Source organism: Peromyscus maniculatus, chromosome 1 (assembly GCF_049852395.1).
Source record: "Peromyscus maniculatus bairdii isolate BWxNUB_F1_BW_parent chromosome 1, HU_Pman_BW_mat_3.1, whole genome shotgun sequence".
Taxonomy (NCBI): Eukaryota; Metazoa; Chordata; class Mammalia; order Rodentia; family Cricetidae; genus Peromyscus; species Peromyscus maniculatus.
This window is the reverse complement of record NC_134852.1, coordinates 158,802,831-158,918,776: the sequence shown is the minus strand read 5'-3', so window position 1 is coordinate 158,918,776 and position 115,946 is coordinate 158,802,831. Positions and strand designations below refer to the sequence as shown.

General features: G+C 50.3%; 12 protein-coding genes across 28 annotated transcripts; 6 read left to right on the top strand and 6 right to left on the bottom strand.

The window, feature by feature from the left end:
- The first annotated feature begins 7,397 nt into the window (after positions 1-7,397).
- On the top strand, positions 7,398-16,898 carry Snx15 (sorting nexin 15). 2 transcript variants are annotated; one of them, XM_006980683.4, is made up of 8 exons: positions 7,398-8,147; positions 11,461-11,496; positions 11,701-11,821; positions 13,501-13,616; positions 13,720-13,867; positions 14,145-14,288; positions 15,663-15,920; positions 16,398-16,898. In XM_006980683.4, exons 1-8 carry the CDS (start codon positions 8,049-8,051, stop codon positions 16,487-16,489), a joined length of 1,014 nt encoding a protein of 337 aa, XP_006980745.2. In that variant the 5' UTR covers positions 7,398-8,048; the 3' UTR covers positions 16,490-16,898. The 2 variants fall into 2 exon arrangements, with proteins under 2 accessions (XP_006980745.2, XP_042115589.2); XM_042259655.2 differs by having other exon boundaries at positions 8,052-8,147; positions 11,625-11,821.
- Positions 16,899-17,289: 391 nt separating this feature from the next.
- Positions 17,290-21,579, top strand: Sac3d1 (SAC3 domain containing 1). Its single transcript, XM_076557823.1, has 2 exons — positions 17,290-18,092; positions 20,996-21,579. The coding sequence occupies exons 1-2, from the start codon at positions 17,327-17,329 to the stop codon at positions 21,490-21,492; spliced, it is 1,263 nt and encodes a 420-aa protein (XP_076413938.1). The 5' UTR covers positions 17,290-17,326; the 3' UTR covers positions 21,493-21,579.
- Positions 21,577-34,497, bottom strand: Naaladl1 (N-acetylated alpha-linked acidic dipeptidase like 1). Its single transcript, XM_006980682.4, has 18 exons — positions 34,263-34,497; positions 34,010-34,182; positions 33,812-33,933; positions 33,327-33,449; positions 28,656-28,939; positions 28,467-28,571; positions 27,907-27,992; positions 27,668-27,787; positions 25,104-25,189; positions 24,958-25,021; positions 24,809-24,876; positions 24,573-24,664; positions 24,393-24,483; positions 22,899-22,980; positions 22,647-22,820; positions 22,483-22,570; positions 22,287-22,379; positions 21,577-22,058 (listed from the first exon to the last, which is right to left on the bottom strand). The coding sequence occupies exons 1-18, from the start codon at positions 34,460-34,462 to the stop codon at positions 21,872-21,874; spliced, it is 2,238 nt and encodes a 745-aa protein (XP_006980744.2). The 5' UTR covers positions 34,463-34,497; the 3' UTR covers positions 21,577-21,871.
- Positions 34,498-44,864: 10,367 nt separating this feature from the next.
- On the bottom strand, positions 44,865-59,465 carry Cdca5 (cell division cycle associated 5). 4 transcript variants are annotated; one of them, XM_076557751.1, is made up of 10 exons: positions 59,305-59,461; positions 59,011-59,102; positions 58,861-58,926; positions 58,742-58,777; positions 54,860-55,288; positions 48,959-49,069; positions 48,513-48,607; positions 47,592-47,690; positions 45,320-45,386; positions 44,865-45,186 (listed from the first exon to the last, which is right to left on the bottom strand). In XM_076557751.1, exons 1-10 carry the CDS (start codon positions 59,348-59,350, stop codon positions 44,878-44,880), a joined length of 1,350 nt encoding a protein of 449 aa, XP_076413866.1. In that variant the 5' UTR covers positions 59,351-59,461; the 3' UTR covers positions 44,865-44,877. The 4 variants fall into 4 exon arrangements, with proteins under 4 accessions (XP_076413866.1, XP_076413874.1, XP_076413883.1 ...); XM_076557759.1 differs by lacking the exon at positions 54,860-55,288; XM_076557768.1 differs by lacking the exons at positions 54,860-55,288; positions 58,742-58,777; positions 58,861-58,926; positions 59,011-59,102; positions 59,305-59,461 and adding an exon at positions 49,179-49,313.
- Zfpl1 (zinc finger protein like 1) lies at positions 47,298-63,398 on the top strand. 4 transcript variants are annotated; one of them, XM_076557780.1, is made up of 11 exons: positions 47,298-47,404; positions 51,222-51,320; positions 52,649-52,757; positions 59,510-59,690; positions 60,047-60,156; positions 60,436-60,547; positions 61,712-61,905; positions 62,020-62,092; positions 62,166-62,312; positions 62,399-62,516; positions 62,947-63,398. In XM_076557780.1, the coding sequence occupies exons 5-11, from the start codon at positions 60,055-60,057 to the stop codon at positions 63,131-63,133; spliced, it is 933 nt and encodes a 310-aa protein (XP_076413895.1). In that variant the 5' UTR covers positions 47,298-47,404; positions 51,222-51,320; positions 52,649-52,757; positions 59,510-59,690; positions 60,047-60,054; the 3' UTR covers positions 63,134-63,398. The 4 variants fall into 4 exon arrangements, with proteins under 4 accessions (XP_076413895.1, XP_015854602.1, XP_015854601.1 ...); XM_015999116.3 differs by lacking the exons at positions 47,298-47,404; positions 51,222-51,320; positions 52,649-52,757 and having other exon boundaries at positions 59,510-59,710; XM_015999115.3 differs by lacking the exons at positions 47,298-47,404; positions 51,222-51,320; positions 52,649-52,757 and having other exon boundaries at positions 59,582-59,721.
- Catsperh (catsper channel auxiliary subunit eta) lies at positions 63,371-64,114 on the bottom strand. Of its 2 annotated transcripts, none has more exons than XM_006980680.4 (3): positions 63,831-64,114; positions 63,630-63,729; positions 63,371-63,531 (listed from the first exon to the last, which is right to left on the bottom strand). In XM_006980680.4, exons 1-3 carry the CDS (start codon positions 64,002-64,004, stop codon positions 63,455-63,457), a joined length of 351 nt encoding a protein of 116 aa, XP_006980742.2. In that variant the 5' UTR covers positions 64,005-64,114; the 3' UTR covers positions 63,371-63,454. The 2 variants fall into 2 exon arrangements, with proteins under 2 accessions (XP_006980742.2, XP_076413925.1); XM_076557810.1 differs by having other exon boundaries at positions 63,662-63,729; positions 63,831-64,105.
- A 56-nt stretch (positions 64,115-64,170) lies between these two features.
- Vps51 (VPS51 subunit of GARP complex) lies at positions 64,171-81,002 on the top strand. 7 transcript variants are annotated; one of them, XM_076557730.1, is made up of 12 exons: positions 64,171-64,540; positions 64,658-64,933; positions 66,825-67,069; positions 67,553-67,682; positions 76,939-77,085; positions 77,161-77,380; positions 77,490-78,207; positions 78,558-78,773; positions 78,973-79,191; positions 79,513-79,634; positions 79,721-79,808; positions 80,626-81,002. In XM_076557730.1, the coding sequence occupies exons 3-12, from the start codon at positions 66,854-66,856 to the stop codon at positions 80,884-80,886; spliced, it is 2,337 nt and encodes a 778-aa protein (XP_076413845.1). In that variant the 5' UTR covers positions 64,171-64,540; positions 64,658-64,933; positions 66,825-66,853; the 3' UTR covers positions 80,887-81,002. The 7 variants fall into 7 exon arrangements, with proteins under 7 accessions (XP_076413845.1, XP_076413831.1, XP_006980738.2 ...); XM_076557719.1 differs by having other exon boundaries at positions 64,193-64,540; positions 66,592-67,069; XM_076557723.1 differs by having other exon boundaries at positions 64,232-64,540; positions 66,637-67,069.
- Positions 81,003-81,140: 138 nt separating this feature from the next.
- On the top strand, positions 81,141-85,471 carry Tm7sf2 (transmembrane 7 superfamily member 2). The gene is made up of 10 exons (XM_006980677.4): positions 81,141-81,327; positions 81,649-81,845; positions 81,945-81,999; positions 82,268-82,462; positions 82,542-82,645; positions 84,099-84,218; positions 84,308-84,476; positions 84,683-84,763; positions 84,846-84,968; positions 85,143-85,471. The coding sequence occupies exons 1-10, from the start codon at positions 81,234-81,236 to the stop codon at positions 85,301-85,303; spliced, it is 1,299 nt and encodes a 432-aa protein (XP_006980739.2). The 5' UTR covers positions 81,141-81,233; the 3' UTR covers positions 85,304-85,471.
- A 352-nt stretch (positions 85,472-85,823) lies between these two features.
- Znhit2 (zinc finger HIT-type containing 2) lies at positions 85,824-87,207 on the bottom strand. Its single transcript, XM_006980675.4, has one exon. It carries the CDS (start codon positions 87,067-87,069, stop codon positions 85,870-85,872), a length of 1,200 nt encoding a protein of 399 aa, XP_006980737.4. The 5' UTR covers positions 87,070-87,207; the 3' UTR covers positions 85,824-85,869.
- A 1,945-nt stretch (positions 87,208-89,152) lies between these two features.
- On the bottom strand, positions 89,153-91,042 carry Fau (FAU ubiquitin like and ribosomal protein S30 fusion). The gene is made up of 5 exons (XM_042259632.2): positions 90,903-91,042; positions 90,578-90,660; positions 90,325-90,469; positions 89,491-89,546; positions 89,153-89,322 (listed from the first exon to the last, which is right to left on the bottom strand). Exons 2-5 carry the CDS (start codon positions 90,650-90,652, stop codon positions 89,197-89,199), a joined length of 402 nt encoding a protein of 133 aa, XP_042115566.1. The 5' UTR covers positions 90,653-90,660; positions 90,903-91,042; the 3' UTR covers positions 89,153-89,196.
- A 49-nt stretch (positions 91,043-91,091) lies between these two features.
- On the top strand, positions 91,092-94,564 carry Mrpl49 (mitochondrial ribosomal protein L49). 2 transcript variants are annotated; one of them, XM_076557699.1, is made up of 5 exons: positions 91,123-91,250; positions 91,606-91,727; positions 91,829-91,979; positions 93,494-93,618; positions 93,711-93,978. In XM_076557699.1, the coding sequence occupies exons 1-4, from the start codon at positions 91,146-91,148 to the stop codon at positions 93,584-93,586; spliced, it is 471 nt and encodes a 156-aa protein (XP_076413814.1). In that variant the 5' UTR covers positions 91,123-91,145; the 3' UTR covers positions 93,587-93,618; positions 93,711-93,978. The 2 variants fall into 2 exon arrangements, with proteins under 2 accessions (XP_006980734.3, XP_076413814.1); XM_006980672.4 differs by lacking the exon at positions 91,606-91,727 and having other exon boundaries at positions 91,092-91,250; positions 93,711-94,564.
- Positions 94,472-101,683, bottom strand: Syvn1 (synoviolin 1). 2 transcript variants are annotated; one of them, XM_006980673.4, is made up of 16 exons: positions 101,158-101,683; positions 100,196-100,344; positions 99,899-99,991; positions 99,660-99,812; positions 99,520-99,568; positions 99,007-99,110; positions 98,250-98,376; positions 98,060-98,159; positions 97,913-97,978; positions 97,701-97,817; positions 97,457-97,620; positions 97,057-97,185; positions 96,811-96,969; positions 96,544-96,730; positions 95,662-95,813; positions 94,472-95,590 (listed from the first exon to the last, which is right to left on the bottom strand). In XM_006980673.4, exons 2-16 carry the CDS (start codon positions 100,325-100,327, stop codon positions 95,481-95,483), a joined length of 1,842 nt encoding a protein of 613 aa, XP_006980735.1. In that variant the 5' UTR covers positions 100,328-100,344; positions 101,158-101,683; the 3' UTR covers positions 94,472-95,480. The 2 variants fall into 2 exon arrangements, with proteins under 2 accessions (XP_006980735.1, XP_076413803.1); XM_076557688.1 differs by having other exon boundaries at positions 101,305-101,451.
- Positions 101,684-115,946: the final 14,263 nt, after the last annotated feature.

The following is a 115,946-nucleotide window of genomic DNA, read 5'->3' as shown; positions in this document are numbered from 1 at the left end:
ACCAAAACAGACTCGCCCCCGCCCCCAGCCTGGGGCTCATAGGTGATAGTGTAAATTCAGTTCCGAGCTTGCCAGTGCAACCAGGAAAACTTGTGCAGTGGGCAACGTGCACAGGTCCAGGAGGGTGGGTCAGGCAGAAACTCCTAGCAGAGTGGGATGCTGAGGGAGTGGGAAGATGGGCAGCTGCATCAGTTGGGGATGACTACAACTAGCAGGACCTCACCTGCCTAGCCAGACTGTCTCCAAGCCGCTGATGCTCTCTACCAAGAGCTACCCACAGCCCAGTGCAGGGCCAGCCCTGTTCAACAGACTTCCGTATCCCTCCCATGGGGCAAGCTGAGCCTCTGGCAAGGGAAGTGGCTGGGACCTGACCCCAGTCACCTGGCACCTCCATCCCTCCACCTCTTGTGTAAGTCCATATCCTGCCATCTTCTGTTGTTACTCATGCTTGAAAGTGAAATGCCCAGGGCAGAAACTGGCTTGTTTGTCCAGGGGTCCTGCCAGTCTCTCAAGGTCCTGATGCCACCAAGCCCAGTGGACTGTGTCCTAGGGTGTAGGGCAGTTACCTAAAGGGAAGTGATGACACACTGAACTTGAGCCTCACCCATGCCACCTCCAGAGAGGAAGAGGCCTGAGCAAAACCTGGGTCCTCAGGAAGGAGGGAACATGGGCAGAACTCGTCTGTCCTTTCCAGACAGACCTTGGGTGGAATTGCCAAGAAATTTAACCTCATGCAGGCTCAGCTCTCCCAAGACAGGTTCTCTCCCCACCCCCTCCTTTTCTCTCCTCTCCCATCTTCCTGAAATATGTATCTTCTTTAAATTTTCTCTTCTTTTTAGATGGAGTCCCTCTGTGTAACCCAGGCTGTCCTGGAACTCATGATCTGCCTCAGTCTCCCCAGCACTGGGATTACAGGTTTCCACCACCACTCCAAGCACAGCTGTCTTTGTGCTGATTAAATTGCACACCAAGACATCTAGGAACATACTCTCGTCACAGACTCTGGAGAAAGTCACCCCAATGCCAGCCTTTTTAGGCCTCGAGCAAGCAGGAAGAAATGAACTAGACATAGAGACCAGAAAACAGCAAGGCCGTGTCATCAAGGGACTGAGAAGAAAGCAAGGGCTGAGGTGGAACCTTCCCCTCACAGCCAACGGGCGGGAAACATGGGGCACAAAGCAGCTGCTACCTTTTCCTGCTGCTTCTGCTGGCATGTGGGGCATCTGGTGCCCCTCGAGATCTGTACAGGGCCAGGGACTGCACCGCTGTAGACAAAAGAGCTTAGCAAGGGCAGGGAGAAGGCAAGGGACCAGGAGCTAGGCCTAGTGGGGCCCCCCTGCAACCCCAGCCTTGGGGGAGAGGTGGGAGGCCAACTACACAGAGAGCTTGAGGCCGGCTGGGGCTCTAGGTAACCCCGGGCTGGCCTGGACCTTGCTGTGTAGATCAAGATGGCCTCCTTGAATGCAGAGATCAGCCCATCTCTGCCTCCCGAGTGCTGGGATTAAAGGCCACCACACCTCACCCCTTACTTCCTTAAGTTCCTCTCCAAACTTACTTTCTTTTAAGATTTCTTTTATATTCTTGTGTGCCATGCGTGTCTAAGGAGACCAGAAGGGGATGTTGGAGCCTCTGGAGCGGCAGTTCAGGCAGTTGTGAGCTGCCAGGCATGGTGCTGGGTTCTGAACTCTGGTCCCTAGAGGAGTAGCGAGCACTCTTTAATCACTGAATCTTATCTCCAGCCCCTTAGCAATCCCTTCTGCTCCCAAGATGAGTGGCTTAGTAGGCTCCATTCTGTTAATGGCAGCTAGTTGTCTCCTCTCAAGTGCTAAGCCAAGAGGGAGCATTCACACCCCCATCCCCTTCAAATTCATAAGCACTACCCATGTCAGTCACAAGTCAGCCTGAGGTGGGTGGGGTGATGGACCAGTGTGCTGCACTGCCTCCTCGTTCTGAGCACCAGTGATGGTCACCAGGGATTTGCTACTCTAATTTTCACAGAAGCATATCACTGGTGACAGTGGACTCACAATCAGCTTTCTGTTTAACCAAGTTTTGGGGCTTTTCCCACCTCAGCAGCCTTATGGTGGTTTAAATAAGAACGGCCCCCATAGGCTCATATAGTTGGATGCTTAGTCACCAGAGAGTAGCACTATTTGAAAAGGATTAGAAGGTGTGGCCTTGTTGGAGGAAGTGTGTCACTGGGGGTGGGCTTTGAGGTTTCAAAAGGCCATGCCAAGCCCAATGTCTCTCTCTTCCTGCTACCTGTGGATCCAGATATAGAACTCTCAGCTACTTCTCCAGCACCATGTCTACCTGTGTGCCACCATGCTCCCCACCATGGTAATAATGGACTAAACCTCTGAAACTGTAAGCAAGTCCCAGTTAAATACTTTTTTAAAATAAGAGTTGCCATAGTTATAGCGTCTCTTCACAACAATAGAACACTGACTAAGACAAGCCTCCTTAGATTTTTTTTTTTTTTTCAAGACAGTGTTTCTCTGAGTAGCTCTGGCTGTTGTGGAACTCCTGTAGCAGGATGGCCTGGAACTCACAGAGATCCACCTGCCTCTGCCCTCAACTGCTGGGATTAAAGGTGTGCGCCACTTTTGCCCGCATCTCCTCGGACTTTTCAATGGTTATTTTATCTACTCTTTCCCATTTGAAGATGGGATTTCTAGTAGTGGTGTAATATGCTAGAATCTACGTGTCTAGCGCGAACACTGTTGATAAACCTTCCTCACAAATTTGGGCTTCACCACACCAGTGTTCTGCCAGCATGCCCCTTGATCTGCTCCACTACAGTAGATACTGTTACAAGTACATGAAAAACTAGGCTCAAGCAGTTAAGGAAGGGAAATATGGTGATGCTTGTAATGAGACCTTTTCTGTACTGCCAGCCAGCTCCCAAATAATGACATATTATTAATTATGAAAGCTTAGCCTATAGCTCAAGCTTGTTCCTAATTAGCTCTTATAACTTAAATTAACCCATTTATATTAATCTATCGTCTATCATGTGCTGTTACCTCTCTTCCATCTTGTACCTTCTGTTTCCTCTCCATGTCTCCTGGCTTCTCCTGAATACCTAGATTCCTCTTCCTCCTCTTCCTCTCTCTCCCTAGAAATCCCACCTATACTTCCTACGTAGCTATTGGCCATTCAGTTTTTTATTACACCAATCACAGCAAATATATCTTCAAACAGTGTACAAATGTCCCACAACATCTCCCCCTTTTTGTCTAAATAAAAAGGAAAGGTTTTAGCTCTAAAACAGTAAAACTATATACAAGGGCTAGAGAGATGGCTCAGAGGTTAAGAGCACTGCTTGCTCTTCCAAAGGTCCTGAGTTCAATTCCCAGCAACCACATGGTGACTCACAACCATCTGTAATGAAATCTGGTGCCCTCTTCTGGCCTGCAGGGATATGTGCAGACAACACTGTATACATAATAAATAAATAAATCTTTAAAAAAAAACTATATACAGCCGGGCGGTGGTGGCGCATGCCTTTAATCCCAGCACTCGGGAGGCAGAGCCAGGCGGATCTTTGTGATTTTGAGGCCAGCCTAGTCTACAGAGCGAGTTCCAGGACAGGCACAAAAAATACAGAGAAACCCTGTCTTCGAAAAAAACAAAAACAAAAACAAAACCCAAAACAAACAAACAAAAAATATTTTACATATCTTATGTAAATTTTTTTTCTGAATTTGGTAACAAGAAAAACTGTTCAATCTTCAATCCCCATCAGAGATCCAAGGAGCATACAATATTACCTGAGTAAACAGGAAGTGCAGAGCAAGCAACTTCCAAAACTATAGAAATGACAGACATCTGGTTGCCTGGACAGTCACCCCAAGGTTCCTCTGCAATGCTGGGGCATCCATCTTTGGCCTACAGGCCTAGAACATCTAGCAGACTTTCCTGTGAAGCGGGGGTGTTGAAGGACTGTCCTACCTTGTCTTGGCAAAGTTCAGCAGTCGCTTTCTTTTGTGTCCTGCTTGTCCAATTTGGACAGCATACTGTCAGCAGTCAAAGCAAGGGCAGTTTCTTGCATAGTAGCTAACTATGCCACAATAAAAAAAACTCCAGCCAGGTGGTGGTGGTGGCAGCTGCGGCAGCGGCGGCCGCTTTAATCCCAGCATCCAGGAGGCAGAGCCAGGCGGAGCTCTGTGAGTTTGAGGCCAGGAAAGGCGCCAAAGCTACACAGAGAAACCCTGTCTCAAAAAACAACAAAGCAAATGCCATAGGGAGATTCTTCGATGCCCATCATCCTTTTCAGGAGTAGATTAGTGTTGCCAGGAGCAGAAGCAGCTCACTGTCATGAAAAGCCTTATGTTATTAAAACATCTTAAATGCATTTCTGTAGGTCTCTGAAGTGTTTAATGACTGTCTATCTAAAATATATCTCTGTATGGCTTTGAAAATATACCTAATATGACTATAAGTTTGATTGTAATAGATGACTAACTACTAACCTGGGTTTCTTAATTATCCTAAAAGGTTTATAATGATAGCTTTTAAGGACTAGAACTTTGTATTTTTAAATGAGCTACATAGGTACAATACCTTAAACAAGAATAGAAACATATACAATATAACAAAAATAACCTTAAATTTGTATCATTATACAAAAATATCTTTTTTTTGTTTTTTTTTTAAAGATTTATTTATTTATTATGTATACAGTATTCTGTCTGCATGTATGCCTGCAGGCCAGAAGAGGGCACCAGATCTCATTACGGATGGTTGTGAGCCACCATGTGGTTGCTGGGAATTGAACTCAGGACCCCTGGAAGAGCCAGTGCTCTTAACCACTGTGCCATCTCTCCAGCCCCCCCAAAAAAAATATCTTAAATAAGAGTAGAAACAGAGTATTCTCTAACAAAATAACCTTAAATTTGTATCAATATACAAAAAATACATACCAATGTAAAATATTTGAGATTAATATTTTCTTTTTAGTTAAAAGTAGATTCAAGGGCTGGAGAGATGGCTCAGTAGTTAAGAGCACTGACTGCCTTACCAGAGGACCTGGGTTCACACAACTGTCTGTAACTAATTCCAGGGGATCCAACACCCTCACATAGACATACATGCAGGCAAAAATACTAACACTAAACTTAAAAAAAAAAAGTAGATTCAATAATCTACCCTTTTATCCTATCATTCCTATACATCCCCTTTTTCTTTTCAGAAAGAGATCCTTGAATCCAACCTCCTTAGTTTCCTCTCTTACCATGACCAGTAACAACTTGTAACCAACTCTCCTAAATGATGACAAATATTCATAACCCACTGAATGACCAAAAATGTGGGCATTGTGTTCTCTAGACTGCTTCCTGTTGTCTGGGACGGGGTGACAGCATCTTTAAGGGGCCCTGAGAAAATGGGGATAATGGTCAAGTCCTGGGAGAGCTAGCTGTATTATTTTTTGTTTAGTCTCTGTGAGATGGGAAAGTGTAGCGCCCATCTGAAGTCCTGGCTGGAGTGGTACATGAGGCTAGACCTTCTCAGCTAGCAGCTTTGAAGTTGTTCTGGATGCAGATTTTGAGGAAACTGCAACAGAGGCATTCTGAGAGGCTGGATCACCTGGGCTACTTGTTTTTATTGGTGTCTGGTTTTTTTTTTTTTTTTCTGAAAACACAAACTTTTAATGGTAACATATACATCTGCATTAACACAAGTATGGAATGTGCAATGTGCACAAGTCAGCAAAAGATGATTTTTTTTGTTCTATGTTTGAGCAAGTAAAAGGCACCTGTCAACTTTATAAGTCCATTAAGACTGTATAAACAAACCTCTATGCATGCCCTATGAAAAGACGGCATGTAATAATAACTCTTGAGGACTCTGTAGCCAACAAAATGTATGTCTCATCAATCTTGGACCTGTCCCCATGTAGAGGGATCAGCATATACATCACCTGTCCTGTAGGGGTTTTTGTTTTGTTTTGTTTTTTCATGTCTGTAGTCAAGATTTTCAGGAGGTCTCCCCCAGTCAAATCTGATCTTCGTTAAATTTGAAGAGAAGCATAACTTTTTGTTTTCTGTGGAAACAAAATCATAACCTCCCCCCTAACGCAACATATTTTCTGACTTTTATTTTAAAATTAAGACATTTAAAAATATATAGGTTGGTTTATTTAGCAGTTTCCATGATCCAGTATCTCTCAAAAGCTATTGTTTTTTTGTACATTAGCACTGAAGAAATTCAAAGTCAACAAAACACCATACAGGATCAGATATCCTGTGTATTTCTCATCTTTACATGTCTTATTCTTTTTATACTAATTTACTGTCTCTTTAAAGACATTATTTTTAAACTATTTTTTTCTATGACTGTCTATACCCATTTTTTTTTTTTTTTTTTTTTTTTTTTTTTTTTGGTTTTTCGAGACAGGGTTTCTCTGCGTAGCTTTGCACCTTTCCTGGAGCTCACTTGGTAGCCCAGGCTGGCCTTAAACTCACAGAGATCCGCCTGGCTCTGCCACCCGAGTGCTGGGATCAAAGGCGTGTGCCACCACCGCCCGGCTTCCCATTTTTTACTGTATCTGTTTAAAGGTTTTCTTGGTCTGGACTGCTTTACTGCGTGCCTGCAACATTCTCTAAGCACAAGACAAACCTTAAACAGCCATGCCAGCGGCCGTGTGGCCTGGTGTGTTCCCTGACAGCCGAGCCTTACAGCCCCAGCTCTGAGAAGCTGCTGTGTCCGTGGTTTGGGCTGCTCAAGTGTTCTGCCGCACAGCAGGGCCTCCTCTACCACTTTCTCGGGCCCTGTGTGGATGTTCGAGCCCCACATTGAGTGTGATATGTCGTCAGTTGGACTTTCCTTTAGACTGCTACCTCACAAATAACTACACAGAGACTTACTATAATTATGAAGGCTCCGCCTATAGCTTAGACTTGTTCCTAACTATCTCTTATAACTTAAATTAATCCATTTGTATTAATCTATATTCTATCAAGTGGCATTACCTCTCTTCAATCTTGCACCTCCTGTTTCCTCTCTGTCTCCTGGCTTCTCCCACACCCTAGATTCCTTCTCCTCTTCCTTTCCCTCCCAAGGAATCCCACCTATACCAACTGCCTAGCTATTGGCCGTTCAGATTTTTATTACACCAATCACAGCAACACATCTTCACACAGTGTACAAATATCCCACAACAGATGCTTATCTGTGATCTCAGCATTTGGGAGGGGGAAAAAGGAGGATCAGAAATGCAAGACTAGCCTCTATTACATAGTGAGTTTAGAGGCCAACCTGGGTACCACCCGCCTCACCCAAATCTAAAGCAGTTATGGGGAATCCAAACAGCTATAAGCATTGTGACCTCAGTGCCTCTGTCACCATCCAACCTTTTCAGCATCAGAAAATGTCAATCATCCAGCCAATCCCGCACAGGGATGCAGGCAACTTGACTTGCCTCTTGCACGTTTTGAACACAATGAAAGTTGGGTGAATTATACCTACTCTTTGGCTGGAACCGGTAGTTCCAGATACTCAGGAAGCTGAGGCAGGAGGATGTTTTCAGCCCAGAAGTTCAGTCTAGGCAACACACTGGAGACCCTGGCTCAAAATAATTCATATAACAGCCTGAGATGGCGCAAGCCTTTTATCCCAGCACTCGGGAGGCAGAGACAGGCAGATGTCTGTAAGTTCAAGGCCTTCCTGGTCAACAGAGTAAGATCCAGGACAGACACCAAAACTACACCGAGAAACAGGGCAGAAGTTTCAGTGGTCTGTAAGGAGGGTTTATGTCCGGGTGAGATGGGTTCAACCACTTACCAAGATGAGGCCAGTTAGTAAAAACCTCCCCAAACAACCAACCAATTATTCTTTACCTAGATCTCTCCGCTTTACCAATGACCTAGAACTTGTCAGACACTCCCTTAACCACGCCCCCAGGCCGAGAACGGCTGTGTCACTTGCGACTTGGTCCCTGGACCCGAAGGAGAAGGACGCAGGCCCGAGCCTGGCGGCGGCAGCACACCGAACACGCGGAGCGGGGCCGACGTGCAGGAGGAGGAGCTTGCGGCCAGCTCGCTGTCATGTCGCGCCAGGCGAAGGATGACTTCCTGCGGCACTACACAGTCTCCGACCCCAGGACCCACCCCAAGGGCTACACGGAGTACAAAGTGACGGCGCAGGTGAGGTGGGACCCAGCGGGAGACCTACCCTTTTAAACAGCCCGGGACCCATGATGTACCTTAAAGGCAAAGAGCCGCTGGGAGGTCGCAGTTTGGCCTACAAAAATGGACTTCCCCTTTAAGAGGAGCCCGAGGCGGAGGACTTGGGTGTCTCACCACCTGGGGGCGGGGCCGGGGGTCATTTTTAAAGCCTGGGGATCACTGTTCCGTCCCGGCCAGGCTTGCATCCCCGCCCTTCTGCTAATTGTATCTAGATGCTGTCTGCGAATTTCTCAAAGCAAGGAAACTCCGGATTATATTCCTTCTCTAATCGCTTGGAGTAACTTTTGGTTATTAGCTCTGCTTGATACATAAAAGCCCCCTCCACACCTTTTTTTTTTTTTTTTTTTTTTCCCTTTCTTTGAGACAGAGTCTCTCTACTTATCCCTGACTGTCCTGGAACTCATTATGTAGACCAGGCTGACAGAGTGCTGGGATTAGGCGTGCGCCGCTGTGTCCCACTATAAAAAAGTTTCAAGGAGGTTTTTTTCTTTTTCATTAAAATATATGTATTTGTGTGGTTTAAAAAAGCTCACGCAATCCAAAAGGACTGAAAAAGTCTCCATCTTCACAACTGTCTCAAGAAGTAAATAAATGCTGAAGTTTGTAACGCTAAAACTTGAACACATAGAGACATGGAGGAAACTATCAAAATAAATCATCATGAAAGAATGCTTTTAGAATTTTACCCAAGGGCCTGTAACCATGGAGGCTTCTAGCTGCCGGAAGACTGCAGTACGTTTTCTTGTACCCCTTTTCAGCCAGGCAACTGTTTGATCAGTGCACCTGCCGACTGGTAAAGGAAGCAAACACATAAAAGTTGCTCCCAAGGCGATCTAAGTCAGAATCCTAGATGTTGGGGGATTATGCTTCTGCCCAATAACTTGCTTTGTTCCGTGCCAAAAAAATACAAACAAAACACTGTCTCTAGGAAGATGGCTGGAGGGTAGGAAGCTTTGGAAAGTATTCAGAACCCTTTCATACATGGCTTCCTGTTAGCTTTTTAGACCTAGTCACAATGCAGTCATTACACACGCATATGTTTTTTCTTTTTTTAATACTAGGGATTGAACCCAGGGTCTCCCTTATGCTAGACAAGTGCAACACACACACACACACACACACACACACACACACGCACACACCTCTCCAGTGCTGGGATCATGTGTGCCACCACACCCTGTACCTCCTTGTGTTTTATTTACTTTAATGTTTCTTTCTTTTCTTCTTTCTTTTTTTCCTTTTTTTTTTTTTTTTTTTTTTTTGGTTTTTCAAGACAGGGTTTCTCTGTGTAGCTTTGCACCTTTCCTAGAACTCGCTTTGGAGACCAGGCTGGCCTTGAACTTGCAGAGATTCGCCTGCCTCTGCCTCCCGAGTGCTGGGATTAAAGGTGTGCCCCACCACCATCCGCCTCTTTTTTTTTTTTTTTTTTCCCAAGACAGGGTTTCTCTGTGTAACTGCCCTGTCTGCCCTGGAACCCACTTTGTAGACCAGGCCTGCCTGTTTCCCAAGTGCTGGGATTAAAAGGCAGACCACATCCAGCTTATTTACTTAAAATTTTTAAAATGTTTTGGTTTTTTTTTTTACATGTGTGGGTGTTTTATCTGCATGCATGTCTGTGCACTGTGCATGCAGTGCCAGAAGAGGACAGAAGAGGGCAGTGGATCCCTGTGGACCAGATCGACAGGCCATTCCTGCTTCCTCTGCATCCAGCTGGCATCTCCCCCTTTCTTCTTTCCAGAGCTTTCTCTGGAAGTCCTACCTATACCTCCGGCCTAGTATTGGCCATTTAGCTTCTTCTTAAACTAATCACAGTGACATATATTTACACAGTAATCAAATATCTCACAACAAAGAGCCAGGCCTGGTAGTACATGTCTTCACTCCAAGTACTCAAGAGGCAGAAGCAGGCAGATCTCTGTGAGTTTGAAGCAAACCTAATCTATAAAGCAAGTTCTAGGCCTGCCAGAGCTACACAGGGAGACCTTGCCCCTCCTCCAAAAATGACCAACTTAAAAAAACATAAAGTTGCTGGGTGGTGGTGGCATATGTCTTTAATCCCAGCACTTGAGAGGCAGAGGCAGGCGGATCTCTTAAGTTCAAAGCCAGCCTGGTCTGCAGAGTTATTTCTAAGACATCCAGGGTTACACAGGAAAATCCTGACTCAAAAAAGAAAAAAAAAACACATAAAGTTGAATATGGGGCTACCTAGACAGATGTTTTTTGTTTTGCTTTGTTTTGTTTTTTTTTAAGATTTATTTACATGTTTGTTTGTTTATTTATTATGTATACAGCATGTATGACTAGAGGCCAGAAGCGGGCACCAGATCCCATTACAGATGGTTGTGAGCTGTCATGTGGTTGCTGGGAATTGAACTCAGGACCTCTGGAAGAGCTGTCAGTGCTCTTAACCTCTGAGCCATCTCTCCAGCCCTGCTTTGGTTTTTTGTTTGTTTTGTTTTGTTTTCTCCGAGACAGGGTTTCTTTGTTTACCAGCCCTGGCTGTCCTAGAACTGACTTTGTAGACTAGGCTGGCCTCAAACTCACAGAGATCCATCTGCCTCTGCCTCCTGAGTGCTGGAATTAAAGCTGTGCACCACCACTACCCCTTAAAAAAATCCTGAAAAACCAGGCGTCGGTGGCGCACGTCTTTAATCCCAGCACTCGGGAGCCAGAGGCAGATGGATCTCTGTGAGTTCGAGGCCAGCCTGGTCTACAGAGCAAGATCCAAGACAGATACCAAAACTACATGGAGAAATCCTGTCTCAAAAAACAAAAAAAACAAAAACAAAAACAAAAAATAGGTGTGCGCCACCACAGCCTGACTCCTAGACAGATGTTTTGTATCCTCACATTCCCCAGATGAAGATACACATGTACAAAATTTTCTCAGGAAGCTGAGGATGTAACTCAGTGGGAGAGTGCTAACCCAGGTCTGAAGAAGTCAATCCTTAGTACCTAAAATAACTGAATCCAGTGGTGTATGCCCATAATCCCAGCACTTGGGAAGCAGTGGTAGAAGCATTAGGAATACAAGGCTATCCTCTGCTACATAGCCAGTTTGAAGCTAGCCTGGGCTATATGAATCCCTGTGTCAAGAAACCAAAAAGAAAATTTGCTCAAAATCTTCAATCCAGGACCCTTTTATTCCAACAGGCACTATGTCCTTTGAAGGACACTAGGAGGCCTTTGGGGCTCCCTCAGCTTTTGGGGGGTAATGCAGTGTTGCGTGTTAGTCTCTGGGCTCACCTGGCTCTTGCCTTTCCTTTCTCAGTTCATCTCAAAGAAGGACCCAGAGGATATCAAAGAGGTAAGGCTCCTGGGAAAGAGGGACTGTTCCATATACAGAGCCAGCATCAGTAAGGGATGGTTGGTAACTTCAAGAACCCTGCCTTCTTCCCTGGCCTGTGCTGGAGGGGTATGTGCTGTCCTTCTCAGCCCCTAGGACATACTGAGCATGGGAAAGCCACTTTCCACCCATGCTGGTCCAGGTCAAGTCTCACATACCTCACAGGTGGTAGTCTGGAAGCGATACAGTGACTTCCGTAAGCTACATGGGGACTTGGCCTATACTCACCGCAACCTCTTCCGCCGCCTAGAAGAGTTTCCAGCTTTCCCCCGTGCCCAGGTGTTTGGTGAGTATTGTATCTGAACCTCTAGCCCCAGTGTGCAGGCAGATTTAGGCAAAGGGGACCTGGACTGTTGGGGGCTGGTGAATGTGGTCCTGCACCCTGAACAGACACTTTTGGAAAACTGAATGGGCTTACTGCGATAGTCTCATTGAAATATGGGGAAACCGAGGCTCAGAGCAACCTACCACTTATTGTGTGTTTTTTGTGTGATTATTGTGCTATTATCATTCCCATCCAGATGAGGCTCAGCAAGGGAAAGGGCTTTTGTCTGAGCCTTAGTCTGTTTTCTGTTGCAGTAATACAATACCACAGGCTGGATGCCTTAGTTATACAGAACAGAGGCTTGTTCTGACATATGGCTCTGGTCCAAGGTTCAGAGGCCACCTCTGCTGATGGTTCTGTTGCTAGCAGCACACCCAAGGTGACAGGGAGCATCACATGAGTGACAGAAACAAGCAGAGAACCAGGAGTCCATTAACCCATTAATTACAAGAGTTCTCCGACTCATGTGAATATTCCTTTATAAGGAGGTGAAGAATTGTTGGCAGGTCATGAAAGGCCAATGAGACCGTCATGGGGAGCAGGGTGGGGTGCAGGCTGTGCCCCAGCACAATAACTGGTAGAGTTAGATTACTCGCATGTAACTTTGGAGCTTTTTGTTGTTTTCTTTTGGTTTTTGTTTGTTTGTTTTTGGTTTGTTTGTTTGGTTAGTTGGTTTTTTGAAACAGGGTTTCTCTGTGTAGCCTTGGCTGTCCTGGAGCTTGCTTTGTAGACCAGGCTGGCCTCAAACTCAGAGATCCGCCTCCCTCTGCCTCAGTGCTGGGATTAAAGATGTGCACTACCACGCCCAGGTTTTTTTTTGTTTTGTTTTGTTTTTTTTTTTTGTTTTTTTTGAGACAGGGTCTCAAATGTAGCTCGGGTTAGCCTCCTTGACTTTCTGATGATCCTCCCACCTCAGCCTCCCGAGTAGGGGGGTGACAGGTGTGTGGTTATTATGCCCAGCAGTGAAACAGCCTCTTGCTTTGTGACCTTGGGCAAGTCACCTCCCTTCTCTGAACTTTATTTTCCTCCTGATTATATCCAAGCCTCCTCAAATGGCCTTTCTTGCCAGACATGATAGCACATGCCTTTAATTCCAGCACATAGAAGGCAGAGGCAGGTAGATCTCTGTGAGTTTGAGGTCTACATAGCAAGTTCCAGGCCAGCCAGACCTATATAATAAGACATTGTCATTAAAAAAATTTTTAAAAAACCAGGCGGTGGTGGCACACACCTTTAATCCCAGCACACGGGAGGCAGAGCCAGGCGGATCTCTGTGAGTTCGAGGCCAGCCTGGTCTACAGAGCGAGATCCAGGATAGGCACCAAAACTACACTGAGAAACCCTGTCTCAAAAAAACAAAGCAAAAAACCATGATTTGCCTCCTCCTGTCTATGGTATGATACCCTGAGAACAGGGAGCTTGTTTCTCTCACTAACCTTCTGGAGGGAGCATGAAGCAGGTGCGCATTGCACATGGAGAAGAATAAACAGAGAGGGTGGTGCCTGCAGGAGGAGCCAGTGAAGACTAAGGGGAGAATGGGGAGTCCAGCATTAGCACTTCTCAGGCAGAGCCAGGAAATGTGGGCTTTGGGAGCAGAAGCCCCTGTGGTCATTGCTGCTCTCCTGTCCTGGGGTCTGCAGGTCGATTTGAAGCCTCTGTGATCGAAGAAAGACGCAAGGGTGCAGAGGACTTGCTGCGCTTCACAGTACCCATCCCTGCACTCAACAACAGCCCCCAGCTCAAGGAGTTTTTCCGGGTAAATCGGCCCGCTCTCCCCACCTCCCCAGCACCTGTACAGCTTCCCTCCCTAGCAGCTAAGTTCCTGACTCCTCTCCCTTGCTGGCCTTTGTCTTTATCAGGGTGGGGAGGTAACACGGCCCTCTGAGGTATCCAGGGACCTACGCATCCTGCCGCCCCCTCTCATCCCCACGCCACCTCCTGATGAGGCCCGGCTACTCCAGCCACTGCCTGCAGAAAGGAGGGGCCAGGAGGAGTTGGATGTGCCAGGTATATCTGGGTCAGGGAAGGGAGTGAGTCCTCCCCGGGAATCTCAGGGAGAAGTACACGGGTGGGAAGTTCTACCACTCACCTGCAGGGGAACTCTGAAGAAGTTATTTTTCTTTTCTGGGCATTGGTTCGCTAATCTGTCAAATAGGCCAAGACCTAAGAGTGGCCTTGTCTGTACCCGTGGCTGCTGCTTCAAGGATTAATCAAGACAGAGATTCTGTTTTGAGAGCTGAGAAGCAGTGGATGCAAGCATTAATGTCCCCTGGTCTCTCCTCAGCGGATCCCCTACCATCTAGCCCTGCCCAGGAGGCCTTGGATCTTCTCTTCAGCTGTGACAGCACTGAGGAAGCATCCAGCTCCCCAGCCCGAGGGCCCCTCTCTGAGGCTGAACTTGCCCTTTTCGACCCCTACTCCAAAGAGGGTAAGGAGCAGGTGTGGGGCAAGAGGAGCTAAGGGACAGGAAGGGAGTACATGCCGTCTGGGTAGGCCCCTTGGCTGCTGCCCCGAAGCCAGGGGGCAGCCTCCTAAGCCCTCCTCTCTGAGCAGAGTCTGGGTAGCACAGCATCATAGTGTCATTGCTCATGGACCTGCTACGGCTGGCCGTGGTGGCACATGCCCTGCATCCCAGCACTTGAGAGGCAGAAGCAGAGGCAGGAGGAGCTGTATGAATTTGAAGCTGGCATGGTCTACATAACAGTCCAGGGAAGGGAGGGCTACAAAATCTCAAAAACTAAACCAAACGAACAGAAAGTGGGACCTTGTCCTAGTCAATGGGGAACAGTCTAGTCTGGGCCTGAAGAGCAGTCAGCACTAGACCTCCTATGAGACCCGGGGGCTGTCAGTCAGGCAGCTTCCCCATACAGGTCAGGGTACTGACCTCCTACTTGCAAATGCCTAGCAGAGAGACACTGAAGCATTCTTTATTCTAAAATTCAACGGATTCACGCTGTGATGGCTGGGGACCTGGCTCAGCCGTTGCAGCGCTGTGACTGAGCTGGGGACAGGGCTCAGCCCATGCAGCGCTTGGCTGGCTGCACAGAACCCTGGGTCAAACAGCCTGCTGACTTGGACTCCCATGATAGATTCTGGCAGGGTGCCCTCCAACCTACACACACACACACACACACACACACACACACACACACACACACATATGTCATGCTATCTTTAAGAGGAAAGCTGGATACGGTGGCACACACCTTTGATGCTAGCACTCAAGGAGTCAGAGCATGTAGATCTGTGGATTCAAGATCAGCCTAGGCTATATAGCAAATTATAGAATAGCCAGGTGGTGAGAGCCTGTCGTTACTAAAACACACAAACGGAAAAGGTAAGTGGCACCTGACTAAGTCCCAGCACTAGAGAGGCAGAGGCAGAGAGGCCAGGCCAGTTCAAGTCATGGGCCAGGAAGAGGGCTGAGGGTGACAGCAGCCGCCTTGGGAGCCTGGCAACCTGAGTTCATCTCCAGAATCCACCTAGGGTGAAGAAGAAAAAAAAACCTCCCCGAACTTGTCCTCTTCCTCGACATGGGTGCCGCAGCACACTCAGGCCTGCTGTCGCTCATGGATGCAACAACAATAATAAGCTAAGCTGTCCTAACAGCTCCTGAGCCAAACCAAGCCAACAGGACACAACTGGTTTGCTCTGCTCAAGGGAATCCTGGACTTTCCAGGCTCTGTTCCCGTCCAGTGGGGACAGTTTTGTGTCCTGATGAACAAAATAAGCCGGGGGGCGGGGAGATAACAGACCCTGGGAAAGAAGGCCAGCCCGGCTTGAATCCTCCGTGTTATTACAGAAAGGACAGGCCCCAGCCCCACCCACACCGGCGAGCTGGCAGCCGTGGCGGTGCAGTCCAGAAGACTGGACCAGGAGCCCTGGGAGCCAGGGGGCCAGGAGAAGGAAGAGGCAGAGGATGGAGAGCCCGCCCCAGCCTATCTGAGGCAGGCCACAGAGCTCATCACTCAAGCCCTGCAGAGTGAAAACAGCGGCGCCTATGCAGAGGCGCTCCAAGGCTACCGAGACGGGGTGCACATCCTGCTTCAGGGAGTCTCGGGTGAGTGCCGCAGTGAGGAGCCCGGAAGTGAAAAGCAACGGGGTTGGGGAGATGGCTGGGTGGGTACAGCGCTTCTATGCGAGCATAAGGAACTGAATTAGAATGCCCAGAACCCACTCAAAGCGGCAAGACGGGAGGCAGAGACAGGAAAGTGCCCGGAAACTCCAGAGCTGGTGAGCCCGGTATTTGTAACAGAACAGCGGAGACCAGGTCTCAGACATGGTGGAGGAGGAGACCTGCATCAGAGGTTGACCACTGACCTGCACACGTTCACTCTGACAAATATACAAAATATTTCAAAGAAACAAAGAAGGACCAGGAGCCTTCATGTCTCACAGGTCAACCAGAGACCTTGGGCCGAATTTTCTTTCCTTTTTTAATAGCCTCATAAAATGGGAAAGACACTAGGACCCAGGGCAGGGTGGGGCGCATGCTGGCCAGGGGTTCTGAAGGCAGCCGGCCTTCTGCTCTCTGCAGGTGACCCCTCCCCTGCCCGCCGGGAAGGTGTGAAAAAGAAGGCAGCTGAGTACCTGAGGCGGGCAGAGACCCTCCATGCGCACTTGCCTTGAGGGGTGGACCCTTCCGGGATGTCAGCTCCTGCACTGCCAGCCTCCTCCACTCCTTTCCATGGGACCCGGCCCTGTTTCCTGCTCTTGTAACCCCAGGGGCCATATCTGTTAACTGGATCAAGTATGAGAAGAGCAAAGACTCATCAGCTCTGACCTCTCTGTCTTATGCGAATGGCGTGTGGCCACTAATCTCTCAGTTCACCCGTCTAGAGCCAGGGTCTGCAGCCTCTACACTCGGCCTCCAGACCTGGCCCACTGCCTTTTTTTGTAAGGCCCTCAAGCTACAAGGGGTTTTCCTTCTTTTGTTGTTGTTGTTGTTGTTGTTAATGGTTGGAAGGAAAAGGATTCTTTGACCAGTGAAAAATTTATAAAATTTAAATATGTGTGAATAAAAACGAGTCAGAACACATCCAGGTCCGTTTGCTTATTACTGTCTATGGTTGTACCAACTGAGTTGAATAAACTGTGTGTGTCTAGGAGTGTGTGGCTCACGCCTTTAATCCCTGTACTCCGAAGGCGGGGCAGGCGGATCTCATTGAGTTCAGGGTCAGCCAAAGCTATATAAGGAGACGCTGTCTCAAAACACAACGCTTAGGGAGGCTGTCTCCAGGGAAACGATACAGAACGGCAAGCCCACGGCACTAGTTTCGTGTGTTAAAGAGATAATGGAGAGATACACAAAACAGAGTTAACTATTTCGAGAGCCCCAAATCCAAAAACTGAACTTCACGAAATCCCAGAAGACTTGGAGAGGTGTGGCCTCGTCGCCGGACTACAAACCAGTGCATCATGGGACGGCTTGAAGTGGGAAAATAACGAGGCCAGGCGCGATGGACTATGGGAGGCGTTTCCGAAGGCCGCGGGAGCCGGAGCGTTCTTGTATTGGCCGGTCTGGGGAACCACGGGGAGCGGGGGCGGCCCCACCAAACGGGGCCCCGCGCCGGTTCCCTGAGCCCAAGGCAGGATGCCGCGCCGCGCGTCCGCTGGCCCGGAGATGCTGAGCCTTCGTCGGCTGCCCACATCCCTGCCATGTCCGGCTGCAAGCTGCCGAGGGGCCTGTGCCCAGACATGTGCCCGGCCGCCGAGCGCTCCCAGCGCGAGCGCGAGCGCCGCCTGCACCGACTGGAGGTAGAGCCGGGCGGACCTGCGAGCGCGCCCCGAGCCGACCCGCGGCGCGCCGTGAAGGAGTACAGCCGGCCGGCGGCAGGCAAGCCCCGGCCCCCGCCCAGCCTGCTGCGGCCGCCGCCGGTGCTCCTGGCCACCGTGCGCTACCTGGCCGGGGAGGTGGCCGGCCGCGCCGACGCGTCGTGCGCGGAGGTGGCGGGCTTCGTGGCCGACCGCCTGCGCGCGGTGCGGCTGGACCTGTCGCTGCAGGGCGTGGGCGACGCGGAGGCGGCGGCGGTGCTGGAGGCCGCGCTGGCCACGCTGCTGGCCGTGGTGGCGCGACTGCGACCCGAAGAGGCGCGCGGAGCCGCGGACGCGGTGCTGCTGCAGACGCAGGTGCAGGAAGGCTTCGGTTCGCTGAGGCGCTGCTACGCGCGGGGCGAGGCTCCGCACCCCCGGCAGGCCGCCTTCCAGGGCCTCTTTCTGCTCTACAATTTGGGTGAGTCGGGTCCCGCGGAGTTGAGCGTGGGGACCTGAGGATCTTGGGGGAGAAGCAGTTGTAGCATCGGCGGCGAAGTGTAGCTTAGGGGTACGGCAGCTTCCATCACTCCGTAGTAGCTCCTCCTCGGCAAAGTCGGTTCCTAACAGCCCTCGAGTCCCGGCGTGGGACCTCAGCCCTCTCAGTCCTAAATTGGGCTCTTTTCTCCGTAACAGAGATGGAGGGCGGTGGAATAGAAATGAGAGAGTTGGCCTAGAAAGCGCTTTCCAAACTTTTAAAAACTACTCAGTGGGCTGGCCCATGATTGAATCTGACAGAGTTGCTAAAAGGTCCTTTCTGTGGGTGAAATGCTTATCAAAAGAAAATCCGATGGGCGTGGTGACAGGTGCCTTTAATCCCAACTCAGGCAGGCAGATTCTTCGGTGATTTTATATTTGATAACACACACAGAGTGACATTTTTTTCTTTTCTTTTTTTTTTTTTTTTTTTTTGTTTGTTTGTTTGTTTTTTGAGACAGGGTTTCTCTGTGTAGTTTTGCGCCTTTCCTGGAACTCACTCTGTAGACCAGGCTGGCCTTGAACTCAGAGATCCGCCTGCCTCTGCCTCCTGAGTGCAGGGATTAAAGGTGTGCGCCACCACCGCCCAGCTAAAACCAAAACTTACTATAAGCCACAGTCATCCTAGGGTCCCCCCTGCTATGTAGCCTCCCTGGTTCTGTGGGTTGCAGTCTGATTGTTCTTTGCTTTATATCTAGTATCCACTTATGAGTGAGTACATCCCATGTTTGTTCTTCTGGGTTTGGGTTACCTCACTCAGGATGATATTTTCTAGTTCCATCCATTTGCCTGCAAATTTCATGCTTTCATTGTTTTTCTCTGCTGTGTAGTACTCCATTGTGTATATGTACCACATTTTCTTAATCCATTCTTCAGTTGACAGGCATCTAGGCTGTTTCCAGGTTCTGGCTATTACAAATAGTGCTGCTATGAACATAGTTGAACATGTTTCTTTGTGGTATGATGGAGCATTCTTTGGGTATATACCCAAGAGTGGTATGGCTGGGTCTTGAGGTAGATCGATTCCCAGTTTTCTGAGAAACCGCCATACTGATTTCCACAGTGGTTGTACAAACTTACATTCCCACCAACAGTGGAGGAGTGTTCCCCTTGCTCCACATCCTCTCCAACATTGACCGTCTTTAGTGTTTTTGATCGTAGCCATTCTGACAGGTGTAAGGTGGTATCTCAGAGTCATTTTGATTTGCATTTCTCTCATGATTAAGGATGTTGAGCATTTCTTTAAATGTCTTTCAGCCATTTGTCTTCTTTTGAGAATTCTCTGTTTAGCTCTTTAGCCCATTTTTTAATTGGATTGTTCGGTATTTTGATGTCTAGTTTCTTGAGTTCTTTATATACTTTGAAGATCAGTCCTCTGTCAGATGTGGGGATGGTGAAGGTCTTTTCCCATTCTGTAGGCTGTCTTTTTGTCTTATTTGTGTGTTTTGCCCTACAAAAGCTTCTCAGTTTCAAGAGGTCCCATTTATTAATTGTTGTGCTCAGTGTCTGTGCTGCTGGTGTTATATTTAGGAAGTGATCTCCTGTGCCAATGCGTTCAAGAGTACTTCCTACTTTCTCTTCTATTAAGTTCAGTGTAGCTGGATTTATGTTGAGATCTTTGATCCACTTGGACTTGAGTTTTGTGCATGGTGACAGATATGGATCTATTTTTAATCTTTTATATATTGACATCCAGTTATGACAGCACCATTTGTTGAAGATACTTTCTTTTTTCCATTGTATAGTTTTGGCTTCTTTGTCAAAAATCAGGTGTTCATATGTGCGTGGATTAATGTCAGGGTCTTCAATTCGATTCCACTGGTCTGTATGTCGGTTTTTATACCAGTACCAAGCTGTTTTTTATTACTATAGCTCTATAGTAGAGCTTGATGTTAGGGATGGTGATGCCTCCAGAGGTTGCTTTATACAGGATTCTTTCATAAAAAGTGGCCCAAGGTTCCAGTGGCCAAGATTTCCTGGAAAGGAAGAGTCTTCCTCAAAAAATGACCTTTCCAGATGGAGAAGTAGGAGTGTGGTGAAGAAGCCAGCACCCAAAATCCTTTTGATACTGCAACCCAGACAGTGGGAAAGTCAGAAATCTTGGGTCTAGCAGGAGTAGCCTGAGCTCTCTAGGACAGCCTCAGGCAAGCCTGTATTTGGCCTGTGCACTGGCTGGTTTTTTTGTGTGTCCACTTGACACAAACTAGTCATCAGAGAGGAAAGAGCTTAAGTTGAGGAAATGGCTCCATGAGATCCAGCTGTAATGCATTTTCTCAATTAGTGATCAATGGGGGAGGGAGGGCCCAGCCCACTGTGGTGGTCTTGAAAAAACGGGAAAAAAGAAAGCAGGCTGAGCAAGCCAGTGAGCAGCACCCCAATGGCCCTGTATCAGTCAGTTCCTGCTTCCAGGATCCTGTCCTGCTGTCTTTCTGTCCTGATTTCCCTTAGTGATGAACAGCAATTTGAAGGTGTGAGCCAAATGAACTTCCTCCTCTCCAAACTTGTGATTGGTCATGGTATTTTGTCTCAGTAATAGAAACTCAAGACAGCCTGTGTCCTCATCTGTAAATGTAACAATGCCCATTTCCCCCTTGTAAGGATTTAGACTGAAGGAGGTCTGGTATTGTGGCACCTCAAATAGACAGATCAGAGAAGGGTCTGGTGTGATGGCTGGATTTGTTGGAAGGAGAGAGGAAGTGGGCTAGCCTCTCTGAGGGAACATGACTGGAGTGGGCAGGTGGGCAGAACCAAGTTCTGGAAAAGAACTGCAGGGGTGGAATATAAGGTGGGTAGGCCTGATCTAAAAGTTACTAAGCATTCTTGTTTCTTTCTGATTCTTGCCCTCAGGATCTGTGGAAGCCCTGCAGGAGGTTCTGCAGCTGCCTGCCACCCTTCGTGCCTGTCCACCCCTTCAGACTGCCCTGGCCGTTGACGCTGCCTTCCGTGAAGGCAACCATGCCCGGTTGTTTCGCCTGCTTCGCACCTTGCCCTTCCTTCAGAGCTGCGCAGTGCAGGGACACATTGGCTCTGCCCGCCGCAAAGCCCTGGCCCGTCTGTCCCGTGCCCTGAGCACTCCCAAAGGACAGACCTTGCCTTTGGACTTCATAGTACAACTTCTGGCCCTGGATGGGCTCCACGAAGCACAGGACCTGTGTCGGGCCCATGGACTGACCTTAGATAAAGACAGAGTTGTATTCCTGAGGGGCCGATACTCTGAGGAAGGACTCCCACCCCCTGGTACCTGCCACCTATTAGTGGGAAGCAAGCTGCAGGGACACACCCTGGAGGAGGTGGTCATGGCAGAGGAAGACAGGGAAATACACAGACCTGGATCTCCAGCTTGAGAGGGCTCTGTCTCCCCCAAGGACTGGAGCAGAGCACCTGGGGTTCTTTTTCATGATTCCCAAACAATAAAAGGAGCTTGTTTTACAGGAACTTGTTAGACTTCATTTATTTGAGGGTTAAGAGGGGAGAGAGACATTGAAGAGCAGGGCAAGAAGAAAGACGCTTGGGCAAAGGCCTCGACACTCGACTTTGGGCCCGAGTTTCACCCACTACCATGAGCAGGTGTGTTTAACTGCAAGGATCCCCGGCTGTTGCCTCAAAAGCTTGGGAGTGTTTCCTGGTTTAATCTACTCCTAGCCTCGGCAAAGACTGGGACATGTCCCAGAGAAACAGGTGTGAGATGCAAGATAAGGGAAGAGCCCAAGAGCTAGGGCTGGGTCAGAGGTCATCCACAGGTTCCAGGGTGGCTGCTGCACCCTCCAGGGCCATTACTACAATGCTAAGCTGCCTCTGTACTTCAGCCCACGCTTCAGATCCTGAGTTGGCGTCCTGTGCTCTAGCACAAGCATTGGCCAGACCTGGGAATGTGGGAGCAGAGGCCGTGTTGGGTGCCCAGAGCACGTGACTGCGGAGAAATGACAAGCTGACGGTCAGTGAGAGGTTGGCCTGGAACTCTGCATTGTCCACAGGCAAGCATAAAAGGCCCCTGTCTGGTCTCTGAAAGAAAGGGCTTAGCAGTGCAGGGGGACCTCGTGCCCAGCCATCAGTGAGTAGCTTGTGCAGTGAAGCAGGAAACCTCTTTGGGTAGATCATTGCTCCACCCCACCTCCCAGGAGCTTTGGCATAGACTTACCTATAGTATCGGTTCTCTGGGAAAGCCCTCGGGTTCAGGAATGCCCGTTCCAAGAGCATTAGCTGGTCATTGACCATCCGTACCTGCAAGGGACTGGAGGGCGTGTGGGTCACCCCACAAGCCAGTAGTCTAGCTGCTAGCTTGACGTGTGCCCTTGGTGCCCCCTCCCAGACACCTGGCCACTGCCCATGCTCACTTAGGGCTGTTCTTCTGCAGTGTTGAGATGCGGCGGACCAAGGCTGCAGCTGCTGTCTTAAACTTCTCCACTGCGGTCACCAGGGGACCTGGGTGAGGAACATCTGGCTTAGCTCTGCCTGGGGATACAGGGTTCCCTGAACTTCTTCGTTGGGGTGTGCATACTCAGGCTGATATTATGCTTCTCTAATAGGGCGCCAAGATCCTTTTGGGCAGCCTCCAGGAAGCTGTGTAGTGTCTCACTGTAGTCACTGACGTTGAGGGGCAGGAAGCGGCTGTCACTGAGCCGCAGAAGCACACTCCCAGCAGTCCGGGCCACAGCTTGGTGGCTGCTGAAACCTGTGGAGGGGACATGAAGCCAGGACTGCATCTTCAGCCCATCCTTCTGTCCTCAGAATGTCCCTGTCCCCTCCTCACCAGGGTCCAGAAACTTCTCCATGTAATCAAACGTGTCAAAAGCCGTGTGGTAGGTAGGGTAGATCCTGGCTGAGGTCTTGCCCTAGAGGAGTAAGGAAGAGGAGGGGCTAGGCTTGGGGTGGGAAAGCCACAGTGGGAGCTGTGTCAGCACGGCCTCAGTCCTCATCACATCCCGGATGTGAGCTTCAGAGTTTCCACAAGAGAGAAGGACCTGAGGCTCAGGGACTAACCTGCCTGGTATCTCCCAGATAGGAAAGAGGAGGAGCTTGGGGCAGTAGAGTCAGATACGGGGATCCCAGCTGCACCACCCACGGCAGCAGAGCTAGTGGGAGAACGGGCCTTAGAGCGTCCACTCGAGGTGCAGGCCAGAGGAGCTGCAGCCCCCACCTCAGTCCCCACAGCAGTGTGTGACTCCTCTTAGTTCCCTAGCATTGCTTGATTAGTGCTGACACCCACAAAAGCATTTCCAAACGCAGTTCTGTTAATCACTGGCATCCTACAACTGATTGACAGTAGTCTTTTCTTCCTCCTGACTAAGAATAACATGACACAACAGGATTGTAGAATGAGTAAGATGGAGCATCTTCAAATCAATGCAATCAGCACAAACATCCAGTGAGTATAAACATGCTCAATCTAAGAAAGTTGGTGTGGTAGTTTGAATGTAATTGGCTCCCATAAGCTCATGAGGAGGTGTGGCTTTGTTGGAGTGGGTGTGGCCTTGTTGGAGGGAGTATGTCACTGTGGGGATGGGCTTTGAGGTCTTCTATGCCCAAGCTACAGTGACACAATCCTTTCCTGTTGCCTGAGGATCAAGATACAGAACTCTCAGCTCCTTCTCCAGCACCACGTCTGCCTGCATGCCACCATGTCCCACCAGGATGGTAACAGACTAAACCCCTGAAACTGTAAGCCACCCCAAGTAGACGTTTTCCTTTATAAGAGTTGTGGTCCTGGTGTCTCTTCACAGCAATAGAAACCTTAACTAAGACAGTTGGCCTGTGTTGCCGAGTTAATGGTTAGTTAAAATTGTCGGCTTGAGAATCTAGTATCACCTGGGAAGAGTCTCAAGAAGGGACTATCTAGATCGGGATGGCCTGTGGGCATGTCTGTGGGAGTCCATCTCTACATTCATTGAGGTGGGAGGACCGTACTGGGTAGCACCATTCCCTAGGTCAGGGAAGAGGAACTGAACTGCGCACTAGTAATCATGCATTCACTCATTGCTTTCCGCCCTTCACTGTGAATGGGATATGTTCTCTGGAGCTCCTGCTGCTGTGACTTCCTGCCATAATGGACTGTGACTTGGACGAACCAAAATAACCCCTTCCTCCTCAAAGTCGCTTTTGTCAGGGTGTCGGTCACAGCAGCAGGAAACAAAACTAAGACACACAGCTGCTTAGTGAATGAGCTAGAGCTAGTCTATACCAGACCTTCCCTTGAGATTCGATGCAGCAATACTGGGAGGGGAGGGGCATGGCAGACTCTGCTCACCTTGTCATAGGTGTAGGCAAGGTCCATGGAAGAGATGCCCAGGAAGTGGATGAATGAGGCATAATCACTGCCTGCACCCAGGGTACCCAGGCTAGAGGAGGGAAGAGAATAACATTTGGAGGGTGCTTGATGAACGTGCTGGGCCTGTGGTCCTCCTGCCTTCCTGGTTTGGGGGCTCACCTGGGGACCAGGCCATACACTGGACTGCTGCGGTTGGTATATCGGAGCCAGTTGTCATAGATACTGAGGCTGCTGGGACCTGGTGCACTGATCTGGTACAGAGAGAAACATCTGATGGCTCAGGAAACGCAGACTCCGCAACTGGATGGGGTCCCTGCCAGACTCCAATCTCCAGATCCACTGTGGTCCTGGGCCAGTCCTGCCTACCCCACTGGATCATCACCCCTCCCCCATACCTCTTTGGTGGCAGAAAAGATCACGCTTTGTACAGGGGGCGTCCCCTGTGCCCTGAGGGTAGCATTGGCTGTGGGAGGAATCAAGGAGACCTGTTCAGACCCAGCTCCTCCCTTTTCCAGCCCACCGTAGCTGGCAGAACCTCCCCTACCGAACACGGAGATGTCCACATTGATGTAGGCCACTGTGCGCTCCTGCAGCTTGCTGAGGAACTCCTACAGGGTGGGGGAACACCCCAGTCTGTTACAGCCCCATCCAAGAACCCCTTCCACCCGTTCCTTTGTGGGGTTCACTCACCTCTGTGAATTCCGTAGAGCCAATGAGCCCGAATTCCTCTGCCCCCCAGCTGGCGAAGATGATGGATCTGCGGGGTCGCCAGGTGCCTGGAGAGAAGAGGGCATGAGGAGTCGGAGGGCAGGGTCCCCTGACTTCAGGAGTAGGCTGGGGACATGGAAGGAATGGAGGAGCCAGAAGAGGTGTGCAGCCCGCCGGGCGGTGGTGGGGCACGCCTTTAATCCCAGCAATTGGGAGGCAGAGCCAGGCGGATCTCTGTGAGTTCGAGGCCAGCCTGGTCTACAAAGCAAGATCCTGGACAGGCACCAAAACTACACAGAGAAACCCTGTCTCAAACAAACAAAAGCAAAGGTGTGCATCCTGTGTCAGGGAGACCTAGCACCCTTCCAGGAGGAACCTTCTTTCTAGCCTCCCACTCTCAACACACCCTACCCCGGGAACCCCTGGGTCAGGGTCTCTTTTGGCCAGAATGCCCTACCTCCTCTCTGGTTCATGGTAGACCTGCCTTGAGGGAATTTGAACCTCAATCTCAAAGCATCCCAGGAAATATTTGTTGATAATACATTGGTATTTGTCCAATGGCTTTATCCCAAACCAACCCTTATAATAGTATCTTTCCATTTCACAGTTGGAGAAACTGAGGCAGAGAGAACTTAAATGATTTGCCCAGGGTCATAGCCAGTAGGCAGCAGAGCCACGTTCAAATCCAGACATCTGCCTCCAGAGGCCTACGATTTATCCAGGGGCCCACCCTGCCTCCCACAGCATCCTGCAGCCTGGCTTCCATCTCCAGGCTATCTACCCACAGTGTGCTAGCCACACCCAAGGACGCCCTCATCGAGGCCATATTCCCTCAGCTCCACATGCTCCCTGTTTTTTGTCACCTCTGGCTGCGGCTGGATTATTTGATCATTCTTGTTGAGTCTGACACTGCTCTTCTCTGTTTTTGTTTGTTTGTTTTTTAAATTTTCCGGAGCTGAGGACCGAACCCAGGGCCTTGTGCTTGCTAGGCAAGCGCTCTACCACTGAGCTAAATCCCCAACCCACTGTTGTTCTCTGAAACGGGGTCGTGCTATAGAGTTCAGTATGGCCTTGAACTACTCATGTAGCACAGGTTGGTCTTAAACTCACCATCCTCCTGCCTCAGCGTCCCCAGTGTTAAGATCACAGGCATGTGCTACCATGAGAGATCTCATCTTTTTTGTATCAGAGCCTGACTCCAAATTCACTATGTAACTGAGGTTGACTCTGAACTCCTAATTCTCCTGCCTCCACTGGGATCCAGGTGCTGGCATCCAAACCAGGGCCTCTCACAGGCTAGGCAAGCAGTTTGCCAACTGACCTGCAACCCCAACCCTTCACTTACTCATTTACTTGTTGAGATAGTCTCACTCTCTAGACTAGGCCTTGAACTCCTGGCACTCCTCCTGCCTCAGCCCCCTGAGGTCTGAGCTTACAGACATAAGCCACCACACCTAACACTCATCTTTTGGCTTAAGGAAGAAAAATAAACTTTATATATAGTTTGACTGCATCTTTGCAGCTACAAATCCCCACACTTTTTCTTGCCAGAAATGTAGAGCCTGATGGTAATGCAACAAATGCCAGCATCTTGAAAGACAAGAACAGCTAAGGAGCTGCCTAGAGACGAAAGGGCACATGTGAGACAGACTCTCCAAGGTTCTCCTGTGTGGGAGCCAGTGTGTATGTGCAGTCCAGGTTAGCTTTGTTTACGGTTCTGGTGTTTTTCACTGTTGTTTTCTCATTTCCAGAAAGCACATATCTCCACACCATTTCTTAGTATTTCCTGACAATCTGTAGGAGAATCCATTATTTAGATTCTGTCTACTTTGATGTATTAAACTATAATAAATGCATAGGAAAATATTAGCTATGTCCAAGTAACCCCTGAGTGTTTTGGATGAGGTCTCCGCGGCGGGGAACTCACCAGGTGGGCTAGACTGGCTGGTCTCGCTCAGAGCTCCAGGGGTCTGCTTGTCTGTCCCCAGCTCATCACTTGACTCCTCAGCTGATCTTGGCTGCATCTGCCTGACCTCCTGTCATTGCTAACAACTCTCCAGTTCATGTCTCAAGTGCCGTTTCCAACCTGGACACAGACACCCTCGACCTCCTTCCTGCCCGCTCCTCTGGGTGCCGCTGTCCCTGGCTGCTCAGCTTCCTTCCTAGCTATGACCCCTTGCCCTACCTGAGAATCGACTACCCATTCCCCTGAGAGACTCTGGTGCTGGAATATGTCACCAGAAGAGTTTGACATGCCTTGAAAGGCATGGCACCCTATGGACAGAGCCTGGGCAGACCATGTTTACAGCCTGTGGGCCTGACTCTACCAGGACACACAGGAGGCTCCTGAAGATGGCTGCGTATATCAGTAATCTGTTCCTTGAGCCCTGAGACTCCTTAGGGTAGGGGCTGGTGGCCAGGAACTTATGCCTCCAGGGCTCATGGCCTGGCTCAGGTGAGCCCTGAAGATGCAGGAAACAGAAGAAGCGGGCTAGAAATGACTCTGGGGCTTCTGGGGGAGTGACCAGGAGGGAGGATAGCCTCACCCTTCTTTAGCAAGGTCCCCAGGACTCGGGAAATCTCCAGGAGGACAGCAGTGCCACTGCTGGGATCCACCGCTCCATGTACCCAGCTGTCCCGATGGTTTCCATAGATCACATAACGATCTGAAGGGAGGACCAGAGTCAGGGCGACAGAGAAAGGACAGCAGAGGACAGGCAGACCAAGGCAGGCTGCAACCAGGGCAGGACCCGGGGGAGTGGCAGGGCTTGGGCCAGGGCCTCACCAGGTTCCACAGCCCCCTGGATGATGCCCAGGACGTTGGAGGAGGGTCTCAGCTCCAGAGTGTTGTGGACACTCACTTTCACCTCACTAGGGAGTGGGATGAAGGATATGATTAGAATTTAAGCCCTCTCCTGTCCCCTTATCAAAGTCAGGAGAAAGTGAGGCCAAGAGAGGTGATGGTAGTCACTTGCCCGGTAGGACCAAGAAAAGCAATAAGCAAAGTCGTCCCTCTTTTGGTTGGAAGCCTCCTTGGCTTGGGAAGAAGGGACACTTGGTAGCAGGAATGCTCAGATGGGGAAGCTGACATTGGCCAAGCGTGCACTGCCCAGGTCCTGGAGCATGTTCAAAGGAGGCAGTGGCTGGAGCAGGAAGTGGGCGGGAGGGGCAGGGAGACCCCGTGGGTTTGGAGGGTCACAGCCCTTTCAGGGAGCTTCCCCCAAAGACCAAGCTGTTCTGGAGAGGGCTGGAGCTAGTCTTGAAGAGGGAAGAAGTAAAGTCAGGCAAGAGGCATCAGGGAGGAAGGGAGCTGGGGGACTTGGAGGGAAGAGAGAAGCCCCTCACCTGTCTGCTGGGAAGCTCCCGTCCTGCTTGAAGCCGGGCCCCAGCTTATAGTCACAGCCCAGCTTTCCCTGCCAGGAATCTGGGGCGGAGTCTCCGGTGAGGTTACTGGGGAGGAAGAGAGTGTCTGTGAGGCTAAGTTTGGCATCTGCAGGCATCTGCAGACAGGCAAAGGGCTGGGCACAGGCTCACCAGAGCAGGTCTTTGGCATCCTCAAAGCCAATGGGCTGGGCAGGAATTGGGGGAAATCCTGAGATGTTGTTAAGATCCAGGCGGAAAGTAGAGGGGCGAGCTGGAAGGTATGGAGTCAGAGGGTCCCCAAAATACTCATAGTAGGAGCCTCTCTCCACACCAGAGGGAGGCAGCCCCCAGGAGTTGGGGAAGGTTTCCGTGGGCAAACTCTTCCCATCATTGATATCACCAGGGTCTGTGTACACCAGCACTCCGACCACTCCGTGTTTGGCAGCATTAATGGCCTGCAGAAGGCACAGAGGAGGCTGTGTGTAAGTGACAGATGGTGACAGGCATGCCCTATGCCTCCTCCTGTGCCAGGCTTTTTCTTCTGGGCCACCAACCAGCTCCCAAATCATGGATGACACAGAGACTTCTTATTAGTTGTGAATGCTCAGCCTAGCTTAGGCTCATTTCTGGCTAGGTCTTTTAACTTAACCTGTTTCTCTTCATCTTCATTTTTTCCCCCCCGAGACAGGGTTTCTCTGTGTAGTTTTAGTGCCTGTCCTGGATCTTGCTCTGTAGAATAGGCTGACCTCGAACTCAGAGAGATCCTCCTGCCTCTGCCTCCCCAGTGCTGCGATTAAAGGTGTGTGCCACCTTCACCACCCAGAAAATATATGATTACACTTGTAACTCCATCACAGAGGGATCAGATGCCCTCTTCTGGCCACTGAAGGCACCCACACAACACAAACATGCACATAGACACATAAACAAACAAATGCCTGAAGTCCTTTCTCACTGAAAAATAAATAAGTTGGCAGGGGTAGACAGAGTACTAGCTGCACCAGACTATGGTGTCGAACGCACTAGGGAGGCAGAGGCAGGTGGATCTCTAAACAAAGCAAGTTACAGGACAACCAAGGCCACAAAGAGAAACCCTGTCTGGAAAAACAAAAACAAAACAAAACAAAAGAGCACGGGCTGCTCTTCCAACACAAACATGGCGGCTCATAACGGTCCATAACTCCAGTTCCAGGGGATCTAATGCCCTCTCTGGCAGCTGTGGGTACTGCATTTATATTCGGGCAAAACACTCATACACATCAATTAAAATTACAAAAGAAAGTGGAGCTGAGGATATTAGAGGCCTATGGTGCAATGGGAGAAGAAGACATTGTTAAATGGAATTTCAATTTCTTTCTTTTTTTTTTTTTTAAGATTTATTTATTTACTATGTATACAGCATGTATGACCAGAAGAGGGAACCAGACCTTATTACAGATGGTTGTGAGCCACCATGTTGCTGGGAATTGAACTCAGGACCTCTGGAAGAGCAGTCGGTGCTCTTAACCTCTAAGCCATTTCCCCAGCCCTGGAATTTCAATTTCAATGAAACAAAACAAAGCAGGTGTGGTGGCCCATGCCTTTAATCCCAACGCTCAAATTTCTGTGAGTTCGAGGCCAGACTGGTCTACAAATCCAGTCCCAGGACAGCCAGGGCTGTTACACAGAAAAACCTTGCCCCCCAAAAAAAGAGTAAAGATATATTTTAGTATTTACTTAAATTGTGTCTGTGCGTATGTGTTCGTATGTCTCTAAGTGGGTATGTGCGCGGGTGCCAGCGCCTGAGGAGGCCAGAGGTGCCCGATCCCATTGGAGCTGGAGTTTTGGGTGGTTGGGAGCCACCTGACGGGGGTCTGGGAACTGAACTCAAGCCCTCTGCAAGAGCAGTCTGTGCTTTGAGTAGCTGAGTCATCTCCAGAGCCCCTGGAATGTTGATTTCAAACAACGCTAAGGTGCTGAACATGGACAGTAATGATGGTGCATTGTGGCGGCGTTCCTGCTGAGCTCCTGGCCTGGCTCCAGAGAGCAGCACCCAGCCCTAACCCTTCCTTTGTTCAACCACACCTTTTGTTTCTCTTATTGCCCTAGGTGAATCTTGTCGGAGAGTCAAGGATCAGAGATTCCCCCAAGGATCAAAGGCCTGTGCAAAACTTGGTCCAGGAAACCCGGAAAACCGAGGTACCTGTTAATTCAAGTAATTTGCACCTGGCATTTGGTCTCTGGGAGCTCCTTTCTGGTTGCTTTGAAGATAGGAAATTAACTATCTAAACTGTAAAAAAAAAAAAGAGAGAGAGAGAGTAAATAAATATGCCCTAGGTGAAGGGAAAAGGGCTGAACCCCCCTACAGCCATGATACGCTAAATCATTCTTTTTTTTTTTTTTTAATTCTTGTTTTCCGGAGCTGAGGACCGAACCCAGGGCCTTGCGCTTGGCACTCTACCACTGAGCTAAATCCCCAACCCCTAAATTCATTCTTAAGATGCCCGTGTTCTTCATTCCAAGGACCCGCGTGAACCCACACACTCTGTAGCGACCACACAGCTATAGTGCATATCACCAAGGTTCTCAACACACTGTAGACTGAAACTGTGACAGCCAAGCCAGGTATGGTAGCTCACAATTTAATCCTGGCACTCAGAAGGCTGAAGCGGGAGGATCACCTTGAGTTGGAGGTAAGCCTGGGTTACATAGTGAGTTCTAGGCTAGCCTGGGCTGTAGTGTATGGCCTTTTCTCAATCTTCCCCACACATCATTAAAGAAAAAAAAAAAAAAAAGGTGAGCATCGCACTGAGCATGGTGGTGCACAATTGCAGCCCCAGAACTTGGGAGGCTGAGGCAGGAGGATTGGGAGTTCAAGATTGACCTAAGATACACAGTGAGTTTCAAGCTAGGTTTGGCTACATAATAAGACTCCAAAACAATGAAAAAAATAAGCAACCAACAAAAAGGAGACTAACAATTGCATAACTTGGTAATTACGCAAACCTCTAATACCAGCATGTGGTGGGTGGGGGCAGCAGGGTCAGGAGCTCAGGGTCATCCTTAGCTACACAGTAAATTCAAGGCCAGCCTTGGCTACATGAGAAAAAGAAAATAAACTTTCCTCCCCAAGGTGCTTTTGTCATGGTATTTATCACAGCAACAGAAACCCTGACTAAGCCAGGCAGTGGTGGCGCAGGCCTTTAAACCCAGCACTCCGGGAGGCAGAGGCAGGAGGATCTCTGTGAGTTCGAGGCCAGCCTGGGCTACCAAGTGAGTTCCAGGAAAGGCGCAAAGCTACACAGAGAAACCCTGTCTCAAAAAACCAAAAAAAAAAAAGAAAGAAAGAAAGAAAGAAAGAAAGAAAGAAAGAAAGAAAGAAAGAAAGAAAGAAAGAAAGAAAAACCAAAAGGGAAAAGAGAAAAAAACAAAAACAAAAAAAAACTCTGACTAGGATGAGATACCTCCCTTGAAGAGCTGGGAAGAGAGCAAACAGCAGCTGTCCCAGCCTCCCTCTCTCTTGTTTCTCTCTCTTGTTTCTTTCTCTCTCTCTCTCTCTCTCTCTCTCTCTCTCTCTCTCTCTCTCTCTCTCTCTGTGAACATGATCACTTTCCACCTTATTTTTATTTGTTTAGGTTGTTGGTTTTATTTGTTCAGTCCTAGCTGTCTTGGAATTCTCTACAAAGACCAAGTTAAAGTCATACAGATCCTCCTGTCTTTGCTGGAATTAAAGCTGTGTGCCACCACACCTGGCTTTAAAAAAAAAAAAACCTGAAAAACACTATGTAGACCAGGCTGGCCTGGAACTCACAGAGATCTTTCTACTTCTGCCTCCCTCTCCAGGGATTAAAGGCATGCTCCATTTTCACCTTAGTTTTTGAGATAGCCTCTCTCCCTGAAACCTAGAGCTTTCCAATTTGACTAGACTGGCAGCTATCCATGGAGCTCTGTATTGCAGAAAAGAGCCTGTAGGACGTGCCCAGGCCCTGGAGTACACAGTTGGTATCAGCAGACACTAAGTAGACTCGGGGTCTGAGCTCAGCACCCCGAGAAGGAGCAGGCCGTGCCGTAGATGAAATGGAGAGACACAAATATTGCAAGTCTCAGAAGCGTGGCTGGCCCTGAGCAGAGGGGCCTGACTGAGCTCCAGATTGCCTGCCTGCCTTTGTCTCACTGGGGAATCCCCTGGCTGGGGAGGAAATGCCGGTTTTTAAGATGTTAACCTGCTGCTTTCACAGATCACCAGGTCTCTGAATAAAACCCAATTTAAAGAGTCAAATCCTGGGCAGGGGAGCTGGCCCAGCAGGTAAAGGGGGCTTGCCACCAGGCCTGACACCCCAAGATCAACACCCCGAACATACAGAGTGGAGAGAACTGACTCCTGCAAGTTGTCCTCTGTTCCCACACACAGAAACATTCTTCCCCTCAAATAAATTAAATAAATAAATGAATAAATAAGTGTAAAAAAAGGTTTAAAAAAGACTTTCTAAACATCTTTTTAAAATTTGCCAGTTAGCTGGGCAGTGGTGGTGCACATCTTCCATTAGTCCCAGCACTCTGGTGGCAGAGGCAAGCAGATCTCTGTGAGTTCGAGGATTGCCTAGGCTACACAGAGATACCCTGTCTTGAGGGGGAAAATTTTTTAAAAAAGAACTTAAAAGCTTGGGGTTTTGACTCTATTGGCCCTTGGGGGTACCAGGCGGCATGAGCCGGGCGGGGTATTCAGGGGACCCCAGCCCACATAAGCTCACAGCTCGGCCCCTCCCTCTCCTAGCAATGCTTCCTCTCTGTTCTCTTCCCCTTGTTTTTCTGTCCATCCCTGGCCCTTCTCCACCAGGTCCCTGCATGATGAATGCTACTCACCTTGGCTCCACGCCCCACGCCCCCATAGCGAGTCAGGGCAATGGTGCCTTCAAGTTTGATGCCCCGAGTCTCTAGCTCCTTGAAGTCCTCTTCGGAGCCTCGGTTGGCATAGACGAGGAGGCCCTAATCCCAAAAGGAGAGATCTGTAGGCCAGGCTTGGCCAAAGGCAGGTACAAAGGGGTACAAAGATTGAATAGCAGCAACAAGAATTTTGGTTCTCTTTCCTCCTCACCCAAAGATATGTGTACCCCCAAAATGGCTCCCCTCTTCTTTCTAGGTGTCTACACCAGGCTTTAAGCAGGGAGCACTAACTCGTGTTTGTTGAATGATTAACGGAGGATAGGAATAACAGCAGCATGTATAAGGTCAGTGGGGAGGGGGGCTTTGGACGCCACTTGAAGCACTTCGCAGATGCCTCTGCTTTAGAGCAGGAAGAGGGGGAACCAAGGAGAACTAGAATATGGTAGTGGGGGATCCAGGCTCACCTTTGGGGTCCCAGGGGGTGCGTAGGCAGCATAAGGTTGCAACACATTGGGCCCCACCTGCTCCCCAGTCAGATTTTTCTCTCCAGGTTGGAAGGAGTGGAAGACCGTTCCATTGGGGCCCACTGTGTGAGAAGGCTGGGTCAGCACTGGACCCAGCAGCAGCCCTCACCACCCGGGCATTCCTGGGCAGGACCTCACCAACTTCCACAATGTTGGGTTGCTCCTGTCTGGGGAAGGAGAGCAGGACCGTATACTCATAGGTCTTGGCTGAGTCCAAGCCAGTCTCAGTATCCTGCCAACGCTCCAGCAGCAGATGCACCAGGGCCTCATCCCGAGGGGTGGAGGCCACATGTGGCTCCTTGGAGAGTTCTCTGCAGGGTGAGCAGGGGAGGGTAGAGTCTGTCAGGGGAGGCCTCTGGCTAACAGGGGTTTGGGAGGACCCACCTCTTACCGAAGGTTCTCTCGGATCCTGCTGGCATCTAGTTGTCCCATTACCAAGTCAAGAATGGCCAGGTCCAGGTCCTGGGAGTCTGAAGTGTTGGGGGCCAGAGGGTCACTTGCTTTGGGGATGGCAAAGTGGCCCAGGATTACCCCCAGCCCCAAGAGGGCGGCAGCCCCAACGGCCACCCCCAGTATTTTCACCCAGTGCATCCTGCGGAAACAGCCCAGCAGCCCTGGCTGGGCTTCCTTATATATGGGTGTCCAGCTGGTTAACCATTACTCATGAGTGGTGCTGTTCTTTTGCCCCTGCGGTGAAGAGCCGGGGAAGATCCTGCAGTACCAGCCAGGAGCTGACACCTGAACCACATTTTGAGTTGTTCACCTGGAAGGGCTCTCTGAAGGAACCAGGACAATTTGGGGACACTACAGCTGGCAAAGGGAAGGGCCCTTCCGTGGTTCCCCTGCCAAACGGACACCACAGGGCTGGGACATCCAGGGCCCTGCTGACTGCCCCACTGGGGACCCTGACATCTTTGAGTCCTCGCTGAGGCCATTCAGTCTCCGACACTGGTGCCTTGATGGCTTGAGCAGACTTTTTTCAAATGATGTCATTTTGCTGGACAAGCTGTGTCATGTTAGACAATTCACTTAGCTTCTCTGAGTCCATTTTCCTCACTAGAAAACCGTGCTGTTGGCTTCATGAAGAAGACGCCATCTGTGGAGATGTTTACAGCCCAGTGACAGAGCATGAAAGGAGGAAAGGCTGGCAGGATTTTCTGTTTCTGCCTTGCAGAAGGTCCGGTTCGTGGGAGGAAGTGGGACTCTTGCAGGGGAGCCTAAACCTTGCAGAATCTAAACCAGGAAGCCCACATCACCCAGGCAAAGCAAGGGTCTCCATCCCCAGAAGTGGAATTTACCCATCATCCTTTTTTTTTTTTTTTTCCCCAAAGACAGAATCATATTGTGTAGCCCTGGGTGGCCTCCAACTCTGTAGATCAGGCTGGTCTCAAACTCACAGACATCTGCCAGCCTCTCCCACCTCTGCTGGGGTTAAAGGGTGTACCCCCATGCTCTGCTCTCATTCATCTATCCATCCCTCCCACATCCTGCGGCTCATCCAGCCTTCCTCCCATCCACTGGTCTTCCTCATCCATCCTCCCACTTACCCCCTTACTCCCAACCACCTCTGCACCCACCCATTTTCTTATCTGTTTCCTCCTGTGCTTTTGCCTTCATTTATCCAGCCCTAACCTAGCTTCATGGCAGGCCCTGGGGAAGCAAAGTCCAGCGGGAGAGATAGACAGGCTTGATGATTATCAGGGCCCAGACTGTGGCCTTGGGTCTTATCAGAAGATTGTCAATTTGGAGAGCACATATCTTCCTCTGAAGGAACTGGGGGACAGTTGCTAAGGTTAGCTGATAAACTGAACAACAGAGGCTCAGCTGACACCAGGGTACAGACACACCCTGTCCTGAAGTTCTTTGAACATTTGAAGCCACAGGTGGGACACCCAGTCAAGAGCGAGTGTGCAGCTGGGCTTGAGTCTGGTTTGGGTCTCAGAGCATGCATAGTGAACAACATTTGAGAAATCAACTCAGGCCAGGCTTGATGGTACCTGCAATCACAGCCCTCTGGAGGTGGAAGCAGGAGGACTGTGAGTTCCAGACCAGCCTAGGAAAGAGTGAGTTTGAGGCCAGCCCCGTGAAAACCTGCCTTTAAAAAAAAGTGTCAGGAAGAAGGCTCCGTCAGTGGAATGCCTCTGTGAAGCATGAAGACCTGAGTTCCATCCCCAGCATCTCAGGACAAGGTTGGGCATGGTGACTCCCATCTACACCCCAACACCAGGGTTGGGGGTGGGGCAGAAAGGGAATCCTCGGGGTCCTCTGGCCAACCAATACAGCCAAACCAGGGAGCTCCAGGTTCAATGAAAGAACTGATCTCAAGAAATAAGATGGAGGGCTGGAGAGATGGCTCAGAGGTTAAGAGCACTGACTGCTCTTCCTAGAGGTCCTGAGTTCAATTCCCAGCAACCACATGGTGGCTCACAACCATCTGTAATGAGATCTGGCGCCCTCTTCTGTATACATAATAAATAAATAAATCTTTATAAAAAAAAAAAAAAAAGAAATAAGATGGAGGGACTGGAGATGATTCAGCATGTACAGGACCCAGGTTCAGTTCCCAGAACCCACATGGAGGCTCACAACCAGTCCCCCCAACTCCAGAGGATCTGACACCCTCTTTCAGCCTCTTCAGGCACCAGCATGCACTTGGTACAAAAACATGCATGCAGGCAAAACAGACATACAAATCAAACAAGTCTTCTGTTTTGTTTTATTTTTTGAGACAGTCTCACTCTGGCTGCCCTGAAACTTGCTCTGTAGACCAGGCTGGCCTCAAACTCAGAGATCCACCTGCCCCTGCCTCTTGAGTGCTGGGACTAAAGGCATGTGCCACATCCACCCAGTTTAAAATAAATAGATCTTTAAAAATAAAGGTGGAACTGGGCAATAGTAGTACATGCCTTTAATCCCAGCACTTGGAGGTGGAGGCAGGTGGATCTCTGTGAGTTCCAGGACAACCTGGTCTACAGAGAGAGTTCCAGGCCAGCCAGGGCAGTTATACAGAGAAACCCTGTCTCAAAAGTAAATAAATAAATAAATAAATAAATAAATACAAAAAACAAATAAATAAACAAGTAAGTAAAGGTAATAAAGGATAAAGGAAGATACTGACATTGACCTCTGACCTCTGCACACATGCACAAATGTACACAAACATTCACTGATGCATATACAATACACTGTACTCAAAGGAAAGAAGTCGGCTCAGGCTGTTGGAATCCTTTAGTGTCTACACTTCCATAGCCATTCAGACACCTTGGCTGGATGGGCACTACAACCCTGGCTCTGAACATGCTAGGCTGTGGGCACTGGTGGGATTCAGTGCAGAGATAAAGCACGTGAGCTGCCTCCCTCCCTCCCTCCCTCCCTCCTTCCCTCCCTCCGTTCATGGGGGCGGAGCCACTGAGCTCCTTTCCACCCGTTATTCCTTCTCTCCTGGCCCAGCCTGGGACCCTCCAGCCTCTTTGCTTCAGCCACCAACAGTGAAAAACACCCTGTACCTCTGCTGTGATGTCACGTGACGGGGGGGGAGGGGTGTCGGACATAGCCTCACCTTTGGGAATGCCCGTTTGGACCACGAGCAGCAGCAGGACGGACCTAGCCCCCTTCCCAATGACTTCTCTGAGCACAACCAGAAAACCGTCTTAAGCTTCCGAGGGTCCTCCTTCCTCAAGTCCTAACGAGGTCCTCCCACTGCCCTGGCTGGGCCCACAGGTCTTATACTGTCTCCTCTCTGATTTTAAAATACTAGTTATGAAGCAGAGAGCTGGCTCGGCAGTTAAGAGCACTGACTGCTCTTCCAGGGGTCCTGGGTTCAAATCCTAGCACCCACATGGCAGCTCACAACTGTCTGTAACACCAGTTCCAAGGACCCAACACCCTCACACACACATAGATTCAGGCAAAACACCAATGCACATAAAATAAAAATAAATTAAAAAAAAATGGTTTGTTTGTTTGTTGTTGTTTTTTAAATACTAGTTATGTGGACCTGGTGTGGAGACGCACACCCTTAGTCCCAGCACTCGGGAGGCAGAGGCAGGCAGATCTCTGAGTTACAGGACAGCAAGGGATACACAGAGAAACTCTGTCTCAAAAAAAAAAAAAAAAGAAAGAAAGAAAGAAAAGAAAAGAAAAAAAAACAAGGACTGGAGAGATGGCTCAGAGGTTAAGAGCTGGCTGCTCTTCCAGAGGTTGGGAGTTCAATTCCCAGCAACCACATGGTGGCTCACAACCATCTATAACAAGATCTGGTGCCCTCTTCTGGCCTGCAGGAATACATTCAGGCAGAACACTGTCTACATAATAAATAATAAATCTTAATAAATAAGTCTTAAAACAACAACAACAACAACAACAACAAAACTAGGTATTTATATATATGTGTCCATATCACAGCAAGCATACAGAGGTCGGAGGATGGCTTGCTAACAAGTCCATCACGCACTGAGCCATGTGGCCAGCTCTCTTCTCAAGCCCACACACCTTCTCCCCGCCCAGCTTTCAGTCTCCTGGCTCTGGCCCATCCCTTGTCCTGCCCTCCTAGTACCTGGCAGAACAAGCAGTCCCATGTCCCCATCTGAGGTCAGCCTCCACCCTTGGACCTGGACCACTGCCCCTCATAACTCAAGGGTGTGGCTCAGCAAGTCTTACTCCCTCCGACCCCTGTGCCTGAACACTCACACACACACAGGTGCAAACATGCTTGTGTATATGTGTGTGGGGGGGCAAACAGCTTGACCACACAGCTGCCATGACAGGCTTAGAGGCCCAGACACAGCTTCTGGGACAGGCTTATTGGCAGGCAACATCCAGATCCAGGAAAAACCATGAGCTGACCCCACCAAGGAAGGGCCTGCATCTAAGGAGAAACACCTGACATTCCAAACATTCCCAGCACACACCTATACCCTAGACAAATGTCAGCCAATCAGGGTCCTGAACCCTGAAAATCCACTCATGCCAACCTCTGCTATGATAAAAACCCACCCTGCCGGGCACAGGGCTCTCTGCTCTCACTGCTTCGTCACAGAGACCAAGCTTTGAGCTTGAAATAAAAGCTTGATGGCTGGTGGTGGCGCACGCCTTTAAACCCAGCACTCGGGAGGCAGAGCCAGGTGGATCTCTGTGAGTTCGAGGCCAGCCTGGTCTACAGAGTGAGTCCCAGGAAAGGCACCAAAGCTACACAGAGAAACCCTGTCTTGAAAGAAAGAAAGAAAGAAAGAAAGAGAGAGAGAGAGAGAGAGAGAGAGAGAGAGAGAGAGAGAGAGAGAGAGAAAGAAAGAAAGAAAGAAAGAAAGAAAGAAAGAAAGACTCTTTGCTTTTACATTTGGCATTCAGTCTCCTTAGTGGTTTTTTGGGGTCCCTGTGATCTAAGCATAACAGTATACATATGCTAAGCAAACACACATACACACCTTATACATACACACACACACACACACACACAAAAACAAACCCTGCTTCTCCTAGGCCTCTCTAGAGAGGGCAAAGAATAATCAGAATTCACTAGGATAAGAAGTCACCTTGAATCCTGTGACCCAGACAGGAGCCTGTCATCAACTGTGCTACCAATGGAGTAGTCCGGTCACGGTCCCTCAGCGGCCGTGACTAGGGTGGAAAGCAGGATGAAGCTGGCTCCACACTCACTCAGCGGCTGTCCAGTTTGGTCTCCAGACGGTGCCCACTGGCTCCGCTCTTCATGAAGATGGCGCCAGAGGATCAGAGGAGGGTCTGTCAGCCAGCCCAGTGTCTGGAGGACCAAGAAGTCTGGAGGACGGGACATAGTGTTTGGTGGACACCAAAACTTCTTTTGACTACCAGATCCTGGGAAACCAACCGAGTGTGAACTGAGAGGTCCTCTAAAGCCTCCACGGCTCCTCGGTGGTGGGACTTGGATGTGAAAGAGATTGTTAGGTGGGTACTGCCCGGCGGTGGCCGCAGGGTCAACAGGATTGCCATCGGGGCTGAGTGTAGAACAACACAACTCTGAAGACCAGAGCCCTAGGGCCAGGGGAGCTAGGGCCATCTGTACCCCTGTGGCTGTGAGCTAGCTGGAGGCAGCCCAGCAGGCAGCCTTGGTAGTACCTAAGAGCCTGCTTTCTTGGGTTCCCAGCCCTGAGGCCTGTCAGAGGGAACAGGTAAGTCAGGTAACAATGATCTGCTCTTGATGGAAGTCCCTACGGTGGGGTACTCCTTCCCTGGAACCCCTCAAACTTTCCGATGTTTCTCTCTCTCTCTCTCTCTCTCTCTCTCTCTCTCTCTCTCTCTCTCTCTCTTTCTCTTTCTCTCTCTCTCTCTCTTTCTCTCTCTCTCTCTTAAGATTTTATTTATTTATTATGTATACAATGTTCTGTCTGCATGTATGCCTGCATGCCAGAAGAGGGCATCAGTTCTCATTACAGATGGCTGTGAGTCACCATGTGGTTGCTAGGAATTGAACTCAGGACCTCTGGAAGAACAGTCAGATGCTCTTAACTGCTGAGCCATCTCTCCAGCTCCCGCCCCCCGCCCCATGTTTCCTTAATTAGTTTATTCACTCTGCTTTGAAAGAGAAAGTCAAGCACAGCCCTCAGGCTGGTCTGTTCCTAAGTTCCACCTTGTCCCTTACTAGGCAAGGAAAGTAACTTTTATCTGCATAACCAGACAGTTTGGTTGTGAGTTCTGGAATTTAGTTCCTACCCAACCCAAAAGGAAATTGAGATATGCCAATAACAGCAAGTACAAAAATGATGTTTTGGTCAGAAAAAGAGGTTTGTTACCTAAAAGTGTGATGGGACAGTTAGTTATTGCTGACAGTGAAATCCTGAGGAAAATGATGTATTGTGGGCCCCTCCTGACTAACCTGGCAGGAGCTTGAAATCATCACCAGAGACAGTTTCTTTTTTATCAGAAACTGGTTCCGGGCCAGAGAGATAGCTCAGCTTGCCACACCAGCCTGGGGACCTGTTTGGTCCCTGGAGCCCACGTAAAGGTGAAGAGAGGGAACATCTCCACAGAGGTGTCCTCTGACACCCCCAAGCATTGCAGCACACGTGCCTCCCCCTTATTATTAACTATAATTTAAAATTGTGTTTCCTTATTAATGTCAACCAATCTAAGGGTTCAGAACGCTTAGGAGCATTTTATTATCTTGCCCAGTCCTATTGAACTATATATACTTCAAGATTAAGTAAATCTAAACTGAATAATGTTGTGGACACAGAGGGGGTGGGTGTAAGCACTATGGCTCAGATGGAAAAGGATTCTGCCAATCCGGAGCCAAGGAATTGGGAGCCAAGGAATACCACAGGTCACGGTCAGCAGAGGAGCTTGCAGCCCTGTTCTAGGGAAAGGCTTCCTTCCCCACCGTAACAGCTCTGCTCCAGAAGAGGAGGGATTCCCCGGGGAAGTCGTTACACTTCTGCTCCGGTTTCCCGGAGTTGTCCACTCTGCTAGGGGAAGTATTACAACTCAGCTCCGCTCTGCCCAGGTTGGTCTCTGCTCCGGAGAAAGAAGGTCTCACCTAAACTGCAAGAGATTTACTGGGAAGGAAGATCCAGGAAACAGGGTGCCTCAGCCAGGGTGAAAAGGGGGCAGCCACAAACTGAACCGACACAGGGCTTATATAGGGCCTCTTAGGGGCGGAGTTTTTCCAGGAAGATGATTTTCAGATGGGCATTGGTCAGATTTCAGGTCTTGAGCTCGGATTGGCTAGATCTCGTGCTCAGGGATTGGTTGGTTTTCTGCCCAATGATTAGTTTGTTTTTCCTGCTCAGGGACTGGTTACTTTTCTGCTTAGTCGGTCAGGCGCAGGTTTGACTGGTTTCAGAGCCGAAGTGTGTTTCTTTCGCTGGCCCATTTTGGCCTTTGGGCTCTAACTTCAGGGCCAGGGCATATTTCTTTCACTGGCTCTGATTCTAGGGCCAAAGTATGTTTCTTTGGCATTGGTTTCAGGGTTAGCATGTATTTCTTTGCTTCTGGGTTCAGGGCTAAAGTGTTTCTTTCACTGGCTCTGGGCTCAGGGCCAGGGTGGGTTTCTTTGGCTGGCCGTTTTACCCTACAGTGGGAATAGGTTTTATTACCATAATTGTTCAGCTGGAACCTCCAGCTCACCCGTGCATGGGCCAGAAAGCCCCATTCCTCCTCTCCCTCCCTCTCCAAACCCCACCTGCTCAGAGAGTCTCCAAACAAAGGAAAGGTGCCAAAAAGCCCAATTCCGCACTCTCGGCCACTACTGCCCCTTCTTCCCCATGCTGCCAGCAGCCCAGACATCCCGCCTAACTGCTCAGCTTTTGACGATATGGGGCACACACCCAGTTTCTGGCAGGCACCTCATTACCCCTTGCGTCCAACCTACAAAGAATCCCTGCTTCACTCTAGGGGTGTGGCTTCTCTGGCCTCCACCTCTGGGACTGGAGAACTTCACCTGTTGTTTTACTTTTCAATGGGCTTGATCTGGCTTACTGTGTCGGCAGAGAAACCTACTATGGGGGGCAGGGAGACAGAAAACCTATTAATAAGTAGGAAAATTTTTATCTATTGGGGAAATGTTTTAAGAGTTATTTATTCATTATGTATACAGTGATCTACCTGTATGTATGTCTGCAGGCCAGAAGAAGGCATCAGACTTCATTATAGATGGTTGTGAGTCACCGTGTGAGTGCTGGGAATTGAACTCAGGACCTCTGGAAGAACAGCCAGTGCTCTTAACCTCTGAGTCATCTCTCCAGCCCGGGGAAATGTTTTATACATGATAAATGAGAGTCTCTAATAAATGTGAGGAGAGGTCCTCAAACAGTTAAGTGGATTCATCATTTAACTGTTGGCCAAAGCATCCCTGGCTAACCTCAGTATTGGGTCGTTCCCTTTGGGAAAATGATGTTGTACAGCTCTGCCAGTGGTCAAAGTTGGCAGGAAATGGGTGAAGAGGATGCCTGGGACCCTCCAATCATCAGATAAGAATTGGGTCTCTGAAGAGATGGACTGTTGAATCAAAGGTGTGAGCTCTGCTCAGCCTAAGCTGAGACAGGATCAAAGCACATGTGCCCTCAGCTTGGAACCGCCCCCAGCACTACAAAACAAACAGAGAGAGAGAAGAGGGGGCTGGAGCTGTATGTCAGTGGTAAAGCACTGCCTAGCACAGTTGAGGCCCTGGCTTTGATTCCCAATTCTGGGGTTTCCTATCCTTTTACACTTTAGAGGATTTCCAGATGGTGGTGGCGCACTCCTTTAATCCCAGCACTCAGGAGGCAGAGCCAGGCGGATCTCTGTGAGTTGGAGGCCAGCCTGGGCTACAGAGTTCCAGGAAAGGTGCAAAGCTACACGGAGAAACCCTGTCTCAAAAAACAAAACAAAGCAACAACAACAAAAAAAAAAAAAAAAAAAAAAAACTTAAGAGGATTAGAGAGGAATTCTAGCTCGGGCTCCAAAAATGCATAGGTTATTTACCTGGAGTGGAGTGGGATGCAACCGACTTTTACCGAAGGCTTTCCTCCCCAGCTGCTACTCATTCCCTACTGTGGTGATATTTTGTGTATGCTTTAACAAATAAAACTTGTCTGGAGATCAGAGTGCAGAGCTAACCTCTAGTTAACCATAGAAGCCAGGCAATGGTGGCGCACACCTTTAATCCCAGCACGAGGGAGGTGGAGTCAGGAAACGATATGGCTGGGCAGAAAGGGATATAAGGCAGGAGGAGACAGGAGCTCACCCCTTTCAGGCTGAGGAGTTGGCGAGGTAACAGGTAGCTGTGGCTGGCTCCTTTGTCTCTCTGATCTTTCAGCGTTTACCCAGATATCTGGCTCTGGGTTTTTATTATTATGACCAATTAGAATTTACACTATACCCTACTATACGTTTTTCTTTTCTTTCTTTTTTTTTTTTTTTTGGTTTTTCGAGACAGGATTTCTCTATGTAACCATCTTAGTTGTCCTGGAACTCACTCTGTAGACCAGGCTTGCCTGGAACTCACAGAGATCCGCCTGCCTCTGCCTCCCGAGTGCTGGGATTAAAGGAGTGCGCTGCGTGGCCGCCGCCACCCACCCCCAGTTGCCTGGCTAGTCTTGATATTCTCTCTCTCCTGATCTCTCTGCTCTTCTCTGCTTCTCTCACTGTGTTTTCTCTATTCTCTAGACTCTGCTATTCTCCTCTCTCACAGAGAGCCCTGACCAGGTCCAGTCTGCTGGCCATGTTCAGTCTACTTTCTCTCTCTACTCTGGACTCTTTCAAGAAATGTCTCTATATTGTAAAATAAAAAAGAAAAAGAAAAAGAAATGTCTCTGGCTGTCATTTCCACAGTAAAAACTTCCCCCTTAACCATACCATGGAGCAGTCATATTGTCAGTTTATACAGGTTATCTTTGTTATTTTCCCACAACATAGGCCAGGTTAGCTGGCCTGAGAGCTTCTGGGTCTTTCTGTCTTCATCCCCCACTTCTCAGGAGTGCTGGGATTATACCCACTCATGTTATGCATCCCACTGTTATGTGGATTCTGGGGACTCGAACTCAGGTCCTCCAGCATGTGTGAAAAGAGCTTCACTCATTCCAGTCCGGCTTTGGAAATTGGGACTTCTCTTCACATACACACAGCTTGTCTCTCTCCCTTTAGGGATTGTGGGTGCCTAGTGAGGCTCCCTAGGCTGGACAAATACTGAGAGGCAAAGCCCTCAGGCAGTCCCAGCCCAGATCTAAATGCATCTCCAGGCCCTGGGGAGTCCCCATCATCTTTCTACTTCCCGCCCCATGGCCTACAAAAGGGGTAGTGACCTGGAGGAGGTCACAGGTGGAAGAAATCCTTACTGACCTTAGTGTGTTGTATCTGTACTCTCAAGATTACAGCCTTGATGCTCAAGGATGAAGAACAGCCATCCCCTGGCCCACCCTGGACTGACCACAGAACACTCCTTAAGTGAGTCTGGAAGCAGGGCTGGAGTATTAGGAAGGTCCAGAGACCCAGCTCTCCTTGGAGTGGCTGGATTCTACTTTACCCAAGTGACAGGTCCATCTTGGTTCTGCAACTCAGTGGGGATCTTTATTGCTGGGGCTTAAAGAGGGGTTGACTGATGGAGCGGCCTCCCGAGGAGGTATCCATTCTTTGGTCTCACGCCTGGCCATGGCTGATGACTGTGGGATGGGCCGCTCAAGGGAGTAGCGCTGGGCAGAAGACCTCTTCAGATACCTAAGAGCAAAGGCTTCCTCCTCGGTGTCTTCTGATTTCTCCTGGGTGCCCTCTGCTTCCCCTTGGAAGACATTAGCTATCTCCTGGGTGACTCGAGGGTCCTTTGAAGTGACCAGACTTTCCTCCAGGTTCTCGTACAATGAGGTAGCCTGGGACAAAAGATTGCAGGACCTGAGGTGGGTGGCTGACCAGCAGGACTACCTTCATCCCCAGGGCAAAGGGGTGAGGCTGGGGGCAGGGAGGAGCCAAGGCAAGGCATGGCTCTGGGGCTGAAGGTCTCACCAGGTTTTCTAGCTTCTCTTCAAGGGCCAGGTTGTCCCTGTGGTTACAGTCCAGGGCCTCCTGAAGCCTAGGGTAAAGGAGAGGCCCCCTGAGCCCCACGCTCTCTTCCCAGTCACCCCTTACACACACAAACACACACACACACACACACACACACACACACACACACACACACACACACACTCCTTGCGTCAGCTCTGGTGGCTAGTGCTCCCTTAGGAGGCCGGACTTACCCACATCACCATTGCAGAGGGAACTATTCCTTCTAGACAACTTGTATCAGCCGCTTTCTCCCTTTTTAACATTTTTGTTTTGCTTTGTTGTTGTTGTTGTTGTCAAGACAGGGTCTTATTATGTAGCCCTGGATGGCCTGGAATGCACTGTGTCAACAAGACTGGACTCAAACACAGAGAACTGCCTGCCTCAGCCTCCTGGTGCTGGGATTTAAAGGCATGGGCCACCATGCCCAGCATTCTTATCTATTTATTTATTTACTTTTTTAATTATTTATTTTATGTGCATTGGTGTGAGGGTATCAGACAATTACGGACAATTGAACCCGGATCCTCTAGAAGAGCAATCAATGTTCTTAACCACTGAGTAATCTCTTGAGCCTCCCGATGATCTCTGTGAGTTCAAGGTCAGCCTGGTCTACAGAGTGAGATCCAGGACAGGAACCAAAACTACACAGAGAAACCCTGTCTCAGAAAAAAAAAAAAAAAAAAAGATTTACTTATTTCTGCTGGGCGGTGGTGGTTTAGGCCTTTAATGCCAGCACTCAGGAGGCAGAGGCAGTTCCAGGACACAGCCAGGGCTACACAATGAAACCCTGTCTTGAAAAACAAAAAAATTTTTTTTACTTATTTCTCATTTACACTATGAATGCTTTGCCTGCTTCTGTGCCTGGAGCCCTCAGAGGCCAGAAGAGGGAGTCAGATCCTTTGGGACTAGAGCTATCGACAGCTGTGAGCCTCTGTATGGATGCTGGGATCTGAACCCAGGTCCTCTGCAAGAGCAGCCAGTGCTCTCAACGGCTGAGCCATAGCTCCAGCCTCTCCCCTTTATTTTTATTCATTGTAAGTAATTAATTACATAAATTTGAGGCAGACTCTCATGTTGCCCAGGCTAGCCTCAAGCTTACTCTAGAGATAAGCTCAGGACAAGATCTTGAACTCATGCTGGGCGGTGGTGGCGCATGCCTTTAATCCCAGCACTCGGGAGGCAGAGCCAGGCAGATCTCTGTGAGTTCGAGGCCAGCCTGGTCTACAAAGCAAGTTCCAGGAAAGGCACAAAGCTACACAGGGAAACCCTGTCTCGAAAAAACAAAAAAAATCTTGAACTCATGATCCTTCTGCTTTCACCCACCACTGCTGAGGTTATGGGCATGTACCACTATACCTAGTTTATACAATACTGGGATTGGAATCCCAGTTTCCTGAAAGGCAAAAACTCAACCACCTGAGCTGCATCCTCAACCCTTATTTGTTATTTATAACAAGGTCTCGGTAGCCCAGGCTGATGGAGAATTCTCATAGAGAAGATGATGTTGAACCCCCCGGTCTTCCTGCTTCCACCTTCAAATGCCGGGGTTGCTTGTGTGTACCCACACCCAACTCTTCTTTAGCAAGAGACAGGCTGCTTATCTCTTGGGCTGGGCCATGAGTCCTCTGAGGTCTCCATGGAGCAGGGCAGAAAGCAGGCGAACCCTTTGAGCTGTATCAGGGCTGGTTCAGGACTCTATGGTTCCAGGTTGGTGAGATTCTATGAAATCAGCCCTGCCTGAGAACTCCGTGCCAGCAGTGAGGGAGTGGAAACTTGCATTGCTCAGATCCATGGTTAAAGGCACGAAGCAGCGGAGGAAAGGCATGACGTCCATCCCAGGACCTCTGTTGCCAGGTAGAATTGAGCAGACCCCACGCTCCATTGGCTGACATCACAGAACAGAACCCTCCACAGCCAGCTACCTATCTAGTACTTTGACAGTTAAAGGTCAATACACCAGACTCCTGCCACTCAGCCATGGCTGTGGTCGCTAACCAGTGCGGCAGGTCCTGAGCCTGTAGGATAGACACTTCTGCTTGGGAGGTGAGGGCCCTGCTGGCAAGGAGCTTATCTAGGTTGGGACAGAATAAAGACAAAGAGAACACAGGCAGAGGATTCAGGGCAAGTGAAGACCCAAAGCCACAGCAGCAGCCAAAGCCCTCAGCTAAGAACCAGACCTGGCTTCACCATCCTGTCCTGCACACTGGCCCCACATGTCCCCGAAGCTCACCTCTTGCAGTCCCTCTGCAAATTCTGCATCTCCTTTGAAGTCCGCTTAGGGCCCCAGTCATCCCGACCCAGGAACTGTCTCTCCAGTGCCTCCGTGTCCCTGGGGAGGTGAGAGCAGACCTCAGGGGCTGGAGGCCAGTTGTTAGCTCCCAGCCTGGGACCCAGCTCCATCAGTCATGTGTGGGCCTTCCTGCTGTTCAGCACAGGTTTGAATGGTGGTGGAGGTGGTGGTGGTGGTGGAGGTGGTGGTGGTGGTGGTGGTGGTGGTGGTGGTGGTGGTGGTGGTGGAGGTGGTGGAGGTGGTGGTGGTGGTGGTGGTGGTGGTGGTGGAGGTGGTGATGGTATGGTGTGGTGGTGGTGGGTGGTGGAGGTGGTGGTGGTGGTGGAGGTGGTGGAGGTGGTGGAGGTGGTGGTGGTGGTGGTGGTGGTGGTGGAGGTGGTGGAGGTGGTGGTGGTGGTGGTGGTGGAGGTGGAGGTGGAGGTGGAGGTGGAGGTGGAGGTGGAGGTGGAGGTGGTGGTGGAGGTGGTGGTGGTGGTGGTGGTGGTGGTGGTGGTGGTGGTGGAGGTGGTGGTGGTGGTGGTGGTGGTGGAGGTGGTGGTGGTGGTGGAGGTGGTGGTGGTGGTGGTGGTGGTGGTGGTGGTGGAGGTGGTGGAGGTGGTGGTGGTGGTGGTGGTGGTGGTGGTGGAGGTGGAGGTGGAGGTGGAGGTGGAGGTGGTGGTGGTGGTGGTGGTGGTGGAGGTGGTGGTGGTGGTGGTGGTGGAGGTGGTGGTGGTGGTGGTGGTGGAGGTGGTGGTGGTGGTGGAGGTGGTGGTGGAGGTGGTGGTGGTGGTGGTGGTGGAGGTGGTGGTGGTGGGTTGTCCTCCACCTCCCTAAGATAATACCCACCCACTCACAGACACACACCCGTTCAGGTAACCTTACGATTCAGCATCTTTGGGCTCAGGGGTGTTCAGGAGTGTGAACAGGAATGCGACAGTGGGTTCTGACTGCTGGTCCAACTTTGGCTCTGAAGATGGCTTTGCAGAGAAGGGGCCTTGGTGACTGACGTGGCATGAGGCGCCAACCCAGCCTAGCCCTTCCTCCTCCCGTTGGCCCTTCCCGTTCCTCTGCTTTACAGGGAGTTGGTCTCTGCCGCCCCTCAGCTTATGGGGAGGTAGGCGTGGAAAGGACAGGGCAAATGAGTTTTCTCCTAGAGGAGGCCCTCCAGCTGGAGAAGGACCCAAGACGCTAAGCAGCAAGAGGAGTTTGAGGATCAGGAATACAGGTCTTGGCCCAGGCTAAGGACGAGTTTCTTAGCGCCCCTCTCTCCCCTGCCTTCTGTCTGAGGGTCGGCAGTAAATGAGGGAGCCCCCAGGGCCTGCTGTCACCTCCACGCTGTGCTCCCTGGAGTTCCCTGGTTCTTCTAGCCGTGGCTCAGCAGGCTTCATTGCTCTTGTCAAGGTCTGCATGGAGTGGGCACCCAGTTTGCCTGTGGGAGACTGAGGGAGACAGATCTGCTTGGTGACCCGCTCCCCAGCCTATGTGTCTGCCTTTTCTAACAAGCTTGGTTGTCTTGGCATAGTAACTGGTCTAGGGAGCAGCCATTACCAGCTCTGTCCAGCAAGTCAGAACCCCTGAGCTAGTGTAGACAGACCATGGTGCGGCCCAGATGGTAAAGCCCTCAGCAAATACGATACAGGATGCTGTGTTGATGGTTAATATTGTCACCATGACAATCAGAATCACCTAGGAGACAAATCTCCTGGCATGTCACTGAAGTTACTACACTGGGTTAACTGAGGGAGGAAGACCCACCCTAGATATGGATGTCACCATCCCAGGGGCTGGGGGCCTAGACAGAATGAAAAGCAGAAAGAGAACTGAGCACTGGCACTCATCTGGCCCTGGATCACAAACGCAGAAGCAACGTGACCAGACTCCTCAAGCTCCCATTGCCATGACGTTGCCGCCACGATGGAGCATGTCCTTCCACCGTGAGCCCAAATAACCTTCCTTACTTCAGCTGTTTCGTCAGGTATTTGCCACACGAGGAGAAAAGTGATCAGCACACACGGTTGTCAATTTTTTTAAAAAAAGTATATTGTCACTGTGCACCTGTGAGTGGCCCGTGTGTGAAGATCGGAAGATCTTCGACTTGTAGCAACACACCTGGGTTGTTAGCCTTTTTTTAGAGGCTTTCACCCATGGAGTCATGTCAGGAGTCCACGACCATCTCCAGGGTGTTAATCCAATTACAACCCCAAAGTAAATACTTTAAGCACAGCTGTAGTCTTAGTACTCAGGGGGTGGAAGGAGGATGAAGACTTTAAGAACAGCCAGGTGGTGGCGGCGCGCGCCTTTAATCCCAGCCCTGGGGGCAGAGGCAAGTGGATCTCTCTGAGTTCAAGGCCAGCCTGGTTTACAGAGTGAGTTCCAGGACAGCCAGGGCTACACAGAGAAATCCTGTCTCAAAAACAAAACAAGGTCCTGAGTTCAATTCCCAGCAACCACATGTGGTGGCTCACAACCATCTATAAACGGGATCTGATGTCCTTTTCTGGCCTGCAGGAAAACATTCAGGCAGAACACTGTATACAGAATAAATAAATAAATCTTAAAAAAAAAAAAAATAAAAGTTGAGGCCAACCTGGGCTACAGAGTAAGTTTCAGGAAAGGCACAAAGCTACACAGAGAAACCCTGTCTCGAAAAACCACAAAAATAGATAAATAAAATAAAAGTTAATTTAAGGCCAGCCTTCAGCTAAATAATGACTTAAAGGCTAGCCTGGGCTATGTGAGACCCTGTATGGAAAAACAATAAAGGGTTACAAATGTCATCTTTTTTTAAAATTTATTTTATTTTATTTTTTCTTAACATTTATTTTATGTATAAAGTGTTCTGTCTGCATGTATGCCTGCACACCAGAAGAGGGCACCAGATCTCATTACAGATGGTTGTGAGCCACCATGTGGTTGCTGGGACTTGAACTCAAGACCTCTGGAAGAGCAGCCAATGCTCCTAACCTCTGAGGCATCTCTCCAGGCTGCAAATGTCATCGTTCATTTACTTCTCAATGCCCATCTGACACTAAAAGTAGAAGTATTCTCCACTTGACAAAACTGCAGGATTCCTTTAAATACTGTCCTCCAACTGCCCCCCAAACCCAACCCTTGTGCTTTAGTCAGGGGTTGCTTTTTTTTTTTTTTTTTTTAATACGGCAGGGTTTCTCTGTAACAGCCCTAGCTAGCTGTCCTGGAACTCACTCTGTAGCCCAGGCTGGCCTCAGACTCACAGAGATCCGCCTGCCTCTGCCTCCGGAGTGCTGGACTAAAGGCTTGCGCTACTACACTCAACACTGTTTTTGCTTTTTTGAAGGGAGTCACCTGACAAAATTCTGCTCACCTGTAGCTTTGGTAAAATTGCCAGGTGAGATTCAGGACACATGAATTTCAGGTACCGGATCATTTCCATGTAAGTGGTACTGGAGATCAAACCCAAGGGCCCAAGGGTGTTAGGCAAGCACTCTATCACTAAGCTACAGAGCTACAGCCCCTGGGGGATTTCTTGGCACATAAACACATTCCAAACGTGGCAGCGCTGCAGGGAACGCACTTACATTCAAAAGGTTTGTATTTGTTCTTGTCTTTCAGAGTCTGGTGAAGCCTAGGCTGGTCTTGAACTCATCACACAGTGGAGCATAGCCTAGAGCTCCGTCCAACTCCTTCCACTTCCCAGTGCAGGGACTTCAGGTGTGCAGCTGGCTGATCCCTTGTTTTCTACCCCACCTCATTTTCTCATTCAGAAAAGTAGGGGTTCTTTCTTTTTAATATAATTGCAAATTTGTCCCCAGTGCTGCATGCTGGAGGAACTTAGCAGTCACTGTATCTGGGGGAGACATCAGAAAGAACAGCTACTTTTTTGTTGAAGTACTTTAACCTTGAAGAATCCTTGTGGAAAACAGTGATTGTTTTCTGTGATTTGCAGGAACCGTTTCGCTGAAGGGGCCATTGCAGCCATCCCATGACTTTGGTCACAAGATGCTTCAGGCACATCTGAGGCTCTTGTATTATTGTGTATTGTAAATGATACATAATAAAGGACTAGAGTCATGGGGCACGTGAGGCTCTCCTTTAGTAAGACATGTAAATTAGATTAGGGACCTTGGGATGAGGAAATACTTTGTGTAACAATCAATAAATACTCCTGCTGGGCGGTGGTGGCGCACCCTTAACCCCAGCACTTGGGAGGCAGAGCCAGGAGGATCTCTGTGAGTTCCAGGCCAGCCTGGGCTACCAAGTGAGTTCCAGGAAAGGCACAAAAGCTACACAGAGAAACCCTGTCTCAAAAAACTAAAAAAAAAAAAAAAAAAAAAAAAAAAACCAAAAAAAAACCCCAAAACCAAACCAACAACAAAAAAACTCCTTTGTACGGTTGTTCAGGGGTTCAGTCCATCAGAGAGGCTGGGCCTTCCTGCTGCCACATAGGTCTTAAAATTTCATCTTGGAGAGCCTTCTTCTTTTCAACCGACCGAAGCTCCTCACTGCACAATGGACCCCAACAGCCGTGCTCTTATCCAGGAATGTTCCCACAGGTTCCCTGTCCACTTTGCCCACTTTCCCTGCTAAGCAAACGTACCTCCCTCAGGACTCTGTTCATGGTGGTGCTGGTATGCTTACTCTGAGGGTGTTTCCTACTCTCAATGTACCATGAGATATCCCATCTATTGGGATGGAAACAGCAGCATTTCCTCAAGTCTGAAGTTACCAGCCACCTGTCTCCTCTCTTCTTTCTATACTGCCATAATGGTGCCCATGAATGTCCTGGCTGATCTCTCAAGACCATTAACACTACAGAGGCCAATGCCAGGTCCTGACAGTGCCATGCCCCAACTGTTTTGTTTTTAGTCATCTCCCTCACCCTCCCCCAAAGACAGGGTTTTTCTGTGTAGCTTTCAGGGTCCTGGAACTCCTCTGTAGAGCAGATTGACCTTGAACTCCGAGATCCACCTACCTCTACCTTCTGAGTGCTGGGATTAAAGGCATGAGCAACCAGATCTGGCTGTTTTTGTTCTTTTTAGACAGGATTTCCCTTGCTCTGGCTGTCCTGGAACTCACTATGTTAAGACCAGGCTGCACCAGGACCACATAGATCTGCCTACCCCTGCTTTCCTGGTGCTAAGATTAAAGGTGTGTGCTAGCACAGGTGGCCAGTGTCTTTTCAATTACAATGATAATGCACATAAGATACACTGCAAGTATGCAACATGATGGTGTGGGCTGAGGGGACTTAGTGGGTAAAGCGCTTGCTAAAGCATGAGGACCTGAGTTCAGATTTCTAGCACAAACATTAAAGCCAGATGTAGTGGCATACAGCTATAACCCTAGAACCAGAGAAGGGGTGTGAGATAGGCAGATCCGGGGTCCCGTTGGCCTGTCTGGCTGAGATGGTATTCCCAGTTCAGTAAGAGATCTGGAGAAAAGAAAAGAAAAAGGAAAGAGGAAAAAAAAAAAGAGATCTTGAGAAAATGTAATGGCCTAGATTTCACTAGAGGATGATCTGGGACACCCACATTTGCACAAGAGCCCTAGGAATCACATCTTTGGTCTTCTTCTCAGGGGTGCCCATAGCTCAGCTGCTGGGTAGCATCTAGGAGGGGCTATTATACCTGAGCCACAGGCTCCTATGCTGAATAGAGCTTTTGGAAAAGAGAAACAGAGCTGGAATGTGGCCAATTCCATATACCTCTCTTGGGAAAGAGTGCTGAGCAGCTTTACCCACATTTACATCTTCCCTCCTGGGATGGGGGACTTGGGCCTTCATTCCAGGAAGCCCTAGCTTGGAAGAACAGGGACCAGTCATTTGAGAGAGGCCAGGCTGGCATCTTGTACAGAGGAACAGGCCTGGGGACACAATCCAAAGACACAGGATTCAGGGCTTCACACCAGCGGCTCTGTCTTCGACCAAATAAAAAGCAGTCTACGAACAGGTAGAAAACTCTTTACAAGTTTATTTGACATTAAACCTTTCCCCTGGGCTGCACATTAGTTCCTCAAAGGCAAACGGGTCTGTAGTGATAGCAATCAGCAGGGTCCACAGGAACCAGTGTGGACAAATTCTTCAAGTGTGCTCCCCTCAAAACCATCCTGGTGTAACAATTCTCATCCTGGTGTAACAATTCTCATTCTGAAGCTTCTCCTCCCATGAACTTGCAAATGCTGGAAGTCCAATAGCCTTTGAAACCGTATCTTCTACCAAAATTGAGAGGAGGTGGTAGGCAGGAAACAATTCCGCATGAGACATCCATTTTTGTTCCCAGCAGCCCCCTGCCTAGGGATGGGCTCATGTGAGGGTGTAATAGCCAAGCTCACAGCAAAAGCTGCCATCATGCTACAGCTGTCAGGCTTATGAGAAATAACATCCAGAACGTTCTAAGTGTAGTTGCAGAAGGCCACATCCCAGAGCCGAGACCGCAGTTTACTTTGAAGAAACAGATGTGGGTGAGGAAAAGGTGATCTGAGACCACAAACCTCAAGGTGGTGGCATCTGGAGCCCACACCATAAATTATATCCACTTGCCCTAAGCATCAGTACCTCATTCACCAATGCAGTGTGTCAACAGCAGAACACAGACATGAACAGTTCCTACGTAACAGTCACTGGTGTTAAAAAAAACAAACAAACAAAAAACCAATCCTCCTCCTTTCATACCTCCGTGTCCAGACGGACTCTTGCTCAAGGGTTTACCTGTCTCCCCAGCCTGTGAGCTCCCTATCAGACTCTAGAGAACCTCTTGATTGGTTGGTGGCTAGACTCCAAGCCGGCAACAGGCAACAGCAGAGGAACAGCCAGAGCTGAGCCTGTTTCTGAGAGCGGCTCAGAGCCAAGGTGCCTTCTCCTCCCCACCACTGGGGAGTGCTGCAGAAAGCCCAGGGTAACTAGTCACAATATGACAAGGGGCCAGCAACACATTTTCTGGGTAACAAGCCAATGAAGAGGACCCTGAAAGTACTGCTCTACTCAAAGGGCATCATGTACAAGGAGAGGGGAGAGCCTGGCCAGGTATACCCCCACTTTATCTCATTCAATCAGAAGATCAAATTGTTCAGCAGCTTCAAACTCAGCATTCATGGCCATAGCCCACTCATCCAGCTCCGATTTCTGGTGGAAAGAAATGAGGGCACGTGAGTGGGGAAAGCAGCCATGCTGGCCAGAGCATGTTACTTCCCCACACCCTCAGGTGGAGTGGAGTCCTGCCCACGCCCCTGTACAGTGCCCACCCCTCACTCACCAGGATCTCTGGCACCTTCTTCTTTCGCTTCTCTTTCACGACTGGAGGGGAGATTCCAGGAAGCGTCGTGTCTGGAACCCAGGGCTTTGCAGGTACTTTTGGGATCTCAGTTAACTTTGAACAAACGACAGGTGAGACTCCAGGCAAGTCTTCAGGTCCCTCAAAGCCAAAGAAGGATCGGCGGCCAGGGGTGGAGGTTGAGGCAGAACTGAGGCTCTCCAGACGACTGTATGATCGCCTGACTTTCTGGGACATATCCAAGGCTCTGGTGTCCAGGTCCTCTCCTTCCACAGAGTTAGAATCAGCATTCTGAGTATACAGCACTGGGGTGCTGGTCGGGGTACCAGGAACACTACAAGTCTTGAAGAGGTCCTCCTTAGTGGGTACCTTGAGAGGAGGGCTGTTTTCTTTTTCCAAGATAAAAGAGACCTGTATCAGGACAGGAGAGGGAACCCGTGTCAGCCAGGGAATTCAGGATGGAGACTGCCCACAGATACAGGATTTCCACTGTTTCTTGTGTATTTACGGTGTTGGGACGAACATAGGGCCTTGTGATGCCAGGCAAACGCTGTGCTGAGTGAGGAGCTCCAACCTCAGCCCAGGACAGACTTTAAGTAAAGAACAGTCATAGAGCACATGCCCAGAATACACAAGCCCTGGGTTCTACCGCTACTGTTGGGGGCGGGGGGGGGGGGGGGGGGGACATTGTTATCCCTGAGAAGTTGCACTTATGACAAGATTCACTATAGTCACACATTCGGTGCCACTGCCACATGTACCTGGCATATAGCCCCCATCTGCTAGCTGACATAAAGTCCCAGCATACCTAAACTGGCTTGATGCCTCCTAACTGTCCTTTGGCTAATGAGTGACCTGTCCTACACCAGGGAGTGTCTTGGGCTCTGGGAATAGATTAAGGAAAACAAAAGCAGCACTGATACCTCAGCGCTTCCCCTGTAGCCCTGAAAACACAATGAGGAAACAGGGGTGGGGTGGAGTGTTAAAAAGCTTAGCGAAAGCCGGGCGTTGGTGGCGCACGCCTTTAATCCCAGCACTCGGGAGGCAGAGCCAGGCGGATCTCTGTGAGTTCGAGGCTAGCCTGGGCTACCAAGTGAGCTCCAGGAAAGGCGCAAAGCTACACAGAGAAACCCTGTCTCGAAAAACCAAAAAAAAAAAAAAAAAAAAAAAGCTTAGCGAGCCGGGCAGTGATTAGTGGTGCACACCTTTAATCACAGCACTTGGGAGGCAGAGACAGGCGGATCTCTGAGTAGAGTACACTGCAATACCATCTCTGTATACACAGACCACCATAAAGGCTTTGACCCGAGGCCAAGGGAGCCACAGCAAAGCTGTCAACAACAAAGCTTAACCTGACATGGAGGTGAGGTTCATGTGTTGGTTAGTGTACTCCCACTTTCAGTTTAAACGGCTCCTCCTCAGGGAGGCTGTCCTTTTCCTGGGATTCCGGTCATTTACAGCTTGTTCTATCACAGTACCTGACTACTTCTAGCACAGCAATACAGCTATCTCAAGTTGGCCGGTTACTGCTTAACTCAGTCATGCCAGCCAGATGGGGGAACTTCTTAAGAATCAGGGGTCACCAGCTGTCTAGCTAACTCTGCCAATGCCCAATATACAGCAGATTCTTGCACACCAGAGGCTCACTGTATTAATGGGCATGAAACTTGGCACCTAGTTTTCTAGAGGCCAAGACCCAGTGAAAGCACAAATCTAGCAAGAGTTATGCTCTAATATGTGGTGGTATTGTGTTCCCCAAAATATTCTCCAAATACACTAATACAGGGAAGGAAAGTCATCAAGAGACATTTTAGCTGCGTATGGTCGCACACGTCTTTAATCTAGGCAGAGGCAGGCGGATCTCAGTGAATTGAGGCCAGCCTGGTCTACAGAGTGAGTTCCAGGACAGCCAGGGCTACACAGAGAAACTATCTCAAAGAAGTAGGGCCACCCCTGACTACTCTATCCCCATTCTCTGGAGCCACACAGCCACTAAGATCGCTTTTTTTTTTAAATTTTTTTTTAAAGATTTATTTATTATTATGTATACAGTGTTCTGCCTGTATATGTCCCTGCAGGCAGAAAGAGGGCACCAGATCTCATTACAGACGGTTGTGAGCCACAATGTGGTTGCTGGGAATTGAACTCAGGACCTCTGAAAGAGCAACCAGTGCTCTTAACCTCTGAGCCATCTCTCCAGGCCCAGATTGTATTTTTTGAGAAAGGGTCTCTCTATGTAGACCAGGCTGGCATTGAATTCAGAAGTCCACTCTCAAGGTAGTTACATTTAGAAGGGAAAGATATCAAACATGTAAGCAAGTACCTTACCAGATGTTGATAAAGATAATTCCAGGAAATATGTCAGTGAATTAGAGTAGTTAGGAAGATCTCAGGGAGGAGGAGTGATAGGACATTTGTCCAGCCATTATTTTAGTTGGGCTCTCACCATCATAAGGTCCTCCCCCTTGGTCCTAGGACAGCAATGAAATCACTCACATACCCCTAGAGAAGTCTTTCTATAGCATTCCAGCTTTACTCTGTCAGTACCTCAGTGAAAAGGGGGCTGGGGTTATCTTGGCAACAGGGCACCTGCTTAGCATGTGCAGTATCCTGGAATTGATCTCCAGCACCACACAGCAGGATAATGAATCAAATTGGGGACTATGGCTCATGTCTGTAATCCCAGCACTTTGGGGTTTAGGAAGGAAGATAGCCTTGAGTTCAAGGCCAGTCTATCTTACGCAAAGAGTACTAAGCCAGCCAGACCAACAAAATAACAAATAATAATAATAATAATAATAACAAAACCTTGTTCAAAGAACATTGGGTATAGTAGCGTACACCTGTAATTCCAGCACTTTGGAGGTTGAGGCAAGAGGATCAGGCATTCAAAACTAGCTTTAACCACATACTAAGTTAAAGGCTAGGTTTGGCTATGAGACACTATCTGAAAAACAAGGTGCTCATGGCAATCATGACAAACAGCCAAAGTCCTTAAAAAAAGTTCTGCTAAAACTGTAAAGGCACATAAATATAACATATATATATATATGTAATATAACCATGGCCCGGCAACCAGAGCCATCTTTGTAGACCCCAAACATAACTCATCCTACAACTATGAATAAACACTGAAAGCAAAACAGACCTTTTGTAAGATAGGATTTTTCTGTGGAGCCCTAGCTGTCCTGGAACTTAATCAGGCTGGCCTAGAACAGAGATCTGCTTGCCTCTGCCTCCTGAATGCTGGGCTTAAAAGCATGTGCCTCCAACACAAAACAGTTTTATGGGCTCCTGAGTGCTAGGATTAAAGGTGTTCGTCACCACCACCCAGGTATAAATTAGTTTTTAAGGAAAACAGTAAAAATGATCAGAGCATAAAGAACTAAAAAAAAAATAAATAAATAAGCAGGGCACCTTTAGTCCTAGCCCTCAGGAGGCAGAGACAGGAGGAGCTCTGTGAGGCTGAGGCCAGCCTGGTCCACAGAAGGAGTTCCAGGTTAGCCAGGGCTACACAGAGAAACCCTGTCTCAAAAAATAAATAAATAAATAAATAAATAAAATAAAATAAAATAAAACTAAAAATGAACAACATCTGCAGGCAGGAACCAAGAATGGCAATTCACAGCCAGTCTTGGTAGCATGGACACATTTAATCCTTGATCCCATCACTGGAGAGACAGAGGCAGTTGGATTTCTGTGGGTTTGAGGCTGACTTGGTCTACAGCAATTTCCAGTTCAGGACAACAGGTTACACAGTGAGACCTAGAGTGACAATTCATGAAGGTGTCAATTGCTCTCTGCTGCCCTTATTTCAAAGGGGAACTGGATCCCACACAAATAAGACAATGGAAATCAACTCACCCTAGGGCTCCTTCGAAGTGTGTGGACAGCTGGGGCCTGTCGAGATAACATCAACCCATCAATCAACAGTTAAGCTCAGTTTTGACATCTCGCTCCCAATCCCTCTCTCAGCCCCTCACCTTTACGGTATGAGCCACGATTTTCTTCAAGACGATGGCCTTTCTGGCTGGAGCCGCATGAGGTGTCTGAAAAGGGGGGAGAGGGATTACCAGGAGCTTTACATTTGTTCAAAGCCCTCTAGGTCAGTATCTGAGGAACTCGGAACTCACCTTCGGCCAACTTTCAGGAAAGATGTTCGGGAGATCTGAGCCAGATTTCCGCTGGGACCTCTTCGAAGACTTAGTAAGTGGAGTCCTGGACCCTGGAAAGGGAACCATGGTTAAGGATAAGTAAAACTGTGTTCAAGGAAAAACAAGACAGCAACCAAACGAAACAAGATGCTTGGCGAGTTGGGGAGAGCAGAAGCCCTTTTCCAACTTGCCCTTTGGGGCGTCTTCCACCAGGATCTAAGTTTCGTTCTCCACACCACGCGGCCCTACCGCTCTCCCGCGTCCTCCACTCACCAGACCGCTGGGCGGCCCCTCCGGACCGCGTTCGCCGCTCCGACATGTCTGTGGTCCGGCTCAGTCTCCGCCGCGGTCGTCAAGTTCAGCGCGCGCCAAGCGGGAAGTTCGTGCCTGCAAACGTTCAAATCACCCGCCAGGCGAGGGCGGAAGCGGAAGTGATGCAGAGAAGGCCGACCCTTGGACTACCCCTTTTTCGTCGTAGGTATACGTCTTGCGTGAGCAGGGGCGTGGCCTGGTGGCGCCGTGGCGTCATCAACGTGCGCCGCACCCGGAAGAGACGTGGCAGCGGAGGGATAATCAGAGCGGCCGGAGCCGAAGGGAGCAGAGCGTCAGCTACTGGAGCGGGTCGACGCAGTCTCCGGCCTTCCGCGCTTCCCACCACAGTACGCACCCGCGGCGACCGGTATCGCGGAGGTTCTCTGAGACCCAGACTGGGGTCTGCCGGATGGGGGCGGGGTCACGAGGGGGTGGGGTTTGGGGGGCGGGGCTGGTGGTTTTGGAGTTCTTGATGGCGAGGTCTGGTTAGGCGCTGGGTCTCAATGGGATGGGGGGTCGCCTGGGGTGCGGTCTGTGCAGGGGGCGTGGCCTTACCCGTGCTGAAGCAGTAGGCTAGAATTTGGGGTTTGGACTGGTGTGAAACGGGTCTGGGGGATTTAAAAAAAGAAACGGACTGGGTCTGTGAGAACAAAGTGGCAGTCACCAGAACCTGGTTTCCTGATAACGTGGATCCTCTCCCTAGGATCGGTCATGGGACTTTGCAAGTGCCCCAAGAGGAAAGTGACAAACCTGTTTTGCTTCGAACACCGAGTTAACGTCTGCGAGCACTGCCTGGTAGCCAATCACGCCAAGGTGGGGCGTTCAGAACAGTGGTTGAGCAGGGCACTGGGTGGGCAGGCAAGATTGGCTCCTTCCAACTCTGTGAGGGGCCCCGCGCTAGATTGTAAGCTCCACAAGGGCAGGGACTTGGTTTATGATGCTCTCTGCTAGGCCTTCAGTAGGTGCTCAGTAAATATCCATTGACTAAACAGACGAAATGGTGAGTCTGATGAGAACGAGGCCGCTGGGCCTTGGCGTGTCGTGTTCCCTGTGGAGCCGGGCCCCAGCTGTGACCTCTCTCTCCCGCTCCAGTGCATCGTGCAGTCCTACTTGCAGTGGCTACAAGACAGTGACTACAACCCCAACTGCCGCCTGTGCAACACACCCCTGGCCAGTCGGGAGACGACCCGTCTTGTGTGCTACGGTGAGCCTGGGCACTAGAAGGGGTCAGGGCAGCCTGGAGACTGTTTGCTTTAGCACCTTCCTAGCAGCACGACCATGAGCCCCTCAGGCCTGGAGGCCAGAGCCTCAGATCCCGATTCCCTTAGGTACTTCCCTGCTTGGTAAGCCTGGGCGAGCCTTCTCCCCTCCTAAGCCTTAGTGTCTTTCCTTCCTGCTCTGCCAGTCTTGGAGAGGTGGAGATAACTATGACCTGTGGCTGTGAGCAGGATCTGTTTTTCTAGAACGTTACTGACTCCAAGACTGAACAGAGAGGAAGCCTCCCGTGTTACAGTTAGCTAGAGGGAGTCAGTACTCACAGCCTGGTGTAAAAGCCTCAGCTTGAGTTTTTCAAGGGACCAGTCCAAAAGGGGAAGCTTTACATGTGTGTCTCCGGGAAATTGTGTGTACTCATACACATGCACACTTTGATTAATACTCATGGGAGAGTGCATGGATAATGAATGTATATGAACACATGTCCCATGGAATGCATGATATGAGGGTGATGGTTTTTGAGGATTAGCTGACATGAATGTACAGACATGTCTTTCTTACATGTGTGACTAGTGTAGGTTGAGGGAATGGCTGTTGGCTTGCTTGTATATTTATAAGCACATGCATATTTCTGCTTTTGGATATATGCATGTATCTGTGTGTATGTCTGGGAAGCTTTCCTGAAAGTATTCTTGTATGTAGTGGTTTTTTGAGACTGGGATCTCATGGAGCTGACCTTGAACTCTTGATCCTCCTGCCTCCACCTCACAAGTGCTACGTTTAGAAGCAGCCGCCACCACACCCAGTCTGAAACTATTGTTGTTTAGCCATTAGCCCAAGGAGTGTGATGAGTTCAGGCCCAGAGAAGACTCTTGGAAGGGTAGATGACATTTTCTTCCCAGCCACACCTCCTTATGGGCTGGCCAAATAGAATCTACTGTGATTTAGTACAATGGTGTTAACAAGAAGGCCGAATGAAGCCTTGGGGACCTGGGGTGAGGAGGAAAGGGAATGGCCTGGGTATCCGCATATATGTCCATTCATTCCTGCAATGAGCTGGTGGGGTGCGGGGCTGGGGGAGGCATTGCTGGGCCTAGGCTAAGAGCCCAAAGAGTTGTCTTTCTCATGTCTTTCTTATTTCATGGGTCCGAAGATCTCTTCCACTGGGCTTGCATCAATGAACGTGCTGCCCAGCTACCACGAAACACGGCCCCTGCAGGCTACCAGTGCCCCAGCTGCAACGGCCCCATCTTCCCCTCAGCCAACCTAGCTGGCCCCGTGGCTTCAGCACTGAGAGAGAAGTTAGCCACGGTCAACTGGGCCCGGGCAGGACTGGGCCTCCCTCTGGTGAGAGTCCCCCTGTCTGTCTGGCCATCTGTTTGCCCTGACCCTCACTTGAGCCAGATTGGGTGGGTTGGCAGCAGGAGTGGACAGACTACTAACTTAGATTCCTTTCTCGAGATCGATGAGGTGATAAGCCCAGAGCCTGAGCCTCTCAATTCCTCAGACTTTTCTGACTGGTCCAGCTTCAATGGTAAGTGGTGGCCTCCATCTGCCGCCTGGGCCTTGCTTCCCTGCTCCACTGACAGCTCTCTCCCTGTTCACAGCCACCAGCCCCCCTGTGCAAGAGGGGACAGACAACACCTCTGTTGCTCCAGCGTTCTACAGCCAGGCTCCCCGCCCCTCCTCTTCCCCAAACCATCCTGAGCAGCACACAGTTATACACATGGGCAGTACTGAGGCCCTGACACACGGTGAGCTGGGGAATTTTTTTCCCAGTCAGAGAATAGAGAAAATAGTTTGTCTGAGCCTGTTCATGCTGGTGTTTCTATCCCTATAGCCCCAAGGAAGGTATACGACACACGGGATGATGACCGAACAGCCGGACTCCATGGAGATTGTGATGACGACAAATACCGTCGCCGGCCTGCTCTGGGCTGGCTGGCCCAGCTGCTCAGGTACATGGAGACACACAGGATGGGGTACTGGAGAGAACAGGCCCCATGGTGGACAGTTTGACGACAGTGGGGCTTGGTCTGGGCACTAACAGCGTCCAGTGCCAAGGCCGCAGTGAGGCCCTGGCTGGGAGGCAGGCTCAGCATGTGTGTCCTCTTCAGGGGCTGTGCCCTTTCCTCTTACAGGAATTTTGGACTTGGCTCTGAGGCCCGGTCCTGCTGTGACGCCACCTGATATGTATTGGTCCCCCCCACGTTTAACAAGTTCAAGCTTCCAGACAGTTTGTGTCCCACTGGTTCAAGCTTCGTAATAACCCCATGTGAGGGCCAGTGCACAGATGGAAATTAAGGCCCAAAGAGAGTGACTAAGGCTTCTGTCTGTGCCAGGGAAGGGCCCCAGGGCCTGACCTGACTTTTCCCTCATTCTTCTCAGGAGCAGGGCTGGGTCCCGGAAGCGGCCACTAACTCTGCTCCAGCGGGCAGGGCTCCTGCTCCTCCTAGGGCTGCTGGGCTTCCTGGCGCTCCTTGCCCTCATGTCTCGCCTCGGCCGGGCTGCAGCTGACAGTGACCCCAATCTGGACCCCCTCATGAACCCTCACATCCGTGTAGGTCCTTCCTGAGCCCATGCTGTGTCTGGGCCAGCTGAGGACCCAGAGTCCTAGGGAGAGAAGGTCGGGAGGCCTGAGGGCCTTTCTCCACTCCTCTTCCTCAGTCCTGAGACACTAAGATCCCCTGGACCAAGTCAGTTTGAGGCGGAGGCTACAGGCCAGGTCTGTAACCCTGTTAGTCAGATTGGTTTTCACTTGCTTGTCCCTGGGTCTCCAGCCTCCTGCTTAACCCTCAAAGGAGCAGACAGGTGCAAATAAACAACAGACTTTATTAAAACACCTGAAGCAGCTTTTTCCATCTTCCTTCTCAGCCCTGTCCCCTGTCCCCAGGCCTTAGTGTCTCTCCTCTCGGTAATTGATGGCCAGAAACTCCAGGGACATGCGGTTGAAGAACATGGCTCCATTGAGCGCTGGGTGGAGGAGAGAGCCCATCAGCTCAACGTTTTTGTCCCTCCTTGACACTTCTCAGGGTTTCAGAACTCCCCTCCGTGTAGCACGCCCCACTCACTCAGGATGGTCAAAGCAAAGCATCGAAGAAACTTGTCATCGGTCATCTCTGCGTAGAGTGACCCCATGGCAGCCCAGCAGATACTGATCACCTGGGAGAACTGGGAGACGGGTCCAGGAGAGTGACCCCTGACACAGAAGACACTTCCTCAGCCCCCAGCTTTCCCCGCCAGCCCTGAGCCCCCCCTCCCCCCAGACCTACTGTCAGGACGACTGTGTAATGGAAGCTCATTCGCTCATAGTTGTGGGTGACACAGAAGTTGTGAACGTCACTAGCAAAGACCCCCATGTGTAGGAAGAAGAGCATGAGTGCAGCTACAGTGAGCATCATGCCTGGAGGGAAGAATAACACAGCTATTCGGTCCCGCCACCTCATCCCGCTCACAGCCTCGACTCAAGTCAGGCCCAGGCACTGGAGCAAGTGGTCACTGTCCAGGGGCAGCAAAATCCTGCCATTCTAGGGTATTCCAAAGTGAGGAAGGCACTGGAGAGGGCAGGGTTCTAGAACATAGCCTGATTCCAGCACATAGAAGGATGTGTCTGAGTACCAGGCTGTTCCATTGTGGAGTGGTAGGCGAAATGAGCTGAATGGCAGGAGCCTGTGGAATAAGGAAGAGACACCATTCCATCCCCCATACTTCCTGGGCAGCTCTACATTCCCACAGGACACATTGTAGAGGGACTAGGCAAGGGCTCAGAAAGGTGGATGAGCATGTCCCAGCTCTACAGCAAGGTTTTTTGGGGTTTTGTTTATCTTTTCATCACAGGATTTCTTTGTATAGCCTTGGCTGTCCTGGATTTTGCTCTGTAGACCAAGCTGGCCTCAGAGATCCATTTGCCTGTACCTCCTAAGTACTGTGTTTAAAGGTGTGAGCCACTATGCCAAGTTAGTCCACAGCAGGTTTTAGGCAGGTGAGTGGTTAGAGCCTACATGAGTAGCTGAAGGCCTTCCCAATGGAGGGAAGGCTTTGGCCTCATCCCAGGCTCTCTAAACTGGAACACTGGAATTCTTGTCCCTTGTCACCACAGACTTCAATGAGCAGAGATGGGAAATCAATCTAAACTACCTTTTCTTCAGAGAATATTTTGGATGACAGATCCCCTACAAATCTGCCTTCCCCCTCCCAGTTCTGGCTACCAGATTTCATAGGGAACCAGAAACAGCAAAATGTAGTTGTCCCTCTGACTGGGCGGTCAGCCTTGTGTGTTCCTGTGTTGGCACTGCTCTTCGTGTCCCTCCCTGTCTCTAGACAGTGCTGGTTTGCCTACTCCCAAGGCTGTGTCCTTTTACAGCATGAAGTACAAGTAAGCTTCTAAAGATTTTATTACATTTAGTTAATACTAATTAACTTAAAGTTGGTTTTGTTTGTTTGAGACAAGGTCTCACTAGGCAGCCCTGGTTCACCCTGGAACCCACTGTACTGGATCCAGGCTGGCTGATTGGATCAAAGGTGTGTGCCACTATTGCCCAGCCTCGTTTATTTTAGTGTGTGTGGTAGGTAGAGTGAGAGTGTTCACATGCCACTGTGCATCTGTGAAGATCAGAGGACAACTTCCCGGAATCCAGTCCTGACTGATGAGCCATCTCTCCAGCCCTTTTTGTTGTTTATTCTGGTTTTTGACAGTTTTCCTGTAGCCTAGGTTGGCCTCAAACTTATTATAAGGATGATCTTGACCCCCTCCTAATCCTTTGCTCATGTATTCTGGGACTCCAGGTAGTTAACACACCACCATGCCTGTTTTTCTTCATTTAATTTTGTTTTTGTTTCTTGAGACAGGGTTTCTCTGTGTAGTTTTGTGCCTTTCCTGGAACTTTCTCTGTAGCCCAGGCTGGCTTCGAACTCACAGAGATCCGCCTGCCTCTGCCTCCTGATTAAAGGCATGCGCCACCACCGCCCGGCTAAATTTTTTTATTTTAATTTTTTTCTGTATTTATGAGCATTTTGCCTGCATATACATGTGTTCCTGGCTCCCTGTGGAGGCCAAAAGAGGGCATTGCATCCCCCAAGACTAGAGTTACAGACAGTTGTGAGCCTAGGAACATGAGTCATCAGGAAGAGCAGTGAGTGCTTTTAGTTGCTAAGTCATCTCTCCAGCTCAAATTCATTTTCTTAAATTCTAGCTTCATAGGCTGAAATCTTCATATGTACAGTTTCTAAATAGCCCAGTGAATAAGAAATCAAGAAACTTTGGTCCAAGACCAAATGAATAAATAAATGCTTTAGGTTTTATGGGTCATTTAGTCTGTGACAAAAGCAGCTATAAATGATAAATCAAAATATGGGTGCTGGACATGGCAGCACACGCCTTTAGTACCAGATTTCTGTGAGTTCCAGGCCAGCCTGGTCTACATAGTGAGTTCCAGGTCATCCAAGGTTACAAAGGGAGACCCTGTCTCAAAAAAGAAAAGAAAGAGAAAAAGAAGACGGTGAAGATTATGTATTGCACTTGTAGTTTGTCCCCCAGCATTCGTGTTGGGCAGCTCCACAAGCTGTGACTACAACTCCAAGGTATCCAAGCCCTCTTCTGACCTCCTCAAGCACCTGCATACACATATTTAAAGACTATAGATATTGAAGCTGGGACAGATGTCACGTAAATTTTAATACCATTTATAATTTTTGTTTGTTTTTTTTGAGGCAGGGTTTCTCTGTGTAGCTCTGGTTGCCTGGGACTCGATCTTAGGTAGACCTCAAACTGGCCTCAAACTCAGAAATCTACCTGTCCTTGCCTCCCTCCTGCTGGAATTAAGGGCGTGTGCCACCACCACTGGCTTTTTGTTTGTTTGTTTGGTTTTTTTTCGAGACTGGGTTTCTCTGCGTAGTTTTGGTGCCTGTCTGGGATCTCGCTCTGTCGATCAGGCTGGCCTCGAACTCACAGAGATCCGCCGATCCGCCTGTCTCTGCCTCGCATGCGCCACCGCCACCCGGTATGTTCCGTAATTTTAATGCCCATTCATTCAGTCAATCTAGGCACATAATACATGAGTCTTTCCTGTGGGGATGCAGGATTGCGACGCTACGACTCGCCCACCTTATAGCATTTTACCCAGTCACAGGAACCAGCTTGCCGAAACTTCGCAAGGCGGAACCTTAGTCTCACATGTCCTAGAGCTGCAGAGGAACGTTCCACCTAAAGGACCGTCTGGTTTCAACAACTTGATGGCTCCCGGAAGTGCTTCCTTTCCCCTCCCCAGCCTCACCCCCTTGTGCTGCGGTTGGAGCTATGGCGGCGGCGGCAGCTGTGGGGCCCGGGCCCGGGGACTCCCCAGAAGGACCCGAGGCGGACGCTCCGGAGCGTCGGCGGAAGGCTCACGGGATGCTGAAGCTTTACTACGGCCTGTCGGAAGGGGAGGCGGCGGGACACTCCGCGGGGCCTGACCCTCTAGACCCGACAGATCTCAATGGGGCGCACTTCGACCCGGAAGTTTATCTGGACAAGGTGTGTGTGCGAAGTGGGGCGGGTCCAGACCCCCAAAATGCTGGACCCTAGATCATGCCCTGGATTTTGTTGATGTAGGGAGCGAGACATCGTGAGTGGAGGCTAGCCCATTCCGAGCAATAGGGGCAGATCTGGAGGCTAAGCAAGCCTGGGCCATTTAGGACTGACCTGAGGGGATACGGGGTCCGTGATCTCGATGCTGACGTTCTGATAGGCCCTTGGGGAGCGGGCGTGGCCATGTCCTGACAGGCGCAAGGCTGAGCCTGGGTTGAGTTTAAGCTGAGCCTGAAGACTTTGAAAGCTGACAAATCCCAAATCCGGTCTAATCTAGTAACGTAGATTAGTATGTCACTTCTAGATTCCATATCTGGAATTCCTGATAAGGGTGGAATCACGGTTGTATTGCACGGAAAGCCAGCTAACCTAAGGCAAGGCAGGGGGACATGAGTGACCCTAACTGAATGCTACTACCTGCTTCTCTAGCTGCGTAGAGAGTGTCCTCTGGCCCAGCTGATGGACAGTGAGACGGACATGGTGCGGCAGATCCGGGCTCTAGACAGCGACATGCAGACCCTGGTCTATGAGAACTACAACAAGTTCATCTCAGCTACAGGTGATCCCACTGGGACACACTCCTCAGAGCCTTACATCTCCCCCTGTGCTGGGAAAAACAGGGATTAAAGGAAAGAGAGCCCGATTATAATTCTGTCCCACATTAATCCACTGTCACCTCTGTCCTGGTCTTTGTGGTCAGACTCTTCTGAAGTGACAGTTACTATGGGAGGGTTGTCCTAACGACCAAAGGGAGGGAGAAAGGATAAAATGATGTGAGTTTCCCTGAAGTATGTAGGAAGCACTAAGAAGTTTCAGTCAGCTTTAGTTTTTGTCTTATTTTTTTACAGTTATTTATTTTGGGTGTGTGTGTGTGTGTGTGTGTGTGTGTGTGTGTGTGTGTTCATGCATGTGTGTCTGCCACAACATTTGTGTAGAGGTCAGAAGACAAGTTGTGGGAGTCAGTTCTCTCCTTCCACCATGTGGGTCCCATGGAGTGAACTCAGGTGGTCAGGCTTGGTGACAGGCACATTACCTGCTGCTGAGCCGTCTCACGGGCAGTTCAGTTTGTTTAATTTTATGAGCTGTAACTTTTGTTTCTGGTCAGTCTGCCTTGAGGGTGGACTTGTCACTCCCTCCCTTTCTTTCTCCGTTCTCATTCCTAAGATTTAATAGTAGTAGTGTTTAATTATGTGTATGTGGGTGTGGGTGTGTACATATGAGGACAGGTGTCCTTGGAGACCAGAGACCAGAGGTGTTGGATTCCCTGGAGCTGGGGTTACCGTCACCTGTGAGCTGACTGACATGGGTGCTCAGTACTGAACTCAGGACTGGCATGGTCCTCTATAAGAGCAGCATCCACTCTCCACCACTGAACTGTCTCTCCAGCCCTAGGACTAGACAGTGTAGGTCTCATCACAGCACTTTCTGTCTTACTTTCAGGAGATACACTTGAGATTTGTGTAATAACTTTAAAGCACTTGTTCCGGAGGCAGACCGTAGAGAATGCTCACATCTGTGGGGTTGTGTCCCCATAAGTAGTCCTGCTCTCCTAGTGTCACAATGCCCTCAGTGAGGAGGTGCTTGTCTGTTAATGCTAACCTCAAGATGAAAAGAGAGAGTGATTTCTGTGCTGAGTAATTTCCCATAGGAATTTTGCTAGTATTTTCTCATTTGTTGGAATATGTATAATGTTTGACATTTATCTGTTGCTTAATAGAGATGGCTTGAGTTTTTTTTTTTTTTTTTTTTTTTTTTTTACTTTTTTCTAAGGAAGGAAAAAATCATAAAGTAAGTGTTAGGAGAGCTGAGATTGTTAATCTGCAAAGATTAGGCTTGGCAAGATTACAGAGTTTTATGCTGGCACTGGCTACAGATGCCTATAATCCCAGCACTCCAGATGCTGAGGGAGGAAGGTTGTCATGAATTTGAGGCCAGAGTAAGCTATATAGCAATAGATTTGGTGTTGGGTATTTAGCTCAGTGGTAGAGCACTTGCCTAGCAAGCACAGGGCCCTGGGTTCGGTCCTTAGCTCTGGGAAAAAAACACAACAAAACAAACAAACAAACAAAAAGCCTGAGCAATAGATTTGAAAAAACAGAATGTGAGGCCTTCCTGGTCTATCTCTGGCTATGAGGACAGGCAGAGCTGTTACACAGAGAAACCCTGTCTCTTAAAAAAAAAAAAAAAAAAAAGGAAAGAAAGAAAAACCAGAAGAGTGAGTCAGCAGACATGGAGATAGGTCAGTTGAGATCATCCCGTATGAAGGATAGAAAGTAAAAAACAAAAGAAAACAAAAAACAAAGAGGGCATAATGGAACACATGCATAATTCCAACAATGAAAAGGTAGAGACAGGAAGTTTAAGGCCAGCCTGGGCTTTAAGAGACCCTGTCTCAAAAACACAACAACATTCTCAATTAATAGATTGTGTGTAGATGTGTACCAGAATATGGTCTGGGGACATACCTCAACAACAAAATGCTTGCCCAACTTGCAGAACACCCTGGATTTGGCCCCTGCTCTTGCTGTTTCAGGTACCCAGTAGGGATGGCTCAGCAGGTTGAGATGCTTGTGGCCATGCCTGACAACCTGAGTTCAGTTCTTGGACCCATGTGGTAGAGCAAGAGATCCACCTCCTTTAGATTGTCCTCGACCTCCTCGTGAGTAACGTGGAGTTCATAGGTGCTCACATGTACACCATACCCCTCCCAACAAATAATCATGCAAATGAAAAATAAGCTCATGTAAAGATAGACCACCTCATTATTGATTAAGGAGGTGTGACTTCTCTGACACCCACTGGTATTGCCATAACTACATAAATAACATGTTGGTTGGGATGTGGAGGATACAGAAGACTGATAAACCAGCAGTGGAGATACACAGCTATACCCCCACTGCAGAAAAACTTGGCCAGTCCTCAAAAAGCCAAACAGAATTATTACGAGACCAGTAATTCCACTCCTAGGAAGGAATATGTATGTATGTATATAAAAACGAGCAGAGCCTATCATCCCTGCACTTTGGAGGCTGAGGCAGGGGGATTGCTGAAGATTCAAGGCTAGCTTAGCATACATATCAAACCCCTGCCTAAAGAAACAGTCAATGACAAAAGCCCAGGTGAGGGGCCTGGGAATGGCCCAGTGAGCAGAGTGCTCGTTGGGCAAGCTTGAGGACCTGAGTGCAGAGTCTCAGCGACTGTGTAAAAATCAAAAGCACGCCTTTAACCCCGCCACTTCTAGAGCAGAGGCAGAAGATCTCTGTGACTTTGAGACCAGCGTGGTCTATATAGTGAGTTCTGGACCAGCCAGGGCTACATAGTGAGACCTTGTCTCAAAGAACAAACAAAAAGTGTGGCAGTGTACATCTGTAACCCCAGACTGTGTGGAACAGGGTGTGTCCCTGGGGCTTGCTGGATGATCAGCCAGCTGAGCTAAAAGGGCGAGGCCCAGGTCAGTGGGAAACCCTGTCTCTAAGAACGATGCTAGGGATGGTGGGGAGGTGGCTCGGTAGTGAAGCATGCTGATTCAGAGTTCAGAGTGCTCACCATTACACCATGGAACCAATACTGAAACATGCTAGTTCTCTGTCAAAGGACTGCAGTTCAGATCCCAGTCAGCTCACAGATGCTTGTACCTCTAGCTTATAGGAGTCTTTCTACCCGTCTGGCCTCTGTGGCTACTGGCACACTTAGGTGCACACCAACACACACCAACACACACACACACACACACACACACACACACACACACACACACACACAAGATAGGAAATGTTTGAAGAAAACACTCATCATCAACCTCTGCCTTCACATGTATATGCAAGGGTGAGCACACCCACACAGATGTGCATGCATCCATATGCTACACATGCATATGAATGTGCTCATGTGTGTACACACACAAATTAAAAAAAAAAACTGAAAACATGTTTACATGAACTACATTCACAACTTTTGTAGCCAAAAAGTAGAACCAATACAAATAGCTATCACCAGTGTGAGTGGATAAATAAATGATATAGCCCAACAACAGTGTTCTTCAGCCATAAAAAGATGAGACATACTGATTTATGTTATATGATATAGATAAATCTCAAATATATGTTAAGCAAAAGAAGTCAGATAGGACTGGGTGTGGCGCACACCTTTATCCCAGCACTCAGGAGGCAGAGGCAGGCAGATCCTTGAGTTCTGAGCTAGCTAAAGCTACTTAGTGAGATGCTTTTTCAAAAGAGGAAAAAAAGAAGTCAGACGAGAAAGGCCATGTGTTGTATTGATTTTCTTATGTTAAATAAACAGAACAGGTAATTCTGTGAAAATAGAAAATAGATTGATGCCTACCAGAGGGTGTGGCAAGATGTGGGGAAAACTGCCAAGAGAAACAGTAGCTCTTGGGTGTTCATTAATTAGACAGTGGTAGTGTCTTAGTTAGGGTTTTATGCTATGAAGAGACACCGTGACCACGGCAACTGTTATAAAGGGAAACAGTTCCAGAGGTTTAGTACATTATTGTCATGGCAGGAAACATGGTGGCATGCAGGCAGACATGGTGCTGGAGAAGGGGCTGAGAGTTCTGTGTCTTGATCCGAAGGCAGCAGAAGAAGACTGTGTCACACTGGGTGTAGCTTGAACCTATTAGACCTCAAAGCCCATGCCTCAGTGATACTCCAAGGTCACACCTCCTAATAGTGCTATGGGCACTCCCTATGGGCCAAGCATTCAAACACAAGTCTGTGAGGGGCTATACCTATTCAAACCACAAGTATTGATTGTAAAATCTTGTGACTATGCTAAATGTATTCAAAGCACTGAATTTTATGGTTACCAGTTATTTCCTAGGTAAGAAATAAAAAGCATACAAACAAAAAAGCAACTGGTTTAGGTTTTCTTTTTTTTTTTTTTAAATATATTTTATTTTATTCTTTTTTTTTTTTTTTTTGTTTTGTTTTGTTTTGTTTTTCGAGACAGGGTTTCTCTGTGTAGCTTTGCGCCTTTCCTGGAGCTCACTTGGTAGCCCAGGCTGGCCTCGAACTCACAGAGATCCGCCTGCCTCTGCCTCCCAAGTGCTGGGATTAAAGGCGTGCGCCACCAACGCCCGGCTTTATTTTATTCTTTTATGTGCATTTGTGCTTTTGCCACGAGTGTCAGTGTCCCCTGAAACTGGAATTACAGACAGGTGTGAGCTGCCATGTGGGTGCTGGGAATTGAACTCAAGTCCTCTGGAAGAAGTCAGCGCTCTTAACCCCTGAGCCATCTCTCCAGCCCCCCCCCCCCTTTTTTTTTTTTGGTTTTTCTAGACAGGTTTTCTCTGTGTAGCTTTGGGCCTTTCCTAGAACTCACTTGGTAGCTCAGGCTGGCCTCACAGAGATCCAACTGACTCTGCCTCCCGAGTGCTGGGATTAAAGGTGTGCGCCACCACTGCCCGGTGGTTTAGGTTTTCTTAATCAGATTTTCATTCAAAAAATGATAGGTTTCATTATCTGTCTTCATGCATATGTGTTATTATACTGTGTTTTAATTGGATTTGCCAACTTATAGCCCAGGCATGGAGTTTGATTATGTGATAATGCATTTATCTTTTTTTTCTTCTTTTTTTAGATAGGGTCTTACTATGTAGTCCTGACTTGGAATTCACTCCTCGAACTCACAGAGATCCACCTGCCTCTGCCTCTTGAGTGCTGCATTAAAGGTGTGAGCCACCACCTCTAGCTAATTATGCATCTATGCATACCAAACCTGGAAAGGCTTCAGTATTATACCAAGAAAAACTTCCTGTCCCTACCACAGGCAGGCAAAGAAGTCTGCCTTTTTAAAAAATGAATAAGTTAACAAAGAGATGCATTCCATTATTGTATTTTCATTCATCTTTATTCTTTGGTTTTGTCCATTCCCCTCCCCCACTGGTTTCTCCATCTTCCCGGGACCCTCCTGCTTCCCCTTGGTGCCCTCAAATAGTCTTCCTTTCTGCTTTCAGGTCACATCTGTTCCATCATCCCCTCTCCTCCAGCCCACTCCACACCTTAGACCTCTTCATCTCCTCTCGTGGTCTCTGTACTTTCCTGACCATACACCAGCCCGCCTCCAAACTGAAGTGTGGACACAAAGCTTTGTTTGTTTGCTGTGCTGTGTTTTGGGGTCTTGGGGATTGAACTTGGGCCCTCATGCTTGCTAGGCAAGCACCTAACTACTGAGCTACAGCCCCAGCCCACAAAAAAAAATCTTTGACAGTAATTCCTATGAAAAATCAATGGGCTTCCAAGCCAGCCAGGGCTACACAGCGAGACCCTGTCTCACAAACAAAACAAAAAGCAAAAACTTAACAGGCCTGTGGAATACACTCATAATATGGATGCTACCAAGGGAACACATCCACAGAGTGAGGAGTCAGGCCGGCAAGGAGCATGGCAGTGCCTGGGATGTACCGAGGCGGAAGAGTTGTCCAGCATGGGTGAGGAGGCCCCCGTGGTCGAGATCCAGCCTTGCCAAAGGAGTCTTTCTTGGCAAACGCTGTGGACACTGTGTTTGTTTGGACATGGGGCAGCTTTATTTCCAGTCTGAAGGTTTCCAGGACTGTGAAGTCAGCAGCAATGATGGAATCTCAGTATCTCTTTTTCTTTCTTTCTTTCTTTTCTTTTCTTTTTTCTTCTTTTCTTTTTTTGTCTTTTCAGACAAGGTTTCTCTGACTTAACTGGAACTTGCTTTGTAGACCAAGCTGGCCTTGAATTCACAGAGTTCCACCTGCCTCTGCCTCCCCAGTGCTGGGACTAAAGGCGTGCGCCGCCGCCACCACCACCGACCGACTGGCTGTGTTTGGGTGGTGGTGGTGGTGGTTTTTTGTGAGACAGTGTCTTACTGTGTAGTCCTGACTAGCCTGGGCCTTTAACTGGCACCAATGTTTTGCAGGAACTTCTCAGGCTGACGCTGTAGGGCTGGGTTGTCTTAAGACAGCCCCTCCCCCAGCTCTGCCGCTCAGGTGTAACTTACATCTTGTGTCTTTATAATCACCTTCCTTGCTGTGGAACCATAAACTCAATCAGAATGGTAAGGGCTAAGGATGTGGCACAGTGGCAGAGCACTAGCCTGGCATGTGAGAGGCCCTGTGTGTCTGGGAAGGGGACAGTGTGAATGCTTTTGCTTCATGGATTGTGCAACTCATGTAACGAGTTCACTATTGGTGACCAACTTCTTTGTGAAAAAATATTTCAAATCCCTTAATTGCATTGTGAGTGTTAGCTTTGTAGGCTTTTGGTTTTGTTCTTTGTTTTGGTTATTAAAAAAAATAATTTGTGTGTGTGTTTGTGTGTGTATGTGCCTGAGTGTATGTATGTCCATATACTGCATGCATGTAGTACCTGCAGAGGCCAGAAGAGGCACCAGATCCTTGGAATTAGAGTTACAGCTGGTTGTGAGCTGCCATGTGGGTGCTGGGAATTAAACCAGGTCCTTTGTAGGAGTCATGGGTGCTCTTACCTGCTGAGCCATCTCCCAGGCCCCGTGGTCCTTCATGTTTAAAATCAAAAGTAGGTGTGAAGGCCAGCAATAGTGGCACATGCCTTTAACTCCCGGACTTTGGGAAGCAGATGCAGGAGGATCTCAGTGAGTTCAAGGCCTGGTCTACATAGTGAGTTCCAGGTCAGAACTACATAAGTGAGGCCCTGTCTCCAAAAAAACAAAAACAAAAACAAAAACAAAAAATAGGTGTTAAACTGGATGTGGTGCTTGAATGTAATTCTAGCACTTGGAGAGCAAACACAGGCAGTTCCTCTCTGTCCTTCTGGACCTATACATTTGAGCCATCTTGCACTCTGTTTCACTCGAGATAATGCCCCAATTCCTAACAGTTGAACATTTACCTCCTGAAGAGGCCAAGTTGGATGCCAAAATTCTGGTGCAATTATGGTAACGTCTGCACCTGTGTCTACCAGACCAGACAACAAAACACCACTTATTTTTATTGTTAATTTTGGTCTTTGTTCATTAATAGAAGTTTGCCAGAAAATTTTCTTTATGTTTTTTCCTGAATTTTCTATTCTTTCTGTTTCATCATCCCGACCAGCATGATTTATTCCAATAGACATTTGGTTATTTAGTTGCTCTGAGTAGGGGTTTCCTCTACAACTGCAGGAAAGGTTTGAACTGGATTTGCTATGGGGGCCTGCCTGAGGCCCCTCTGGGAGTTTCCCGAAGCCTGAGGCAAAGAATTACCTTGCCTGTCCCTTGTTGATCTACATTCATAGTGTTTTCCCTTACCACAGTACATTGGAGCCTTTCCTGGTCTACATAGCAAGTTGCAGGTCAGCCAGGGCTACATAGGGAGACCGTGTTTGAAAAAGCCAGAATAGAAATAGATGTTAAGCTTGGGTTAGGGGTGTGGATAGAGTGGGTGGTGGGGTACAGAGAGAGCAGGGGAGCAGGGCTTGCGGCTGAGGTTTTAGATAGGGCGGTGCCTGGTGACGGTCAAGAGACCTGGACCAGAGGAGACAGAGGTAAGAAAAGGTGGAATAGCTGGGCAGTGGTGGTGCATACCTTTAGTCCCAGCACTCGGAGGCAGAGCTAGGCAGATCTCTGGAGTTCGAGGCCAGCCTGGTCTACAGAGCGAGATCCAGGACAGGCTCCAAAACTACACAGAGAAACCCTGTCTCAAAAAATAAAAAATAAAATGGGATTTGAAGAGAGGAGACATAAAGCATTAAGGGGCCAGGGCCTGAGGCATTTGGAAGGAAAAACAGCCTCCTTATACAGATTTCAGTCTGGATGAAAGAGAGAAAGGGAAAAGGAGAGGAACTTTAGAGAAGATACACCGTGCTCGACAAGTTCAGTGAAAATCTGGGCCATTTGGGAAGGAGGTCTGAGTGGGCAAGTTTATTGCCTGCCCTCTGTGTGCAGAGGGCATTCCAGGGGTGAGCAGACAGGTGGTCCCTGCCTTTGCAGAGCTTTTTGTTGTTTTTGTTTTGTTTTTCAAGACAGGGTTTCTCTGTGTAGCCCTGGCTGTCCTAGAACTCACTCTGTAGACCAGGCTAGCCTGAAAATCACAGAGATCTGCCTGCCTCTGCTTCCCAAGTGCTGGGATTAAAAGTGTGCTCATAGCTTATGTTCTGTGGAATCAAAAGAAGTTCTGGCCAGTACCAAGTGTCTCTGGTTGTTGGGATCTGCATACCGTCCGATGGGAGAGATTGGTACCAGAATGCTGTTCCTGAGTTTACTTCTAAGGGTCTTCAAAGAGTAATTCTGTGCATCCTTCGTCCTGAGAGGATCAAGACAGAGAAGGTGAAATAGGAGTTTATTCTCCATTTGCCTGGCCAGGGTGGCCGCTGGTCTTCCACATTTGGAGTCCTAGTCAATATGAAAGGACAAAAATAGGGAGCCAAGAGGAACATGCAGCAGCCTCCACCAGGCTAAGCAGTGCTGGAGCCCTGAGGTGTTCATATGCGGCTTCAGGTCTGGTGGGTACAGATTGGGGCCAGGGACCAGTTCCCTTCCAGAACAAAATGAGACAAAAAGGGAAAATGGAGAGCAAGTTTGGACAAAGTAGAGTCAGTCAGGATAGTGACTGGGTGCTTGCTTATTTATTATTTATTTATTTATTTATTTATTTATTTATTTATTTATTTATTTTTAAAACACTTTCCCTCACCCTCTTCCCTTTGCACCAGGGATGGGGTGAGCAGAGCTTGTTGCACCATCCCATTAACCCCCTTGCCCACACATGCAGTGGCCAAGACCCAAGCCGTTTCAGGCAGACCACTGGTATCAGTGAGAGCTGCACCTCTCTGCCTTGGTCATTTCCGTTTCGCTGTCGGCGCTCGCCTTTCTAGACACGATTCGGAAAATGAAGAATGATTTCCGGAAGATGGAAGACGAGATGGACCGGCTGGCTACCAACATGGCAGTGATCACCAACTTCAGTGCGCGCATTAGCGCCACGCTGCAGGACCGACACGAGCGCATCACCAAGCTAGCAGGTGGGCTCTGTACTGGCCAGGCCCTGCAGCCAGCCACCTGAGCTCTGCAGCTCACGTGCCTTTCCTGTCCCCTAGGGGTGCATGCTCTGCTGCGGAAGCTGCAGTTCCTTTTTGAGCTGCCTTCGCGCCTCACCAAGTGTGTGGAGCTGGGTGCCTATGGGCAGGCAGTGCGCTACCAGGGTCGCGCCAGGGCCGTGCTGCAACAGTACCAGCACTTGCCCTCCTTCCGGGCCATCCAGGATGACTGCCAGGTCATCACAGCCCGCTTGGCCCAGCAGCTGCGGCAGCGCTTCAGGTGTGGTTTCCGGGCCTGGTTCTTGCCCTCCAGTCCCGTCAAGAGTGCCCCCACATTTTGTCTCCCCTGCACCCTGCCCTCTGTCTTTACTGCATCTCCGTCCCCACAGGGAAGGTTGCTCGGGTGCCCCAGAGCAGGCTGAGTGTGTGGAGCTGCTGCTGGCCCTGGGTGAGCCGGCCGAGGAGCTGTGTGAGGAGTTCCTGGCACATGCCCGGGGCCGGCTGGAGGAAGAACTGAGCAGCCTGGAGACTGAGCTGGGCCCCTCCCCACCAGCGCCCGACGTGTTAGAGTTCACCGACCGTGGTGGCAGTGGCTTCGTGGGTGGCCTCTGCCAGGTGGCAGCAGCCTACCAGGAGCTGTTTGCCGCTCAGGGCCCCACTGGTGCAGAGAAGCTGGCAGCCTTCGCGCGGGAGCTGGGCGGCCGCTATTTTGTCCTGGTGGAGCGGCGGCTGGCACAGGAGCAGGGCGGCAGTGATAACTCACTGCTGGTACGGGCCTTAGATCGCTTCCACCGGCGCCTGCTGGCACCCGGGGCCCTGTTAGCCGCTGCTGGGCTTTCAGAGTCAGCCACGGAGATTGTGGAGCGAGTGGCCCGAGAGCGTCTGAGCCACCATCTGCAGGGTTTGAGGGCTGCCTTCCTGAGCTGCCTGACGGATGTGCGCCAGGCCCTGGCGGCACCTCGCCTGGCTGGGAAGGAGGGCCCCAGCCTGGCTGAGTTGCTGGCCAGTGTGGCCAGCTCCATTCTGAGCCACATCAAGGCCTCTCTGGCCTCTGTGCATCTTTTTACCGCCAAGGAGGTGTCCTTCTCCAACAAGCCCTACTTCCGGGTACGTCTGTCTTTTGTCTTTTGGTTGTTCATTCTGCCGACTGGGTCTCTGTCACCCTTTTACTAGTGCTTGGGGAACTGAGGACAAGTCACCAGCCCCCACACAATCCTTTCCCAGGCGCTCTGGATATGGATTTACGTCCTCAGGAGGCAGTCTGGAGGAGAAAAGGCTATGCAGCTGGGCTAAAGATAGAAGGGCACCAGGGACCTTCCCCCGCCAGCCCCACCACCCTCAAGGCAGAGAGGCAGGATGAGGCTGTCCTTTGGAGGAGGAGCCCCATGCTCTGGCCTTGCTGACCCTCTCCTGCCTAGGAGAGGGGACTGGTTGTGGATCTGGACCTCCTTTCACAGGGCGAGTTCTGCAGCCAGGGAGTCCGTGAGGGCCTCATCGTGGGTTTCATCCGCTCAATGTGCCAGACAGCCCAGAGCTTCTGTGACAGCCCCGGAGAAAAGGGAGGCGCCTCACCACCTGCCCTGCTGCTGCTGCTGTCGCGCCTCTGCCTGGATTACGAGACGGCCACCATTTCCTACATCCTCACGCTCACGGATGAGCAGTTTCTGGTGCAGGTGAAGTGTCTCAGGAGGGAAAGGGAGCTAATGCTGGGAACACAGGAGGCTGGATGTCTTCTTGTTGCCAGAACCAGACTGGCCGTCTACACTCCTCCCAGCCTCCATCTTTCCCAAGATTTGCTCACTTCCAAACTGGCAGTGGCTTCTGATCTGAGCCTAGTACCTACAACCATTGTCCTCTACTTTCCTGGCTTAGGACCAGTCTCCAGTCACACCTGTGAGCACACTGTGTGCGGAGGCCAGAGAGACGGCCCGGCGACTGCTGACCCACTATGTGAAGGTGCAGGGCCTAGTCATATCCCAGATGCTACGCAAGAGTGTGGAGACGCGGGACTGGCTCAGTACCCTGGAGCCCCGGAACGTGCGTGCCGTCATGAAGCGTGTGGTAGAGGACACCACAGCTATCGATGTACAGGTGCTGCGTTAGGCCGGCTGGTGGAGCCCTGATGCATGCTGGGGCCCTGGATAACAGCTCTTCAGGACCAAGCAAAAGGGGTCTACCTGTGCCGATCTTGTGCCACTAGATCCCCATTCCATCCTCCGGGAATGTGGAGGCCCAGAGTCACCCAGAAAGTTGGAGCAGGGGTGGGCTGAAAATTCAGTTTCAAACTCATTCTTGCCTTGCCTTTGTTCCATTCCCTTGATTGTATGAGTGGTGACCGTACCTATGGTTCTCAGGGAATTGTCTGTTCCTAGTGTCCCACGCTCCCCTTGCAGCACCTCTTTTCACCACCAGGTGGGGCTCCTGTATGAAGAGGGTGTCCGCAAAGCCCAGAGCAGCGATTCCAGCAAAAGGACCTTCTCTGTGTACAGCAGCTCTCGGCAGCAGGGCCGCTACGCGCCTAGCTACACACCCAGGTCAGGCTGGGCGGGAACCTCCCTGAGACAGACAAAAGGGAGGGTGTGTGAAGTGGGCTCTGACTTCTCTCCCCTCCACCTTCCAGTGCTCCGATGGACACAAACCTCTTGAGCAATATTCAGAAGCTGTTCTCTGAACGCATCGATGTGTTCAGCCCTGTGGAATTCAACAAGGTCTGAAGCACCTTCTCGCCTAGATCCCATAACCATCTAGGGAGCCCGAGGACCCCATCTAAGCTTGACTGGCACTCTGACCATCCAGTCTCTGTCTCTAGGGCATCTAGGTAGTTCAGAGAAAAGCTACCTTGTCGCTCCAGCCCGGATGTGACTCTTGCTGTTTGTCATTAAGTTCAGTAGATTTCTGTCCCTCTGTAGAACTCAGGGTTCAAAGGTTGAGGTGAAATTCTGCTCACTCAGAGACGCTGAATAGCAAGTAGCTCACCTCCTCTCCTAGCTCGTGTCTCTCCATAAAACCAGCGTCGTCCTGCAGCACTGAGGAAGCCTAGCTACACATGGTTCCGTGCCCTACCACTTCCTGTCAGGTAGATGCTGACTCAGCCTCCTGACCCCAGGTTAATTTTATTTAATCAAACAAATGTAACACATCTTTGCATCATTAAATATTCCACAGCATAGGCAAATGTAACACATCTTAAATTAATATTCTGCAACAGACTTCAAGTATTCTTTGCTCTCACTCTTGTCTCCAAAACAGTCCTGAGTCTTCAGGGGTTCTCAGTCACTTACTGATGTCTGCCTCACTGTGGCCCAAGCTCAGGGACAGCGTTCATCCATTTCTGCTTCGTAGTCAGCCATGACTGCTGCCCCCATCTCTGATCTTTCCTGTGGCTTCTCTGCCCCTGCCCCTCCTGGTGGCCAAAGTAGATTATTCCCTCCTTTGTATTCCCTGGCCTCTGCTCAGAAGTTAGGTGTATGTCCCTCCCCCAAAGCCTACAGTCACTGAGCGGCATCCCTCTGTGCCCACTTGCAGGTGTCGGTGCTGACTGGCATCATCAAGATTAGCCTGAAGACGCTCCTGGAGTGTGTGCGGCTGCGGACCTTCGGGCGCTTCGGGCTGCAGCAGGTGCAGGTGGACTGCCACTTCCTGCAGCTCTACCTGTGGCGCTTTGTGGCCGACGAGGAGCTCGTGCACCTGCTGCTAGACGAAGTGGTAGCCTCGGCTGCCCTGCGCTGCCCAGACCCAGTGCCCATGGAACCCAGTGTCGTCGAGGTCATCTGTGAGCGCGGCTAGGCCCTGCCGAAGCCGCCACGGGGCAGCCCCATCGCCCTGTCCTGTCCTCACAGTGCCCTGTCCTCACCCCGCTGGCGGGTGTCTGGACCCGTTTAATAAACTTGTGTGGCCGCCTCCTCCCTCTTGCCTGAAGGGGCGGGACCTGCAAGGGGTGGGGTTCTGATGTCGGCGCTCGTGAGGCGACAGCGCGGCCCCGCCTCCCAGCGTTGATTGGCTGCTGTGCTGGGCCCAGGATGGGCAGGGGGCGCGTCCATTTAAAGATTGCTGGACAAGAGCAGCAGCTGTCTCACCTCAATGTACACACAGAAGCTTAACCAGGCCATCAGGATGGGGCCGGATATGTTCCCATGATATTTTGTGAACCATCGCTCCCCGGCAAAGCAGCGATCATGACTTCTCGTGAGGCCTCCCAGGCCCCACTGGAATTCGGGGGGCCATTGGGTAAATGGGAAGATTGGGTGTGGAAGCTGGGCCGATGCTACTTACGGAAAAGCTAGAAGGCTTTTGGGAAATCTGGAGGCAGAAAGATCGGGGTGCGCGGGTGCCAGAGTGTCTGCAGGAGAGGATGGACGGATGCTGGCAGCTGTACACAGGGGGTTTCTGGAATGGGAGACAGTTGGAAGAGCAGGAGGATGGTCTTTGGGAGGACTAAGATGAAAATTAAGGTAGGAGTATGGCGCTGGGAACCTGCTAAGCAGGCAGGTGACCCATGGTGCCTGTGGACTTGGGAGAGCGGTCACGCGACACTGGCTCTCTCCCCAGGCGTCACAGCGATGATGGTCCTGCTGCCTGCCACCATGTTCCATCTGCTCCTGGCGGCCCGATCGGGCCCGGCGCGGCTCCTGGGCCCACCCGCTTACCTGCCGGGGCTGGAGGAGCTGTGGAGTCCATGGGCTCTATTGCTATTGTTCATGTGGCTCGGCCTACAGGTGGCGCTCTACCTGCTGCCCGCGCGCAAGGTGTGCGCTCTGTTTTAACACTGGGGAGGAGGGGACAGAGAGGGCTCGACCAGGGGGAAGGCCTCCCCAACCCTTACAAGACCTTCCCTATACTCGTAGGTGGCCGAAGGGCTGGAACTAAAGGACAAGAGTCGCCTGCGCTACCCTATTAATGGTGCCTGGGGCTTCCCCTCCCCATCACTGAATCTGAGTTACATGGGTTGGGGTGGGTTCCAAGTCCAGCGGGAGTTGCGTGGACTAGTTCTGATGACACACTCCCCTATGGGAATCTGTGTGTGTGTGTGTGTGTGTGTGTGTGTGTGTGTGTGTGTGTGTGTGCGCGCGCGCGCGCGCGCGTGTGTAAGTATGCAACCCCCGGGCTTACCCTGTGCTGTGGTAGCTGTGGACAGATGCAATCCCAGAACTCACTCTGTGTGGTTCAGGCTTCCAGGCTCTGGTGCTAACAGCCCTGTTGGTGGGGCTGGGGTTGCCAGCTGGGCTGCCCCTGGGGGCACTCCCTGAGATGCTCCTGCCCTTGGCCTTCGCGACCACCCTCACCAGCTTCATCTCCAGCCTCCTTCTCTATGCGAAGGCTTTGGCAGCTCCCGACTCGGCCCTGGCACCTGGAGGAAACTCAGGTGAGAAGGGTCCCAGTGAGGTAGGGGTGAGGCAGACGGGATGCCTGCCTGTGCCTTCACTCTCTATTATCCCCCCCAGGAAATTCCGTTTACGATTTCTTTCTGGGACGGGAGCTGAACCCTCGCCTTGGTTCCTTTGACTTCAAATATTTCTGTGAGCTGAGACCTGGCCTCATCGGCTGGGTATGCTGGGCATGCTGGGCGTGTGTATTTAACTATGCTGGTCTTGGGCCAAGCGAAGGGTAGGGTGGGCTAGCATTGTTGGGTGGACAGCAGTCATCATTCATTCACTTGCCAATATGTTGCTCTGCCATGGAAGTCACCCAGTGGGGTCTTAATACCAAATCTTAAAAAAAAAAATTAGGTAGAGAGCATTTGGCTACCACACAAAAAGCCCTTGATTCCAACCCAGCACTACAAAACTAAATATATACAGCATGACAGTGACAGCAGATTCTTGTGTGTGTGTGTGGGGGGGGGGAAGCAGGCAGGGAGCTGGGAGAGCACATAAAGCTTTGGACGCAGTGGTCAGATACAAAACGGACTCCAAAGACAATGACCAAGCACTGAAGGGAGGGCCAGGCAGCTGGGTGCCTCCAGTGGACTGTCGGATTTAACAACTTGCCTGCCATTGGTGGCCTTGGCCACACACCAGCTGTTCTTGGGTAGGATCATACATACATGGACGATGGTGGGGATTCCAGAGAGACTCAGGCAAGGCCCTGTTTTCACCTTGCAGATCTTACACAGAGGCAGGAGCCAAGATCCCTCTATGAATCTGAGTTTGGGTTTGGTTTGGTTTTGAAACAGGTCTCACTAGGATAGCCCAGGCTAGTCTCAAAATCCAGGCCTTTTCTGCTTCTCTCAGCTACAGCTCAGTACAGTCACTGTAATCCACCAGGCCTGGTCCCACCACAGACCTGGAGACTGACCTGCCCACATACACACCAGACTCTGAGGTTACTTTCTCACTGGAGAAACAGGGTGGAATGAAGTGTTCTTCTAAAATTACTGTGAGGGCTGGGGGTGGTGGCGCACACCTTTAATGCCAGCACTGGGAGGCAGCGGCATGCAGATCTCTGTGAGTTCCAGGCCAATCAAGGCTACTTAGAGAGACTACCCCTCTAGCCCCCCCTCCCAGACAGGGTTTCTCTATGTCACAGTTCTGGGTGTCCTGGAACACACTCTGGCTTCAAACACAGAGATCTGCCTGCCCCTGCCTCCCAAGTGCCTTTTTTTTTTTTTTTATTAGAGGTACCCTTAATGAAAGTCCACGTCAGTGTTACTGAAGAAGCTGCACTACCCAGTCCACTGGAGCTATTAAAACGAGGGTGCAAGTGCAAGTTCACAAGCTAATCCTTAGCTCTGCGGGCATTGTATAATTCTTTAAAGAGCAGCCCAAGGCAGGGCCCTTATCCCCATTTTTCACATGGCAGTGGACAGTGAGCTTTATCAGGGATACACACTCGGCACCAGTGGCAAAGCTCAGATTCAAAAGCGGGAGTTCTAAGTATAGGCAGTTTCGACCTGCGTCCATTCAACATGTGAACTGACGGCTGAGAGAAGGGGAGAGGTTGATGCTGTCCCACTCTGAAGCCCCCACCGGAGCTGATGGCCCTGTCCCCAACCCCCTCAGGTCTTCATTAACCTGGCCCTGCTGGTGCGAGAGGCAGAGCTGCGGGGGAGTCCTTCCCTGGCCATGTGGCTGGTCAATGGCTTCCAGTTGCTGTATGTGGGTGATGCCCTCTGGTATGAGGTGAGGCTGGATTGGGCAGGGGAGGCAAGCAAGGGATCCTGAGGATGTCATCTGGACTAAGCCAGTGTTTCTGGGTCCTGTCCCTGCAGGAGTCTGTCCTCACCACCATGGACATAATACACGATGGATTTGGCTTCATGTTGGTCTTTGGAGACCTAGCCTGGGTACCCTTTACCTACAGCCTGCAGACCCAGTTCCTGCTGCACCATCCACAGCCTCTGGGGTTGCCCATGGCCTCGCTCATCTGCCTCATTAAGGGTCAGTAGGAGGGCCTTAATCCCCACCCCCTTTCATTCACCCTTTATTCACTACCCATCAGGTATGGTCCAGGCTTTGATGCTCCTCCAAAGCGGGAGCTGGCTCCTGAGTGTCCTAACAGAGCCTGGGATTTGGACAGGCTTGTGGTCAGGGCTAGGCTGAAGGCTTGAACTTCCACCTCACTACCTGATCATACTTTCCCTCAGCTATTGGTTACTACATCTTCCGTGGAGCTAACTCCCAGAAAAACACATTCAGGAAGAATCCTTCTGACCCAAGTGTGGCTGGTAAGCTGCTTCTGCGGGAGACTGGGGGAGATGAAGGGGCGGGGCTTTGTGGTTCCCTGTCTCATTGGCTGTCTTTCTCCAGGTCTCGAAACCATCCCTACAGCCACAGGGCGGCACCTGCTGGTATCCGGGTGGTGGGGTATGGTTCGTCACCCCAACTACCTGGGAGACCTCATCATGGCTCTGGCCTGGTCCTTGCCCTGTGGTGAGTAGGTCTGGGGATGACCAGGTGTGGTGACAGGAGGCTCAGTCTGGTGTGCCAGGTAGAATACTCAGTGGCTGGAGATGGACCTAGTGCCCCACCGTGCACCCTGGGCCTTTGACTGCTGAACCTGACACCTTGTGTGCCTTTAGATGAGAAAGCCCCCCTTCCCCACAGGGGTATCCCACCTGCTACCTTACTTCTACCTCCTCTACTTCACTGCGTTGCTGGTGCACCGGGAGGCCCGAGATGAGCAGCAGTGTCTCCGGAAGTATGGCCGCGCCTGGCAGGAGTACTGCAAGCGTGTGCCTTACCGAATCATACCCTATATCTACTGAAGCAGACCCGTCCAACCAGCTCAGGCCTGAACACACCTGGGGTGAAGGGTGCGCCCCAGTCTACTCGGCAGGGACGACCAGCCTCAGAGGAGAACTTTGAAGCAAGAAGCGGGAGCCACTGCTCCCATATGAAGTATTTTCCCTGTTGGATAAATGTTTTCAACCTTGTGCTTCTCTTCTGTCCTGGGGTCAGTGATTTGAGGGGTAGAGGTGGAGGCCTAGCTGACTAGGGAAAGCTGAAAAGTAGTTTGTGGGTCCAGAGTCTGACAGGGTGGAGCAACTGATTTCTCTCAGAAATGCGCACTTTGGGCCTGGGGGTGTGGCTAAGTTAGAGTGCTTGCGCTTAGCATGCACGAAGCCTTTGATCTTCAGCTCTGCATGAATTAGCAAGGGGACGAACACCTGCAATCCTAGTAGTCAAGGTGGAGGCAGGCTCAGAAGTTCAAGGTCACCCTCAGCAACTTCCAGGGAAGCCTAGAATAGGGCACTGTCTTTGAGGAAAAGAAAGGTACTGCCAACATCTGGGCAGACCAGTGACATCTTTATTAACGACACGGACACCCAGCTCAGCCCGGGAGTTCCTCAATGAGAGTCCTTGGAGCAGGTGGGACCGGGCCCCCCCAAAGCCGCTCCAGCTCCCCAGTAAGGGTTGCCATCTCCTCGGCTGTGACAGCATGGGCTCGGTGGGCGCTGGCACAGTCTAGAGCCAGTGGTGTGAGGGCAGCCTCGTTTTCGTTGGCCCAGGCCAGCAGGAACTGGCACTTCTTCCGAGCCCGGTAGAGGCGACTTCGCTCCTCGCTGATCACGGCCTGTTTCCGGGCTCTGCCCAAGGTCTGCGCCAGGTGCCCCAGTGCTGTCAGCGTGTAGCCTTTCTGGTTGACAGGGCCCTCGCCCAGCAGAATACGAGCAACCTCTTGCATAGCACCCCGCGTACCCAGGGGCCCGGGTGGATGTTCGCCCGCTTCCAGCACGTGGGCTGCGGCCTGCAGGGCTTCCTCCGTCGAGTCAAAGACTTGCTGGGCGCCCAGGGCTCCGGAAACACCGAGCAGCGTGGCACAGAAATCGGAGAGCAGGGCGTCGTCGTCCCCTCCGTGATACAGGCCTAGAGTGTGGGCGTAGGCGAACAGCACGTTGGGCAGCTGGAAGCGCACGAGTGGCGAAGCCGGGCTGCGGCTCAGGCTGGCCAGCGCCGGGATACGGGTGGGCACCGCGGGCGGCCCCGCGGCCGCGGAGTCTTCAGCAGGCGGCACCGCGGCGGCCGCATCATCCAGAGATTCGGGCGCCGTCCGCTCAGGGGTGGACTCCGGCTCTGAACGATCCCGGCCCGGGGCACCATCCAACTCCTCCAGAAAACGCGGGCCAACCCCGCGGCCCCACCACCAGGGCCGCCACGGGGGCAGAAGGCGCCCAGCTTCGCCACGGCTCAGCAGCCGCTCGAACGCCGCCTTCTCAGCCGGCGCCAAGCGTTCCCAGAGTCCAGAAAGGCCGCTCGGCCGCGGGCCCGGCCCGAGGCCTATTTCCTCAGGCTCATCCTCGGCCTCGCGTTGTTCGCGGAGCCGGCGTAGTGCGCCCGCCAGACGGCTGGGTGAGGCGCTCCGGCCGCGGAGCTCCCGCAGCACCTGGTCGCGGTAGAAGTCTTCCGCGCAGGAGCCATGTGCCCGGTAGCAGCGCAGCGAGCAGTAGGGCGCGTTGCAGCGCGGACAGGTGTAGCGCGCCGGCAGCGCTTCCCCGCCTGGGCAGAAGCCGCAGAGCCCTGCGGGCTCCATGGCAACTGGCGCCGCGTGTCGGGCACCACACAGCGGCTGCAGCTCCGCCACTTCCGGCGCTTCTTCGGTTACTTCCGCCTTTGTGCGTGGGGCGACGTAGGCTCCTTTCGGCCCATTCCCGAGGCTTCTCGGTAACTTTCGTCTTCTGAGTAGCCCTTTGAGCATGTGCAGAAGAACCGAGCTCCTCCCAGCACGGTGGCTCGCTGAGTTCCATAGCATTATGTAGCTGAGCCCAGCCTGGTCCCTGTGGTTTCACCAGATTATGTAAAAATAAACTACCTTTTAAACAAAACCAACAAACCAGCCAACAACAAAAAAATCCAGAGTCTTAGCCGGGCGTAGCGACGCGCCTTCAATCCTAGCACCAGATCAGCAGAGGCAGGCTGATTTCTGTGAGTTCCAAGTCTACATGGTGAGTTCCAGGATAGAGCTACGTAGTGAGACCCTGTCTTGAAAAACAAAAAACAAAATCCCCGAAACTAATAATAATAATAATAATAATAATAATAAAAAGCCCACAAAAATCAAATCATAAACCATGCATGGTAACGAATCTAAAGATACCACATCAACACATCAAATTGAAGCCAGCCTGGGGCTACATGAGACCCTATTTCAACAAAATAATAAACAAATGGGCAGACCGCCTCCACAGTTCAATTCCTATTGTTTTTTCCCCGAGACAGGGTTTGTGTAGCCTTGGCTCTCCTGCAACTAGCTCTGTAGACCAGGCTGGCCTGGAACTCAGAGAATCTGCCTGCCTCTGCCTCCCAGAGCTGGGATTAAAGGTATGGGCCACATAGCTGGGCAGTGGTGGCCCACGCCTTTAATCCCAGCATTCCTGAGTTTGAAGCCAGCCTTGTCTACAGATCCGAGTTCCAGGACAGGATCCAAAGCTACACAGAGAAACCCCGTCTTGAAAAACAAAACAAAAAAAGAGGTTATGTACAACTATGCCTGGCTCACAGCTAGTTTCCTACTTTTCCTCTAGAAAGAGCCTGAGTTGGGGATGAGTTCTGGATTTGATCCTTGAGCAGTACTCAAACCAGCTGTGGTAGTCTAATAGCATTTAGGGGGCTGTGGAAGAAAGGTTACTGAGTTCAAACCCAGCATAGGCTTCAGTTTGAGACTTTGTCTCAAAATAAAAACCAAGTATGCTGGGCGGTGGTGGCGCACACCTTTAATCCTAGCACTCGGGAGGCAGAGGCAGGCGGATCTCTGTGAGTTTGAGGCCAGCCTGGTCTACAGAGTGAGTTCCAGAAAAGGTGCAAAGCTACAGAGAAACCCTGTCTCGAAAAAAAAACAACAAACGAAAACCCCCCAAGTACTTGCTTTCAAATACTAACAGAGTGCCATCCCTAGAACACTCCTGAATGCCACCCTGTCTTTAACATGAACGTGGGACATACCCACACCCTCTAGAGTAAAAAAGCAAAGGGTCCGAGACAGCCGCTAATCGCACATCTACAATGGGCCAGACACTGGTCTCCGAGCACTTTAGTTTTGACCTGCACAACTCGCAGATAGCTCAAGTTCAAGGGAATGGAAGGAGTGTGCAACTCAGCCTCACTCCACGGTACATTCCAAGAAGCAGTGGGTTCCAAAACACAGATGAGCAGAGTGGGGTCTGGGTATCCTGGAAGCCTGTTGCTGGGGTGGAACCATTAATCAGCTGCTCAGTCACAGGTTAAGTTAGCCCAGACAAGATCAAGATGCCAATGTAATCAGGTAATACCTATTTCCAAAGCCGAGGGACCCCATGGTCCTTGAGCTTTTGATACTACAGCTGGTCCCAAATTCAGTCAAGACCTACCCAAACTCTTCCATAGCTGCCTCCACAAAACAGCTTAACACTGAATCTGGTTGGCTGAAACAGAGTTTGTGTGTAGATCAGGGTAGCTTCAAACTCAGATCCACCTACCTGCCTCCCAGGGCTGGGACTAAAAAGTGTATGCCACCACCCCACTAAGAGGTGGCCTTGGTGGAGACTGATTCTCATTTACCCTTCCTAATGACCAAAAGGTACTTCACTAGCCTAAAAGTTTCTTCCTAAGGCCTCACAAATGAAGAAAGCAGTAACAAGTCTGGGCAAAGTGGTTTTATTAGAGTGCCAGAATCACATAGGACTTAGGAATTAGCATTGGGGCCCTTCTTCTTGCCAAAGGTGGGCACGACATTGACAAAGCGACGGTTGTACTGCATTCGCCGCTTGGCACGGCCTGTCTTCTTCTTCTTTTTCTCCTGTTTGGCGACCTGGGAAAGGGAAGCGCTCATAAGACCCTGGTTGACCTCTTCTCCCATGCCTGGCCTCCTTCCCACCAGTACCCCTCCAGGAAAGAGAATGCAAACAGGAAGAAAAGGCCTTGACTTTGCTGCAATAGGAAAAACAAAGTCCAAATATCAATTTTGGCCCTCACTCACCTTAGGAGTTTGACCTCTCACTTTTCCAGCACGAGCCAGAGAACCATGAACTTTACCTGTTGGAGTGGGAGAAAGGAAGCAGGTAAGAAGCAACTCACTGCCCTGCCCAGAACAACCCTTACTCTTGAGGCCAACAAGGAATGAAACGATAGTTGCAGAGATTGGAGATGGGGTCACAGAATAGCTACCCCAGGTTGATTCCCACCTCAATGTCACTGTGGCCAGTTTATTCAGTACTGAGGCTTGAGGCATACTAACGCAAGGACTCTACATCCTTAGTTAAAATTGTACACATAAAACAAAGACAGGAGCACCCTGAGAACCCAGTAAACCGGATTCTGGTTATTATTGCTCTTTTTTTTTTTTTTTCCCTGACATGGTTTCTCTGTGTAGCCCTGGCTGTCCATGAACTTGCTCTGTACACCTGTCCTTAAACTCACAGAGACCTGCCTGCCTGTCTCTCAAGTGCTACCTTGCCACTCTGGATTTTGATTTTAGTGGGGACAACGATAATCAGTCTGGCTACAGACTGCAGTACCATTATGAAATAAAGACCGGCCGAGCGCACGCCTTTAATCCCAGCACTCAGGAGGCAGAGGCAGGCGGATCTCTATGAGTTTGAGGCCAGCCTGGGCTACCAAGTGAGTTCCAGGAAAGGCGCAAAGCTACACGGAGAAACCCTGTCTCGAAAAACCAAAAAAAAAAAAAAAAAAAAAAAAAAAAAAGAAAAGAAATAAAGACCCTAGAAGACACAAGTGTATTGCCACAGCAGTACGCTGACACATGCTGTAACTACACACATTCCATTAGTTCACAGTGAAAAAAAGCAGTCACCTCCCAGCATTCGGCCAGCTACTTCCAGAGTGGTCAGGGCCTCTACACCACATTGGCCTAGGGTGGCCTCATCCTCCAGTGGCGAGCCAGCCAGAAGCAGGACTTGATCTTCCGGGGCAATGCCTTCCAGTGAGGACACATGAGCCTACAATCAAAAACAGAGATACAATGTCTGGAAGCAAACAAGTTTTCCCTGCGTGTCTTGGGATAAAGGAGCACAATTAAGTGGAATAAAAGAGCACTACACACTTACTTTGATCTGGGCGACCGTTTCTTGGCCGGTCACCTCAAGGGTGTGTAGTTCCTGGGCGCGGACAAAGAGCTGCATGTTGGCGACTGAAAAAGAAGGGCTTCGTGAGAGACGGGAAGAAGCGTCCCGGAAGACAGAGCAGGGGATGGGAAGCGGGGCAGGAGACGGCGCCGTTGCACATGCGGAAGGTCGGGCTCGCCAGGGACCTGACTGAGGTCGGGAGACGAGGCCGCAGATCACGGGAGGCCCCGTGACCTCCCCGCACCTTCGGAGCCCGCAGATGGCCTGCTCCCGAGCGCTACAGGTCCCGCAGAACCCCGAGGCTTACCTAACCCGCGGACGCCGAAGCTGCCTCCGCGAAGATGGAGTCAAGAAAGAGGAAGAAGCGGGAGCGCGCACGTCCTCACCGCCTGTCGCGTGTTACGTCACTGTTGCGCGACCGCGCGGGTCGCTCGTATTTGTACCGCCTCCCGCCGTCCTAGCCTTTCCCCTAACGCACTACGCAGGCGTTCTTTCCCTGTGGGCGGGGCGCGCAGGGGGCGGGGCGCGTCCCAGCAGGTTGCGCGCGCAGATGGCGCTCGCTGTTGGTCAATCCAAGATGGCGGCCGCCGTGATCCGAACCGGTCTGCGGGACTGGGGCCGTCGCGTCCGGTGGAGCAACGGGCTGCGGCTGCTGGTGAGAGTTCGGAGCTGAGAGCAAGGGCTGTGTGTGAGCCTCACTGTTACTCATGACAACCCTGAACGCCGCATTCCCCCACGTGGCCTTGGTTTCCTGTATACGCGGCGTGACACTTGTCTCGCGGGTAGATGCAGGGTGGAGAGGGCAGGTGGCAGAGCCGGGGTAGTCTGGGTTTTGGAATGTGGCTGCCGCATAGCTGGAGTTAGTTAGCACCGAGAGCAGCTGCACGTCCTCGCTCGGTGCCTGGTCGGTTCAAGCACCGTAGTCGGAGCTAAAGAATTTCAACACCACGTTCAGGAAAAATGCTTAAGAATACCGTATTGATTCGTCTTATGGTTAATTGGCTTTTCAGGAATGTGGACATGTTTGTCATTTGAGTCTTGGAGAAATCTGGGAATTCAGACTGTTGGAACTGTTCTTCCAGTCCCCCGGGTACCTTACACTCTGGAAGCGTCTGGCGCTTTTCCAGCTTAGGTCTTTTACTTATGCCGTTCTTTCTGCCTGGTTCGTTGCCTGCTAAAGTCCTTCTGTGTTGTGTGAACTAATGGAAATATGGTTTGTTTGTTTTGCCTTAGAGCCAAATCCAGGGTCCTCCTGATAACCCCAGCTTTGTGGAGTCTGTGGATGAATACCATTTTGTGGAGCGCCTGTTCCCCCCTACCAAAATCCCAGAGCCACCAAAGCATAAACATTATCCCACTCCCAGTGGCTGGCAGCCTCCCAGAGGTGAGCTGAGTGATGGGATAGTTTGAAGTCTGCGAGGAGGAAGGTCCTTTGCCCCAGCTGAGGCTTTGAACTTCCCAGTGGGTTTAGGAGTGCTGTTGAGATGGAGGATTAGTATTGTCTCATCCTCCAGGGATGGGCCCAAGAATAGAACCCTATTTTACTGGGGTGAAGTCTTCTCTTGTGGTGAGAAAGCATAGAGAAAGAAGACCATGTGTTTGAATTTCTCTTCTTCCAGGCCAGCTGACTGCGTACAATAGAGAATGCAGCTTAGCACAAAGTCAGTCCTGGTTTGAATTTGGTTTTGCCCTTCATTATTGGTGTGATTTTATTAGTCAGTCATTTAACTTCTTCTAACCTCAAATTCAGCAAATTTGTATAATCTGTTCGGCATATAAAGTAAAACCTTTAGTACTGAGTCCATTGTGTGATCATGTTTATAAAATCTCTGGCACCCAACGTGGGGCTCGAACCCACAACCCTGCGATTAAGAGTCCCATGCTCTACCGACTGAGCTAGCGGGGCTGCCTACCAGATGTTTATAAAATCCCATTGGCATTACAAAGTTTAGGCCAGCTGGAGCTCCAGGCTCAAAAACAGCAAACCAAACAACCAAACCAAAAGAACCCCTTTAACTCCCACCTCTTGTTACGTAAGTTGTCACCCTCACTGGGTCAGTGAGAAAGGAGAGAGTAGTCCAGAGAGGATGTGGAAGACAGGGTTTCTCTGTGTAGCCTTAGCTGTCCTGGAACTTGCTCTGTAGACTAGGCTGGCCTTTAATTCAGAGATCCACCTGTCTCTGCCTCCCTAGTGCTGGGATTAAAGGTGTGGGCCCCAAACTCAGAGATTCACTAGTTTCCCTCTGCTGGGATTAAAGAAATGTGCCACCATATCTGACTTCTATTTTCTTTTTCTGGATAGGGTTTCTCTGTGTAACAGGCTTGGCTGTCCTGGGACTCAATTTGTTGACCACGCTGGCCTCAAAACTCAGTGATCCCCCTGCCTCTGCCTACCAAATGCTGGAATTAAAGGCGTGTACTACCACACCTGGCTTCTGACTTTTCTTTTTGAGACAGTGTCTAAGATAGCCCAGACTAGCCTTGAACTACCTATATATTCTAGGCATGAACAGTCATGCCTAGCTCTTCATTTCTTTTTGAGCACTTAAATGGTAGCAGGCCTGGGGTGGGGCCTTATAGCACTAAGGTGAAAATTCAGTCCTAACTATAAACTGAAGGACAGAAGAGATGCCTTGAAGTCTGGAGGTAGTTTTTGTCCAGTAGGATTTAATGTAGCCAGTGCAGCCAGCCTGAAATCCTTGTACTTGGGAGGTAGAAGCAGAAGGATTAGGAATTCAGGGTCATCCTTAGCTACATGAGTTTGAGGCTAGCCTAGGATTCAGGAGACCTTATCTGTCTCAAAGCAAAAATGAAAAACTTGCTGCAACCCCTTGTGAGGGGAAGGTCCTTGGCTGAGGCCTAGGATAAGCTGGCTTCCTATACCGTACCCCTTTACAGATCCCCCTCCCAACTTGCCCTACTTTGTTCGGCGATCCCGGATGCATAACATCCCGGTCTACAAAGACATCACACATGGCAACCGACAGATGACTGTGATCCGGAAGGTGGAAGGGGACATCTGGGTAAGTGGCTTGGGTCTATTTCTGATCCTTTCAGGGTTGAAGGGGAGGAGCCCTGGGATTAGAAACTGTTGACTGGAGTTATCTTTCCCCAGGCTCTACAGAAGGATGTGGAAGAATTTCTGAGTCCACAGCTGGGAAAGACACCTATCACCCAGGTTAATGAGGTGACAGGTACACTTCGAATCAAGGGCTACTTTGATGAGCAGCTTAAAGCCTGGCTTCTTGAGAAAGGCTTCTGAGGCCTGATGATCAGTCCATGGCAGTACCCTCCACAGACTGGCATCCAGAGAGGAAGTGGATTTGGAGTCTCTGGAATGGGATCCAGAGCACAGGGTTCTTAAGTCAGCCATTCTGGAAACAACCCATCAGGGACGTGCATCCCTGGCCTTTGCTATAAGCCAGACTGGGCTTAGTGGTGAATATGGAAAACAACATAGACAACACAGGACAATGACATGGACTGGAATGGACAAGACAGACAAAAATATCTTAGGTTCTGAGTGCTGTAATAGATAGGGTTGGGGACATCAGCCTGCTGTCCTGGAATCGGCTATGTTGAGGTTTGAAGACAAGAAAATGAAGGCTTTTCAATCCTGCTGTCCCATCCCTTATCAGCCACTTGTCCAACTCCACCATTAAACTGGTTAGCAGTGTTCAGATCCTGGCCACCCTGCTTGACTTCAGACCGAAGGTAGAAGAGATACCAACCTCCCAGTGCTCAGGTTTTCCACGTGTAAGATGAAAGTGTGTCTAGTTAAATATCTTGGCATCCGCATTCCAGGAGACCACGGACCATAAGTCTACGGGCTAGGCAAGGGGAAGGATCCCTGCCCTAAGTTACAAGCCCCACCACTCATTAATGCAAGTTTTTATTTGGCTGTATATACAATTTAAGCTATTAAAATTTGTACAATATTTACAAATTAAATAATCATCTGAAACGGTCTCCAGAAACTCCTGTAACACAAAACCAAAAGGAAGAAAGACAGAAGCAGCTAGGCCTTGGCTCCATGGTCCCTGCCTGGCCCAGAGCCTGTTCTAAACTGGAAAGTCCAGGTACCTAGCCTCACACCTGTTCCTTCTTCCTGGGGTCAAGCATTCAAATCAAAAAGACAAAATTTAAGCCCAAAGCCTCTAGGTACAGAAATAGTTCCAGTCCTGAACTCAAGTCCCACAGGTGGGAGGTGGCCTGCCTCGGGTTCTGGGAGCAGTGGTTCAGGAGCAGCACACACCCTCAGCCAGGCCCACCAGGCAGTGGCTGCTGGGTGAGATGGGAAAGAGCCTGGGGAGGGGCAGGACAGGGTCCCTCGATGCTGCCCGCCTGTCCCCCACCCCCAGGCACTCCTTTCCCTGAGTTGTGTGGTTGCCAGTAAGACATGGAAATGCCACAGGGCTTGGGGGCACAGCCACCATCACAAGGGGGTTCTGAGAAGATGGGGAAGAGGGGGGAGACTGGTCGCAGTCTTGGGGGGGGGGGAGGTCCTGGTCTGTCTTCAGCCCCTCTGGGTTTGCACACTTGGGAACAGAAGCTAATACTGTTCGGCACTGCAGCATGGCCCCACTCTCAAGCAGGGCTTGGGGGGGCTTCACCTTCTCCCAGGGGTGCAGCCTCTATGTTCAGGGACCCAGCAGAAGACAGCAGAAGTGGTAGAGGAAGGTGAGAACTGAACGACATCCCGTGGCTGCCGGGGCCGTTGGGAACGGATCAACTGGGAACCCAGCCACTTCTCGGCCTCAGAGATCCTGCCACTTCCTTCTCAGCCGGGGGTTACTACTCCCTGATGCAGACAGAGGGAGCTGGCACTTGGTGGCAGGACATATTCCAGAGAGCCACTCGAGAGCAGGGCCAGGTCTGGGCAGTGTCAGTGGGCAACAGGGGACTCCAGCTTCTGCAGGCGACGCCGGCGCAGTTCTGCAGCATCAGGCTCTCCATCCTCGGGAAGCTCCTCCGCAGCGCCCACTGACTCAGGAGCTGGACGGAGAAGTCAGAAGTGGAACCCAGAGAATCCTGCATCCTCACCCCTCAGGGTTAATCACACCTACCTGGAGGCTTTTCAGCTTCAGGGACTGGGGGGGAGGCTCCTGGGGATGGGGTAGGGACCTCAGAGCTGGGGACGCTGGTGGAGGGGGCAGCAGACACCACTGCAGAGGCAGTCTCTTCAGTGGGGTTGACGGAAGTAGCTGGCCTGGGGGGCCTGGCAAGAGAAGGGACAAAAGAGGCCTGACCTGGGCATCTCGGGCTGGACAGATTTTCCTTCCAAACCCCACCACCACCATCACAAGCCTTGCAGGGCAAGCTGTCTTGAATTCTTGTGAGAAGCTGATGTAAGTGAACACATGTGGATTCGAGTCTCAGGTGATTCAGCCCACGGACTGTAAATCACTTGCAGGTAGAGACAGAAACAGCTGACCCATCTCAGGTTCGCTTCAGTCTCCACTTAGAGTTAGAGGGCACCTTAGAGGGGGTTTACTGGGTAAGTTGGAGTGCTCAGCCTTGGACTACAGCTACCTGCCAGCCCTTTTCACGTGTCACCTATGACTGAGAATGTGGTTTCTATTCCAATGTAAAGCAAGCAAGCGATGAGACTAGCACTTGAACCTGGCTTGAAGCGACTTTCTATAATCTGCTCCCTCCGTGTCAGGAGTATGTGAGGTGACGAGCTGTAGCAGCAAGTGTCAGGAATCATTTGAGTTTAGAAAAACATGAATAACTTTCACGGTCCGCTCACTAGTAAACACTGACTCCACAGCTCTGGATGCACTTTTTAAATGGAGGATGAAAGCACTAAGCATGACCAAGAGCTCCTGGGCATGCCTGGAGATGGGTGGCCTGAGGCAGCAGAATGTATTACAGGGTACAAGGAAGACAAACGTCAAAGCTACAAGGGACCTTCTTTGAGCTCTACTGGAATCTGGCATACATACCCCAAGGAGGCCAGCACAGTGAGGTACTGGTTGATCTGCAGCATGGCAGCGTCCAGCAGCGTGTGTATGTTGCGCAGACTCTGCAGCCGGGCCTCCAGGTGCTGCCGCTCATGGCCCTCCAGCGCCCGTAGCTCCTCCGGGGTCAGACCGGCAAAGCCCGCGGGGGGCACAGGCATTGGCGGGAAGGCTGGCAGGAGGCAGAGGTCAAGCTGAGCTACCTGGGCCTGACCTCTTTACCCTGAACATCCCAGAGAGTAGCCAACTTACCAAAAGGTGGGGGCAGGGGCATACCCATCCAAGGAGGAGGGAAGGGGAAGCCAGGAGCAGGGCCAGCCTCTGGGCCAGGGGCAGAGCCAGATGCTGGGGCAGGAGCACTGGTACCAGCAGCCGTGGTGGTGGCAGCTGTTCCACTGGGCCGAGAAACAGCTGGCAAAGCACAGGACAAAAGTCAGTCTCTGGGTCTCTGGACGTGACTCTGCCACTCCCAGCTGCCTGAGCATGCAAAAGGCTCACCTGCACTGGTGGACGGAGGAGCTGCAGCCTCTCCTGAGCTTGGGGGAGGTGGGACAGGTGGAAAGGGGCCCATTGGGGGCCACAGTGGGAACATGCCTGGAGGAAAAGGAGGCAGGAGGCCCTGGGGGACTGCAGAGAAAATGGTAGTTAGAGGAGGGAGGACCTGACAGTTCCCATCCCAAGCCAGATGTTTGGCTACTGGGAGCTGACCTCCATTCCTGCGGGCCCCTGAGCTTAGCACTGGTCATCTATCTACTCATCTTCTCACCCCTTCCTGCCCAGAATGAGCTTCTGGAGGGCAGACATTCGGGATTCCCAAGCATTGTCGATACCCAGCCCAGGGCAAGTACCTGAGGGCAGGGAAGGTCCTCTGAGGTCAAAGGAAGGAAGGACCACTTACAGTTGGGAGGCTGTGGCAGCAGTGGTGGGGGATGAGGCGCAGGGGGTGGTCCTTGGTCAGCAGGCTCAGGGGGTGGTGGTGCCTGGGCTGGCAACGATGCCCGCAGGACATCCATACGGCAGGTCGGACAGGTCTGCTGCCGCTGGAACCAGGAGCGCAGGCAGCTGGGAGGAAGACCAGACGGGGGTGAGCAGGTCCTCGTGAGCCTGTGCCCGCGACGCAGGCCCCCCAGATCCTCTCCCACCTGGTATGGAAGATGTGGTTGCAGGGCAGTCTCTTAGCGCCTGTCACCATTTCTTCTCGGCAGATGATACAGACATTATCCATTGCCTGAAGCTCCTCGGGGGTGGCATCTGGATACCTGGATAAGATGGCAGAGAACATGTCAGGACCAGATCTTGGAGCAAAGGGGTCTAGGACAGCGTTTGGGAGGGTAGCCAGGATAAACCCACTTACAGTGTGTTCATGTTGCGGATGGCCCGTCGAGACATGATGGCATCTGTCACAGCTTTCTTGAACTGCCTAAGGAGACAAGTCAGTGAGTGTAGGAAGACAGATGGGAGAAGTCAGTCCGGGACAGTGAAGGGACAAGGCTGGACTCACCTCATAGCCAGGTACATGGGCCTAATGGCAAAGAGTGGGAAGGTGTGCACCTTGATCATGATGGTCATGAAGGCCATGTACAGCAGGACTTTGATGAAACCTGGGGAGGAAAGGCAGAGCACAGCTGGCCACAGAGCTGGCAGGCACACGGGATGCCGGTGTGGCTCAGGAGAGGCCCAGCTCCTGTCACCTGTGAACAGCTCCGTGTAGAGCATGTATACAGCCTTATTGTCCCAGGGGTTCTCGCTCTGGAGGTCCACGGAGTGCAGCACATACTTGATGAAGATGGTGAGCACCATGGTCATCAGAATGGCATACTGGAGGGAGGGACACGAGACAAATGTAAGCACCAGCTTCCCCTTCCTCTAGCCAGGCCCAGGCTTCAGTATGGCAGGTACAGTGGCACCAACCCAGGCTTTGGACACAGATGGGCCCTCCTAGCCTATCACTAAACAACTGGCTCAACCTCTGTTTGCTCATTGGTAAAACGAAGCAACTGGCATCTACAACAACGCAGTTTGGTTGATTATGAGATGTAACTCATGCATACAGTACAAGGCCTGGCATGTGGTAAGTACTCGGCAAATGTGAGCTGGAACACGTCTCCTGGGTGATCCACCCAGCAATTTCCTCCTGTCTATCCATAGCCAGCTGTGGCACCAGCCTCCAGGAAGCCTTCCTTGGTAAGGTGCCCAGGTCAGGGGTCCTCTATACCGGCCTCTTCTGTGCCCTTCTGAAGTCCCTTACGAGTGCATGAGGGCAGGCAGGACTATGAGGGCTGCTCTCTGGTGGCCAGTACGGGGTGTGTGTGTGTGTGTGTGTGTGTGTGTGTGTGTGTGTGTGTGTGTGTGTACGCAGCAGGTGCTCAGGAAGCACTTGTAGGATTGCTCACAGCACATGCAGTACCACCTCGGCTTTGTCCCCCCAAACCCTCAAACACGTTTTACCTCAAAGCCAAACACCAGCTGCACAGAAGCCCCCCGGGTCAGGATGCTATGATAAGCGTGGCTGACGAAGAGGAAGTCCAGGATACCCAGGAGGAACATAAGAGCTGTGGAGACCCCCAGATGGAGGGAAGTGAGGTTAGCACAGGCCTGACAGGCACTTCCTGCTCTAGGACAGCCCCACCCCCATGGCCATCATGGCCATCGATGCAGCCATCTACTCAGATGTGTACACCAAGTGGAATCAGCCCTCGGGGAACTGCTTTTGCCCAGGCAGGGTGTTGGGGCAACCCAGGCCCAAGGGAAAAGGCAGAGAGCTGAGGGCCCAGGCAGCTGAGAAGCCCTGGAGTGGAACAGGGCCGACTATGCAAATTAACTTCTTAAATTATCTTTCCTGTACAGCTGTCCCACAGGGCAGCAAGGCTCTGGGGTACTGCTCACAGGTTTTCACTTTCCCGTTTACTCCTCGGTGGCGTCCCCCCCCAGGCAGCCCCCCTCTTCACAAGGCCCACTTACAGACAATGCGGCAGTGAAAGAGCCAGGAGATGTTGGGGCTGCGTTCCATCTGAGGCAGAGCAGAGAGGGCCCCGTCAAGATGGTCGGGGTCACCCCATGCCCCAATCCACCAGCATGCCCATCAGCCGCTCCCAACTCACAAAGTCCACACGGTCTTCGGCCAACCAGTGGAAACATTTGAGGAAGAGGAGGAGAGTAAAGAGCGCCACAAAGCGAGGACTGAAGTCATCCCGAAACACAGTGAAGGCCAAACAAGTCTCAGTGACAGCATACCAGGACCGCTCCAAAAGGTGCTGTGGGTTGAGCAGGGGATGATATGGAACCCAGTCATTGTTTGCCCGGCTCTGGACCCTGTCCTTTGGGGCCAAGAACATATTACCTCCATCTCTGCTGCCCTCAGCTGCCCAAAGAACACCTTGCCCATCACTTTGCCCAAGAGGAAGACAAGGACAAAGGCCTGGATGTACAGGACCTAAGAGTGGGGAAAAGCCACAGTTTGAGGTCATTTTCTGCTTCCCACCGCTCATCATTCCGACATGTTCCCAAGTCTTATCGTAGATTATTCCAAGTTAAGCAGCCAATGGCTACGTCTCCCTGCTATGACATGCAGCCCTGCCTCTGCCCCACTCCTCCTCCCCTCCCTGGACAGTCCTCCCTCACTGAGCCCTGAACTCACTGCCATGCTGGGGCTGGACTTGGTCAGATACACCACAGTGGGGTAGAACTGGTGTTTGAGGTAGTAGGCATGAGCCACCACTGCCCCGGTCAACGCCAGGCTGGCCGCCATCATGACTGCGGTGCGGAACATCGCCCTGGCCCAGAGACCTGCACAAGGAAAAGGACATTTGCGATGTCCATATTGTGCAAACCTGGTCTAGTCCCTGGTAGCGTCACTGTAGGAGTGAACTCTCACTTCACCATGACAGCCATGAGATTCAGAACAGCATCTACTCCCCATTTCACAACCGAGAAACCGAGACTCATAAGGGTTAAAGGCTCACACTGATGCAAGGCCTGGAACTTGGGTTAGTCTCGTTTAAAAATCTAGGGCTCTTTCCACGCTGCCTGCCAAGCCGCCTCCTCTAGGGAGTCAACGAGGCAAGGCAGCGATGTTGGGAGGAGGGGGGCTCCTACAGCTGACCCTCTGGAGGAGCTGGGATGACAGGCTTTAGAGGCGGGAACGTGGGGCCCGGCTGGGAGAAGGCGAGGCACAGAGGGCACAGCCCGGGAGGCGGCACGGCCGGTGACAGCTGTGCCAGGGTGGTCAGCGTAGACGCGCGCCCAGCGGGGTACGTCAGTCTGGAACCCTGGCACCCCCTTCCCAGCCCCCCGAGCAGTGTCCACTCCGAGTACCGGAGAAACGGCCGACCAGCAGGGTGCAGAGGCGGGATCGAGAGCCTCCGGGGTCGCCTCGAAGCCGCACACCTGTGAGCGCTAGGAGTTGCAAACGTCGCAGGCGGGGCCCGGCCTCTAGAACGGTGGCCGCGCTGCCGCCTGAGGTCTACAGCCATCTGACAGGCCGAAAACTGGCGGCGGAACGCAGGGGGGCGGGCTGATCTCAGTGACCCCAAAGGGCATGGTCCTGGTCCCCGACCCCCTACCCCAACCGCAACCTGGACCAGACTTGGGCCCACTCACCAGGAGCCCAGTGCCGCGAGCCCGCTCAATCACCGCGACTGCGGCAGCCGCTCCGGTTAACAACACTCCCCACCCCCTGCGAACCGGAACTTCGGGGGTAAGACACCTCACTTCCGGCGGCGCGGGGCGCGGCGGAGCGGACCGTACCAAGTGCGCTTTGCGCGCTGCGACCTCGCCGGCGCTTCCAGGGCCCATGCGCACGCAGCCGGGACGAGCAAGAGATGTGGCGCGTGGTCGCGACCAAAGCGGTCTGCCCCCACCACACTTGTTGGTCACCGTAGTAGGGTCGCCACTCTAAACCCCGCCAGGACTCCAGCTGTCAAAATGCCTGGAAGATGGGGCATTCGGCGGGCCGTGCCATGTGGAGGGGGGAGAGGAACGAGCAAGAGCCTGGCTTTAGTTCAGACATAAAAGAAATAAAATGTGCCAGCGCCTCATTCCAGGGACAGGTACGACACGGTAAGAAGTAAAGTGCTTCCTGGGAAAACTGCGTGCAGAAAACAGAGGTGTCTCCCTGGGTCACCTCCCCCAACGCAGGTTGGGTAGGAGTGAGTTGGGTCCCGTGGCTACCGCTGATTGGTTGCGATAAAGTTACGCGGACCAATGAGGAAAAGGAAGAAAAAATTCTGGCCTATAGGAAGAGAAGAGCAGGTGAGTGGTTGCTAGGGTCAGTAGGCAGGGTTGCTCTGGGCTCTGTCCTACCCCAGCTAGCCGCCAACGGAGAAAGCGCGGGTCAGAGGCAGGGGATCCCTAGCCTGCCTCGGGGAACGCTCCCCGCGCCCACAAAGGGAACAGCTCTCAGGTGTGGCCGGGCTGACACGAAGCAGAGCTCCAGTTCTTCCGAGGTTTGGCTGGAGACTTCTGTGCCGAGAGGTTGACTTCAGTACCCCAGGCGCTCCGTCAGCGTGCCTGCTCGTTCCTGGGTGGTAGCCGTCGCTGTTTTCGTTTGTTAGGGCTCAGGCAAGCACCACAGTCGCCAACAGAAAGGAGACCTAAAGCGTCTACCTTGTGCCCTGAATTTTTCTCTTGCCGCCCATAAAATCATTCGTTACCTAAGTTTATCAGCTAGGGGGTGCTCCTCCCGCTTTTTAAGGCGGACTCACTGCAGATTCAGAGTCCTAACATCCTAGGAGTCTTTCGGATCCGTCTGCCCCTGAGCCCCAGAGCTCTTGGTCTCAGTCATCTTCCCTACCGTCCGCTTACCTTACCACGGTGGTTCTCAACCTTTCTAATGTTACGACCCTTTAATACAGTTCCTCATGTTGTGGTGACCCCAACCATAACATGATTTCAGTGCTACTTCATAACTATAATTTTGCTGTTATGAATTATAATATTTAATATGTGATGCATCATAAAGGTCTCGACCCACAAGTTGAGAACCTCTGACTGGTTCAATTTGTAACTAGTCCTAAATTAGCTCTCTATGCCCTCCCCAATAAGCTTTCTATGACCTTCTGCTGGCTACCTCCAATCCTAGAGACTCAGCCTTCCCATTCTTCTATTTTTTCTTTCTTTCTTTCTTTCTCTTTCTTTCTTTCTATTTCTACCTTCCTTCCTTCCTTCCTTCTTTCCCTTCTTCCCTTTCTTTCTTTCTTTCTTTCTTCCTTTCTTTCCTTTTTTTTTTTTTTTTTTTTTTTCCGAGACAGAGTTCTCTGTGTAGCCCTGGCTGGTTCGATTCAGTTTTGGAAATAGTTTAGTGGAGCGGAGAGCACAGTGGCCAACGCCTGTAATCCCAGATGTTGGGAGGCTGAGGCAGGAAGGTGACTAAATTGGAGGCCAGCCTGGGTCTATAGAGTGAGATCCTATCTCAAAAACAAATGAGGGCCATCTGATGGCTTGAGTGTTAAGACAATGGCTGCCTAATGTCTGGAGTCCAGTCCCCAGGGACCCGTATAGTGGAGGGAGAGAACTCTGACCTCTACAACCCTTTTAAACTATTTGCTGCTCGAGTTTATCAGCTAGGGGGTGCTCTTCCCATGTGTATGAACAAACGCAGTACAGCCTGTAATTCCAACTCCCCTTAGAAGCTGAAGCAAATCTTCAAGGCCTGCCTGGGCAACATGATATTAGTGAATTACCTAAACACTGGGAGGTAAGAAATGCTACTGGCTGGGCAGTGGCAGCACACACCGTTAATCCCAGCACTCAGGAGGTAGAGGCACCGTTAATCCCAGCACTCAGGAGGTAGAGGCAGGTGGATCTCTGAGTTGAAGACCAGTCTGGGCTACAGAGCGAGATCCAGGACAGCCTGGGCTACACAGAGAAACCCTGTTACAAAAAAACAAAAGGAGGAAAGAAAGGCTACCGGAGAGCTGGGAAGAAGATTGGGCAAGTAAATGTACATGCCATGCAAGCTTGAGGACCTGAGTTCAGATCCTTAGAACCGATGTAAAAAGCGGGCTGTAGTCACAAGCCTGGAGTCCTTGTACTGTGGGAAGACAGGCAGGATCTCTGGGGCTTACTGGGTGCCGGCCTTGCCCCGGGTTCAAGACAGATCTCAAGAGAATGAGTTGGAGATAGTGTAAGACACCTGATGTTCTCCCCTGGCCTCCGTGTGCTCACATGGACACGTGCACTTATACTGCACAAATAAAACTAAAGAAAAGTGAAAGGGGGTATCAGAGTGGGGGGTGTGGTAATGAGTGAGGAAGGTAGGCTAAGCTTCATTGAGGAGGTAAGACTTGAGGAAAGACCTGCAAACACAGAGGATATCCGGGTAGAGCTCCAGCTGCAGGTACAGAGATTCTGATTTGTGGAAGGCAGCAGGTGTGGCTAGAGAGGAGCTAGTGAAGAATGGGTAACAGATGAGGGGCTGGTCCAGGGTCAGGTCTCGGTGGACATCATGGGCCTTTATTCTGAGTAGCATGAGGACCCACTGGAGGGTGTCAGGGGTAAGACACTTTGACATGGTTTTTTTGAGGGGTGGGGTGGGAGAGGGAGAATCTGAGACAGGTTTTCTCTGTGTAACAGTCCTGGCTGTCCTGGAACTCACTCTGTAGACCAGGCTGGCCTTGAACTCATGAGATCCACCTGCCTCTGCCTCCCAAGTGCTGGGGTTAAAGGCATGCGCCACCACTGCCCAGCTTGACTTAGGTTTAAAGGGATCTCTCCAGAGCCTGTGATGGAATAGAGCATGGTGGGGTGGCAGGCAAGAGTGGGAGCCATTAGGAGGTTTTGCAGTCATTAGGCGAGAGAGGAAGTCTTTTACCTCAGCATGTGTAGGCTCACATTTTCTTTGCCATCTTCTCCACCACTGCCCTAATCCAGACCATCGTCGCCTCGTGCCGAGCCAGATGGAGCAGTCTCGTCCCTGTCCTTGGTTTGTTGTACTACCTCTCCTGGGGCGATGCACGGGGTGCCTGCCCATCCCAGATGGGGCAACAACAGAGCAAAGAAACGATTCCTACCCAGTCCGGTTTGAACCAGAGTTTATTGAGGTTAATTCCGGGAGCACGGGTTGGATATGACGGGAGCCCAGGCAGCTCCATCACTGAAAAGCCCACCCAGCGTGGGTGGTAGCCCTCAAAAGCTGCAGCCCAGGAGCTGAGATGCAGAAATTGTCTGTGAACTTCAAACTAGCTTACACAGACCCTGAGCTCAAAACGGGAACCATAAGTGATTTTTGTTTTTTAGTTTTTGTTTTGTTTTGTTTTGTTTTGTTTTGTTTTAAATAGCAACAAATAGATTTCTGAGTAAAGAATAATACCAGTGCTGAAGGGCATGTCAGGTGGCTCAGTGGTTAAGAGCTCTCACTACATCTGCAGGAGACCAGAGTTCAGATTGCAACACCCACAGCGTGGCTCACAACCACCCATAACTACAGTTCTAGGAGATCCAATGCCCTTTTTCTGGCCCCTAAGGGCATCGTGCATGTATGTAGTATACACCCACACACACACAGGCACACACGCACTCGCACAGGCAAAACATCTACACAGGTAAAATGAGTGTGTGTGTGTGTGTGTGTGTGTGTGTGTTTTCAAGACAAGGTCTCGCTATGTAGCTCTGGCTGTTGTGGAACAAGATCTGTAAACCAAGCTGGCCTCAGACTCAGATCGGCCTGCCTCTGCTTCCCAGGTATTGAGATTAAAAGCATGTGCCACCATGCCTGTCAAAAAATAAATACATTTTTTAAAGGTAAAAATGTGCTAGGTAGTGAAGGCAGAGGCAGGTAGATCTCCATGAGTTTGAGGCCAGTCTGGTCTACAGAGCAAGTTCCAGGACAGCCAGGGCTACATAGAGAAACCCTGTCTGGAAAAAACAAAACGATAAGAATGTCAGGTAATCACACAGACAACAATCCTAAATATTCACTGAAAAACAGAACTTGGGGTTGGGGATTTAGCTCAGTGGGAGCACTTGCCTAGCAAGCACAAGGCCCTGGGTTCGGTCCTCAGCTCTGAAAAAAAAAAAGAAGAAGAAGAAAGAAAGAAAAGAAAAACAGAACTTCAAACTCACAAAAGCAAAATGTGACTGAACTTCCAGGTAAAACATAACAATCTATAATAGTTAAATATTTCCATAGTCCTTTCCCAATGATGGATAAAACAAATAGAAAATCAGTAAAGCTTTATTAGGTCCTAGGAACGTGATCATCCTGGTAGGCACAATTGACATTTATACTCTGCCCCACCCAACATCGGACTTTATGATCTCTTTAAGTGCCTTCATCTTTTGGTTGGTTGGTTGGTTGGTTGGTTGGTTGGTTGGTTGGTTGGTTGGTTGGAACGAACAAGTTTTCACTCTGTGGCCCAGCCTGGAACTTTCTCTGTAGCTCAGTCTGCCCTTGACTTGCAGAATCCCCTTAACTCAGTTTCTTTCTTCAGCTACAACACAGGCCAGAGTACAAGGTGTACATTCTGTTTTCCTTAAGTGCATGTGGAACATTTACCGAGATAAACCATATTCTGCACAGAAAATGACTTAATGTATTACATTTATAACTCCCAGCACTTGGGTGGCTGAGGCAGGCAGATCTCTGTGAGGTCAAGGCCAGCCTGGCCTACATAGTGATTTCACAGACAGCCAGTGAGGCCTTGTCTCAAAAGAAAAGGAAGGAAGGAAAGAAAGAAGGAGAGAAAGAAAGAAAAATTAAGGAAATAAATGGATCCTTTGAGAATATTAATATAATCAACAAATCCTACCCACGATTGATCAGAAAAAAAGAGACAAAAGACAACTTACCAGTATCAGAAGAGATGGGGTTTTTTCCTTTTTTTTTTTTTTTTTTTTTTTTTTTTTGAGACAGGGTTTCTATGTGCAGCCTTGGCTATCCTGGTATTTACTCTGTAGAACAGACTGGCATTGACCTCGCAGAGAACTGCCTGCCTCTGCTTCTGAGCGCTAGCATTAAAGGTGTGTGCCACCACCACCTGGCCGAGGTGCTTATTTTATAGCCGAGGCTGACCTATAACTAATATGTAGCCTAGCATCAAATTGGCATCAGATTGGAACGCTCTGACTGTAATTCCTGCACTAGGAAGGCAAAGGCAGGATGATCTCTGAGTTCAAGTTCAGCCTGGGCCACCTAGTGAGCTCCTGGCCAGCCTGCAGTGCAGTGTGAAGCCCTGTTTCAACTGCCCTCTCCTCTTCCTCACACCAAAAAAAAAAAAAAAAAAAAAAAAAGACCCATAAAAATTGATCAACTTTTAAATTAAACCCTTTTGCTATTCAAAAAAAAAAAAAAAATAGGGGCCAGGGGGATGGCTCTGTAAGGCAAGTATTAGTCATACAAGCATTCAAATCTTGTTCAGATCTGCAGCTTGTCTGCCTGTAATCACAGCTCTGGGTAGGAAGAGACAGGAAGATTAGGAGTTGAGGGCAAGCCTGGGCTACCTGGGCTCCTAACAAAACAAAAGCTAGTGGTGGATGTGGCTCAGTAGAATGCTTGTCGAGTGTACATGCAGCCCTGAATTCAAGCCTGGCTTCATAAACCAGGTGTGATGGTGCATAATAATAGCCCCCTTCATTAGGGTGGTGGAGGCAGGAGAATCAGACCTTCAGGGTCAGGCTCAGCTAGCTACATGAGACTTTCTCTCTTAGTTGCTCTTTTCAAGACAGTTTCTCTGTGTAGCCCTGTATCCCTGTGAGATGTGTCACTGTGACTGGTTTAATAAAGAGCTGAATGGCCAATAGCTGGGCAGGAAGAGTTTAGGCTGGACACTTCTAGGAGGCAGAGAGGTCTTGGGGAAGAGAAAGGCAGAGTTGCCAGCTGGATGGGATGTGGAGGAAACAGGACATGCTAGAGGAGAAGTAAACACCACGAGCCACAGGACAGCATGTAGATTGATAGGAACAGGTTAATTTAAGTTATAAGGGCTAGTTAGAAACAAGCCTAAGCCAAGGCCGAGCTTTCATAATTAATGATAAGTCTCTGTGTCATGATTTGGGGGCTGGCAGTCCAAAAAAAGGCTGCTACATCTAATTTTTATTGTGATTAAACACTATGACCAAAAGCAAAAGGGTTTATTTGGCTTACATGTCCTCATCACAGTCCATAATGACAAGAAGTCAGAGCGAGAACCTGAAGCAGTGGCCATGGAGGAGTGCTGTCAACTAGAGCCTTCCAGGCTTACGTTCAGCTACATTTCTCACACCCTCTGGAGCCACGTGCCCAAAGGTGGTGCTGCCCATGGTGGGCTCTCACATCAGTCCTCACTCCAGAAAATGCCTCTGGCTGGGAGCACATCTTTGATCCAGCACTTGGGAGGCCAAGTAAGGTGGATCTCTTTGGGTTTGAGGTCAGCAGAGCCAGGAAAATCTTCTTTAAGCTTGTGGGTCAGCTAGCCAGAATAGTTACCATGGCAGAAACAGTGAGACCCTGTCTCAATAAGGTGGAAAGAGAGAGCTCACTCCCCAAAGTTATCCACTAAACTTCCCACATTTGTTGTGGCACAAAAGCACCTGTGTGTGCCCACCCCATACACACACACACTAAGAAGTATTTATCTTTTTAAATTTATGTGTCTGTGTGTGTGTCTGTGTGTGTGCCTGTGTGTGTGTGTATATATATATTTGTGTGTGCAGGTGCCCAAAGAGTTCAGAGGTGCTAGATCCCATGGAGCTGGAGTCACAGCTAATTGTGAGCCATCTGATGTGGATGCTGGGACCTGAACTCCAGTCCTTTAGAAAAGCAGTATGAGCTCTTAACTGAAGGGCCATTTCTCTAGCCCAATAAAAAGGGGGGGAAATAAGTTTTAAAAACAAAGGATTGACTGGGTGTTGGTAACACACACCTTTAATCCTAGCACTCAGGAGGCAGAGCCAGGCGGATCTCTGTGAGTTTGAGGCCAGCCTGGTCTACAGACCGAGATCCAGGACAGGCACCAAAACTACACAGAGAAATCCTGTTTTGAAAAACAAAAACAAAACAAAAACCCACAAAGGATTTTTAGCCAGGCCATGGTGGCATACACCTTTAATCCCAGCACTTGGGAGGCAAAGGCAGGCTGATCTCTGGGTTTAGGCCAGCCTGGTCTACAAAGCCAGTTCCATGACAACCAGGGCTGTTACATCGTGAAACCCTGTCTCTTAAAAAAAAAAAATTAAAAAAAAAAAAAGATTGTTGACATAATCCACCATGCTTAAGATAGTTTGTTTTATGACAATCATCTGACTTGTCTCCCTTGGCCAGTCCCTGATCCGGGGGGCTGGGCAGATGGGTGTGTAGAGGGGTGTGAATGGATATTTGGATAGACAACAAGTGGATAATGAAATAAATTGCCTGGAGTCTAACATAATCAGGAACTAGAGGTCAGTAGCTTTCTGTAGATGAGGAGAATGTCTGCTAGGATTGTTGGAATTTCCTGGGCAGGGGTCCTGCCAGATCTTCTAGAGGTACTTGGAGTTGCAAGTCACAGGAGGAGCACATGCAGCTGTTCTAGGGAAGACAAGAACTAAACTGAATGTGGTGTAATCTCAACACTCAGGAGCCAGAAACAGAAAGATCCAGAGTCTGAGGCTAGCCTGGGCTACATAGCAAGATCCTGTCCCAAACAAACAACAAAACCACATGCTTAAATAAACATCATTGGCAATACAAGATCTGGAGCCTCCATAGCACAGAGCCTCCAGAGAAAGTCACACTGGATCGGCCAGAACCAATCCCCCAGCAGTTCCAGGGTGTCTCACCTAACTGAAATTGGATGAGATGTAGAAGTCAGGGTTTTAACCTCTCCAGCTCTCCAGGACAGAAGCTAGGAGGGACTGGGACACAGAGAGCAACAGCTCTCACCTTTAAAAGGGTTCCTATGAGGAGGAGAGAAAGATAAGAAACTTAGATATCGAAGAGGAGAAAGACAGAAACACAGGGGCGGGGCAAAAGACCTCCCTTCTTGCTAGATCAGAGCACACTGCACAGCCAAGTGCAGACCCTTCCAAACACCTGGTAACCACGCCCATGGTCAAATCATCCCCTTATGCAGCCCTGCTGGGTAAAGCAAGCTCAGATTTTCAGACCCTGTTTACGTTCTCACTAGGAAACCTCTGTGGTCTCTACACAACTGACTTTTCCCATGCTGCTCTAACAGAGGCTTCTGTGACTGGCCATGTGGAGATCTGCATGGCCTGCTTCTAGTGTCCCCTGTCCCCAGCCATGCTCTTTGTATCATGATCAGACATGGTCTACTTTGTCCACATCCCCAAACGCCACTTCCCTTTCAGTCTGATTGACTTCTCTGAGCCACTCCCTATCCAGAGTGCAGTAGCTGGCCTTCCTTCTCCCATTGGTCTGGGAAACCATTCATGTACAGCCACAGGCATTTCCAGCATCAGGCTTGAACTCCACAGAATGAGTCCATGTGCTCGGCATTTGACCCAGTGCAAACACAGGCCTGTATGACCAGAAGAATCACTTCTGTGTGTGACCTCCCAAGGGCAGAGCTCAGAACAATAAAAAACCTCTTCTACTTGCTGTACACAGAAGGATCACAGACTGGCGTCTTGTGCTCAGGCCGTGTGCCGGGCACAGTTTTAATCCTCATGCCAATCTCATGACCAGGCACCATCATTAGGCCTGTTTCATAGGTCAGGAAACTAAGGCATGGAGATTAAGCAATTTGCTCAGGTTTGCCCAGCTACCAGGGAAAGGGGCAAGACTCAGTGGCACAGCACTTGCCTAGCAAGTGTAAGACCCTGGATTCCATCCCCAGCATCACAAAGGAAATAACAATAAAGCTGAGAGCGGGGACTAGAGAGATGGCCCCTCCATGAAGGGCATTCGGCTGCTCTCCCAGAAGACCTGGGTTTGGCTCCTGCACACATAGAATGCCTTACAACTATCCATTACTCCAGTTTCAGAACTGCCCTCTTCTGACCTCCAAAAGCACCAGGCATGTCCACAGAGCACAAATATCCATACGGGCAAAATATTGATACCCAATCAAGATAAATAAATTAAAATTTTAGAGCCTCAAAATATAAATGTAAGGGTTGTGGATATAGCTGAATTGATGGAGGGCTTTCCTAGCACACATACATTCCCAGCATAGTATAAACCAGGTGTGGTGTGATGGTACATAATAGTAATCCCAGCACCCAGGAAGTGGAACCAAGACAATCAGCAGTTCAAAGTCATCCTCGGATACAAAGAAAGCTCAATGCCAGTCTGTGTTAATTGAGACCCTGTCTCAAAAAAAAAAAAAAAAAAAAAAAAAAAAAGCAGCCCAAGAAATAGCTTAGTGACAGGCGGTGGTGGCATACGCCTTTAATCCCAGCACTGGGGAGACAGAGGGAGGGGGATTTCTGTGAGTTCGAGGCCAGCCTGGTCTACAGAGTGAGTTCCAGGACAGCCAGAGCTGTTTCACAGAGAGAACCTGTCTCAAATACCACCACCACCCTGAAAAAATAGCTTAGTAAATAAAGGCATTTGCCACCAAAGCTGAGAAGCTTTTTGATTCTTGGGACCCACATTGTGGAAGGAGAGAACTCACTCCCACAAGTTATCCTCTGCCCTCCCCGTGACACACACACACTAAATAATAAACACATAACAAAGATAAAAGCACAGCACCAGTGAGAAGACCCGGCAGATTAAGGTGCTTGCCGGCCAGGCCGACTCAGGTGGAAGGAGAGAACCCATTCCTGCAAGTTGTCCTCTGACCTCCTTGTGTGCTAGGACAGCCCAGGCCCTCCACATTCATGCACAGATATGCACACACAAACAAATAGATAAAATGTAATCAAAACAAAGCAAATAAAAACACAATAAGCTGGGTGTGGCATCACACACCTGTAGTCTGAACACTCAGGCAGGAGAGGTGGGAGGGTCACTTCTAGGTCATCTTTAGCCATATAGTGACTTGGAGGTCAACCTACATAAAACCTGTCTCCTTGCCAAAACGACACAAATAACAGCAAAACAAAATGATAAATGTGATAGAGTGTGTGTAGTTCAGTGGGAAGCACTTGCCCAGCATACAGCAGGATCTGGGCTCAGTCTCCAGACCACATATCTAAGTAAATGTAAGCAAGGTGGCCCATGGCCCCGTTCAAACCTCTGCCCTTTGCCATGTGACGATTTTCTCTATCCAAAGACAGAAACTTAGCTGATTCCAGCCTTGTGCTGGAAAGTGGTGGAACTGGGTTGCTGTCTACTTCTCTGGTGCTACAGGGACCTTATTAGGGGCCTCCTACAAGTTCCTCAGGCCTGTGGCAGTATCTTGGAGCCAAATCATTGCCAGAAGTTTCTGGGCAGAGCCCGGGAACAGCCATTTCAGGCACCCAGCAGGTTGCCTATGCTCGAGGTCATTGGGCCTGAGCGTCCATGGACGGCAGAGCAGGGAAAGGAGACTCATGTATTTCCCGAGTAGCAGACAAGTAGGCCAGCTGGCCCAGCAGGTCTGGCATCCGTGAAAGGAAGCAGAATAGGGTGTGCACAGTAACAGGGCTTGTGATGTGCCAGACAAGGGACAGAGGTGGTGGAGAGGACAGGACACAATGCTGAGCGAGAAGACATCTGCCCTCGTTCACGAGACTTTTTTTCTTTTCATTTTCATTTTTTTCTTTTTTTTGGGGGGGTTGTTGTTTGTTTGGTTGGTTTTTTGAGGCAGGGTTTCTCTGTGCAGCCCCTAGTGAACTAGGACTTGCTCTGTAGACCAGGCTGGCCTCTCGTGAGACATCCTACTTGTGTAAGATATTTAAACATCTACCCCAGCCTCCTCATTCTTCCTTTCCGAGTGGGCAGCGCCTCTCCTCCCATTCATTCCCTGTTTTATTCACCCAGCCTCATTCACAGAGTGCCCACAGAACCCCAGGCTTTGCTGTATGGAAAAAACTCATTGGCTAATAAAGTAGAAAAACAAAACAAAGAAAGCTGCCTCAGAGACAGAGAGATGGCTTGCAGGTCAAAAGCACGTATTCCTTTCTCTCCCAGAGGACCCGGGTGTGGCTCCCAGCATCCATATGGTGGCTCATAATCATCTGTAACTCCAGTTCCAGGGGGCCTGACACCCTCTTCTGGCCTCTACAGGCACTGTACACATAGCAGGCGTATGAGCAGATAAACTCTCATGCACATAAAATCAAATAATGACAATAAACCTGGCATCCATGGAATTTATAGTCTATAAAAGACAAAGAAATCAGCTGGTAAGTACACAGAAAAGCAAAGACTAAGTGCTAAGGGGAGAGGAGCTGGGCCAGGCCGGGAGGAACGGGAAGCAGTTAAAGGAAAGCAGGACTGTCATGGCGATGCCAATCCTCAGTGCCAGCATTTGGGAGTTCTCTGTGAGTTGGGCCAGCCTAGTCTACATAGTGAGTTCCAGGACAGACAGAACTATGGAGGGAAACCCTGTCTCAACAAACACACAAACAAATGAAGGAAAGCAATTCCATCTCAGCGGGAGGGAAGACAGAGGATGGGGGTAAACCCAGGAGCAGGGCAAGGCGGGCTGAGAGGCTTGGTGAGCATTTGCCCCAGAAAGCAGGATGACTGAGCTGGGATGTAGCTCAGTTGGTACAGTGCTTACTTAGCAAGCACGAAGCTGAGAGTTAACCCTCAGCATTACATAACTTGGGCGTGGTGGTGGTGGTGGTGGTGGTGGTGGTGGTGGTGGTGGTGGTGGTGGTGGTGGTGGTCGTGGTGGTGGTGGTGGTGGTGGTGGTGGTGGTGGTGGTCGTGGTGGTGGTGGTGGTGGTGGTGGTGGTGGTGGTGGAGGTGGTGGTGGTGGTGGTGGTGGAGGTGGAGGTGGTGGTGGTGGTGGTGGTGGTGGTGGTGGTGGAGGTGGTGGTGGTGGTGGTGGTGGTGGTACATGCCTATCAATGCCAGCATTTAGGAAGGGGACACTGGAAAATCAGGAGACATCCTTGGCTTCATAGCAAGTTTGAGGATAACCTGAGCTACCTATCAAACAAAACAAAAACACCAGGCCCAGAGGAAGCACAGTTACTGCTGGAATACATTGCTGGCTGCTTAGAGGTCACAGTCTGCCATAGCCTAGCAGCCTTCTCTCTAAGCTTGGCAGTTTGGAAACTTCCTCCCTCCAACAAGGCTTCCTGCTGTCTGCCTATCCTTATCTGGAGAAGGCCTGGAAGACTGACTTTATCCAAAATCTGTCTCTAAACCAGATGCCTGATTCATCTTTAGTTTGACCCTTGACTCAGATCCCTGCTAAGAGCTCTACTATAGGACCCGACTGCCACAGACTTTAGTCTTGTGATAGGAGCAGGCCACTTAATGCAAATTAGGGTTGGTCCCCAGGCTCCCCAATCCTAAATATTTCTTATACTCTGGAATAAAATTGAGTTGATTTACTGGTCTGTCTCCTGGAGGCCTCCCTCAGTCTGTGTTCATGAGTCACATACAAAGTTTCTGTCCCCTCTTCTGCCCCTTTCCCCTCTCAACCTGGTGGCCAACGGGCTGAGAGGGAAGAGGACCCCCACAGGTACAATCCAATGATCACACAAATAGTCCTGGTTAAACTAAATGGGTATGTACATGTGTATGTGTGTGGGTGCTCTCAGGGGTCAAAGGTCAACTTGAAAGGGTCAGTACTCTCCTTCCACCATGGGGGGCCCAAGTATCAAACTTAGGTTGCCAGGTTTCGTGTCTGGTGCCCTTACCTGCTGGGCCATTTTTTTTTTCTTTTAAAAAGAAATCTATTTGGGGGTAGAAAGATGAATCAGTCAGTAGTCAAGGGCACTGCCTGATCTTCCAGAGGACCCTATGGTGATATTTTATTTGTACTGAAATGTGATTTTATTTGTATGTTAATAAAGTTGCCTGGGGGTCAGAGCTAGTAGTAAGCCATAGCAGAAGCTGGGCGTTTGTGGTGCACCCCTTTAATCCCAACACTTGGGAGGCAGAGCTAGGCAGATCTCTGTGTGTTCAAGGATACAGCCAGCATGGAGACACACGCCTTTAATCTCAACACCAACCATAGAAGACCTGGAGGTCTGTATAAATGGGCAGTGACGAGGAGGTCATGTGGTTGGATTTACAACCAATGAGAAGGCAGAACAGAAAATCTATATAAAGACAGACACACAGGAAGTAGCTCACTTGCAGAGAGGTAGGACAGCAGCAGCAGTGAAGGGTAAGAAAGGATTTCCTAGCTCTTAACTACTGCTCTGACCTCTTGGGCTTTCATCTCTGCATTGGCTCTGTTTCTTATTTAATAAGATGGTTACATTTACAGGACCCAAATTTGATTCTCAGCACCTGCATGGGAGCTCACAACTGTAACTCCAGTCCTCCATCCTTTTCTGGCCTCCAAGAGCATCAACCATACATATGATACACATACATGCATGTAGGCAAAGCATTCATATATAGCCAGTCAGTGGCGGCGCACCCCTTTAATCCCAGCACTCAGGAGGCAGAGGCAGGCAGATCTCTGTGAGTTCGAGGTCAGCCTGGGCTACAGAATGAGTTCCAGGAAAGACTCCAAGGCCACACAGAGAAACCCTGTCTCAAACAAACAAACAAACAAACAAACAAAAATAAAAAACATTCATACATATAGAATAAAATAGTACAAAAGGTTTATTTTTTATATGGTTGTTATATCCACATGTATGTGTGCACCATGTGAAGCTAGAAAAGGGTGCCAGATCCCCTGGGAATGGAATTAGAACCAGTGAGACACCAGGTGGGTGCTGGAAACCCTCTGTAGGAGCAATCAGTGCTCTTAACCACTCAGCCATCTCTCGAGCCCTTCTCCAAAGTCTTTTAATGCTAACATCTTATACACACAGGACAATTATCAAAACCAAGAACTTTACTTTGATTTTAAAAATTAGCTAGGGGGCTGGAGAGATGACTCAGGTTAAGAACACTGGCTGCTCTTGCAGGGAACAGGGCTTCAATTCCCAGAGCCCATAAATGTATCCCTCATCCTTCTGGAGGCCAGAAGTCCAGAGTCAAGATGCTGACAAGGTCACATGCTTTCTTGCAGGGTCCGTGGTCTCCTTCCACTCTTGGCTGCTGCTGTGTCTCGCCAGTCTCCTCCTTGGCAGTCACTCAGGATGTTTCTATGTGTGCTGTTGTCTTTACTCAGGCTCTCTCTGCTTATTCCTGTCTTTTCTCTTCCTATAAGGACTCCATATGGGATTCTGACTCACACTTATTAAGATGAATATGAGAAAGAGAAGGGGAGAAAAAGATGAATAAAGCCAGATGTGATGGTCCATGCCTTTAAACTGAGCACTCAGGAGGCAGAGGCAGGAAGATCTCTGTGAGTTCCAGTTATAGGCCAGTCAAGTTTACATAATGAAACCCTGTCTCAAAAAAAGAAAAGAAATGATTGTGTCTTAATTTGATTGTCATTTTCAAAGGCCCCAGTCCCAAT

Excerpts from the sequence above, each read along its gene's own strand:
- Snx15 (XM_006980683.4), top strand. The coding sequence starts at position 8,049 with ATGTCGCGCCAGGCGAAGGATGACTTCCTGCGGCACTACACAGTCTCC. Across the intron at positions 8,148-11,460 it reads AGTACAAAGTGACGGCGCAG|TTCATCTCAAAGAAGGACCC; the intron begins GTGAGGTGGGAC and ends TTCCTTTCTCAG. Across the intron at positions 13,868-14,144 it reads GGAGGAGTTGGATGTGCCAG|CGGATCCCCTACCATCTAGC; the intron begins GTATATCTGGGT and ends GTCTCTCCTCAG.
- Sac3d1 (XM_076557823.1), top strand. The coding sequence starts at position 17,327 with ATGGGAGGCGTTTCCGAAGGCCGCGGGAGCCGGAGCGTTCTTGTATTG. Across the intron at positions 18,093-20,995 it reads CTTTCTGCTCTACAATTTGG|GATCTGTGGAAGCCCTGCAG; the intron begins GTGAGTCGGGTC and ends TCTTGCCCTCAG.
- Naaladl1 (XM_006980682.4), bottom strand. The coding sequence starts at position 34,462 with ATGCACTGGGTGAAAATACTGGGGGTGGCCGTTGGGGCTGCCGCCCTC. Across the intron at positions 28,940-33,326 it reads GCGTGGGGCGTGGAGCCAAG|GCCATTAATGCTGCCAAACA; the intron begins GTGAGTAGCATT and ends TGCCTTCTGCAG. Across the intron at positions 25,022-25,103 it reads GCTCTACGGAATTCACAGAG|GAGTTCCTCAGCAAGCTGCA; the intron begins GTGAGTGAACCC and ends CCCACCCTGTAG.
- Cdca5 (XM_076557751.1), bottom strand. The coding sequence starts at position 59,350 with ATGTCGGAGCGGCGAACGCGGTCCGGAGGGGCCGCCCAGCGGTCTG. Across the intron at positions 55,289-58,741 it reads CACTTCGAAGGAGCCCTAGG|GTCTCTTTTATCTTGGAAAA; the intron begins GTGAGTTGATTT and ends GTCCTGATACAG. Across the intron at positions 45,387-47,591 it reads TTGCAGAGGGACTGCAAGAG|GCTTCAGGAGGCCCTGGACT; the intron begins GTGAGCTTCGGG and ends CCTTTACCCTAG.
- Zfpl1 (XM_076557780.1), top strand. The coding sequence starts at position 60,055 with ATGGGACTTTGCAAGTGCCCCAAGAGGAAAGTGACAAACCTGTTTTGC. Across the intron at positions 60,157-60,435 it reads TGGTAGCCAATCACGCCAAG|TGCATCGTGCAGTCCTACTT; the intron begins GTGGGGCGTTCA and ends CTCCCGCTCCAG. Across the intron at positions 62,517-62,946 it reads TGGCTGGCCCAGCTGCTCAG|GAGCAGGGCTGGGTCCCGGA; the intron begins GTACATGGAGAC and ends CATTCTTCTCAG.
- Catsperh (XM_006980680.4), bottom strand. The coding sequence starts at position 64,004 with ATGAGGTGGCGGGACCGAATAGCTGTGTTATTCTTCCCTCCAGGCATG. Across the intron at positions 63,730-63,830 it reads ATTACACAGTCGTCCTGACA|TTCTCCCAGGTGATCAGTAT; the intron begins GTAGGTCTGGGG and ends CCCGTCTCCCAG. Across the intron at positions 63,532-63,629 it reads CTTTGCTTTGACCATCCTGA|CGCTCAATGGAGCCATGTTC; the intron begins GTGAGTGGGGCG and ends TCCTCCACCCAG.
- Vps51 (XM_076557730.1), top strand. The coding sequence starts at position 66,854 with ATGGCGGCGGCGGCAGCTGTGGGGCCCGGGCCCGGGGACTCCCCAGAA. Across the intron at positions 78,774-78,972 it reads ATGAGCAGTTTCTGGTGCAG|GACCAGTCTCCAGTCACACC; the intron begins GTGAAGTGTCTC and ends TTCCTGGCTTAG. Across the intron at positions 79,192-79,512 it reads CCACAGCTATCGATGTACAG|GTGGGGCTCCTGTATGAAGA; the intron begins GTGCTGCGTTAG and ends TTTCACCACCAG.
- Tm7sf2 (XM_006980677.4), top strand. The coding sequence starts at position 81,234 with ATGATATTTTGTGAACCATCGCTCCCCGGCAAAGCAGCGATCATGACT. Across the intron at positions 81,328-81,648 it reads GGAATTCGGGGGGCCATTGG|GCGTCACAGCGATGATGGTC; the intron begins GTAAATGGGAAG and ends CTCTCTCCCCAG. Across the intron at positions 84,219-84,307 it reads GTGATGCCCTCTGGTATGAG|GAGTCTGTCCTCACCACCAT; the intron begins GTGAGGCTGGAT and ends CTGTCCCTGCAG.
- Znhit2 (XM_006980675.4), bottom strand. The coding sequence starts at position 87,069 with ATGGAGCCCGCAGGGCTCTGCGGCTTCTGCCCAGGCGGGGAAGCGCTG.
- Fau (XM_042259632.2), bottom strand. The coding sequence starts at position 90,652 with ATGCAGCTCTTTGTCCGCGCCCAGGAACTACACACCCTTGAGGTGACC. Across the intron at positions 89,547-90,324 it reads AGCTGGCCGAATGCTGGGAG|GTAAAGTTCATGGTTCTCTG; the intron begins GTGACTGCTTTT and ends CCACTCCAACAG. Across the intron at positions 89,323-89,490 it reads TGAGAGGTCAAACTCCTAAG|GTCGCCAAACAGGAGAAAAA; the intron begins GTGAGTGAGGGC and ends TCCCTTTCCCAG.
- Mrpl49 (XM_006980672.4), top strand. The coding sequence starts at position 91,146 with ATGGCGCTCGCTGTTGGTCAATCCAAGATGGCGGCCGCCGTGATCCGA. Across the intron at positions 91,980-93,493 it reads TGGCTGGCAGCCTCCCAGAG|ATCCCCCTCCCAACTTGCCC; the intron begins GTGAGCTGAGTG and ends ACCCCTTTACAG. Across the intron at positions 93,619-93,710 it reads AGGTGGAAGGGGACATCTGG|GCTCTACAGAAGGATGTGGA; the intron begins GTAAGTGGCTTG and ends ATCTTTCCCCAG.
- Syvn1 (XM_006980673.4), bottom strand. The coding sequence starts at position 100,327 with ATGTTCCGCACCGCAGTCATGATGGCGGCCAGCCTGGCGTTGACCGGG. Across the intron at positions 97,818-97,912 it reads ATCCGCAACATGAACACACT|GTATCCAGATGCCACCCCCG; the intron begins GTAAGTGGGTTT and ends CATCTTATCCAG. Across the intron at positions 96,970-97,056 it reads TCCTCCGTCCACCAGTGCAG|CTGTTTCTCGGCCCAGTGGA; the intron begins GTGAGCCTTTTG and ends GTGCTTTGCCAG.